The 135,260-nt window shown below is 41.4% G+C and overlaps 3 protein-coding genes across 11 annotated transcripts; 1 reads left to right on the top strand and 2 right to left on the bottom strand.

The window, feature by feature from the left end:
• Window positions 1-7,919: 7,919 nt before the first annotated feature.
• Window positions 7,920-10,085, top strand: ptges (prostaglandin E synthase). Its single transcript, XM_080874245.1, has 3 exons — window positions 7,920-8,137; window positions 8,268-8,350; window positions 9,493-10,085. Exons 1-3 carry the CDS (start codon window positions 8,030-8,032, stop codon window positions 9,740-9,742), a joined length of 441 nt encoding a protein of 146 aa, XP_080730371.1. The 5' UTR covers window positions 7,920-8,029; the 3' UTR covers window positions 9,743-10,085.
• Window positions 10,086-14,369: 4,284 nt separating this feature from the next.
• Window positions 14,370-116,005, bottom strand: garnl3 (GTPase activating Rap/RanGAP domain like 3). Of its 9 annotated transcripts, none has more exons than XR_013970854.1 (32): window positions 115,498-116,005; window positions 80,486-80,555; window positions 61,804-61,878; window positions 59,944-60,043; window positions 57,805-57,923; window positions 47,118-47,182; window positions 46,216-46,279; window positions 46,025-46,051; window positions 45,600-45,675; window positions 43,987-44,085; window positions 43,775-43,878; window positions 40,962-41,070; window positions 40,749-40,794; window positions 40,556-40,662; window positions 40,347-40,462; window positions 39,792-39,914; window positions 31,681-31,755; window positions 31,353-31,467; window positions 31,197-31,223; window positions 30,971-31,075; window positions 30,084-30,200; window positions 28,223-28,380; window positions 27,858-28,016; window positions 27,395-27,461; window positions 27,013-27,120; window positions 26,433-26,551; window positions 25,924-26,059; window positions 23,461-23,520; window positions 20,362-20,580; window positions 17,653-17,773; window positions 17,334-17,566; window positions 14,370-16,709 (listed from the first exon to the last, which is right to left on the bottom strand). XR_013970854.1 is itself a non-coding variant. In XM_080875832.1 (32 exons), the coding sequence occupies exons 1-31, from the start codon at window positions 115,593-115,595 to the stop codon at window positions 17,401-17,403; spliced, it is 3,150 nt and encodes a 1,049-aa protein (XP_080731958.1). In that variant the 5' UTR covers window positions 115,596-116,005; the 3' UTR covers window positions 14,370-16,709; window positions 17,362-17,400. The 9 variants fall into 9 exon arrangements, 8 of the variants coding, with proteins under 8 accessions (XP_080731958.1, XP_080731957.1, XP_080731956.1 ...); XM_080875832.1 differs by having other exon boundaries at window positions 17,362-17,566; XM_080875831.1 differs by having other exon boundaries at window positions 14,370-17,566; window positions 115,498-115,635; window positions 115,766-116,005.
• Window positions 116,006-118,139: 2,134 nt separating this feature from the next.
• On the bottom strand, window positions 118,140-119,271 carry LOC308392535 (uncharacterized protein). The gene is made up of 2 exons (XM_080875607.1): window positions 118,947-119,271; window positions 118,140-118,813 (listed from the first exon to the last, which is right to left on the bottom strand). Exons 1-2 carry the CDS (start codon window positions 119,217-119,219, stop codon window positions 118,145-118,147), a joined length of 942 nt encoding a protein of 313 aa, XP_080731733.1. The 5' UTR covers window positions 119,220-119,271; the 3' UTR covers window positions 118,140-118,144.
• Window positions 119,272-135,260: the final 15,989 nt, after the last annotated feature.

Genomic DNA, 135,260 nt, shown 5'->3' with positions numbered 1-135,260 from the left:
CCCGTACATATACTGAGCTCTGCCGACTCCAAGCCCAGACAGAGACGGAGCAAGAGGGAAACACGCCGGGCTGCTCCAAGGATATCACGCACATACTGATTCATGCAGATGGGAGAACCGACACACCGTATTCAGGTAAGAGCCAAAATGTGTTTTAGGGGGTTGCCTTGAGCACATATAGCTATACAAACACACAGAGCAGCATGTGCAGCATCCATCCTCATCACAGGAACACAACACTGGCATGATTCCTGCACTACGCGTGTGTCTGAACATGAATACACACAGAGCTTTGACATCATTACGGATGTGAAGGTTAAATTGAAGCTGGGATGCATTTCTTGAGACACCACATGTATTGATGAATAATTAAGTGTCCCGTAGGAGCAGTTGAATATAAACCAGTATCAGTACATTGACAAATGAGGACAGCAGAGGAGTCTTAAAGCCTGGCTTTAAAGAGGGTGGCCCCTGCTGTGTCCATTCACTGGGATGGGATGGGTGTGGCATGTAGCAGCAGACCACTTGTCCTCATCATAACAGGCATTTTTTTTTCACCCTTGGAACTAATGGCTCTCTGTGCACCACCCAGATTCTGCTGATGGAGCTTTGACAGTAGATTCGGGTGGTCTGGTACAGAAGAAAATTTCACTCGAGCATGGAAATATGAATGTCGACATTCATATCACGAACAGCCTGGGTCAGCTGCACAGATTTAGTTTATTTTTGGTTGTAAATTGTGTTGTTATTTTTTAGAGTGCACAGAAACAACATGTTTTTCATTATATGAAAGCAGCAATGTAATGTAATTAGCCAGAATCACTCTTGTAGGAGTGCCCTGTGTTTTTTTCCCATAGCTATAAGGAAAAAACCTGGATCCTGCCTGGTTCATGCATGTATTTTTAATTCAGATTACGAACACTTGAGCGGTTACCCCATTTCTGCTGTCCTCACAGCACCCCTGTAGGTGTATATTTGTTTTTGCAGAACCTTCATGTTTTTCAGACATACAGTTATGTAAAAACAAAAATACAGCCTCTTACATTTCTAAGATTTTTACATATCAGGACATAAAAAAAATAATTTGGGCTTCATCAGGTTCTACAATTCCTCAAATATAACTTTAAACACTCTACAGTGTTGCTGCAGTTCATTGGGGTTTGTGGGTATTTGTTCATGCACAGTTCTCTTAAGGTGCCACCACAGCGTTTCAGTCAAGTTGAGGTCTGGACTTTGACTGAACCACTGCATGACTTAGAGTCTTTCTTTTTCAGCCATGTTGTAGATTTGCTGCTGTGTTTGCAGTCATTATGCTGTTGTTCTGTTGATCGAAGCTTTAGCTGTCAGACAGATGGCTTCACATTTGACTCTAGAATAATTTGGTACATAGAGGAGTTGATGAGCGACTCAGTGGCTGCAAAACAAGGCGAAATCATCACGCCTCCACCACCGTGCTTGACACTTGGGGTGTCCTGATATGCTGTGTTTGATTTTCATTAAGCGTGGAGCTGTGCATTACAGCCAAACACCTCCAGTGGACATTGTTCCAGAAGTCTTGTGGTTTATTCAGATGAAGCTTTACAAACTTGACCCATATTGACCCATCAGTCTTTTTCTATTAATATAGCCATAAACTTTAACATTTAAAATGCTAACCAAGCCCTGTAAAGTCAGAGATGTAGCTGTTGGTTTGTTGTTTTTTTTTTACTTAATTTGAAGTTTCTCTGAGCATTGCATGTTCTGAACACTCCAGGGAAGATTGGCAGCTGTCTTAAATGTTTTCCACGTGTGAATAATCTTTCTAACTGTAGATGATAGACCTTAAAGTGTTTAGAAATAGTCTTTTAAGCCTTCCCAGATTAATGGGGAGACACAGATGCTTCTCCAAGATCATGGCTAATATCTTTCCTCCCTTGTGCTGTGTTAACACACATCTGAATGATTGGGACCAGCAAACTGCCAGATCTTCAGTTTATCAAACTTCATTTGATTATCAGCTTCTGGCTGTTACCTGTCCACTTGATCCCCATGGAAGCAGTCAGGGTGTAGGCCATTTTTATACACTGCTTCTGCCACTTGGTTTAGTTTTTGTTACGTAAATAATAAGGTGGTGTAATATGTCATCTGTTCTTGTTCATCAGAGGTTGCTTTTAAAGAGCCTGCTAAGGACCAGATTACTGGATTTTTATTTATATGGGATATAAAACATTACAACTGAAAGAGGCTGTACTTGTAACATAAATATAAACCAGAAACTGAGTCACATCTCCTTTTTTTATCTGTTAGTTTTTGTCTTGATTTTCCTTTTTCCATTTCATATTTGTCTACTTTTGTATTTATCTTAGTCTCACAGAAATTATTTCATTGCTGATTGAGTGGTGTACAAAAAAAAAGAATATTTTGCCCCTAAACTTAAAATTATATTTTTATCTGCCGCTCGCTAACCTCTCATCCATTTCTCTCTTCACACATTTTTCAGATCTGCAGTGACAGCTCTGCTTAATCAAGTTAAAAGGCATCACACAGGAAGGCTTTCATTTATCAAATCATCAGTGTGAAGACGCCCTGTGGCCAAATCAAAGTGCCACCAGTTCGAAGAGCACGTCACCAGATGAACTGTTTCTTCTGAAATGAGTGCGATTTGCTGGAGAGAAAGAAGCTCACTGACTCATCTCTGTGTCTGACTTCTCTCTGTGAACTCTTCTTTTTTTCCCCCCTTTCCAAAAGCAACCGCAGTAAATATTTACATGCCGTGTCTGGCAGCTGTATGAGATGGAGAACACCAATTATGATTCTGGCTTTTTGCTTCGTGGTTAAGCCTTTCGAGCCTTGCAGGCAGGGTTGCATGTGAATCTGTTGTGTATCTGTGCGGTGCATGCAGCTTGACAAGTAGCTTCACTTTTGGTTTTACGTAATTTTTTGGCGAACCACCCTTTTTGCCACTTATCTATTTTTTTTCACTGCCTTTTATAGAAGAAAATACTGATTCACATTCTTGGGAAACAAGCATAGGGGTTTACAGTGACGCTGATGGTGTTTTACACTCATTAGCAGAAATTCGATACTCGAGAGCTCCTCTTCAGAAACATGACATAGAATAACTATTCAAATGTATTTAACACTGCAAATTCATTTTGCATTTTACCTGCATAATTTATGATGATGATAGTATTTATATTTTTATGCCAAAACCTGAACAAAAAAAATACACCGTGCACTTTGAAGGCAGAAAAAACACGGGAACCAAGACAAGGCATGGAAATGATTGATGTTGATACGTCTTAGGTCCTGTCTGCACCTGCCAAGTGTGTTGGTGAGTAAGTCACTATTTACCCTGAGACCTGCGTTCTTGTATAGAATCACTGTGCATATCTGTGTAATCTGTCCCCTCCACTGTTTGGAAACACCATGGGCTGTGCCATGTGTATGCATCTGGTTGACATGTGGACTGTGAGGGTGAGCAGGACTGGCCGCAGGGCTATGGAGCTCACTGCCTATCCGCAGATGCTCCAGGGAGACTACCATAGAGTGACGGGCCTCCACTACATGTCGTCCTTCTCTGATGCCGAGGACTGCTGCGACGACACCAGCTCAGGCAGCTCAATCACGCTGGACTGGCAGACACAAGGAACAGGCGGCTGACCCTCATCCAAGAAGTGTTATAATCCAAACATGTAAATAAACGTGGAGTCGTGCACAGAAAATGTGTATTTACAGTAAATGTGGTGATGCTTCCTGTTTTCTTTCAAATCTATACTCTCAGACAAAAGGAAAAATATGATGTCCAAACATTTGTCTAAAATCTTAAAAGCAAATGAAGATTTTACATGTTTTTAGTAATTAATACAGGTTTTAGACTAAGACTCCTTTAACAATAAGTTAGTGTTTACTTATTAGAGCACCAGAGATAATATAATAGCAACTCAATGTATTCAAATATGACAACGTGGTCAAGATGTCAGAATGGGTGAGAAGGGGAATGATCAAAGTGACATTGAATGGCTGGTGAACCCAGAAGGGCTGGCTCTGAGTATTTCAGAAACAGGTGATTTACTGGGATTTTCCTGTCCCACCATCTCTTGGGTTTACAGAGAATCATCTGAAAAAGAGAGAATTCTGTAGCAGCAGACGAGCACACCGCTCCTGTCAGCTAACAGCAGCAAACTGAGCCTAGAGCTCACACAGCCTCACAAACGTAGGAAAATAAAAGACTGGGAAAAACATTGCTTGGCGTGATGGGTCTCCATTTCTTCTGCAACGTTCAGAATTTGGTGTGGCATGAAGACATGGATCCATATAGTCTTGTAGCAGCGGTTCAAGTGACTGAGCGTACCGATCTCCTGATGACTGCTTACAGAGAGATAACGCACCATGTCACGCAGATTCAGACAATCTGCTTCCTTGATGTATAGATATAGTAAATGGTACTTATATAGAGCTCTTGTCTAACATCCATAGAGACACAGTATGAAAAGATACAGTTATTTAAAAAAGTAACTCCCTAAGCATGCAATATTTAATTATAAAGTATTAGAGAACAAAGTAAAACAGTAAAAGTAGCTCCAAACACACTTAAGTGCAGTATTAATTCATTAAAAAAAAAACAAAAAAAAAACTTGTCTATGTAAAATGATGACTAATCATGGTGTTGAGCAACTAGGCTACGAACAGAGGGCACAGCTGGATTGCATCAGAAATGTTCTGTTGTAACCTCTGATGGCGTATTTTGCTAGCAGTCCTACAGGAAGTAATTATCTTTAAAAAGTTCATAGCATGTTTTTTTTTTTTTTTGAAGGAGTCACATAACATGACTCAGTTTCAGATCATTCTGTGGAGTACACTCTTTCAAAAGAGTTGAACCAGAGCCATCCATAATTGAGTGAAAAAAGTAATTGGTGGGGGTGAGGACAGGCAGGGACAGTTTTAAATATAAAGCTGTTGGTGTTGGATATATCGGAAAAAATTAATTGCATTTATTGTGTGATAGATGAATGCTAACAAGTTTAAATATCTCAATAAATCTTTATAAACAGTGGCCCTATTATGCCCCCAAATCTCCACCCCCCTGTGTCAGCTGCAAAACAGACAAAAAACAAACTAAAAACCAGCAAAAAACGATTTAAACATAAAAAACAAAATCACAAAGAAAGAACAATACAGTATCCACATCTCCACCACAGAGTAAAACAGTGCAATGTGGATTATTAAACATTAGGTCTCTCATTCAAGTCTCTGTTAGTAGCCTACAGCGGCCCCCAACACCCGGGCCGTTTGGTACGGGGCCGTGAGAGTTGAGGTTCGGGTGTGAAATTTATGGTTTTCAGGGTTTTTATCGTTAACTCATTTTCCCTGGGTCTTTTCCCGTGTTGTAGTTGTGTGTCTTATTTTGAAAGAAATATTTACGCGTTACCATAGCGACCGGAGAGCATTAAGGGGCAGAGAGGAGGACGTTACTCTCAATGTTGTTGGCGCATTTAAGGAGGACGCTGCTAATTAAGTTACACTGTAAATATAACAATAAACGCAAATTCACTAAGTACCAATACAGTTTTTGTCTTGGTCGTATCATTTTATGTTGTTGTATTTATCCGCGACACCTTAAAGACATGAAAATATTGTCTGACATTAAACCGTCCGTGATGCAAAAAAGGTTGGGGACCGCTGTGTTAGTACATGAGTTAATAACTTGATCAACAAATCGATTTACTCTGCCTTATAGAAACCTGCTCACAGCAGGATGATTATGTTAGCTTAAATGAATCAACACCCCCAAATCATAATAACTATCAGAATCCTCAAAGCATAGGCTGAAGACGTGGTGTGGCAGCAATTTTCCACACCAGGCTATTAATCAACCAAAGACCAAGACAGACATAACTCATTTGAAAGCCTGATGCTTAGTCTTGTCCACCCTAGCTAGAAAACACAAAAACCAGGGAGGGCAGGCTGTGTAAATACAACAGTGATCAGTAGTGGGCATGGTTTTTTTTGTGGGTGCTAGGATCTAGCAGAAAATGAAAAACAGCAACAACAAAAGAGTGATTAGGAGGTAAGACTGTCTACATTAGCCTACTTATTTAGCTTAAAGCATGGTTGTTATGGGAACACTGCAACTAAAAAAAAATATTATTTCATCACTTGTGTTTACACATTAGTTTAGGGTTTATTCTTCTTCAGATACCGGCTTCTATTCAAGAAAACTAATAATACAATATAAGAGGATCAAGTAATCTAAAACTCAACATTTTGCTGACTAATAACAACTTTTGATTAATTCAGTACATGTTGTTTTGGCAGTGAACATAAAAGGAGGAAACGTGACACGCTTCAGCAGAGATCCACCCAGTCGTTATCCACACCTGAGGGAAATCAAGCCGGTGCACCAATCAAATCCTCCCATTCTCCCTGCAAAGCTCTCAGACCACAAGGACAAACTGTCTCAACGTAAGTAACAAGTAATTTTTCAAAGTTTAAGGGTGGGTAGAAAAGAGTGAGGCAACACATGAATCATGCAAATTAGAATCAAGTGCAGCAGATATCTGAAACAATCTTTCAAAAGTTAATACAAGTGGCAAAAACGGTATGTCCAGCCAATGTTTAAAAAGAAAATAGCCACAGGAAATTTCAAAATCTGACCATTGTTTTCATCTAAGAAACAGCTGCAGAATTTCATCCACTGGATAAATTACAGAGCATTAACTCTGACTAAAAGTGGGTCAAATTTCTTAATCGAAAAACTTCGTCAGTGTTCCGTCTAATGATGTTACGGTAATTCTAGTTGCACAGTTTTGTGGAATTCCATTTTAAGCCTTTGACAGCACTGTGACGTATACAGCTAGGTTCAGACATTCACCAATGGCAATAGAGTTACTGTTTCAAAAACATTCATGTATTTGACACGTAAAATTTCCTTTACCCTTGATTCAGCTGCCTCATGCCCGCACCGAGTTCATGGCAGCCTATCCCACACACTGGGTGAGATATCAGATATACCGTGGACGGCCGGCATATTTACCTCCACAGCTGCTATAGAAACACAATTTAACCTGAAAAGCAGGTCTTTGAACAAGTTCAGGATTAAAACCTTCTTGCTGCAAAGCAACGTTTGCACCACAGTCTCTACTCCTATCAACTCCAACCAGTTGCAACAGATGGCCGCCCCTCCCTGAGCCTCGTTCTGCTGGAGGTTTCTTCCTGTTAAAAAGGTTTTTTCCTTCCCACTGTCACCAAGTGCTTGCTCATATTGTGGGTCATGTGATTGTTGGGGTTTTCTCTCATTATTATAGGGTCTTTATCCTACAAGGCAACTTTTGCTGTGGTTTGGTGTTATATGAATAAAATGAAGATGAACTGAACCACAGTGCTGCGAGGCTTCTCGTTATATTGGCTAACTCGTACTCATACCCCAAGTTGGGCCACACGTCTAATCTTCTGTGAGAATGAATAAGTTGGATTTTTTTTTTTTCCATCATCACACTGCAACCTGCTATCACAAACACAGTTTTTAGACTCTGACACATTCATGCACATACATCAGGAGGGACTTAGGGTTGGGTGTCTTGCCCAAGGACACTTCAACATACAGACTGCAAGGAGCTGGGGATCAAACCTGACCCTCTAAATAGTTGCAAACCTGCTCTAAATTCTGGGGGGAAAAGGTAAAAATCATACGTGAACATGTCAAATTTTGGTATTTATCCTCCAAGATAACGGAAGGAGAAAACTATCAAGCTCAATTTGAATGATTAAATGTGCTACCTGTTTCCAAGCAGAAGAACAAAACGTACCTCCACCATCTGAACATGTTAAGTGTAGCCTCCAGGAAGCAATTCTGGAATTCACAGAAGTTGTGCATGAATGAGAGTGCTTTCATCATTACCGTGAGTGGGTGGAGGCAGTGCTACAAAACGGCCTGCCCTCATTCTCACTCTCCCTTTTATTTCAGCAGCACGCTGCAATCTCAGAGTCCTCCTTTAAGTGCTTTTTCCTCCCCTGCTCTCGCTGCAACTCTGCGTGGATTACAGCAGTCATGTTAAGAAACTCTGTTTTCTCCTGCTTTGTTTTCTACGGCGTGCTGCTGGTGTTAAAGATGTACGTAATAGCGGTCATAACGGGACAAATAAGACTGCGTAAAAAGGTGAGTGAGCTCCTGTATATGCAGCTTGAAGTTAAATGCTGTGTAAGTTTCTCTTCTTCCTGTTTGTTCTCTGGTGGAAAGCTTTTTTTTTTTTTTTTTATTGTTTGTTTTTTCGCTTCTTCCCTGAAAGGCTTTTGCCAACCCCGAGGACGCGCTGAGACACGGAGGTTTACAGTATCACAGAGAAGATCCATATGTGGAAAGATGCCGGAGGTGAGCGTGCAGACGGGGTATTTTTTGTAAGACTAGACTGCTTGTGTTTAGGGGGATGGAGGGTCGCAGGAGGATGATTTAAAAAAAAAAAAAAAAAAAAAAAAAAGGAAAGGGGGAAAAAAAGAGAAAGTTTTGGATTGGATTTAAAATCCAAAAACTTTTTGGATTTTAAATCACAACAACAACAACAAATAAACTCCCTTGTATTTGCTGCTTATGGCAAGTATTAGTTATACTATGCATTCCCATTGCATAGCTTTTACTTTTTGATTTAAAAAGGAATTCAGTACACTGCATGAAAACTGGTTCACTCAGGTAGATTTCAAATGCGCACAGCATTGAAGTACTCGAGTAAAATACCCTTGCATCATAAAATGAAAATTTTTCTACAGAACATGAATGACGTGCCGCAAGTTTTCTCCCGCGCAGATATCTGTCGCAAACCCGATAAAGTGTAGATTTATTTCCAGCGGATTTGTTCTCTTTTCTTGTGGGCTACTCCTCCACTGATGTTTCAGTAGCTTGTAGCACTGTGTGCGACAGATTTGTTTAAACTTGTCAGAATATGATCTGAGACAGGGGAGAGCAGATGTTTTTCTTACTAGTAAACTTTCCCCTCTGTCTGTCCTGAAATGTTTTTTTTCTTTCTTTTTTTTTTTCTCCTGAGAGCTTGTGGTGGGAATCAACTCTGCACCAGGGGGAAACACATTTAAAATTTCCATTAATAACTAATAAAAATGGCTGCAGCACGACGTATTCCATGTCCAACCTTAATCATGTCTTTTATGTGCCCTTTTTTGTTTGTTTTCTGGGCAAAAGGGGATTATGATGGCGAGTGTCCTAGAACAATATTGTTTAAAAAGCTGCTTCAAGTGGGTGGAGGGGAAACAGGAAAGAGGTGATTAGAGAAGGTTGCAGAGCCCTTGCTTTGGCTTGAGATAGTGCTAGTGTGGGTTAAATGCATATTATTTTAGTCACCCTGAATATAAATCTTCCAGGAATGTCACAGGAAATCATTACCCTGTATCATAGTCACTCATGCGATGTAGTCACTTTACTGCATCATAGGTAGCTGAGTCACACAACTGTGGAAAACAGTTGTGTGTCAGCCTCCGTGTGCTGACTTCTGTCTTTCTTTTCAGAGCTCATATTAATGACATGGAGAACATCCTCCCTTTTCTCTTCTTGGGCGCCATCTACTCCATGACCGGACCTTCACTGTGGGTGGCACGGCTTCACTTCCTCGTCTTCTTCATCTGCCGTGTGCTGCACAGCGTTGCCTACCTGCTGGCCCTGCAAGCACCGACCCGGTCCGTGGCCTACACCTTAGCTCAGATTCCCTGTGTGTCCATGGCTGTACAGATCCTGATGGCAGTCAAATCATATGCCTAAAAACACTAATAAATCAAAAACAAAATAAATCCAGGAACAAGGGACTGAACTAACAGCTGTGATCTGAGACTCAAGACGGCTCATTATGTGTGACCTGTGTCAGAAAGTAGTGGGAGAAGGATTCCTGTTGCACTTCCTGTAAAGACAAGTGGAAGTGCAATACAAGGTCTCTGATAACACCAGTGCTGGGTTTTGAGATTGATTATCAGTATTTTTTTTTTCTTCTTTTTGGCAAAGTTTGAAATATAACAGTGTCTTATAAAGATATCTGAAGCTGACATCACATGCAGTAGATGCAATCGAGGTTGTTGCTCCCTTTTTCTTTTCTTTTCTTTTTTTTTTTTTAAAGCCAGGAAATGCTGAAATTTAGAACAGGCTACAGAGATTGAACTCAAACAACCTGGGATAATTTTCCACCTCTGCGCTCCACTTTGGCCACTGATCTTTTGTGTTTACACAAACCATAGACCACTATTCATGTATTGTCATGCCACCCCATGCTTTTGTTTCTTTGTGGATGGATGCATGTTCCTGTGTCTGTTCAACAACAGCATGATGGATCCTGGTATGATGATTGATATGCTGAAAGTTTAAATACACTTGATGCTCTTTGTGTGTGTGTGTGTGTGTGTGTGTGTGTGTGTGTGTGTGTGTGTGTGTGTGAGAAACGGGTTCAGAGTACACGCCTTGCAACAACCTTCTGAGGAATTTTCTAGCGTATAATTGTGTGTAAATGTATCTGTGAAGGCACTTGGTGAGTTTTGTAATTTATTCAATTTAATGTTTTTGAAAGGAAAACTTGTAGACAATAAAAACTATGCACATCTAAGCACACCCAGCCTCTACCTTCACTTTGTGCTAAATGAGTTGTTCTTTTAGATAGCCTTGTGCTGCAGAATTGGTATGTTCTGGGGATAGGGGGCCCCACTTTATGTGCGAGAGTGAGATGATCCAAAAGGCACCGGCAGAGTTCCAGCATTCCTTTGATTGTTATGTAAGACCTTCTGCTATGCTGTGCTCATTTTCCCTTTTTATTTTCACCCTGAGGCCAGGAGGGAGGTGCTGGAAGGCCATATAGAAATATTTACAGAAGGTGCCCAGTCATGCTTCCACACTGAGGAAAATGAAAGTTTGTGCGCCAACATAAAATGTTTTTCCATCAGTGATTATGCTTGATTTGGCTTTTCTCACTCTGGCGTGAAACTTTTTGCCCAATTCTCGGATGATGTAATTTCGTTTCCAGTGATTTTTTTTTTTTTTTTTTTTTTTTTTTTTTTTTTTTTTTTTTTTTCTCCAACCCAGTGATCATGACTAAGCTCGAACTTACAGGAGCTCAGGTGTTTTTGTGATTTAAACAAAATGACAAGGTGGGAGGACGGGGAAAATCCTTGGCTTTTAATAACAGAGCATTAACAATATGTGTAATCTGGTTGAAACATAAAGCTGGCATGCCAGTGACAGCGGTGTGTCTGTATCCTTGCATGCGTCAGTGTTGTCATAGTCTCAACGTGCCCCCCCCAGCCCTCGAGGGTAAAAGGAAATGTGGTTCCTGACCTCCTACCTACACTTCTCACTGTAATACATAATTTCCCCTAGTGATCAATAAGGTATTCTGATTCTGAATAAGATCAGTGTGAAGTAAAATATTTTTCATTTCCCATGCATGCTGTTTTTTTTTTTTTTTTAAACTTCTGGATTGGAGGAAAACTCTGACAAAAGCTCTGTTTTTGCTGCTGTTCGCTGTTAAGGGAGATCAGTTTACTTTGGACCAAACTTTCTTTTGTTTTAGAAGTGCAGGCTCTCCTGTGTGAGATTAAAAAACAAACTGGTCATTTTAGTAAAGCTACATAAATATTTACCCCCACCTTGTGGACACACAGAGCACTTCTCAGCCAGATCTTTTCAGCTTTCACTCTTCAACCAAATGGCGATCGTGGCTCAAAGAGTTGGCAGTTTGTCTTGTAACCGGAAGGTTGCTGGTTCCAAGGTTGCCGGACCCAACGACAGTCTCAATCGTTGTGTCCTTGGGCAAGACACTTCACCTGCCGCCTACTGGTGATGGCCAGAGGGGCTGATGGCGTGATATGGCAGCCTCGCTTCTGTCAGTCTGCCCCAGGGCCTCCACCAGTGTGTGAATGTGAGAGTGAATGAATAGTGGAATTGTAAAGCGCTTTGAGGGTCCCGAAAAGCGCTATATAAATGCAATCATTATTATTATTATTATAAATTTTTGACTTTGACAAGTAACAGTACATAGACACCTATTAGAGTTATTAAAATAATAGTTCACACCAGCTAAATAATTATCTAACACTTTTCTAACACCACAGAATCTAAACTTGTATAACTATGATGTTCCACTGTTCTGTGTCTTATTTCAGTTAAACTGATTTATTTAACTTTACATATTAATGTCAATATAGGCAACATGTGGGCCTGAAAGGGCCCAATGCATAGTACGGAGCCCCCCAGGGGACATGGGAGAAAAAAAAATTACGGAGGAAAAAAAAAAAATTAGGGAGAAAAAAAAAATTAAGACTGACTTTTGCGAGATCTCGCAAAAGTATTGCGAGCGCTCGCAAAAGTATTGCGAGATCTCGCAATAAGTATTGCGAGCGCTCGCAAAAGTATTGCGAGATCTCGCAAAACTCCAACAATGGCGGCAGCTACTTAGTTGTAATATTACTCTTTCTGGGTCACAAAATACACTTTTAAGATATTTTGAGGCGTGAATGTAGTTGTGTAAACGTCAGATACCTGCTCGGTTTACAAGACATCACATATTTGCAAAAGAGCTCCGACGTTTTTAGAGATCTGACACCCACTAGCTCGAAGCTAACGGGCGGTCGAGACCTACTACAGCCGGGAGGAACACCGCTTTCCCGGCACATCGTGCCTCGACCTCCCGGTCGGCTTCGAGCTGGCGGCCACTAGCTCGAAGCTAACGGGAAGTCGAGACCTACTACAGCCGGGAGGAACACCGCTTTCCCGGCACATCGTGCCTCGACCTCCCGGTCGGCTTCGAGCTGGCGGCCTCCGAAGAATGCGGCTAAAACTTTTGCGAGATCTCGCAATACTTATTGCGAGCGCTCGCAAAAAGTCCGTCTTAATTTTTTTTTTCCTCCCTAATTTTTTTTTTTTCCCTCCCTAATTTTTTTTTTCCTCCCATGTCCCCTGGGGGGCTCCGTAGTATATGACGGTATCACACAGCTGCTGCAGATTTGTCAGATGTGACTCCATGATATGAATCTCCCCTTTATGACATGGCATGCTCTCCTGTTGGAATCAGCCATCAGAAGATGGGTACCCTGTGGTTATAAAGGGTCGGTGTTTGACCTCCTAGGACCTGGTGTCTAGACGAAAATACTTAATTTTTCTCTACAAGGGCCTGATATTCACTTGTGAGGACATTATACTGCCACCGTTCTATCAGAATTTAAAACCAATGTCCTCATACGTGGATCTCATTTGTATCAGAAACAAAAATTAGGTAAATAAATAAATAAAAATCTGGTAATTATTTGTTTTTACATTCCTCAGGTCCCAATCAACCCAAATAGCAAAGAAAAATTTAAAATGCATGCCATGAAAGAGTTTGGGTCTTAGGCGGTTAAACAAGGCTCAGTTGTTAGTGTGCCAAGAAAATATTCACCAAACCATTACAGTATCTGCAGCAGCTTGAACTGTTGATAGAAATCAGAATCCAGCTTACATGCTGTTTAGATCAAATTCTGACCTTATCATATGAATGATGCAGCAGAAATGTGAGACTTATTAGACCAGGGAATGTTTTTCTATTCTCCCATTATCCAGTTTTGCTAAGCCTGTGTGAACTGTGACCTTGGTTTCTTGTTCTTTGCTGACAGATGTGGCACTCAGTCTGGTCTTCTGATGCTGTAGCCCATCTTCAAGGGCTAACATTGTGTGCATTTAGAAATTCTCTTCTGCATACCTTGGTATGACTTACTGTTGCCTTCCTATCATCTCCATGCTGTCTGGCCATTCTCCTCTGACCTCTAACATCAGCCGTAATCGCACAGAAAACTGCTGCTTACTGGATATTTTCTCTTTTCCCAACAATTCTCTGTAAACCCTAGAACTGGTTGTGCAGAAAAATCCCACCAGATCAGCAGTTTCTGAAATACTGAGAACAGTCCAGCACCAGGAGTCATGTCATTCCCATTCTAATGCTCAATTTCAACTTCAGCAGCCACGTTGTGATGGGCGTTGAAAAGGGCAAGTGAGTAAAAGGTGGTGTGATGCTAGTATCGGTGTTCTGCTGGGCTTTGGTAGTTGTGTGTACTTCGCAATGTACTACAAAGGTAAACATTTACATTGAACCTCATAATCAGATTATTGCTGGGTTAAAAATCCAAACAGAAAGAAATGCTCCATTTAAACAACTCATGAATAAACAACCCCAGACCTATGACTCAGTCAGCTACAGAAAAGAGAGTTAAAGCAGAAATGTATGTTGGCATTTAACCTTAACATTACTTACATTGCTTTCAGCCTGCATATATCTATATCTATGTGTGTGTGTGTGTGTGTGTGTGTAAGCCAAAGAAACCACCCAACAGAAATTTCATAAATATTTATTACATATCAATGAACAAAATCAACTACTTTCACAGCAGTGGTCTACAGCACTTGTTTAAAATAACTGCTCAAATAATATTAATATTAATAATAATATAGTTCAGTTTCCTTTGAGGCCACATTTGATACACAAACATTTACAAGTATTACTTGGCATTAAAAACGATGGCGATACAATATTTTAAGACACTTGGTGTTTTTTTTGTCAATTTTCTGTCATTTTGATATCACAGAGAGGTTCAGCAACAGTCTAAACAGTAAATATAGATTCAAATACAAAACCCCCCAAAACAAACTAAAATACCAACCAAAACAAACAAAACAGTAAAAATGCCAAGGGGAGGTAGAAACTAAAGACAAAAATACAGAAGGAATCGTAACAACGCAAAGCGGGAGAAGCAGCATTCCCCGAGTCATCCACCCTCATTTAGACACTAAAGAAGAGTAAAAATCCATCCCGGTTCCTCCTCCTCTTCCTCCTCTTTCTTCTTCTTCTTCCTCTACCCCTTTTTCTGAGTTACGTTTTGCTGTTAGAGGGATTCACGCAGAGGCAGGCAGGAGAACAGAGCAAAGGTGTGAAGAAATGAGAAAAGAAGAGGCTCATGCTCAATCTGAAGGCTGCTATGATGTGAAACAAGCATACAGAGATGCACTAACACCTACATCAGGCTAGTCACCTTTGCCAAACATTTCCCTTTGTATTACTGTCACTTTGATTAGCTTTTACATTGACACAAAGCACCATTTAACCTTTTCAGTGCTGTAATTAGGTGTTATAAAGTGGATTCTTACTAAAATTAAATGAGAAGTGTAGTTGACCCTTTGTGTTAGAACGGATTGTGAGATTCTGTATGAAACTTTTTCTAGATAAAGTAATCCTGATAAAGGTTATTAGTGTTGGAGGTGCATTTACATCACAAGTGGGGTGGATGGTACAGATGTGGAGGTTTCCCATGTTGAACCTGTGGTGGTTAAGTTTTGTCTCCCTCCTCTGGCTGTGACAGTAATTACACAAAGTTTGTTTGACCATGTTTGACCTTTTTTAAAACCATGCACTCTCACTTGCCAAGTTTCTGCTCTCAGAATTATTTTTATGATTGCTCTAACGCCCAAAGGTGCTCAAGCTGGGTTTAATCATGTGGAATGTCACCCTTTAGCTGATGTGGTGCATCCTTAGCTGTTTGGCATCCCAGACTGATGTAATAATAAGAGCCATTGTAGATACTGATGTTTCCCTGTTGTCAACTCTACAGTAACTGAGCATTAGTGGTTTTATTTTTAATGGATTGCTTTACTCTGTAATCTGAATGTGTGGAGTATAAAATGAGGAGACATTTAAAAGGCCGAGAGGGTTTAATGAAATGAAGGATTGTTTTTAGAGCATATGTAATATTAGAGACTTATCAGTCTCTTTTGAGCCCTCCAAATTTATGGACTAGATTTTTATCTGTATGACAATAACAAAAGATTTTCCAGATGGGCAGCCAATTAACAATCTGATCATAAACCTCTACACTCAGTAAGGAAAGGATATCTAAACTGTGAATTTAACCGTGTGCTGCAGTGAGTTATCCCCTAACCGATAACCCCAGCTGTAAATCAGTGTATTTCTGGACCTCGAGGTGAAAATCAGCAGGGCTTCTGGGCCTTGAAGTTCCAAATTAGACTCAGTGATTTAAACAGCGCTAACATGGTTATGCTTTCCAAATATACTAATTGTATAAATACATTTAGTATTTTTTAATGAGATGTTTTGTTTTGCACTGTTAAAATTCTTAGTTTCATTTAGGCTTTAATTTTAGTTCAGTAAAAGTCTAATTTTTCCTAAAGATAAAACTATCTTTTAACTAAGTGCACATTTTACTCTACAAAATAAAAGACTTTTTCATTCCACACACAGAAAAAGACAAAGTAAAAGTAATTCACACTTTTGGTTTTGTTTTTATCATCCCTCCTCTATCCATCTAGCCACCGTCTTGTTATAGATACTCCTGTACTTTTTTTTTCTTGTCTCAGTTTGTTGTTTCTTTACTTTGTTCGGAATTTGGTATCATGTTACAGATCGCACTGTTTCCAAAGAAGTGATTTCTTTGCTGCAAAAAACACAACACTTGCAAGTCATGCAAATTTAAGGTCAGGTCTTTGTTATGGGATAAAATGATTTGTGCATGTGCCTTTGAGATTTTGCCACCAGCAAGTGAAATCACCCGAGCTGATTGCAGTCGTTGGTTACCACTGTAATCGAACATGGACTACAATCATGGCTGCTACTGACAGACACCAAAATCTGGTGGCTGTTGGACGTCTACTTGAATGGAGGACAGTGGCAGACGGCACTTGTGGGAGACTTCTTCCAGGTCTGTCGAACCTGTTTACGACAGATAAGGGGAACAATATGGGCGAAAATGTGCAGAGCATAAAATCAAAAATCATACTTTTACTAAATATGGGAATAAAATTGATTTTTATAATATATCTATAAATATGCATCACAAGCCAGACAGGCATATACGCCTGCATGTGTGCACTTTTGTGTATAAACAGATGTACACATATGCATATCATACAATACTTGAAAGTGGATCGGAAATAATCACATAATATACAACACATAAGCTCTTGCAACGTCAGAGGGAGTTGAGAATGCAGAGAGTTTTCTCATGCCTTGGTGCACAGATTTACATTCAGTTTGTGGTTTAGGATCAAACCGGCATCTCAAAGCTCTTGCAGAAGTCTGAATGCACCACGGCATCTTACGCAACCTCTTTGGGTTATCTGCTGCGGGGCGACACAAACAGCTGACACACGGCGGCTGAGGGGGGGGGCACTGCTCATGAAAAAAGTCACACACGCACACAAACATGACTTCAAACCTCCACTGCACCCATCTCGTCCGCTGAACGGGGGCTCAGAATCCCAGGGTATGTAGGAAAAAGCGCCAAGGTATCAGAGCTCAACAACAGAAAAAAACAAAAAAGAAAAGAAGACCAACCAAAACAACAGAGTAAAGGTGACAGTACAGAAGTGGGCGGGCAGAGAAGTGCACGATGGGATTGTCTTCACTTTAGGTCCAAGACATCTTCTTCGAAGGATGTGGAGAGGGAGAACGCACTGGTAAGGGGCGGGCTCTCTGGCTGCAGCACCGCCTTCTCTGGCTCCGCCTCCGAACTGGATGAACAGTGCAGCTGGACATCCTGATCCACTTCGCTGGACTGTGAGGCTAGCCTGTTGTGCACAGAAAGACTCATGTCTCAAGCTCAAGCTAGCATTAAGCAAACATCAAACGTGCAGCTGCTGTTCAGATTTATCACCTGTCGCTGTTTGTGGACGTCAGCGCTCGTACTTTGGGCTCGTCCTCTGTGTTCTTTTTGCTCATCTTTCTCTGTTTCACTGATCCGCTGTCTGATTTCCCACTTGGTTCCTCTGTCAAGCCTTTGTTGGTAGGAGACAATGGAAAATGCATTGGAAAACTCAGAAATATGCTTTTTTTTGCCTTCCTTCTGAGAGCAGGATGGTCGATATCCCATTTATAATTATGAGCTAGATGATTTCAAACCAAAAGTAGTAATTTTCTTGGATTTCATTTAATTTTTTAAACTTTTCAGTTTAATAAATCCAAAGTATATGAATATGAAATTTGAAAGTATTTGAAGGTGGGGACGGATAGAAATGGCTTCTTTAGACAAAAGAGTAAATGTTTCTCCATATGTTAAGCTAATGTTGCTGTAAGTTTACATTTAGTGTAAAAGTACCACATGACAGTGGGATGAATCTCCTCACACAACAGGAAGGCCAATAAGCACATTTTTCCAAATATCAAACTTTTGCTTTTTGCCTATGTTAAAAAAAACACCCAAAACAGGTCTACTTCAGAATTGGAAGGTACACATTGTTTGGGATCTTCTCCTACAAAGCCAAATGTGTAAAGCCATGTGGTGACTTCATATCTCAGATATAGTCTCTAATGCTACAGTCTCGCTGGCGAAAACAGTAGTTAGAGATGCTGCACAACCAAAATGAATGTAACTGTGTGATCTCTGTGGTTTTGAGTGCTGCTTTTAACCACAGTTCACGTCTTGAAAGCAACTTTGGTGCATCAAGATAGTTAGAAAACAGCAATAAGTCGAAGTCAGTCTGCTATCAGTTTGTGACTGAATAAGGTCAGCTTGGAAACTGTATGATACGATTAACTGTAAATCGTTGAAAATCACAAATGTGTCGCCAACTACATACACAGAAATGTAACATTTAACAGAAATTCACATTAACTATTTACATTCAGAATCCAGCAATTTAACTGCAAAATGACACAGGTGCTTTTATATAGGAATATAACCAGAATACAACCAGCTGGAAACCAGTTGAGGCAGGTCTGCTATTAAAAACACACACGTAGATGATGTGTCCAGACTGACTCACACTGATTACAACCTGTTGCCAATCTGTCTCCAGGGAACCTGTGCAATCACTGTGTGGTCAACTACAGGTTGTGGGTTTTGCATTCTTAACCTCTGGGTTACCAGTTGGTCAGTGCAACTACTTGTAATCGGCTGCTAAATTTCAAAATATTCAATGGACTCACTGGGCAACCACCAATTTTTAGTAGTTGCAAGGAGGTTTATATCATATCTTTGCTCTATTGTGACTGAGCCACTAAACTGCAATTGTCATGGTCCTGGGTCTCTTGACCCAGCGTTTTAAGTTTGAGTTTATTTTGTTCATTAGGTTATCTAAGTTCATTTGGTTATTAGACTCCTTGTGTTTTCTTCCCCTGTATTTAAGCTTCCCCTCACCCTTCGTGTTTCATGCTGCGTGTCTTATGTTATCAAGTTTGTATTATTATGCCTAAGTGTTTCTAGTTATTATTTTCCCCTCGTGTTTCCAACCATGTTAAATCTCCCCTGCTCTTCATGCGTTTCATGTCTGTGTCTTACGTTGTCAAGTTCGGGTTGTCATGTCTATGTCTCATTATGTTTCCTGTTTTATTGTGAAGAGGTCTGGTGTTCTGTGTTCATCATGTTCAGTTTTACTCTCCCACTGTGACGTCATTATGTTCATGTGTGCCAGCTGTTTCCTCATGTGTCTCCACTTCCCCTAATCACCTCCTGTGTATTTAAGTCCTCTGTTTTCAGTGTGTGATTGTCAGGTCGTCTGTTGTCCACGCCATGTTTCCCATGCCATGCTTCCAAGTTTCTTGCCTAGGTTTTTCTTATTGCTTGTTTAGATTCCCCAGTTTAGGTTTGTGTTAATTTTGCTTCAGTTTGCCTTGCCCTTTGTTTGTACCTCTTCTACTAGCCTTATTAAACGGCTCGCCTTTTGTTAACATTTCAAGTTCTGTTCCCTGTTCCTTGGCGTCTGCGTTTTGGGTCCTTTTTCAATTCATACAGTCTGCCCTCGCCAGACTGTGACAGCAATAGCATCTGAGACCAATACTGGAGAGTACTTCAAAGATTTTAGAATTAGCACAGTGATGTCTCCCAGAAAGTTGATTCTGTTTATCTGGACGTAGCCTTTCCACTGGGAGGCTGTGAGGTCACTTTCTTGATCACTGATCAACAGCTACTGATCAATGAACATGAACCACTCACAAGGAGTTGGGCAATGGCTGCCTGTCCTGCCTTAGACATCGAAGATACCACATATAATGTAATAACTGAAACAACACAACCAGAAATGAATAAATAAACAGATAAAAGATTCTTAATAGGAGCCTGTTGAGATTCTATATAGCTGTTCTTGCAAACCAAAATGTGTTTGTGGAATTAGCTTTTTTGAGGAAGATTTTAGAATGAAACACAGAGACGACAACTAGATCTAACTAAAAATAAAGGAATCTCTGTGTGTGTTTTTGACTGACTGTGATCACGTCATGTAGCTTTGCTGTTGCAAGTATGCTCAAATGTAGCCGTACCATGAAGGAGCAGGTATGTGAGGGATAATCCAAAACTGCACCAGTGGGCACTAGTTCCATAAAAACAACTTAAATTTCCTATATGGTGCAAAATAATTTTTCCGTTTACCCAGCAGCTCCTTCCGTGTGCGACTGGCTATTTCTTTGATCTCCATGCGGGATAAGGAAAGCGAGTGTGTTGCAGAGATGAGGGGAGCTGGGGCCACCATGGTGGGGGCTGGTGTCGTCAGCACTTTGTTGACCAGAGGGGACTTCAGGGGTCTTTCGATGCTGCGGCCCACCAAGTTACACAGAGGGATCTTAAAAATGTGTTTGCATGTCGCTTCACCTAGGAGGAAGCCAGAGGAAGAGGTAGCAGTGAGGAAGAACAATTGTGGTAGATGACATGAGAGCACACAAAATGAAAACAAAAAAAGAAAGAAGGCTTGGCTTTAGTTCTTTAGAAATTCAAAAACATACCATATATTTTCAGATTTTACAACTAGCAATTGAACCTTTTATTTTTATCAATATTTCAACACTTTTGTATGGCAGTGCAATGAAAATTAAATACTTTATTTTTGACTATTTGGCTGCATAAGTTACCACTGGGAAGCTACTGCTTAGCTTAACGTAAAGATGATAAACAGAGGGAAAGAGCTGCCTGTGCTCTTGATTTTTTTTTGAAAATCTGTACAAAAACCCAGGTGGTAAAACATTAACATGTGACTACATTAGTGGTTTCCAAATTTCTACCTCTCATACAGTACTGTGCAAAGATTTTGAAGCATCCCACATTTCTTTGTGGTTTGCTTTTCAGGGCCAGATTGTCTTTCTTTAGTTCCACTTGACTCAAACCTTGGCATATTTCATCATGGTATGCATAGATTTCTTCAAACACTTCCCATTTCCTAGTAAAATATAAAGAAATGAGGGGCTGGCTCAAGCCTTTTGCACAGGCTATATATATTAGGATCACTAATATATGCACTATATATTAACTTGAACTAAATTTACAATACATCACACTCACATACATATCATCTGCAAGCATTTTCAGTGCAGCTTTAGGATACTCCAAAACTCTCACCTGACTCAAAGATTAGGCTTTTTTGAAATTCTGCTGTTGGGTATTATGAAACATACTCTTACCTCTGAGACTCTAATGCAGCGAACGGCATTACACGAGATGCACATTTGTAATCTTTACACTAAACACACTTGAAATAACCAGGGACTGGCGTCAGACATGTAAATATTGGCATCTATCTTGTATATAATCTCTAGAGGCATATTTCCGCCTTTCCGGTGCATTCAGGGACTCTCAAAGATTCAACTTATTAACATTGCTCTTGCATTCTGTGTGCCAGCCACTCCAACTCCAACATGTTGTCGATTTTGTAAAGGTATAATAAGAAATAATTTTATTTCACTGGAAATAAAAGTCTTTGAATGCACCAGTAAGGACCAGTAAAAAACAGATAATGACAGCAAAAGCAAAAGCTTACAAAACCTGAAAAAGCAAAGGTGACACAGCTTGATCAAGTCTTTAACTTTTGTATTTTCGTAGCGCAGTAAAACATCTATGACATCACATGTGGCATGCGTTGCAAAACAGTCAGCTGTAATATTAATTCTGTACATAATTAGGACTCTATGAATGCTGATACAACAGAATCAAACATCCACATTTAAATGAAGCCACTTTAAAGTGATTTCAGAATCAGAATCAGAATACTTTATTGATCCCTGGGGGAAATTATTTTTTGTTACAGTGCTCCATTTTAAACCAACATTTATATTTATAGCGCTATTTATTGAAACAGCACGCAGTCTTAAAATTAATCTTCCTTACAACAGCGAGCTAATGTAACTGTTCAGTAGACATTTATAGCAGGCCATCTATTATTCAACAGAGACAACAAAGTCTGCTCGAGATGCATTGAATGGATGTTTGGAAGTTTTCAAGTGACACAATCTGCCCGCAAAGCTGCAGTGTGCCCACTGGCAGTGCCCAGCCATTCCACTTGGGAGCAGTGTTGGAGTTCAGAAACTGCACACTGCTCCGATGAGGCAGGCTGGTGATAGTGAATGAGAGTGAATCGAGGCAGAGACTATGCTGCAAAAAAAAAGGAAGGGTCTGTCTCATCTGAAATGTCAGCGGGTGAGAGGAGAGTTAAAGAGCCACTGTGAAAAACAAAGGGTCACTGCTGATGCTTGACAGGTACACTGTGTTAGTGCTGTTACAGATCAGCTCTCACTTGCCGCTGTGTCGTCCGACGGCAAAAGGAAATAGCCAAAGATGCGGCAAGGCATGCAAGTATTTGGAATATATAATTGCAGAGATCAATATATTCCACATGCGTTTCTGGACCAGGGGAAGTGTCACACTCCTGCACACTGGCAAAAAAAAATCAAAAATCAAATAAACAGTTGTCAGGGATGTTTTTAGTACTAAACAGAGTCAAATTCATCAGAACAACGTGGCGTCTTTAAGCCAGTGGAGGTGGATGGTGGCTAGCAGCCACATCAGTGACATCTTGCTCGCATCACTGATGTGATTACGTCAGATGAAAACCTTCCCAAGGAGCAGATACGGCAGGCGCACAGGCAGTTAAGAGGATGGGATTTTTGTCAGCACCCTTCCACCTTTCTCCACCCCTCCACTCTCCAAACACCCCGCCCGACCACCCACCCACCATCAGACTGTAGCACCGCTGTTTGGACTACTTTGGATCGAAAAAGAGGGCTGACAAAAGTCTCCATGGTGACAGTGCAATCTGTAAATCATGCTGCAGCAGACGTGTCTTCTCCTTCCCTCTTTCCCTTTTCTTGCTCCTTTTTTGCACCCCCCAAAGCCTCCATAACCCCTCCCTTTCCGCTCACACTGCCTGCATACCTATTCTTCCTCCCCCCCTTCCTGGTAATTTCATAACTCTCTATCTTCATCACCTCTGCCTCACTTTTGTACTTTGAGCTCTAGCACCTTCCTTTCTCCCTTCTCATTCTCCCCTCGCGCTAATGCTTTAATTAGTCGGCAGACAGAAAGGGGGGTGAGTGGGGGTGGGGAAGACATAATGTTCACTTAACATTCAACCAACGTTCAAGTCAACATGCTGCTTCGGAGCAGACAGGGGTGATACACTCTGGGTGCACGTGCATGTTAGTAGGGCAGCGTTATGAGTGTTTTTATGGACAGAGGACAAGTTGTGGGAGAATCCTAAAGTACCTTCAGCATCCTTAGACATGTACAGGGAAAGCTTGGTACCATAGGGGATCCGTATAGAATCTGAACCAGGGATGAAGAAGAGGGTTACACAAACTGAACACACACACAGTAACATACATTTAGGAGCACACGCACACACCCACACACATACATAGTAGGTTCTCTATTATGCCTACATCTTCCAGTAATGCAGAATTATTTGCAAAAAAAAAGAGAATTCCTTTAATAAAAATGACATACATAAGCAGAAATCCTGCACTTGACTAATTGCAGCAGCAACAGCCAGACCTTCCTCCCCGTTAGCTTTAATGGAACCTGTAAATACCCACTTCCATCAGGAAAAGACTGCCTGGATGGTGCAGCAGCAGCAGGAACACAAGCTTTTTATTTTTCCTAAGTCTCACTCTTTTCTGCAGTTCAGACTTACATGGAAACCTTTGTGTGTCTTTAACAGCTAGACTGCACTGTCCATCAGTCAGCTGACAGACAGTGAATGACAATCTTGTACAAGCTGTATTAATCTGGAGGAGATCAGGAACAGCAGGATGGGGAGGCGGTGGTGCTGGTGGGGGTGTGTGTATTAAATGGTCAAACATACAATGAAAGATGTCTGGGAGAGTGTGCGTGCTATATTGTAATTATATTGTAACTATAATTCGCAATCGAAAAGATCACAATGATGCTTTTAAATGTTCTTGTCCTTCAACTACAAATCACATTTAGCTAAGGTACAAGCTTTTTTCCATACACCTCATACTACATATGGGTATAAAATCATATGATGCTTGAAAGTAAGGAACGTCGTATCTCAGTAAAAAGTTTGTCCCCTTGATCTCTTGGCAGTATGTCAATGAACGGGAGGCCATGTGGATGCCTGTTTTGAAAAAGGGTGTGTTCAAGGATCCTCCAAAATTCAAGAGTTCACTGCCTGGTGACAACCTTAAAACAAAAAAGGGATTCTCAAACTGTCAGGTCTGAGACAGAAACACTGGAGAGTGTGGTGGACAACCAGTGGGAAAATAAGGAGTGAAACTTTAGTAGAATAAATATGATTTACAGCCAGATCTGTCAGTATTTAGACAGTTTTGTAATTTTCCCTCCATACATCACCATGATGGACAATCAAGATGTGACTGAAGTGCAGATCTTCAGTTTCAGTTCAAGAGATCTAACAAAATATTGCATTACCTCTTCAGTAATTACAGCATTTTTATACGCAGTCAACCTTAAAAAAGAAATCTTGGAAAAATAAACAATAAAAATGACAAAGAGGAGTCACAGAGGGTTACAAGGCAGAATAACACTTTGTAAGTGTTGGTCTTTTTTTTTTAAAGACAGTGTTTAAATGAAATAAAAGAAGGCATATTCTGCAATACTCGCTGTGCTTATCTGTCTGTTTCCTACAACAGAGGTATCAAACATAAGGCCTGAGGGCCGGAATTAGACACAGACTCCAATCTGACCCACTGGGCAATTTTAACAATGTGAAGGAATAAAAAGGCATACATTTTGGAGTTTTAACTATATTTCCACAGGTTTTGGAGCGTGATAAAGACCTCCCCCATGGGCATAATACACCAAAGAAAATATATGAATATATAAATAATTAACCGACAGGAAATTCTCTTTTTGTTTTTTCCCCAGTGGGTTTACAAATAAAGGGCAATGACAGAACCAGAATGTTTTAGGCCATTTTACACATTTCTTACACTTTAAGCCAAAGGTTTTCCAGATTTCTTTTATTTACAACAGCAACATTTCTATATCATATAGAAAAACTGAGATGTGTTGTTGAAACTGCACTCCTTTTTCTTATATTAAACTATTCCAGGGATTAAATGTGTAGTTAAAGTTCTTTACACTAACAGAAAGGGTTTCTGTCCGGCCCACTTAAGATCAAAGTGGGATGTATTTGGTTCACAATGTAAAATACGTTTTTGACATCCCATCCCTGCCCTTCAACATAGATTAGCAAATTTAATCTAAAGCAAAGTTTCAGATTATGAGTAGGTCCTTGAACACACCAACAGGCAACATTTTTGTACCGGTTTTGGCTTGGTAACAAAGATAATTAAACAAAGGCACCTAAGTCTTTCTACCTCATGTTTAAGTGCCGCAAAAGTCATTTTTTAAGCATAAAATTTGTTGAATGAATGACTTTTTCTCTGAAATAATTGTAAGAAAGAAGGTCGGTAATAAATAAAAGTAACCACATTTGTAAGTAAAATTAGGGGTTAAAGGGCCGTTGACAGGATACCTATTTGTCTACTGCTACTCTAAATACCCAGCAATGAGGACATTATAATGTTTCTCATAAAAAAAAAAGATGATGGCAGAAGTGATTAAAGAAAAACTTACTGTCACAGAAAACTGCAGGTTATCAACCTGAACTAACGTACACAAATGTTGCAGCGCTTGAAGCTAAGAGAGACTCCAAAGTCAAACATCCTGTGTGGGTCTTACCATCGCCGAGCGGCGAGGGGAACATGGGCATCTCATAGCCGGTGGGCGTCTGTGGGGAACTCTGGGAACTGGTGTCTCTCGAACTGCAGTTGGAGGCTGAGCTCACTGGAGCCGATGAAACGAAATAAATGTCTGACTGTGGGTGGAAAAAGCAGATGCAAGCAGAGAGGGAAATGAGAGGGAAATGATGGACGTGCAGAGAAGGCAGGAAAACAGAAAGGTTTGAAGCAGCAGGTGAAAAAGAAAGAACAAAGAATCAGAATGAATCATTGGATCTCAGGCGCACTGTTCTGTTTGCAATTATCGGAGTGTATAAATCATAGTTGTATTATTGCTTTTGCAGCCATGCAGATTACCAGCCTTATTTCCCACAGGGATAATAAAGATGGATTGAAATGAGAGCTCCCAGACATCTTCTTCTACAACTGAGTGAAGCCTGACAGTGAAACTAAATTCACAAACTTGAGGATTCTTGTTCAGTGGGTGTATATGTTGTCATTTATACAGACCCGCGAAGCAGCCAGCTGCAGCTCCGGGACCACTGCTGTGTACACAAGATTGCCATTGACCACTAGTCGAATCTCAATGGAGTCCGTGGTGAAGGCCAGGATGTAAGGAAATGCACAAACTGCAAAGACACCAGGAGGATAAGATCCAGCATACTATATCAAAAGGGTGTGATTACTTTTTTTAAATTATGAAAATTACTGTTTTATATGCCAGTGGTGTGAGCTGATTTTAAATTGAAGATGTTCCACATGTTTTAATACATTTGTGCGATTACTCTGCACTGTTGGCTTTAGTGTCTATGTGCATATTAAAGCAGGACACATTACGGATGCACAGGAGGCCAGAGGGGCAGCATTTTGTTATGAGCAGTGCCAGGGTTACTGGTTTAGCACCAGCTTTTTTTTTTTAAATTTTCATCACCTTCTGTGTTAATAATAAAACGTACACAGAAACACACGCACAAGTAATCACTTGGGCCAGTCGGATGCTTGTGATTACACATGACGTTTCCATGGTGACACGAAGCTCAGCGGCAATGGGCAGGGTGGGGCCCCGAGAACTGTTGCCGTGGCAACCTACCAATAGCATTAGGCATCTGGTTCCAGCTGAAGTGGAAATCCGAGGTGTTGGACTGGATCATCGGTGTGGAGCCGTTAAACGGACAAACTTTCTTATAGTAACAAATATCTGCAAAAGACACACAGGATTCAGGTTAAAGGTATTTATGTTACACCACGATCGACAGCAGCCTTTTATTGTGAGTCGAAGAGGGCAGACAGCTTTTTGTCCTTTTATATAGCTGAAGCAGAGGGATAAAAAGCTCCCTCACTCTTAATATTCTGGAGCTGTCTCTGTGCAATTATTTTTATTCCAGTCGCAGAGGAAAAAGGCAGATAGCCGACATTACACAACATCTGAAATGTCTGGAGTCAAGAGAGGGATGGTGGTGGGGGGCACTCACAGTTGTAACACAACAGCAGACCTGCCTCCCCGTCTTCATACACATCAATGGCCGCTACAAAATTTACCTGCAGGCACAAAGAAGTCAGTTTAGTGAAATCAAAGACGGTTCAGAGGCGAAAGGTCAAATAGGAGACACTGTTTTTAACAAATAATGTCAGGTCAGCACCCTCAGGGCAATACAGAAGATACACTGCATGTCAGCTACAGATTTACTCTTCTCTAAATAGAAAGCAGAATGAGATGCTTTATTAAGGCAGCTGTTCATCCTACAGCCTGCTCATCCATTTCTCCCTGCTGAGAATGACAATGTTTGATTCACCCAAGCAGGCTGGTAATCAGCAGGTAAATAAAGCCGCTAACTAAAGGTTTCAGTCCCGTTTGGCTTCAATAAACATCACATAGAAATGCAAGAAAGCAAAGAGAAAGCCGCTAATATGTGTGTGTGTGCCTGTGTGCCTCACCCTGTTGGCCTCTGCGTGATGAAGCCGGTAGGCATCTCCAGTGCTCTCATTGATCAGGTCAAATTGATGTTTGTAGGCCACACAAATCATATTATCATTTTCCCCGGTTGGACCGTCCACCAGCGACATCACCACCGGCGGGTCGCACAGACAGATCTCCTAATGGGAGCGTGGTACACGTGGTTAACATTAGCACTCTTTACTTTTACACTCCTGTCTTCGTTCTTCTTTCACCCTCTTCTGTTTGATAGATAATTAGACTCTTTTTTTAGCCCCCATTACATTTGGGTATTGAATACAATGTGCATGCTTGATTCATATGCTGTTTTTCCACCTTCTCTTTGCTCATGTGGACTTTGATTTACCCGTATGTACTGAAACTCCTCCACTGGAGAATCCGCTCCTGTGGCGACGGCGCTGAAACGCGGATGTTTCCTGGTGATGAGGAGGAGTTTGTTCCTGATGGCTGCTACTATCCTCAGCTCTGAGCCGTGGTGGGTGTTAATAGAGTACAAATGGCAACCTAGGACAAAGCGGATGAGAGGGGAGGCTGACAAAGAGATGGAAACTATAATGGATGTTTACTGCTGCAGGTGTCGTTCCCTGGCATCGTCCCGCAGATCAATGCATGCCGCTCAGACAGCTGGCATGACACCAGTGGATATAACACTGTGTGTGTATTTGTGTGTACACTGTAAAAAGGAGATTCATTAAGGTTGCACTTCAGAATTGATTAGATACTTGTTAACCTTGTAAACAACCTCATAAACATATTCAGATAATCCTTCAACAGGTCAGAAATGTAGATGTTTACTTCTTTAGGAACATTTGTACAGATGAACAATATTTACAGCTCAAAGACATTTTTTTATGTCTGTAAGCCAAAAGCTCAGGTTTCAATCTGCTCGAAAAGCTTGTTTTCCAAATTTTTCTACTTGTATTGAGCTGTTGTCAGCTTGGCATGGATTTCTTCATATGTCCATCTCAGGCCAGCACTGTGGCTTTGGCTGCGCCTAATATGATGAAGCACAGGCCTGTTCCAGAAAACAGAGTTTGCTAACCCTGAGATGAGGATTCCCTAATCCCTGGGCTATTCACAGACTCTATTCGCTGGCAGATTTTCTTTAACAAACCCAGAGTTTCTCTCTGACTCCTCCCCTAGGTTTGTGCCTAATGCAGCTGACTGAATCTCTCTTTCATTTCCACATTCATGCAATTGATAGCAAAACAATCAAATGTGTTAATTTGCAGAAGTTTATGTCGTTACAGATGCTAATTAGATTACTTGTTTACTTCAAGCTGTGCTGGTTACTTAAGCCACCACATTCTTCCACATTTATGGGGTGGCTGTAGCTCTGGAGCTACATTGGAGTGTGATAGTAAGCAACACCTGCCAGAGGCCAGTGGAGAAGTAGGTTCCCAAGGAGCATGGCGAGATGCTATCAGTCGATCCAATCTGTCTTAAAATAGGTTTTAACGTTGATCTGAATGTAAGAGGTTTCATCACCAAATTAGCTCTTTTCCACAGTATGCCTTTTTTCCTGTCTCCCTCCCCTCACTCCCAACTGAACCTGGTTCTGCCGGAGGTTACTTCCTCTTAAAAGGGAGTTTTTCCTTCCCACTGTCGCCGAATGCTTGCTTACAATGGGTTGCCTGATTATTGGGATTTTCTCTTGTGTTATTTTAGCATCTTGACCTTACAATTTAAAGCACCTTAAGGGGTAACAGACACACTAATCCACCACATGCTTAAGTTGCATTACCAGCAGGGGGAAATAATAGATTTAAAGCCAAGGAGTCGTGAATGACCAATGTATGAAGTACATTTCAGGCTCCTTTTATGCCAGAAACGATTAAGCTAGGTAGCTGATATGTATCAACATTTAAATGTCTTGGAAATGTCTCTTTAAATGTTTTTACATTTATTTTTATGATGGCTTGAATTTAAGCATGCATGTCTATTTCACACTAGAGCTGCTGTTGAAGGATGCTGACAAAAAGAGCAATTTTGTAGTCTCATATTATCCTCAAATAAACCTAAAGGTATTAACAGGGGGAAAAAATTTATCACAGGTGTTCGGATGGGGAACTATCTGATGCTTTCAACTTCTGTCAAATTCAAGCAGATTTTTCTATCTTGCATAAGTGTATTTACCTTTTTCACTGTGAGGATTGTTTTGCATTCTGTGCAACTGTGTGCATATTCTTGCAGATCCTGTGCGTTACCTTTCGTTTTCTCCAGTTTGTTTTCCCGGCTGTCGCACTTGCCCCTGATTAGTTGCCTCTCCTCCAGGCCTTTCTTGATCGTGCTGAGTCTGAACACATAAAGCCGAGCATCCTTTCCTGGAAACAAAACAAAAAGCTCTTCTGTTTTTTTCTGCACGAAGGCTACCCTCAATTTGCTAGCTCTTATTTAGCATCCTCCCACGGCCATGCAATGGCGTGGTATTGCAGGAGGATTACTAGAAGGCTTCTTAAAGCTGGCGCACTCGCAGAAGCTTCATCAAAGCTCACACACAGTCGTGACAAATGCCTGCCATCGCATAATGACTATCAAACCTGGACGATCCCTACTTGCTTATCATCTGCAGATCAACCATTTACATTCTTTCACAGTTAAAGCAAACATCAGACAAGTCCAACTGCTGTTTGTTAGTACACAGCCACATCTCGGTTGAACTACTTGTGTGTCCTTTAAATCTTAGTCACCCCCTGTGTTTAATTTTATCTGTCTGCCTGTCTGGATATCTCTTAGTACTTTATAACCCCCTGCACTCTCACAGTCTATGTGGTTCTTCAGACAAACAGATACTCTTTTGTATACACATGCACACAGAACCCCTTTAGGGACTCGTTCTGTGCAGGTCAGCTTCCTTAAATCTCGGCGATGGATCGATGTTTTCACCGGACCAGTGGAGGTGGGCAAACGTGTACACACTAACGCACACAGGAAAAGACAGATGAAATGTAAGGCGAAGAAAAAGAACAAACATAAAGACAATCTGCTCCAAATAGTACTGTGAGTCAAAAAGAGGATTTCAAAGGATGACAGGAGATCTCTGATGTGCAGGGAGGCAGTGCTTAGCAGTATCCTCCCAGTGGTCTAAGCCTACCTTTGTCAGTGCGGGTGATAAGCAGGTCCTGAGGCTCGAGAACGTGCATCTGCTTCACCACCATGGTTCTGTCGAACACGTGCACTGGGGGAAGGCTCTGTGGCTCTGAAAGACAAGTCAAAAATCACATGATTAAAGAAAATTAAATTGAAAAATCCCCGCCCCAAGTAGGGATTAAAAAAAAGAAAGAGCATTTAAATAAGAAAATATTGATTGTGTCACTCACCAATGCCTAACCCTGCTGGATCAGGGCCTGAAAGAGGGACAACATCATTACCATCATCATGTTAGCTGCTGCTCTCGACATTCTGCTGAGTATTGAACAATTATGCATGGGTGCTTTAATTTAGATGGCACAGGGCGTATTGATTAGTGACCTCACCATCGAGCAGCATGACCCCTGCTGCGTCTGTGGCAACCAGCACTGACTGACCCCAGGAGTCAGCGCACACGATATCATAGGGGAATGTGCTGCAGAACAACTGGGACTCCCATGGCTGCAACACACATATTGATACAGCGCACAATAGGATTAATATTCACTTGGTTTGATAGGACTACAAATAAATCATAAATTTAACCCCCCCGGGTTCATTAAGTGCTTTTTAAACATTTCAAACATGAAGTTGTTTTGTAACGGCAAAAAATTCAAAGGTTCTTTCAAGTATTAAGATCAAGGCGGTGAGACGCTTTAAAGATGTGAGCCTCACCTCTTTTCTGCACAAGCCTGTGGTGACGAGGCTAGTCGGCGCATCGCCTCTCACTATGGTCTTCAGCTTGAGGGCCTGGGGAAGAAACGGCATCAGATATGACACACGGCGTACACCTCTGAATTCTGCACTGATGGAAGTCTGAAGTCTTGCATCACCACAGTGTCTGACATCTGAAATCAAGATTTGCTCCCATGTAGCTAATGTTAGCATAAAATTAACGCTGTTGCCACGATGAGAAGGTGGCATTTTACCGCTGTGGTTGTTAGAGGTAACGATGATTTCTTTTATAAACAGAGTTATAGTTACTCTGTATTTTCCAACCTCAAATGAGGCAGGACAGAATGAAGAATAAAGTTCAGACCTACACAAATATAGACATCTTTTGAGATATTTCTGTTTCTTGAACTCTTTTCCCCATTAAGATGATCTGACGATCTACCCTGCATCATTAATGGCAAGTTTTGACGCCTTAGTAAATATCAATAAAGATGCGGTTCAATGACCATTAGAATAAATGGATTTCCCTAGGGTACCTGCATGAATAGAGACCATCCTCACTCATTTCTGATGCACATCCACTCATGTTGTTCAATAGGCAGGCTGAAATATGACATGAACCAATCAGAGGGTTGCTTCTAACAGGGTATCTAGTAGGGCTGCACGATTAATCGTTAGAAAATCGCGATCTCGATTCATACTTATGTGCGATCTCATTTCCAAATGACAACGATTTTAAAAAAAAAGATGACAATTGTACCGCATTTTGATCCGGGACGTAATCTGCATGAAAACAAGCGCTCACTCTTCCTGCTCAACAAATGACAAGGGCGGAGCCTTATACCACGTGATACAGAAGCTGTGCCGTGTGATGCTAAAATTAGCAGGGAAAAAACAACGGAGAGCACGTCAGGGATGACGAGAAAGTGACAGGAGAAAATCCGTCCCGGTCAACCACCCAAACATCAATAACGGGAACCTTATACAGCGCTTCCCTATACACGTCGAACTCCCGCAGGCACTAAGAAATTACGGAGGCTATCACTTATCACCTGACCAAAGATATGGCTCCCATCAACACTGTGCAAAACGAGGGATTTAGGAAAATGAACAACACCCTAGACAAACGCTACACAGTGCCATTTCATGCAAAATCGCGCAGCCCTAGTATCTAGGGGTAAAGAGTTAAGTAGTTCTTTTTCAGCCACTGGGTTTGAGTTCTTTCAATAAACAGGATCAATCTATGTGCTACTAAAGGGGCATTTTTTAAACATATATTTTGATGTTATATGTGGCTATTATGAGGCCTTGATGAACTGGTATGTATTTTTCTATCTTTTGGGCTCCATCATGTAGCTGTAAACAGGTAGCTTGCCAATGAGCTAGCATCTATCACAGTCATTCTCTGTGGAGGAAATTGCATTTTACGGTATTTATCTGTTATTTAAATAACGCTTTCACACTCGTGGACCTTGCGCAAGATAAATGAGCCCTAACTTGCTGAAATACGCATGCTGTTTTCTATTACTGCTATTTGGACTGACATTGCTTGTTTTTCATGCTTATTTAGGTTCTGAGATCTGTGACGGCTCAAGAAGGTGACTGTACAAAAAGAAAAGTCATAATGCATCAAAGGTTAAAGCCGTTTCAGAATTCAAACACAGTTCGTACAAATGTGCAAGCTGCAACCATCTGACTGAAAGTGCCAATCCAAGCTGCACAAAGCATTACCATGCCTGCATAGATCAATACAAACCACCACTGCGGTGGCTTAGCCATACAGCATACTAAAGCATCCTTCAGAACAGATCCATGAGAAATCATATTCAGATTTATGAGACATTAATGGGGAACATGACATCACTGTGTACGACGTGCACAACACAGTGACTGACCCCACTGTGAGTCAGTTTAGCTGACAAATGGCTTGTCCCTAAAATAACTGAACAATCAATGACCGAAGATGTTAGTCTTCCACTGTTTTAATGCTTTATAGAAGAGCACGTCGATACCTAAGCTTTGTATTTATAAGTCGAGAACAGTAGAAACGAGATAGAACAGTTACGTAAAGAAAAGGAAACAAGGACAACAAAGAGAAAAAGAGAGAATTACTAAGATTAATAAACAGCTGCTCGTTTAGAGTCGACTATAAATGGTTTTGACTTTAAAAACTAATTTCCTCCAACAGGTTTTTTCTACAGGGTACAGCTGTTATAACTAGTGTCTAGTTTTTAAGGCTCATATAGACTATTATAAAACAATGAGTGACGATGAAGGCATTATTAGTACTACTCAGTTCAAACCTTTGGACTTTGGATAGATTTTCAAGTTGATCAAAAAAAAAGAAGAAAGAACAAATTGTAGTAAAATTATTGATGTATTCGGTTTATGAGGGCAATTATTGATTTATTATAATTTAACTCATGCTGACAGTCACATTACTCTGAAACTGTATGAGTGATCACATCAAAAATACCCACTATCTCCCAGCCTCCCACAAAAAATGGTCATCCGGGTTCATTGCCATGTATGGTGCTTTGTAAGGTTTTTTCCCAGTATGATTATATCAGGTATATCAGCCACACAGTGACCTTCTTAGATTATTATTCCTTCTTTATCCTCCTGCAAGCAGGTGTTCAGTTCATTCAGCCTTTGAAACCCAATCAGTACAAAGAGCTTCCTCATTAATGACTGAGAGAGGGTAGTTTCTCCTGCAGTGGTAGGCAGCACTCATTACATCTGCATTTTTAGAGGGAAACAAAGAGAATAGAGCGAAATACACTAACCCATGCTAGGCAGTTTCATTTCTAAAGACCAGACTGAAGTGACTCGGGTACCTTTTCTGTTAAGTTTAGGATTATTGTTTGACTTCCCAGGCAACTCCGATTAGCATTTACTTTTCACTTGCCTTACAAATTATTACTTTTCTTCTTAAAACATCAAACAGAAGAAGCTGGTAACTGTGGAAGCACTTTTTTCTCTTATGAGTAGGACAAATTTTAACACCCTTTTTAATTTCTTTGAGTAGCTAAATCATTTAGAAAGTTTCCTGGAAATTACATCAAAAATACATGACCCATAAAGTAAATACGCCCCCACCAAAAAAGCCCAAATATGGAGAAATGGAGTGTATAGGGCTGTATAAAGCTCAATGATGTTTTTCAGCAATTTGTTCCTCTTTCTGAATTAAGCCTCTGATTACAGCTCAAGTCTGAAGTGTTCACTACAATAGAAGCTGATCAAAAAAAGGATTTTGTGAACAATAATCATGTAAAAAAAAATACTATGACTTGTTCAAGGTCTGCAATGTCATTTCTACAACACTATACCACGATTTCTATACAGTGGGGTAAAAAAGTATTTAGTCAGCCACCGATTGTGCAAGTTCCCCCACGTAAAATGATGACAGAGGTCAGTAATTTGCACCAGAGGTACACTTCAACTGTGAGAGACAGAATGTGAAAAAAAATCCATGAATTCACATGGTAGGATTTGTAAAGAATTTATTCGTAAATTAGGGTGGAAAATAAGTATTTGGTCACCTCAAACATGGAAAATCTCTGGCTCTCACAGACCTGTAACGTCTTCTGTAAGAAGCTTTTCTGTCCCCCACTCGTTACCTGTATGAATGGCACCTGTTTGAACTCATCATCTGTATAAAAGACACCTGTCCACAGCCTCAAACAGTCAGACTCCAAACTCCGCCATGGCCAAGACCAAAGAGCTTTTGAAGGACACCAGGAAAAGTATTGTAAACCTGCACCAGACTGGGAAGAGTGAATCTACAATAGGCAAGCAGCTTGGTGTGAAAAAATCAACTGTGGGAGCAATCATCAGAAAATGGAAGACATACAGTGGGGCAAAAAAGTATTTAGTCAGCCACCGATTGTGCAAGTTCCCCCACCTAAAATGATGACAGAGGTCAGTAATTTGCACCAGAGGTACACTTCAACTGTGAGAGACAGAATGTGAAAAAAAAAATCCATGAATTCACATGGTAGGATTTGTAAAGAATTTATTCGTAAATCAGGGTGGAAAATAAGTATTTGGTCAATAACAAAAATACAACTCAATACTTTGTAACATAACCTTTGTTGGCAATAACAGAGGTCAAACGTTTACTATAGGTCTTTACCAGGTTTGCACACACAGTAGCTGGTATTTTGGCCCATTCCTCCATGCAGATCTTCTCGAGAGCAGTGATGTTTTGGGGCTGTCGCCGAGCAACACGGACTTTCAACTCCCGCCACAGATTTTCTATGGGGTTGAGGTCTGGAGACTGGCTAGGCCACTCCAGGACTTTCAAATGCTTCTTACGGAGCCACTCCTTTGTTGCCCGGGCGGTGTGTTTTGGATCATTGTCATGTTGGAAGACCCAGCCTCGTTTCATCTTCAAAGTTCTCGCTGATGGAAGGAGGTTTTGGCTCAAAATCTCACGATACATGGCCCCATTCATTCTGTCCTTAACACGGATCAGTCGTCCTGTCCCCTTGGCAGAAAAACAGCCCCATAGCATGATGTTTCCACCCCCATGCTTCACAGTAGGTATGGTGTTCTTGGGATGCAACTCAGTATTCTTCTTCCTCCAAACACGACGAGTTGAGTTTAGACCAAAAAGTTCTACTTTGGTTTCATCTGACCACATGACATTCTCCCAATCCTCTGCTGTATCATCCATGTGCTCTCTGGCAAACTTCAGACGGGACTGGACATGCACTGGCTTCAGCAGCGGAACACGTCTGGCACTGCGGGATTTGATTCCCTGCCGTTGTAGTGTGTTACTGATGGTGACCTTTGTTACTTTGGTCCCAGCTCTCTGCAGGTCATTCACCAGGTCCCCCCGTGTGGTTCTGGGATCTTTGCTCACCGTTCTCATGATCATTTTGACCCCACGGGATGAGATCTTGCGTGGAGCCCCAGATCGAGGGAGATTATCAGTGGTCTTGTATGTCTTCCATTTTCTGATGATTGCTCCCACAGTTGATTTTTTCACACCAAGCTGCTTGCCTATTGTAGATTCACTCTTCCCAGTCTGGTGCAGGTCTACAATACTTTTCCTGGTGTCCTTCGAAAGCTCTTTGGTCTTGGCCATGGCGGAGTTTGGAGTCTGACTGTTTGAGGCTGTGGACAGGTGTCTTTTATACAGATGATGAGTTCAAACAGGTGCCATTCATACAGGTAACGAGTGGGGGACAGAAAAGCTTCTTACAGAAGACGTTACAGGTCTGTGAGAGCCAGAGATTTTCCATGTTTGAGGTGACCAAATACTTATTTTCCACCCTAATTTACAAATAAATTCTTTACAAATCCTACCATGTGGATTCATGGATTTTTTTTTCACATTCTGTCTCTCACAGTTGAAGTGTACCTCTGGTGCAAATTACTGACCTCTGTCATCATTTTAAGTGGGGGAACTTGCACAATCGGTGGCGACTAAATACTTTTTTGCCCCACTGTACAAGACCACTGATAATCTCCCTCGATCTGGGGCTCCACGCAAGATCTCATCCCGTGGGGTCAAAATGATCATGAGAACGGTGAGCAAAGATCCCAGAACCACACGGGGGGACCTGGTGAATGACCTGCAGAGAGCTGGGACCAAAGTAACAAAGGTCACCATCAGTAACACACTACAACGGCAGGGAATCAAATCCCGCAGTGCCAGACGTGTTCCGCTGCTGAAGCCAGTGCATGTCCAGGCCCGTCTGAAGTTTGCCAGAGAGCACATGGATGATACAGCAGAGGATTGGGAGAATGTCATGTGGTCAGATGAAACCAAAGTAGAACTTTTTGGTCTAAACTCAACTCGTCGTGTTTGGAGGAAGAAGAATACTGAGTTGCATCCCAAGAACACCATACCTACTGTGAAGCATGGGGGTGGAAACATCATGCTATGGGGCTGTTTTTCTGCCAAGGGGACAGGACGACTGATCCGTGTTAAGGACAGAATGAATGGGGCCATGTATCGTGAGATTTTGAGCCAAAACCTCCTTCCATCAGCGAGAACTTTGAAGATGAAACGAGGCTGGGTCTTCCAACATGACAATGATCCAAAACACACTGCCCGGGCAACAAAGGAGTGGCTCCGTAAGAAGCATTTGAAAGTCCTGGAGTGGCCTAGCCAGTCTCCAGACCTCAACCCCATAGAAAATCTGTGGCGGGAGTTGAAAGTCCGTGTTGCTCGGCGACAGCCCCAAAACATCACTGCTCTCGAGAAGATCTGCATGGAGGAATGGGCCAAAATACCAGCTACTGTGTGTGCAAACCTGGTAAAGACCTATAGTAAACGTTTGACCTCTGTTATTGCCAACAAAGGTTATGTTACAAAGTATTGAGTTGTATTTTTGTTATTGACCAAATACTTATTTTCCACCCTGATTTACGAATAAATTCTTTACAAATCCTACCATGTGAATTCATGGATTTTTTTTTCACATTCTGTCTCTCACAGTTGAAGTGTACCTCTGGTGCAAATTACTGACCTCTGTCATCATTTTAGGTGGGGGAACTTGCACAATCGGTGGCTGACTAAATACTTTTTTGCCCCACTGTATATGGAGCTGAGCAATGGCTCTTTAGTCTTTCTGAACATCTTTCAAAGCTTTTCTTTGGACATTGGCAGCTTTTTCTCTCCTTTTCAGTTTTGTCCTTTTACCTGACTATTTTCAGACTACTTCTTCAGTGAATCTACAAAAATGTTAATGATAACACAGTCTGACAGGCATAAAATAGCATTTTTGCAACAACAAGGTGTCACGGTCCTGGGTCTCCTGACCCAGCGTTTTTAGTTCTTTGTGATTTTTGTATTATTGTACTTGTGTGTGATTTATTCTATGGCTTCTAGTTTTGATCCCTTGCCCTTCATGTCTCTCTGTGTCCCCTCTGTCCTGTGTAATTGTGTCTTTGCATGTTTGAGTTTCTTGTTTTCTGTCACTCTGCATTGTGCATTATGTTCTCATGGTTGGTTTTTGTTACTCTCTCTAGTCTAGTCTCTTGTGTTCCCAGCTGAGTATTTCCCTGTGTATTTTGGTTCTTAGACCTCTGCCTTATGGTTTATGTCTCTGTATTTCTTAGTTGCTGTCTCCACTGTGTCAAGTTCGCGTCTCTGTGTGATACTTCCTGTTTTACTTTGATGGTCCGTGTCTCATGTGAATGCGTCCTGCTTTGCTTGTCTCGTCAGTCCTGATTTCTCCCAGCTGTGCCCTCCTTCTGTGTCTCATTCCCCTCGTTACTTCCCAGTGTATTTAAACCCTGTGTTTCTCTGAGTCAGTGTCGCGTCGTCCCTCATGCTGTGTGGATCTCCCTGTGTGTCTCTCTGTGAGTTTTCCAAGTTCCCAGTTTAGATTAGTTTGTATGTTTTTTCCCTGCCAGCAAATAAAGCTGAGTTTTGAGTTCACCTCCCTGAGTCTGTGAGTCCTGCACTTTGGGTCCAACTCCTGCCTGCCGCACAGCGATTCATGACACAAGGTGATTCCCAAATAACTATTAGCCAAACTCTTGGCATGGTGTGCAGTTTGTTCTTAAAACATCTGAGGAAACTGGATAAGTGGAGGACAAAAGAAGTGCCAGACCTAAAATCTATCTACAGCAGATACATCTCTTCAGGCCCTCCCTCTATTTATGCCAAATAACACAAGAACTGGACCACAAATCAGTGGCAACTGATGTATCCGCATTTGAAACTTTTGGTTCAATTCTGTACATGTGAATATGTACGCAGGAGGTCAGGGGAAATCCACATTAGTGAAACAGTGTGGGATCATCTTAACAGAGGAAAGGCAGCCGATGTCCAAATAAGAGCTCTGAATGGCTTTTAGCAAGCCTGGAGAACTGTTCCTGAGGACCGCCTGAGAGAGTTCAGACTGAAAGTAGTCATACCAAATATTGACTTTCAAGCTCATTAAATTTGTACAAACTATGTTTTTACCTTATATATGCTGTATTTCCATATATGTTTGCACATATTTCAATAAACTGTTGCACCTTTCTCCCATAGCAAAATGAATGAAAATGAGAGGTGGCTTAAGACTTGCACAGAATTGCTCTTTGGAGTTTCTCACAGAACACATGAGGCTATTTTACATGTCTTTGTGTGCTCAGTACTTAGTTACCTGCCCTATTCTGACAAACTCAGCCTGGCGTGCCTCCTCCTTCTTACGTGCCGACTTTGGAGACTCGGGCAACACATCGCTGAAGGACCGTCTGTTTAACATGTTCTGGGGAGAAAAGGGAACCTAAACATGGAACGCACAAAATGTGACACATGCGCGCACACACGCAGCCACACGGAGAGAGAAAAAGAAAAGCAACAAGGGTCTTAGAAGTGAAGTGAGAACAGCAAGAGTGAACAGTGCACTGCTTGAACTAAGCTGTATTAGGAGCAACAGTGAAAGGAGGGGAAAAAACAACAGATATAAGAACTAAAGTGATGTGAGGAGAGAGAGCCCTGCTGAGAAAGTCAGCATTGCAGCAGAATCCAGTGGAGTGTGGTGCAGTATGCGGAGGCTGCAGTGGAATACAGCAGAGGACAAATCAGCAGCGACTCCAGTCGCTGCAAGTGACTGAAGTGACAAGGAGGAGTCAGGAGGAGAAGAGTGGATTGATGGCAAAAAAAAGTACAACAACAGGTCTCTGCAGCAGAGTCGTGGACGGAAACGCTGCTGTACCTTGTGCAGGTCAGGCATGAGGTCTTGATAGAGCGAGCGGATCAGCATGTCGAGGGTCCGCTGACGCTTCTGGGCAAACGTCGGTGTCTCCAGTGTGGCTTTCTCTCCATTGATTACTGAAGGAAATGAGGGAAGATCAGTGTAAGGGAGACAGAGGGGACGCAAAGATGTCAGCATATCTGATGAACTTTTTTTGAACACTTTCATACATTTGACTAATAAAAAGTCCCTGAATTCTTGGTGATCGGTAAATACAGGCGGGGATGGGAGAGGGGGTCCAAACAGTGGAACGCTTTCCTCTGAGAAGATCTTTAACCTGCGGCAGAGAGCACACACATGAGATCGTAAAGAGCCGCAGCTCAAGTAACTTCATCGACTCTTCTGTAAACCAAACACACTCACCTGTAACTGTCATTCTGGCTATTGTACCTAACTAATGCAAAAATATCTAGATGTGAAAGTAAAGGAAACAATTAAACCACATACAGTCAAACACATACAGTTCCACTGCTCTGATGTGGATGTGACTTCATTATCTCAAGCTGGTGTAAACATGGCTCATGTTGTTGGCTACCACTTAATCTCTGTGACAGTCGCTGTCCATGTGAAGGATACGGGTGAAGTGTGATCGGATCATAGACGGCTTGAAGGATGACGAGGCATCATCGCCTTCCTGGAATACTATGGTAACAATGTCATTTCCAATGTGCCTCTTTCTCTCCACCTGACAGAATAGATGAACAAGAGAGACACCGAGATAAGGAAAAACACGGCAAATTAACCTCGGCACCCTGCAATTTATGTGTCACAGGAATTATCTACCAATAATTGTTATTTTAATAAATGGCAATACAGAACTGCATGTACAGATGATGACCAATGAATTCTTTGACTTTGAAACATGGTAGTTATTGGGCAGGTTCTGGAGCTATAGAAACATTATTCCTATGATTTGCTAGGCCAAATCAGCAACCCAAATACTTTACCAGTGTCAGGGTCTTGGGACTGGGCGACCCAGGATCCCTGAGCAGTTATTTATTATTATTATTATTATTATTATTATTATTATTATTATTATATGTATTTTGGTGTTGCTGCTGCTCTTCTCCATGCTTGTAGATGTGTGTGTGTGTGTGTGTGTGTGTACGTCTGCGGGTATGCTTGGAGGATGGAGCTCAGCCACCTGCAGGCCTGAGGGGTGTGGCCCTGTGGAAGGACTGGCCACACCCGAAGCCACACACCTGCCGCTGATCAGGGCTCGTCGGGGGAGCTACTTAGGAGAGTCTTGGAGCTCCCACCGACGCGGGATCATTGCATGAGACTCCACGTTAGTCGTCCTGTTATTGAGTTAGTGTGTGTGCATGCCCGCAGTTGTATGTGTCCTGACGGCTGCGTCTTATGTTTCCCGCAGGAGCAGCGTGGAAGACACGAGAGCAGCGAGCACCGGGGGGTGCTGACACGGGAGCGGAGAGAGCACAGAAACACGGACTATTCACGGGGAGACACGACACTGGAGTCTGGGAGAACATGGGGATTTATTGTTACGTTGTTTCACTTTGTAAATAAACACTGTCTATACATAGAGCACCGCGCCTGGGTCCTCCTTCCCCACTCCTTCCACGGTGTGCCATGCCACACCGTGACAACCAGTGTTTTTGAGACCACACAAATGCATGCACTTTGTGTCATGCAGTGTGTTTGTCCTTAATTCACTGATCATCTATTAAAATTTACTGAGTTTCTTTTCTTCCAGGACTAAAACTAAGCCAAAATGTCAGATTTTAAACCTATACAATCATGTAAAAATGCCCAAAGTCTAGTCTGAAACTCTCGTGGTCCCATTACCAGTAAAAATATATTTCTTTCATATCAAACAATACAGAAGTATTGCTGTATATGATTAACACAACACCTTCACCAGTTAAAACAATCTGACTTTACATTACACCAACACTAAGGTGTGATATAGAGTGTGACTGGAGCTCTTCTCAGTCATGCACCCACATGCACTACAGGCACAGACTATTCCTTATTAATCACTGCCAGAGTGAATATCTCAAGATGTGTCAGATTTGCTAAGCAGCAGCCCTTTGAAGTCATACCTAAAACAACCTGGGATTACAGAAGGAGGCAACGATGCCCATTTCTTTTTATTCTTCTCCTCCTATACTAACAGGATTCTACTGCATTCATGCCACAGCACTCCCTTATGCATACATAACAACTGTATACATAAAGATACAGAAATAGACATTGAAAGGAGTACTGTACAACAGTGTTGTCAGTCTCCTGGTATTTTTGTCACTTTTGTATGATTGCAGTATTTAATGAGACGTGCTACAGACAGTAGCTGTGTATGGCTTCCCAGCCTTCAGAGTGCAATGTCAGGTTTATGTCACAGCTGCCTTAAGTGATTGAACTGGTCATTACCATTTTTCTTTTCTTTTATTTGTTTGTGTAATGGTTAATGCATCAGTTTGAGTAAGCTCTGTAATCAAAATTATATTTTTAATGCTAAACTATAATTATTGTTGTTATTGATGAATTTTGAAATGTACCGTTTTACATAAAAAACAGGTAAAATAGTATAGGAAATGATTGTTTTTTGATTAAGATGCCAAATTACAGTCAGTTACTTGCATTCCTGAATGGAAACATGAGCTATTGTGGTTGAATTTAAAGCTTAACTAACTTCCAACTTCTGAGAGAAAGCCAGTGGGCTGGCTGAAATGGTGCATGGATTCAGTTTGTTAACTGTCTAATAAATAAAGGTGTTTTTGACAGATTTTTAAAATATTTGTGTTTTGTTGGTTTTATGACTGGTGGTCTAACACATATAAAGTCAGAGGTGGGGAAAGAGATCATTAAGACCCCAGCGCAGAATGGGGCAGGGTATCAGGAGCCATCAGCTGATGTTGGCTAAAAATCTAAAAAAGATATTTCACGGAAAACCACAATTTCAAGGTTTTACCAAAACTATTAGAATGATTCTTCTGAACATCATGAATGTTTGTACAAATGCTTATCTCATGTATTCATACTACAATATTTCATCTAGACCAGGGGGTGGGCAACTCCAGGCCTCGAGGGCCGGTGTCCCTGCAGGTTTTAGATGTGTCCTTAAACCAACACAGCTGATTTAAATGGCTAAATTAGCTCCTTAACATGTCCTGAAGTTCTCCAGAGGCCTGGTAATGAAGTAATCATGTGATTCAGGTGTGTTGACCCAGGGTGATATCTAAAACCTGCAGGACACCGGCCCTCGAGGCCTGGAATTGCCCACCCCCTGATCTAGACCAATGATCCGGAGAGACATAGTGGCTGACTGTAAAAAAAACAACGATGTAAAAATATATGAAATCGAGAAAACACTAAAAGTGTTACAAAAAAACAGAGACCAAATGTGTACAACCACACTTGTAACGCACCTGCTGTTTGTTCTCTTTAGAGTAGGGTAACATCGTGGAGACGTGGAACATGAGCTCATGACCTTGATACACTGTGTAGATGGACTTAATTCCTGTAGTGTCATCTGCAGACAAAAACAGTATAACATAACACAGAGAAAAAAAAACCTTAATGGATGGCCTCCTTTTGAATGTGATGTTTTGTTATGTGACCAAACGGTGCACATTCTTACTCTTGGTGTCTAACCCTCCTCGGTAACCTGCCCATCCCTGCAGTGTAATGGTATCACCCAGCAGACTGAGAAACTTGTCGAAGTTCTCACTTCCCGTCTCTGCAACAACACAAGTCACTAAGCAGATATCGTCTATTGTGGTATGTAGTGTTTTTTATTTTAATTTGACATTTTGGAAAAAGTACACTTTTGGTGACCAGATCTACGCCACTCTTAAGTTTATATGCTAAGCTTAGTTTAGCTTAGCTTAACATGAAAACTGTAAACAAGGTGAAAAAGCTAGCTTGGTTAGTAACATTAATGAGGTTATAGAAAGTCTTGTCATCTTGCTAACTGTTTTAAGCCTATCCTTTAACAAGGCCATCAGAGCTTACTTTATGTTTTCTATATTTTTACATGCTGTAGTGCCTTTTTTAAGAGCATTGCTATGCATGCAAGTTGCTATGATCAATACAACCGTTATATCCCAAATTTGAATAATATGTATGTATCAAGTCCATAGTAACTACATAAATTACTAAAAACTCTAATAAACTACAAAAAAATTGAAAATCGGTTTTGTTTTGCTTACGCATTTTTCTAGTTACAGAAATATCAAAGGTGTAGCCCTCGAAATTTTAAATGCAAAGAAAGTTGAATGAAATAGTTTTCAACCACAGGAAATTCATTCGGACTTCATAATTTCAGTTTTACATTTTTTATAAACTGCAACAAAAACAAAAATAGATATTAATGTGCAAAGAAACCCTGCATGTGCATCAAAATAAACTATACGGAAGAAGATTAGGACCACTGGAAAAAAAGTGGGCAAGTCTTTCTTTTTCTTCTTTTCCAGAATTCTGAGAAAAAATAATTCTGATGAAAAAGTCAGAATTCTAACTTTTTCATCAGAATTATTTTTTTCTCAGAAGTCTGACTTTAATGTCAAAAAAATACTTGCCCACTTTTTTTTTCTTTCGGTAGCCCTAATCCTCTTCTGTAAAACTATTTCCAACAGTGAAATCAAAGTTCTAAGTGTAAAAAAGGCACAAAGTCAAACATAACTTTCATTATCACTAGCGGATCTTAAAATGGCCCTGAAAAAAAAAAAAGAAAAATTCCTGCAAAAATGACATAATTTCTGGTTTTCGCAGTAAATCGCAGACGTGTTAGTTCATGCTGATAATGTGATGATGTTTATTCCAGCATAGGAAGTGCAATGGAAAGTTGATCAGATCCGCAAAGCGTGTGTCTGGATTTCTTCTGACGCTATTTTTGCAAACCCATTAGTAGAAGGAGACTGCGGCCAGGGACAAGTTGAATGCATGATATGTAAGTAAACTCCTCTGTTTTCATGTCAAAATGCCTCATCTTATTTGATTGTGGGTCTACCGGGATTTAAAAATAGTTACGCAAATGGAATTAAGGGCACTCCCATCGGCGTTTAAGGGCTAAACAAGCTAGCGCTAGTGACCAAAAATGATGATGCCCAAAGATGGCAGCAACCTAATTGTTCATATTAAGCTTCAACATGATAATACACTCATAAATGGTTGATGTCACAGTGACTGTCCTTTTTAATATACAGTCTTTAATTCGAACACTAAATAATAAATGAGCATAGCAGAATTTACCATTACTAAACATCTCGTCATCTGTGAGCTGTCCATCTTTGGCATACAGCACACCAAACTTAAAATTGACAGAACCCTAAAAGAAAATTGAGTTAGATTAGAGATTAACAATTCAAAATAAATTCTACGTTTTTTTTTTTTTTAAAGAAATGTAAAATAACATGTAATAGATTAAACAAAAGATCCACAAAAGGTAACAAGAAAGGCTAAATACTGATGACCAAGAAAGAAAAATATTAATCTGCATAACACTTGAAAGAACAATTGTAGTTGTACACATGCAACCATTTCAGCATATAAAAGCATATAGACTCAAACATGCAGAACACTAGAAAAAAGAAAATCAAACTGCATTAATGACAGAAAATTCCAGGATTACTGCAGACATGCTAACTTATCCCATGAAAAACATATCATATTCATACCTCCTGTTCCTCCAACACCAACAGGTCCTGGGGAAAGAGGACACAACAACTGTCACTGACCAGCACTACAGCTAGAGATGACACAGCCTAAGGACATTATGAAGTTTAGATGTTGCTGATCCGGGTTGGCATGAAATGGGTCGGTGCTATATTTCATTAAGAGCCTGCCGTTGTGCTGGTGTCATTCTCACCTTCTGAATCTCTGGGTTGAGGATTTCCCTGGGGCCTTTCTCAAACCTGTCCATGTTCATTGCACTGTACAGGCAGAAGCAGGAGCGGCAGAAAAAGGAGGAGTGGAAGAAACAGAGATAAAAACCCCAAGTGTTTAGTGTTGACGAAAGACAAACAGCCCAAAGGTTAACACTCATTAAAACCTGATACAGGGGATTTCCCATCTAGCTTGAACCATTTGTATTCATTTAGAGTTTGTGCAGCAACTTAGCCTTGAGTAATTTAAAATCTCAAACCTTCTGTTTTCTACATATTTTAATATCTTGTTACCAGTCACTGATGCAGCGTTCAGGTCTCTCTTCTGTGGAACCAGCTCCCACTTTGGCTAGAGGACACGGACAGCCCCTTTACTTTTAAGATTAGGCTTAAAACTTTAACTTAGTTATGCGGCACTAGGCCTAGGCTGCTTGGAGCTTCCCATTATGCACTGATTGTTTTTTCTTCTCTCACATTTTTTTACTCTCTGTCTGTTTATAGACTGCTTTACATTTAATCATTAGTTCACGTCAAACTCCGGCTCTCTTCCACAGTGTGTATTTTCCCTGTCTTCCTCCCCCTCAACCATCTGCTGCAGGTTTCTGTTAAAAGGGAGTTTTTCCTTCCCACTGTCACCGAGTGCTTGCACATAGGGGGTCATCTGTTGGGGTTATTTCTCTACTGCTGTAGATCTTTACCTTGTATTGCTGTGATTTGATTTGATTTGATTTGAATGTTTCTTTTGTTCTAAGTTCAGTTAGATTGTGCAATGCAAATAATTACATCTGAACTGTAGAATGAGAAAACAACAATATAAAATCTCATTCATGCATTGGAAAGAGGGCATAAAGAGTAGTGACTACAAGGTCTGAGCTGCACATCTCACCTTAGTATGGACTTGACTGATAGTGTTTTTGTTGGGCTGTAGGGAAGGGAAATCTTCAGAGTCCCCTGTGTGAACAAGAGTGACACAGATCAGTGATTATCATATTATAACATAGTGGGTTTTATACATCTGTTCATTTTGGAAATAATTAGTACATTTTTTGGTGTGTGTATTTAGAAATTCAGACCACAAAAGAGATTTTTCAACTACTCGCAGAATAATTACAGAGGACTTAAAAGATTAAACAGAAGCAATTCAAGAGAAGACAAAGTTGTTCTGTTCAACAACAACATCCTGTACCAGTTAGAGTCTGACAGAAACAAGATAAATCAATGTGATCAGGCAGCGGAGGTGCATCACCCTAATCAGGTTCCAGACGAGGCTGGAGGGCAAAATTAGATCCAAGCTATCTTGGTCATGAAACTGAATCACAGAACTAGATGCACACCATAATAATCATGCATCTCTCTCTAACACACACACACACACACCTACACAAACGGTGACTCAAAAGTGGAGTAGCATAGTGCCTTAAAGACTATTTTTAAGGGACTTTGCACATTTTGTGCTTTTCCGTGTTTAGATCTGAGGAACAAAAAACACACCTCCCACAACTGTTTAATTAAGCAGAAAATGTCTGTGTTCAGGATTAATCTTTGCACCAGTGTGCTAAAACTTTTAATACCTGCACTTTTAGTTGGAGACTTTATATTTTATGGGAATTTAGACTCCACGACTGCCGCTACATTTATCTAACTTGCTTTAAAGATTAAGATTTTAAAGAGAATAAATGTTTGTGAATTATTCTTTAAGATTACACATGATGATTTTTTTGTTGATCATGTCATTGGGCTGCAGCTATTTGATGAAACTATTGAAAAGTATCTCAGCATTTATCGGTCCAACAGTGAGAAACTGCTTACAATACAATGAAATGCAGTCATGTCATATGATACAGTTTGCTGAAAATGCTTTCAATTAATGATACCTGCAAAAATATAAAACCTTATATATCATTTTACTCAGAAAAAAAAGTATTGCATATATCCTGAACAGTTTTGGGAAGGTTACTTTTAAAATGTATTCCACTACAGATTACAGAATACATGCCCCAAAATGTATTTTGTAACGTATTCCGTTACGTTACTCAATCAGAGTAACGTATTCTGAATACTTTGGATTACTTAATATATTATCAAGCTTTTTACAACTACATGAATGTACTATTGCTGTGTGATTTATTACTATTACTGAAGGTTATTCGCCATACTAATACCAACCAGATTTTTAAATCTTAATATAAAATGAGTAACAGTAGGTGGACATTAGGTAAGGCTGCACTTTTTGGAGCGATCTCGTATAGAAAACTATTCCGCGTGTATATTGTTACGGTCGCTGACCTCTAGTGGCTCTCCCTCTGTCGAAGAGTTGTTTTTCTCCTTTTCTTGTGTTGCAGGTCTGCCTCATGAGCCGCAGCTGAGGTGTGTTTCAGCTCGTCAGCCACGGCATATAGTCTGCCGTCCTAAACTGCCACACCCCCTGCCATTTCCCCATGTTTGCCAGAGCTGTGAGCTGTAGAGTTTTGGGCAGCGGGCCTTTGTGTGTATGTGTGTGAGAACTTACCCTCTGTGAACTTTGGTTTTTCTTTCTTTTATTGTGAGCGAAGGTGTGCCCTTATTGTGATAATTAGTTTGTCATTGTGGAAGCAGGTAGGGGTTCTCTGCCATTTTTGTTTCAACTGTTTTCTCCTGGTTTGGTTAGACAGGGAGCTCAGCCTTTGTATTTTGTTTTTGGTTAGTGAGTACTTGGTTTTGATTTCTAGCTAAAGGGGGGTGTTTTGTTTATTGTTCTGGCCTTGGAGACCCTGAAGAAAAGAGCTTCCCTGTGTTTTCGTACTGTAGTAGTTTTAGGCAATAAATCTTGTATACTGACATCTATTTCTCCAGTAGTTCATGTGTTCCCTTTCACTTTGTGTTACCCCTCACTCCAGTCGACACTTCGTTCTTAAGTGGGGCGTAACATAAGTGGGGGCTCGTCCGGGATTATTTGGGTTATGGCACAGTTTAGCCTGGGTGATTTTATAGCTAGGCCTGCATTGGACCAGCTTGATGCATGTCGGAAGGAGGATTTGTGTGCTGTTACCGCGCATTATGAAATCCTTGTGGCCAAGTCCATGAAGAAGAGCGAGTTAAAGACTCTTGTTGTCAGCGGGTTGGTTGGGAAAGGCGTGTTCCCCTTAGAGGTGGACTCGGGGGATGCCGCGTCACTCCTCGAAACCTCTGGTCAGCCTGAGGTTTGTGCTGAGGAGGGGGCGGGGACACCTACGGTGGTCAAACCAGGTGAGGGAAAGCTACCAACCTCTCTTCCACGGTTTGAGCCCTTCTCTGTCGAATCTAGTAATCCCAGTGTTAGTGCACGCGTAAAGGTACGTTTAGTTCGTCTTGAACTTGAGGCCAAAGAAAGGGAACGTAAGGATGAGCTTGAGTTCAAGTTAAAGTGTCGGGAGCTAGAAGCTGAGACATCTATTAGGTTGCGTCAACTGGAGTTGCAAGCTAACAGATTGTCTCCTGAGCCTTCTGCTCCACCTACAGTGAAGGATGAAGACAACAATAGCAATCCTTCAGATAATTCTCCCCCTGCTCCTGCACCTCCGGCATTTGATGTGGGCAAAAACATTGCCCTAGTTCCACCATTCAGGGAGACTGAGGTGGAGGCCTATTTTAATGCGTTTGAGCGCATTGCTATGGCTTTACATTGGCCCAAGGAGGTTTGGTCCCTTTTGCTTCAGTGCAAATTAATTGGTAAGGCACAGGAAGTATGCGCAGCTCTCACTATCGAGGACAGTCTTGTGTATGACAATGTCAAAAGCGCTATACTCAGAGCCTATGAGTTGGTGCCTGAAGCCTACAGGCAGCGTTTCAGGACCCTGAGGAAATCCGCTGCTCAAACATTCCTTGAGTTCGCAAGGGAAAAAGGGACACTATTTGATAGGTGGTGTCAAGCAAGCAAAGTGTCAGAGTTTAACGCATTGCGTGAACTGGTATTGTTGGAGGAATTCAAAAACTGTGTTCCTGATCGTACAGTGCTGTACCTGAATGAACAAAAAGTGGCCACTTTGCAGGAGGCAGCTATCCTGGCAGAAGAATTTGCTTTAACGCACAAAAGCGTGTTTGTGGGTAAATCCGATTCACACTATCATGAACGACTGGAAAAGGACACAAAGCCTCAACAACCTAGGGGTTCCTTGGGTTCCAAGTCTGATAGACAATGTTTCTACTGTCACAAAGTGGGGCATATAGTTGCTGAGTGTTTGGCTCTTAAACGTAAACAAGTGCCCCAGCAATTAAAACAAGCCAAAGGGGTTGGCCTAGTCAAGTCGCTGAGCTCCCCCTCCCATGTGACCATGAGTGAACCTGATAAGTGTTTTAAACCCTTCATTTTCGATGGTTTTGTCTCCTTAACAGGGTTTCCTGGGGATCAAAAGCCCGTGAGAATACTGAGGGACACGGGTGGCTCGCAGTCATTTCTATTGGCCGACGTTTTGCCAGTCAGTGATGAGTCATCTTGTAACGCTAGTACAATAGTGCAAGGTATTGGGATGGCCTACATACCTGCACCATTACATTGTGTTCATGTGCAGTCGAGGTTAGCCTCTGGTTTGTTCAAGGTTGCAGTAAGAAACTCATTTCCTATTCAGGGTGTTGAGTTTATAATGGGAAATGATATTGCTGGGGACAAAGTACTCCCTGTTCCTGAAGTGGTGGATAAACCCAGCTGTATCCCAGAAGAGGACGAGCTGTTGAAATCCCACCCTGATGTGTTTTCTGTCAGTGTTCTTACCAGGTCGCAAGCTCGGAAGCTGGAGGAAGTGAACCTGAGTGAGACTGTTCTTGGATCTGTTCTAACTGGGGACAGAGAGCCAGCTGCTAGCCCTTCTAAACCAGCGCTCGATGAACAGGGTCTGGCTACTCTGTCTGAGGTTCTTCCTTTGCCGGTCTCACGTGAGTGTTTGAGCCAGGCTCAGGAAAAGGATGAGTCACTCGCTAACTGTTTTAAAGAGGTAAGCGAGTTAGCAAACAATAAAAAGGCACACAGGTTTTATCTTGAGGATGGGTTACTGCTAAGAAAATGGGTCTCAAGACCTGCATTACAGCAGGAAGGAGGTGATGAGGGTTGGGGGGTGGTACGCCAAATAGTCATTCCTAGGGATTACCGGGGTGGCATATTGCAGCTTGCGCATGAACACCCATGGTCAGGTCATTTAGGTATTACTAAAACCTATGACCGCGTTCTTCAGCACTTTTTAAGATAAGATAAGATAAGATAACCTTTATTAGTCCCACACGTGGGAAATTTGTTTTGTCACAGCAGGAAGTGGACAGTGCAAAAGTTATGAGGCAAAAATTAGAATACAATAAGAATAAATACAGTACACAACTGTACAGAATAGAATAAAATACTATATACAGTAGAATAAAATAAAATAAAAATACAATAAGATAAAAATAGAATACAAATACTATATACAACTGAGTAAAAATACAACGATGACAGAAAGGATTATTGCACTTAGTATTATTGCATATGTATGGATGTGTGTGCTTGATCAGTTAAAGTCTTTATTATGGAGTCTGACAGCAGTGGGGAGGAAAGACCTGCGAAATCTCTCCGTCCCACACCGTGGGTGCCGCAGTCTCCCACTGAAGGAGCTGCTCAGTGCTGTCACAGTCTGCTGCATGGGGTGGGAGATGTTGTCCATCAGGGATGACAGCTTAGCCGCCGTTCTCCTGTCACTCACCACCTCCACTGGGTCCAGAGGGCATCCTAGAACAGAGCTGGCCCTTCGGATCACCCTGTTCAGTCTCTTCCTGTCCCCAGCAGAGATGCTGCCGCCCCAGCAGACCACGCCATAAAAGATAGCAGAAGCCACAACAGAGTCATAGAATTTCTTCAGGAGTGGGCCCTCCACTCCAAACGACCTGAGTCTCCGCAGCAGGTACAGCCTGCTCTGCCCTTTCCTGTAGAGGGCGTCTGAGTTATGAGTCCAGTCCAGTCTATTGTTCAGATGAACACCAAGGTACCTGTAGCTGTCCACAGCCTCAATGTCCATACCTTGGATGTTCAGTGGTTGCAGTGGAGAATGCTTGTGCCTGCGGAAGTCTACCACCAGTTCCTTGGTTTTACTGGCGTTGATCTGGAGGTAGTTCAGCTGGCACCAGTCCACAAAGTCTTGGGTCAGACCTCTGTACTCCTTGTCGTCCCCATCAGTGATGAGGCCGACTATTGCAGAGTCATCAGAGAACTTCTGCAGGAAGCACTGGGTGGAATTGTGGGAGAAGTCTGCAGTGTAGATGGTGAAGAGGAACGGAGCCAGAACCGTTCCCTGTGGGGCCCCCGTACTGCAGACGACCCTGTCCGACACACAGCCCTGAGTCCTCACATACTGTGGTCGGTCGGTGAGGTAGTCCAGGATCCAGGTAGTGAGGTGATGGTCCACTCCAGAGTTCACCAGCTTGTCCTTTAGAACCGAGGGAAGAATGGTGTTGAAGGCACTGGAGAAATCAAAGAACATGATTCTCACAGTGCTTCCAGCGGACTCCAGGTGAGCGAGGGAATGATGTAGGAGGTGAATGACGGCATCATCCGCTCCAATGCCAGGCTGGTAGGCAAACTGAAGTGGGTCCAGTGATGAGCTTATTAGGCGCCGAAGCTGAGCCAGGACCAACCGCTCCAGGGTCTTCATCAGGTGGGATGTCAGAGCCACCGGCCTGTAGCTGTTGAGGTCCTTGGGGCGTGAAGTCTTTGGCACTGGTACAACACAGGAGGTTTTCCAGAGCTGTGGGACTCTTCCCAACCTCAGGCTCAGGTTGAAGAGGTGCTCCATCACCCCACACAGTTGGTCCGCGCAGGACCTGACGACCCTCGAGCTGATGCCATCTGGACCCGCTGCCTTCTTGCCATTAATCCTCCTCAGTTCCCTCCTAACCTGGGTGGTTGAGAGAGACAGGCTGGAGCCTTGTGTTGAGTGTGTATTGGATGCTGTTGTTGGGGGTGGGGGGGAGTGAGCAGGGTGAATAGAGGAGGTGTGAAGTGTCTGAGGTGGAACAGCAGCAGTGGGGGTGGGTGAGTCTGCAGCCGATGTTGCAGACTGCCTCATGGCTGAGTCAAATCTGTTGAAGAAATGATTCAGTTCATTTGCCCATCTCACATCCCTCCCAGGCAGAGAGTTCTGCTGTTTGTGGCCCGAGATGGTTCTGAGGCCTCTCCAGACTTCACCAACGTTGTTTTGTTGAAGCTGGTTCTCCATCTTCTGCCTGTAGCTCTCCTTCCCATTCCTTATCAGTCCCCTCAGCTCTCTCTGCACCCTTTTCAACTCCTCTTTGTCTCTGGATTTGAAGGCCCTCCTCTTCTGCTTGAGGACGGTTTTAATTTCTGGGGTAATCCAAGGTTTGTTGTTGGAGAAACACCGTACAGTCCTGGTAGGTACAGTGTTATCCACACAGAAGTTTATATAGTCAGTAATGCATGTAGTAAGGCTGTCGATGTCCTCACCGTGGTCATCACAAATCACCTCCCACACAGTCGACTCAAAACAATCCTTAAGAGCCTCCTCGCTCTCCTCTGACCATCTCTGTACTGTGCAGGTGGCTGGTGGCTCCCTGCGCACTAAGGGCTCATACACAGGGACAAGGTGCACCAGGTTGTGATCAGATCTGCCCAGGGGAGGGAGAGGTGATGAACTGTATGCCTCTTCTGCATTGGCATACAGTAAGTCCAGTGTTTTATTGACTCTGGTTGGGCAGGTCACATACTGGCCAGGTCTGAAGAAAGACGTTGCCAAGTTCTGCAAAACATGCCAGGTTTGCCAAATTGTGGGTAAACCTAATCAGACGGTGCCACCTGCTCCTCTTAAACCCATCCCGGTAGTTGGGGAGCCTTTTGAGCGTGTTTTAGTGGACTGTGTGGGTCCTCTACCCAGAACAAAAACGGGTAATCAGTTCCTCTTGACAATCATGTGTGCCACAACCCGTTTTCCTGAAGCCATACCACTTCGAAAAATCACCGCTCCCACTGTGATTAAGGCTCTACTTAAATTCTTTTCAACATTCGGTCTGCCTAGAATTGTTCAGACTGACCAAGGCAGCAATTTCCAGTCAAAACTGTTCAAGCAGACATTACAATCACTTGGTATCAGACACATCCCTTCCAGCCCTTACCATCCCCAGTCACAAGGTGCACTAGAAAGATGGCACCAGACCATAAAGTTGATGATGCGAAAATATTGTCTGGTGACTGACAAGAACTGGGATGAGGGACTGCCATTCCTGCTGTTTGCAGCTCGTGAAGCAAAACAGGAGTCCCTTGGTTTCAGCCCTGCTGAATTAGTTTTTGGGCACAGTGTGAGAGGGCCTCTAAAAGCCCTGAAAGAACAGTTTTTGTCTGATGTGCAGCCGCAATCAAATGTGCTTGAGTTTGTCACGCAGTGTCGGGAACGTTTGTACCATGCTTGTGCAATAGCTAAGAAGTCTCTGTCAGCAGCCCAAGGGAAAATGAAGCGGCAGTATGACCGGAAGGCAGTGCAGCGTTCTTTTAAACCTGGTGATCAGGTACTCGTGTTGGTGCCCACATCTGGTCCGTCTCTGTCAGCCCAATTTGCGGGACCATATGTGGTAGAGAGCAAAGTCAATGACACAGACTACATCGTTCGCACTCCGGATAGGAGGCGTAAAACACGGCTCTGCCATATAAACATGCTGAAACTGTTTCACTCTAGGGAAGACTATCGCGAGGGCTCCATCTCACTCATTTCTGTGCCCATAAACCATGATGATGGTTTGGTGAAGGGTAGTGAAGGTCAGCAGAGCGGCAGGCTTGCAAACTCAGAGGTTCTTGGTGCCTTAGACACGTACCTCTCCTATCCTCCTCATGACGAGAGAGACGATGTGAAGGATCTGATCCAAGCGCACCCTAGTCTGTTTGGGGATGTACCGCCTAAAACCCCAGTGTTAAAGCACGACATTGACGTGGGTGATGCGTGCCCTATTAAGCAACACGCATACCGGTGCCCCCCACTCAAGAGGGAATTAATGAAAAACGAGGTACAGTACCTGCTTGGAAATGGTTTGGCGATACCTAGCCATAGCTCTTGGAGCTCTCCATGTCTGCTGACACCAAAGTCAGATGGTTCTCCTCGTTTTTGTACTGATTTTAGGAGAGTAAATGCAGTCACAGTCCCTGACTCATACCCATTGCCTCGCATGGAAGACTGCATAGACAGTATTGGAGCCGCCACCTACATAACAAAGCTAGATCTGTTAAAAGGGTACTGGCAGGTTCCTCTAACTAGCAGAGCCTCTGATATTTCAGCATTTGTTACTCCAGACTATTTCTTGCAGTACACAGTGATGGCGTTTGGCATGCGGAATGCACCAGCCACTTTCCAACGACTTATGAACCTTGTGTTAGCAGACATTCACAGTTGTAATGTGTATTTGGATGACATTGTGGTATATTCTTCTTGCTGGACTGATCACGTGAGTACTCTGAGGGATGTTTTTGCTCGTTTATCCCAGGCTTCCCTAACTCTGAACCTGGCAAAGTGTGAATTTGCCAAGGCGGTAGTGACATACCTCGGAAAACAAGTGGGACATGGCCAGGTGCGCCCCGTGAATGCAAAGGTGGAGGCCGTACTGAGCTACCCGGTGCCCACCACCAGACGGGAGCTCAGACGCTTCTTAGGTCTGGTGGGCTACTACAGGTGTTTCTGCCGGAACTTTTCAACAGTGGTGGCTCCCCTGACTCGTCTGTGCAGTCCAAAGGAACCCTTCGTATGGACTGCTGAGTGCCAACATGCATTTGACTGTGCCAAGTCTCTCCTTTGCAGTGCCCCTGTACTGGCTGCTCCCGACTTCAGCAAGGCCTTCAAGCTGGAAGTGGATGCAAGCGCTACCGGCGCGGGAGCAGTACTGTTACAGGATGGAGTTGCTGGCATCAGTCACCCGGTTTCCTACTTCTCAGCTAAGTTCAAGCCTCATCAACTCAACTATTCCACCATTGAGAAGGAAACCCTAGCCATGTTGCTTGCTCTGCAGCATTTTGACGTGTACGTGGGGTCAACCACCACCCCTGTCATGGTCTATACTGACCATAAACCTCTGGTATTTCTAAAGCACATGTACAATCATAACCAAAGATTGATGAGATGGGCGTTGCTTGCTCAGGAGTATAACATAGACATCCGACATCAGAGAGGTGTGGACAACGTGGTGGCTGACGCACTGTCCAGGACCCAGTATTAACCCCTTAACCCCAGTAACGGACTTGGTGGCAGTTGTTAAAGGTGTCTGTTTACTGTATGTGATATTTTATGTGGGGGGGTGTTACGGTCGCTGACCTCTAGTGGCTCTCCCTCTGTCGAAGAGTTGTTTTTCTCCTTTTCTTGTGTTGCAGGTCTGCCTCATGAGCCGCAGCTGAGGTGTGTTTCAGCTCGTCAGCCACGGCATATAGTCTGCCGTCCTAAACTGCCACACCCCCTGCCATTTTCCCCATGTTTGCCAGAGCCGTGAGCTGTAGAGTTTTGGGCAGCGGGCCTTTGTGTGTATGTGTGTGAGAACTTACCCTCTGTGAACTTTGGTTTTTCTTTCTTTTATTGTGAGCGAAGGTGTGCCCTTATTGTGATAATTAGTTTGTCATTGTGGAAGCAGGTAGGGGTTCTCTGCCATTTTTGTTTCAACTGTTTTCTCCTGGTTTGGTTAGACAGGGAGCTCAGCCATTGTATTTTGTTTTTGGTTAGTGAGTACTTGGTTTTGATTTCTAGCTAAAGGGGGGTGTTTTGTTTATTGTTCTGGCCTTGGAGACCCTGAAGAAAAGAGCTTCCCTGTGTTTTCGTACTGTAGTAGCTTTAGGCAATAAATCTTGTATACTGACATCTATTTCTCCAGTAGTTCATGTGTTCCCTTTCACTTTGTGTTACCCCTCACTCCAGTCGACACTTCGTTCTTAAGTGGGGCGTAACAATATAAAACAGGCCCACAGCTCCAAAAGGGACCTCTGGCTAATACGTCAGTTCTGTGTCGGGCTCATAGCCGAAAACTAGCTTTACTTTGTTGTCTGCGTCAACTTTGCCAGCGAGAGACAGAGAGAGGCGTTGAAAGGCTGCTGCAACGGAACTTATTGTTTCGGAGGAAAACACGAACACTGTGTAAAGTCGAGTCTTAATAGCTTGCTGGGCTACACTGTCCATGAGGCTACATTCTTTAGGGCTATGCCAATAACACTCTGCCTATTGCATTCATATTAAATAATTTTTTGAACAATAATTTTTGAAAATATTTCGTCACGTCATTATTTGGGCCGCAAGTAGGGGTGACATGGGCCGAGAGATTGAGACACAGGTTTTGTTTGGGTTTCCACCGGCGTGGAATTACCAAAAATAGAGAGGGGACAGCCTAACATATGAAACAGGAAAAGACCGCCGTGTAATCCAGTTACTTCAACAAAGTAACTGTATTCTGAATACCACCTTTTTAAACGGTAACTGTAACGGACTACAGTTACTCATATTTTGTATTTTTAATACGTAACGGTGGTACATGTATTCTGTTACTCCCCAACACTCATCCTGAAGGTCTAAGAGATGTGACGCATTTAAAATTACTGCTGCTAGGTGCATAGACAGTGAACTCACCGTCTTTCTCCAGAGGATGGCTCGGTACTGGGGAACACGTTGGTTGTTCTGGTCCGAGAGGACCACCGATAGGTAGAAGGGATTCTTCTCTGCATCCGTGCCCACATAATTTTGGTGGACTATGGTGGACAGAGATCATTTACAGATATGATTAAGATTAAGAGATCAAGATTATTCAACTGATTAACTTATACAATAGTAAAATGGATATTAAATCAAAGCCCTGCCATAATTTTTACTCTAGATGCAGGAAAAAAATGATAAATTGAGCTGGAAATTTCTGCCTCCTATAACATTTTGGATTTGGTCCTTACATAAACAGCTAATCCTATACAACACAACACTCCAACAGCATCTGTAATCACTAATGGACAAATATCCAACCCATTCAATTTAAACAGAGGTACGAGATAAGGATAATCATCATCTCTTCTGGCACTTTTCATTGAACTTCTTGTCTCAGCCATAAGACAGACTGATGACATCATAGGTATAGCAACAAATTTACATAATCAAAAATTCAGTTTATATGCAGATAACATTCTTCTTTATTAACTAATCTGACAACTCACTTTCTGTCAGTCCACACTCTGATCAACTGCTTTGGAAAGTTCTATGGCTACTCAGTCCTCTGGTTGAAATCCAAGATTCTGCTTTTCAGCCATACACAGTGGGACGCTGGGACTTATACCTTGGAATATACGCTCATACCCCACTGATTCATAAAATCCAAGAAGACTTTGACAGATGGACAGAGTAAGCTATCTACTTGAACTGACCCATGTTATTCCACCTCCAGGCTGGTTCTCCTGGTGTTAAAGTTTTGATTAGTTTAAGTTAAAAATTTAGATTTTTCTGTCATAGTAGGGGCCCAGTCATCTCTCTGCTGTTTTATCTGTGTTTTTAGTCTTTTTGTTGTTGATGTTTTTTCATTTTTTGTCTTCCTTCCTGCCTTTTCTTTCATTAAATTCTCTTCTTTCATTCAAAACCTAGAGTTACACAGATCGCAGCAGAGTCTCTGCCTCTTTGGTTGACAGGGTAACATATCCAAACAATGCCAAACAGCCATCCAAACCCAATTAGATGCAGGTTCTCTGCTGCCTCTTTCTTCGTCCTCACCTCAGCTAATGCTTTCTTTTCCTGTGTGTGTGTGTGTCTCTTTTATTCTATTTGGTTATAAGCTCTGTTTATTCCTAATCGGTGATGTTTTTAAGCTTAAGGTAAGCAGTAACGTGAAGCTGCGTTCCAATTATTGGCTTACTACTGAGCCTCGTTCTTTTTGAGCAGCCTCAAGAATTATTGTCATATTTAATGGAGTATAACAGGGAAACAGACACAGAAAGATTTATTCTTATCAGTAAGATGTGTGCCACTGTGGGTGTTTCATCAAACAGGAAGCTTGTGTTAAAGTAGCTGGCCTCGAGTTCATAATGTGTTGTTTTGTGCGATGCAGTCGACTCTGCCCGGGCTGTGAGACACAGATGGCTCAGCTGCGGTCCAAAACAGGTCGAGCCAAATTTCTTGCGACGTGGCTCATTTTTAAACTGCCCGTGCCATAGTATGATTAGACCCTGGCCAGAAGAGGAAAAAGATGCCTCTTATTCTGTTATTCCATAGCTGATAGTTTTCCTGTCTTAACTTTCCTTCACAAATATCTCTGCTCTTTACCTCACCTCTCAGCTGATCTTCCTCACTAAACTCATTACAGGGAAGCCTCAGCAATGAGCTTTTAAGACTATGGAAGTAATGCAGAGTGGGAATAATGCGGTTGGAGAAATTATGAAAAAGGTGCAGGACAGGTGACCAATACAAATAATTCCTAACAGCTTCTCACAGTTGCTAGGTTGCTGCACAGTCTCATTTCAGAAGCTAAGGGTAAAATTTTAATTGTGCTATCTTGTGCAGCGTTGTCTGTCTAGTGATACTGTATGTCCTTAGTGAGCTTTCTCCTTGGGTGACGTATTGGGCTGGAGTGTAGTTAAGACTCTCAGTGGGGATATGGTTAGATGAATGAAAAGCGGTGCATGAGGACAAGGCTGATAACAAGCTTCCAAATATGGAGGCATTTCTTGATCTATGTCATGCTAGCTCTGTGCGTGAGTGTATTTTTTATACAGAGCACAGCAGAGAAGCACTGACCTTTTCCCAAAAAGTATTTAAAGAACCATCTGGTGTGGTACTCTGGATTCTCCAGATGGACATCGGTTCTCCTCCAGGTTCCTGGAGTGTAGTCCAAAGTCTGTTTCACGCACACACGCACACACACACACAAACATATGCCACAATGTTATAATGATAGTCACAGCTTGAGTCACAGCAGTCTTCATTGTGGAAAACTGTTACACAATAAAACAGTACTGATTATATTACAGGGCAGGAAATCAGATACATTATAGCTTGCTTTTGCTGTAACTGTTTATTACTTGTATCATGGCTCTCAATTTAAAAATGTGGGAGGACTAAGGTTTGAGATTAAGAGAACCTTTGTCTTTGCGGATTGCATCACATCCTAAATAATACCAAAATGTTGGACAAAATCGAGGCAGTGAATCATAATAGGGCGGCCCCATGATAGAGATGCATTGTTGCTGCATTCTTGGAAATTGACTTAAAAAGGAAACAAAGATCAGCAAATGCAGGAGCTACTGTATTCGCAGTACTGGTCAGCGTTTGTTCTGCTCACTCAAGTTATCTCTTGTCATACATACAGCTGACAGAGGACAAATGCCATAGCCACAAATAATTTTATGTACATGTGCATGTATTTCTTCACATAAAAATCTTCCTGATGTTTCCACAACAAATGTTTCACAATTAAAGCCTTAATAAGAAATGGGATGGCTTAGTATAAAAGGAATTTAATTAAACACAGATAAAAAGAAATGTTGAGGCTGTGTAAACAGGATAAAGCACTAACTCAAAAGGGACTAAAATATGACTATAGTTGTCAAAAAAAGGAATGACGTATATGATCAGTTTAAGCAGGTGAGGTAAATAAAGACCTGCCACAAGCGAAAAAAAAAGTTTAAATTTCATCTTTTTTTCCCCACAAAAAACCCCACTAGACAGACGAGATAAAAAAATTTTTTAAATCCCTGTACCCTCTGAAGGTAGCCTGCAGCTAACGGCAGCTTCAAAGTTGGAACGTTTGCTTGCTGTGCTCGAGCTGACATTGCAAATCAATCATCACATCAATATGACAGCTCTGACCAATTTGTCAGTTTGTTTTCATGGGCTCTCTGGCACAAAATAAGGTTTATGATAAATGTGGCAATTCTACTTCCTCAGGGGAGAAAAAAAGTGTTTGCTGTGCTCTGGCACCGCACTAACCCCTGTGCATATCACTATAAAATAATGGTGTGTCCACCAGGAGTGTGTAGATTGCTTGATGTGAACAATTTCAGCAGCTACAGAAAGCAAACTGGCCTGCATTTAACAAGAAAAAAAACCCAACTATGGGAGAAAAGCCAGAATTTATGAAACAGGCCTGTTTAATCATCCGTTATTCATCTTGTGACCCCTTAGATATATCTTTTTGACCTAATGGATGAGTCATAAACCCAAATTTGGGAACCACATGAAGAAGCAATTCGTAGCGGCAGCTACATGAGTCATGTTAAAGGGATACTTATTGTCCTCTCTGCTGAGCATTAGATAAGAAAATCAATACCACCTTTATATAACATCGTAATTAGGAGTTTTAGAGGACCTGGAAGGTATTTTTTGTAACTTTGGACAGAACCAGGAAATCAGTTTTCCCATACTTCCAGTCTTTATATTACTCTACTCTAGCCACCTCTTAAATTAGCTTTAATACTATTTAGTGAAAGAATGGCAAATGAAAAAGAGCTTAAAATATTATTTTATGAAATTTTCTGTCACCTTCAATCAGCTTGAGTTAAAACAGGCCCTCAAAACAATTACGGATCCAAAAATCAGCACAAGAAAACCTTGAGAGCCAGACTGAGACAAGAGGCTTGTGTGTGATATAGTGCGCACCTCGTCTGAGGAGCCATTCTCCACCCTGAAGCGTCCCGCCCTCTGAATGGCCCCATCTGCATCACTGGATATCAGCTGAGAGGAAGACAGAGACAGACATAGTGAGAGGGAGACATGGTCAAAATTAGACACCTGATAAACAGTGACTTGTGGCAGACAGTAATAAACCGACTATAAATACACCAGAGCCCGCTGCACTCACAGAAAAAAGAGGAACCGTGGTGAAACATCACCTCCATGTGACAACAGCAGCATTAGCAACCCCTTTCCATGAATATGTTACCAACTAACCCTCTTCACCCTTATTCACTCAAGTCTCCCTTCACTTTAGAAACAGTTTTTAACTTTTAAACTTTTCTCCTAATTTTCCTCAGGCACCCTCTACTTATCACCACAATTATCTGTCTCATGCTGACTCACCTCTTACTACTGCAGCACTAGAGAGGAGACATCATGAGATGAAATGGGAAAGTTAATAGTGCGGAGACTGAGTGAAACAAGAGAAGACAAAGCCTGAGAGCAGCTCAGCTATCCTGTCTAACTGTGTACAGCTTCCAAAACCGGTCCCATATTTGGGCAAATTTTGATGCTTAGTCACTCTCTTGCAAAGAGTTGCAGCTGATTTTTGTGCAAAGTCAGTGATTCCAAATATGACCTAGAATCATCATCACGTCACCATTTCAATTTAAGCATTTCAGACCTGAGGTGTAGTTATAGTGTGCACTCCTGTAAACAGCCCATGATTCTGTAACTTGTAGAACCACCTTTAGCAGCAATAATTTAACAGTTTCTCACATCGCTTTGGAGGAATTTTGTCCCACTCTTCTACACAACATTGCATCAGTTTATTGACGTTTTTCAGGCAACCATTCACCGCACGCTTAAGATCCCAACATCACATTTCATTTGGGTGGAGGTATAACAACCCAAATAATGACCTCTCCACCGCTGTGCTTGGCAGTTAGTGTGAGGTGTTTGTGGTGATATGCAGAAGTGTTGTGGTTCGTTCAGACGTACCATTGTGAACATGAGCTGTGCTGGATTTAGAGAGAAGAGGCTTCTTTCTAGCAACCTTTCTAAGCAGAACATACTAGTTCAGTCTTTTTCTAACTGAACTGTCATGAACTTTATCATTTAACATGCTAACTGAGTCTGAGATGTAGCTCTCCAGGTTTTTTGTAGTTTCTCTGAGCATTGCACAGGCTGATCTTGGGAGAATTTTCTGGGATGTCTTCTCCTTGGAAGATTATTGCACTGTGACAACACACATCTGAATGCTGCCACCAAATTTTTCGCTTTAATACAAGTGCTTAGGCCCTCCTAACTCCCTTGAACGCAGCACAGATGTGTAGGTTTTTCAGACGACTATAGCAGTAGACAGTAATTTGAGTCTTTTAAAGCATTTATAATGAGTCCATGAGTCTAGCAGGAAAGATGAATGGCCTGCGCAGGTCAAACAACAGTCAAATTGAACATTTCCACTAATCTCGATTAAACTAAGTCATTAAGCAATTGCTACTACACATCAAACTACACAAAATACACACTGAAAAATCCTTCACAATATCTTAAAGTAATATGGTGTTAATATAAGCCCATTACACTTGGCTTGCAGAATTGTTTTTGTTTGCAAATGTGTGTATGTGTCTTTCTATGATTATCTTTTATAAATGTGTATAAACAAATGCTGTGAAGTTATCTTTATAAAAGATCAAGAATATCAATAAGATCAATGATATATAAAGAAAAATAGTCAGTTTTGCTGTGTTTTTGACTACTTTCTTCTTGTCCGTGTGGACACATGTAAAACTCCTTTCAGTCTATTACTCTTCACCTCCTGATTCCTCTTTTAAACCCCCATTTCCATCATGGTAACTGATGCTCTGTTATCAGGCAACACATCAGAGACTCTTTCCTCCCATACTGCACTTCCTTTGACCTTTGCCCTTTGATCCTGTTGACTGCTGTGCTTTATTTTACTGTCCTCGTCAACAGAGGTCTCTGATCTGCCAATACATTAAAAAAAAAAAGACAGATCTGGCGTGGATGTGTATTCCTGCATGTGTTGTGATACATCCAGATGGCTAGAAATGGTTTGGAGAAGCCAAGCAAAAAGACGATGACAAGCTAGGTCCTGAGAGGTAAGGAGCAAATACAGAAAACTAATAAACAGCATCCAGTGTCGCTGACCTACAAAGTTAAAGAGTTCACAACTAATGCATGAAGCAGGAGGAAAGCAAGTGTAACAATCACCTATACACAACAAGATCATGGTCAAAAGCAGAATAAGACTATAAAGCAGGACTGTGCACTCGTTACCTCAGATAAAGCTCAAAGTAGAGTGTGATGCTGTAAGGGGTTATGAACAATGATAAACTAATAACCAACACAATATTCTGAGTGGCTGCCAAAGCCTGTGCAAAACCTGGACAAGGCACAATGCTGATCTGTATGAAGAGTGGGTGGTGTGCCCCACTTCAACAGCTCATTAGATCATGACGGCCAGTGCAATGATGAACAAGAGTGATGAGAGAGCATTTATCATGGAGAGAGAGAGACAGAGGGTTCAAGTCCACTCAAAACATTCCTGTGGGTAAGTGAGGATAAAAGGCAAGAGCTTTGCATCCTAAATAAAATCATTAATAACTGTCACTCTGACTTTATTGTTCACACTAAATTAAATCTGATATGGAGTACTGTAGCTGGGGTTTTGGTGCAAAGCTCTTAAATTAAATTTTGCAACTGGCTCTACATTGGGTTGGGTTGAAAATAGGCATTCGCATTGTAACAAGGCTAGTAAGGAAATTGTGGGTTTTATTTATATGCCATCCTCAGAGTTTTTGCCTATCGAGCATACAAGCCACTCTTCTGTATCTGTTACTTTGTGACATTAACTGTAAATTCACGTGTTTTGTGCATTGTATGCTGCAAAAGTCATTCGTGATAAAGGATGTCTTCATCTTTTTGGGCTTTCTTCAAATAACTGACTAATCTAAGTTTAATCTGAGCTGATTTAATAATAAACTTTATAAATGCTTCTGTAAGTGAGACCCTTGTATCCTTTGGTTTCAGTGATTGCTTATCCAAGTGGTATGCAAAACAATTTTAAAAATGCTGTTCTGACATGGTATGTGTACACAGTGGGGATGCCAACAGAATAAGTGAGGCAAGCAGTGTTTGCTAAAAACAGACATCATGTTTGCATTAGAGCTGGGCGATATGAGATTTTTTCATATCACGATATGTTTTTTTCATTTCAGGCGATAACGATATCTATCACGATATAAGCCAAATAACTATATTTGTAAGATTTAAATGTGCCGTTGCTCACAAGTAAAATGTGAAATAATCAGCAGCTTGTTTTTATTTAAATATTTATTTCCCATAATAAGTTCAACGGGGTAGATGTACTTAAGGAACATGAGACTTTTTCAGATAAATAAAGGCAAATATTGCAAACTACACAAAAGGCAGCCGCTAAAGCGTTTAAGTTTCAAAATAGAACAAACGAAACAGACTAAATTGTCAATTCCACTTAGAAACAAAATATTAATTCTAAAAATAAATCTTAGTTTGTTTTACAGAAGAACAGACAAAACTGACTAACTTTTGTCAATATCAAATAAACTGAGAACTAAAAGGAAATTCTCAATCTCTCCTTGTTGTATAGCTGAGCTTTTCAAACAGTTTTAACAGTTACTTTAGTCTGACAAAAGCCGAATGACGAATTAGCGCTTCCAGTCAGAGACTGAGGCTACGTCCACACGTACACGGGTATTTTTGAAAACGGAGATTTTCCATTTTCGTTTTAAAAAATAATCCCGTCCACACATAAAGGCAGAAATGAAGGAAAACGCTGCTATGAACATGCCAAAGCAGCAGGTGGCGCTAGATTCCTAACCGTGCAGAAATGTTGGCCAATCAGAAGTCTAGAAGCCTCGGTGGGAAAAAGTAAACAAAGCTGGGGCATAGAAGCAGAACCGAGTCGTATGTGTGGAGGGACAGTAACTGTGTGTATATGTAAGCATTTAAACACTGCAGAGAGTAGAATTAACAGTAACAGTATTGTAGAAATTCATTTCACCGAAACAATAACGTGGCGCAGTGTGACGCATGCACCAGTTTATTGTATTTCCAGACTTGCTTTCGGCACAATTTACAGTGCACGCTACTCTATTTTTGTCAGACTTGAAATAGCCGAAATACCTTCACACTACGGACCTTCTTTAGCTCTTCCGTTCGACAATCTCTCCGGCATTGGAACCATCATCTGTTTTCTCTTCGGTCACGCTCGGTTGATTTTTCTAGTCGGCACACTCATTTCCTCCATTACGCGCTGGCTCCATTACCCGCTGGCTGCTTCCCAAACAAACACACGTGCGGCTTGGCACTTGTGCTGTACGTAACAAGTCACGCGACGTGACGCTGCGGCTGTGATTGGTTCGGCTCTGCGCTACTTAATTTGGATTGGCTGACCTTTTTTTTTTTTTTTTTTTAAGAGGACAAGAGCGGCGAGGTCTATCGCGATAGCTTAATTTCTCTATCGAGTAAAAGTTATATCGCGATACATATTGTTATCGTTCTATCGCCCAGCTCTAGTTTGCATCCATCGTGTAACGTCATGCCATCTTTTGGCCATACTTGACTATTGTCTCTGGAACCTAGCTTGACTACAAGCCTTTCACTCTGCTGTGTAGGTCATTTTCCTGGGCGCTGCTAGCAAGAGCAGAAGTCTTGCAAACTGAAACAAGGGAAGCAGTATTTTGGCTCTTTTTGTGAGCACATCAAGGATTTACCTGTGATCCTTAATGGAGGATTGTCAAGAGACTAACCACAGACAATTTTGTGAGTTGTACCTCCCTCAGCTTCCACTGTTCAGAGATCAGTTATGATACTGCATTCAGTACTATCTATAACTGTGTAGATGTATATGGAAACTCTAAACTGAGGTAGCTGTAACAAGAAAGCAATGAGAAAATGACACTATGATTAATATCTGAACGGAAACATCTGCTGTGTGGATTTAGGATGTTTTGCGAAGCAGTTTTTAACAACTCCTTTCGCATGCTTGGAAGCACCAGCATCATGACTCAGGTGATGGAGAGTAGGCTCCATATGTGAAGTCTACAAAAAGCATCTTCAGATTAAGCTCAACCGGAAAACAACAAGCGTCCCTGGCTAATATCTAGCTAGCTATTTACAACGCTTGCTAAAACACAATTTTAAAATCACAGTCACCCTAACCCTTAAGTGAAATAAATCTCAAACCAGTAAAAGCTATACGATCTTCTATTAAGGGCTCTGTCTGAAGGTGCTGGCAGTTGAACCAATTTAGCTCAACTGCAAGGTCATGATGAAAGATGCTAGTAAATTCTGATAACCACCACAGAAAGCAAACAGTTAACCTTGCATGAGTGGAAAATGAGTCCGTCTGTTTGCTGTAACTCAAAGAACTGAGACACCTTAAGTGTCAGACTCATTGCAAAAGAGATGGGAGACCTGTAAGTGTTATGTGCATTTATGCAGACTATACTGTAGGCTTGTTGAATTTGATTAAATTGGTGATTCAAAAAAGAATTCTAACAACATATTTGCAACATTTTTCTTATTAATATGACAGTGATTTCACTCCGCCCTAATGTGCACACAAGTACAGCACTATAGCTGCATTTACTTCCTTAGGTAAGTGTATATAATGGCATATTAAAATCAATACAGACCAAAGCATGTTTACTGCAGGTCTGAAGCTCTTCTTTGCAATAACTCATTTTGTTATAGAATAAACTGATGAAAATAAGATGTTCTCTCTTTTTATATGCATATTAAAAGGCATCAAAATTCTCTGCACATTTTCGCATGCCGGGGTATGGACCTGTACGTGCCCATGTTTATGGGTGAATGAATGAGCATTGCGACTCTGTTAACATCTGTATTTTGTATTCGAGTGCTGAAAATGGAAAGTAAATGTCGAAGCTGTAGGCCACCATCTTCCTCTATTTTTCGTGCCTCCTGCAACATTAACTGTCCAATCGCAAGATAATGGAGGGGAAACCAATGTAGCGTTCATACAGAGCAATGCACTACCTCCCTGGTGGATGTGTTTGTGTGTGTGGCTGGATGTGAAGAAAAAAGGAGAGAGACATTCAGTATTAATTGTGTTTTTAGGTAAGTGTTTGTGCTGCAGTGTGTGAATAGGCTTTCAGTTGTTATGGGGTGAAAGAAAGAAAAATGTCAGAAGAAAAGAGAGATTAAGCTCTCTGGGGAGTCTGTGTGTGTGTTTTTGTGTGTTTCTGTGTGTGTCTATGTATTGTGTAGCCACTGCTTTTAAATCATGGAACAGAAGAGTGGCAAAGAAGAAAAAGCTGCATTCCAACGATACCCGGTGGGCTGGAGGAGGCAAAATGAGGGGCAACAGGGGAAAAGGGGGAGCCTGTTATGCTTCTACGCTTTAACAAACAACTCATAAAACACCTCGACACTGCTGGGAACAATACTGGAGACACAGGACCAAACCTATATACGGTGGGGGAAGTAATTATTTGATTCCCTGCTGAATTCCAAAGAAATGAACAGTCTTTAATTTTGATGGAAATTAAATTTTAATCGATGCCGAATACCAATCCAAAATGCAAAAAACAAAAACCACATTACATAAGAGTTAACAAAATTGATTTGCAAGTCAGTAACTGTATATAAAATTATAACTGTATATGTAAATAAGTATTGGATGACCAAGTAAAACATGACTTAATACTTGGCGGAGAAACCCTTGTTGGCGAGCACAACGATAAGACGTTTTTTGTAGCTGGTCACCAGGTTTGCAGACATCTCAGGAGGACCCACTTGTCTTTACAGAGGCTGCAGCTTGGCAACTTGAAGCTTCTGCTCCCTCCACAGATTTCTTACAGAACTGAGGTCTGGAGACCGACTAGGCAACTCCATGACCTTAATATGCTTCTTTGTTGCCTTGGTGGTATGTTTTTGGACACTGTCACACTGGAAGACCCATCCATGACCCATCTTCAGTGTCTGGCTGAGGGAAGGAGGTTCTGATCCAAGATTTCACAGTACACAGCATTTCTCCTCCTCCAACCACGGTAGGTTGATTTAATGCCTGAGAGCTTCATTTTGGTTTCATGTGACCACAGCGCTTTCTCCCAAGCCTTCTCTGAATCATTTAGATGTTCACTGGCAAACTTAAGGCAAGCCTCTATATGTGCCTTCTTGAGTAGGAGGATGTTGCAGGCACTGCAAGATATCAGTCCATTACAGTGTAGTGTGGTCACAATGGTCTTATTTGTGACTGCGGTCCCAACTGCCTTCAGATCATTAACAAGCTCCTCCGTTGTAGTTATGGACTGATCAATCACTTTCATCATGATCATCCTAATCCCAAAAGGAAGATCTTTCATTGAGCTCCAAATCGAAGGCGATTGATCATTTTATACTTCTTTCATTTCTGAATAATCAGGGCCAACTTAGATCAAATGCTTATTTTACTCAATGACAGGCAAATCAGTTTATAACTTTTACTCAATGTGTTTTTTCTCTCCAACAAAATGAAACTACCATAAAAATTAGAGACTGTTGATTTCTTTTAAAGTGACCAAACTTACTAATTCAACAAGGGATCAAAAGATTATTTTCCCCACTACATAGAAGGGAAAAAACGTTAGAAGCCAAGAGAGGTGCATAATGACAACACAAAGTTGAGCGGTGAAAGAATAATGGATATCTCCACAATTCTTAATCTCATGAACTTAAGAGGCTTTGGAGGCTTTATGGATGAAGCACACTCACACTCCCTCTTACAGACACACTTAAACAGCTCACATTTTAGGGCACGACTTGAGCATTTCACACGTACACAATCGAGCTCGTACCGGAGCCTCTGATTTCCCCCGAGGCCCACGGGACAAAAAAGAGATGCAGTGCAGAGAGACATGTGTGGGGGTTGTTAAATCAATACTTTTGTGACTGCTGATAGATAATTGATCTCATCAGCGGGCCTGTTCATGCACACCCACAACCCTCCAGGAAAGCAGGAAACACAGAGGCGTAGTTCAGTAGAGCAGGAGAGGATGTGAAAGAGGGCGAGGAGGGAATAGCACGGGGAGGGAGAAAAAGGAGAGAGGCAGGTGCACACTCAGTGAGAAGATATAAAAAAAAGACACTGAAAGAATTAAGATGGAGATTAGGAGTGGGAAAAGAGAGAAGCAGAAACTGCTAAAGAAAAGGACTGAGCGAAAAAACGGGAAGATTAAACAGAGTTCCTTGATTAAAAATAAGTCACTGAATGGGAAGAAGTTGTCAAAAGAATCATGGAAATTCAGTCTCTTCTTTTCACCTTCCTCTTGGTCTACGGTAATAAAACTCTTCATTGTGTTTTTTATTCAGATGAATTACAGATGCACAGTGGAAGGAGTTGAAGCACTATTAATTGCTCCCATATAATAAGTTATGTAACTTAAAATTGAAGCACTTCATTAGCTTGGATCAGCATAAAACCCTCCTTCTTCAATCAGACCAAATTCAGTCAGGAAATGCAAACTGAAGCTCACGAAAAAAACAAAAAAACATCAGCTGTACAAGCTGTTAGTCTGCAAAAGAAGCAAAATAATGTGGTACTGATATGACATTGAGCAAACTAAACTCTGCCATGCAATATTCCTGAAAGCTCTTAAGAAGGTGCCGATCTTCTAAAAAACACTGCTGGTAGTCTGATTCCTCTGACAGATATCCATTTTGTTCTTTTTTGTAATTATTGGTACACAGGATTAAGCTATAAGAGGCTACATAGAATTGTTAGCAGGAGAATTTTCTTTTCACTTTCACTTTTTATGAAACATGAACGGGGTGCAGGGCAAAAGACACACTGTGAAGCCAGATTTTAGTAATAACTACATGCAAAGCAGTGTATAAACATATGGAGAGAATAACTTTTCAGTACATTATGGGAACTCTCCAGCAGCTTACACCTATTGGAGCATAGCTAAGGAAAGGTTCAGGGTCACCCGATCCATCTCGGACTATAAGCTTTATCAAAAAGTAAAAGCTTTAAGACTAATCTTTTACTTTTAAATATCCTAGGAACCATGAGTGTTGGTAACTGTTTGTCTCCCCCCTTATTTATGCGCCCCCCTCTTCTCCTGTGGTGCTGACTCAGGTGACTCAGCACAGAATACAAAAGCTGGGAGAACAACAGGCAGCCCCAGTGAGCCATTTTCAATGTTGTGAGTGACAGTGAGTGGCTGTGTGCAAAGGAAAATGTTTTGCTTTCTTTGGAATTTTAATTTGGGGTTTTCAATAGATGTAGTGGCTTCCCCTGGAGCCTATCCCATCTATCATGGGGTGAGAGGCAGCTTATACCCTAGATGGGTCACCAGTCTATTGCAGTGATATAACTTGTTGTGAACTTGCCTTATTTGACTATTTTCAACCGGATACTTTTAAGGTTTCCTCCCCTCATCCCGTGGCCATTCTGCAAAATGTAGCGATCAGTGATAGTTGTGATTTATTCAGTAAATATAAGCTAAACAAAAAAGGAAAAAAAACAGCACCCACCCACCTCTGCTCATTACTGACTTTTTAACTATTTCCATAACATGAATACCAGTAACATAACAGTCAAACGTGTGGATGAGTCACTTTGAGTCTGTACTCACGACCCAAATATCAGTCACACCTATCAAATTCAAATTCAGATCAGATATCGGTCCAATCCTGACTCAACACGACAAAAGGATAATCTATGCAGCAAATCCATTTAATTCAAATCTGTGTTGTTCTAAGTTTACTACACTATGGGTCACCAGCAGTGCATTGATTTGGAAAGAAGGGAAAAAAAGGATCAGCACAACCACCCACGACATCAGGCTTCTTAGCCTGTCTTCAATAATTTGCATAACACAACACAACTGTGCTGGAACATTAAAAAAAAAGGCAATTTGTGGCTGTTTGATCTTTTCTCAACTTTCTGCAAAGAGCCCACAATTCAATTTAGCAATGCAACAAGTCACCCCTTTTAAAATGATTACGACTCGAGACGACCGAAGCCTGAAACACGTACGTGTGATTCTGGCTTAATGGATAAACACTTCAGTGTCTGCGTCACAAAAGCAAAACTACACACAGCATACATCTATTTGCTTTTATCTTAATTGCCACTTGTGGCCAAAGTGTCTTCTGCTCGGCCGAATTTATGCAGTTAATAAGCAGACGAACAGACGCGTCGCAAACAGTGTGATACACGCTGAGAGTGGGAATAAATGCAGTGTGACAGTGCAGTCAAAAGCCTCTGAGGCAATGACAGTAACACTGGTAGGCAGGTGGGAGCGGAGCCGTCTGCTCACCAGTCGCTGTGCAAGACTGACAGCTAACCTCTCAGCACACACACGCACCGATTCTGCCAGTAGTGCCAGTCTCATTTAATGTTGTGCACTGCGGCACATCAAATAGCACGAAGCTAAGGCAAATACAATGTCCGCACGCAGAAAAAATTACCATGAGAATGTGTGTCTGAAGGGTTTTATCCTATTCTTTTTTCCATTTGGCTCACCAGAGACTGCCAGCACCCACCTCACTGTCACCAACTCCATCACTCAGCCTCAAAGACAATTCAGTTCACTGGAAAAACAAAATTCCATGCTTTCCGAGCTGTTGTGTCAGGATGAGTTTTTTAAAGTGGACGGTGGCGTTGTTGCAGAATGAAATGACAAGATAGGGTGGGCGTCGCTTTTGTGACTGTGTTGTGTATCCCCTTCTATGAACAATGGTGACAGGATTTCTTGCTCAGTTGTGTGGATGAGCACTTACAAATATAGATTTGTGCCTGTGTGCTGGTTATGAGTTCAGCAATCCAATATTTCTACTCATTTCTACTCATCCGGACTCTTAAAGCTAGACTGCGCTGATCTATAGATCTGATCTGCTGAATTCAGTTCCATATTTCATCTGTTCACTACAGTGCGAGGAGGAGAGCTAACATTTGGAGCCCATCAGCTTTTCTTTGTGTGGTTTTTGACTTTAATGCAAACTGGCCGTGCCTTGTTTGCTTTAACTCTCGTTCTAAGTTGTTTTGTTGCAGCTAACATACAGCGGGGAAAATAAGTATTTGACACATCAGCATTTTTATCAGTAAGGGGATTTCCAAGTGGACCATTGACACAACATTTCCACCAGATGTTGCCATCAAGCCAAATATTGACGTCATACAAACAAATCAGAACATATAAGTATACAAGTTAAACCACAATAAATAAAGTGAAATGACACAGGGAATAAGTATTGAATACATGGAGATAACAAGGGGCAAAATGACATAGAAAGCCAGGAGATCACCTGAAATCTGTCAGTATTGATAGAGAAATCCTGTCCCCTATCAGTACTAATTGATATCAGCTGCTTTAGTCCTAATTGATGGCCTATAAAGGCTCCTCATTACCCAGAAGGCACACAGGAAAGACTTCATGATGGGTAAAAGCAAAGAACTCTCTCAAGATCTTCGTAATCTTATCGTTGAAAAGCATTTTGATGGGAATGGTTATAGGTGCATTTCCAGAATGCTGAATGTTCCTGTGAGCACTGTGGGGGCCATTATCCGGAAATGGAAAGTGCATCAGTTCACCATAAACCTGCCACGATCAGGTGCTCCACGCAAGATCCCTGTCCGAGGAGTCCAAAGAATAATCAGGAGGGTTCTCCAAGAGCCAAGAACCACTCGGACAGAACTTCAGGAAGACCTTGCATCAGCAGGTACTGTTGTTTCAAAGAAAACTATAAGCAATGCACTGAACCGCCATGGCATCCATGCACGCTCACCACGCAAGACTCCATTGCTGAACAAAAAGCATGTCAAGGCTCGGTTAAAATTTGCGCAACAGCATTTGGAGAAGCCTGTGGATTATTGGACGACTATAGTATGGTCAGATGAAAGCAAAATTGAACTTTTTGGCAGTCATTCTACACACCATGTTTGGAGAAGAAATGGCACTGCTCACCACCCCAAGAACACCATACCAACAGTCAAGTTTGGGGGTGGAAGCATCATGGTTTGGGGCTGCTTTTCAGCAAGGGGTACTGGCAGACTTCATATTATTGAAGGCAGGATGAATGGAGAGATGTACCGGGACATTCTGGATAGAAATCTGCTGCCATCTACCAGGAAGCTAAAAATGAAAAGAGGGTGGACATTTCAGCAAGACAATGATCCCAAACACAAGGCCAAGGAAACAATGAAGTGGTTTCAAAGAAAGAAAATCAAGTTGCTTGAATGGCCCAGTCAATCACCTGACCTAAATCCCATAGAAAATCTATGGAGAGAACTGAAGATTAAAGTTCATAAAAGAGGCCCAAGGAACCTTCAAGATTTAAAGACCGTTTGTGTGGAAGAATGGGCCAGAATCACTCCTGAGCAATGCAGACGACTGGTCTATCCATACAAGAGGCGTCTAGAAGCTGTAATCACCAACAAAGGCTTTTCTACAAAGTATTGAATAAAGTGTGTTCAATACTTATTCCCTGTGTCATTTCACTTTATTTATTATGGTTTAACTTGTATACTTATATGTTCTGATTTGATTGTATGACTTCAATATTTGGCTTGATGGCAACATCTGGTGGAAATGTTGTGTCAATAGTCCACTTGGAAATCCCCTTACTGATAAAAATGCTGATGTGTCAAATACTTATTTTCCCCGCTGTATATTGACTTAATATCACTTACAGTGCTATGAAAATGTATTTGCCACATTCCTAATTTCTATTTTTTTTTTTTTTAAATATTTGTTAAACTTAAATGTTTCAGATCATCAAACAAATTTAAGACAAGACAAGATTATTAAGGGAAAAAAGCAATTAGAGAAAAAGTAATTGCCCCCATGTTAAATCATGGGTTAACCATCATTGGCCGTTATTTTAGCCGTGATTTTTGGAAAGCTGGGTTCACAGAGACATCAATGGGAGAGTTCCAAGGAAAACATTCGGTGGAAAGCTCGAAGGTTTGCTTCCCGTTACATATGGAGTAAAAGTAACACAGGATTTCAGTCAGTCAAACATGGCGGTGGTAGTGTGATGGCCTGGGCTGGTTTGCTGCTTCAGGACCTGGACAACTAACAGAAAATTCTCAAGGAGAATATCTAACCATCAGTTCATGGCCTGAAACTCAAACTCACATGGGTTATGCAGCAGGACAATAGTCTGAAACACACCAACAAGTCCACCTCTGAATGGCTAAAAAACAAAACAGTTTGGGAGTTTTGGAGTCAGTTATTATTAATGCTTGAAAACCCTTAAATTTGTCTGAAATAAAACAACTCTGCAAAGAAGAATGGGTCAAAATTCCTCCACAGCGATGTAAAGACTGATTACCAGTTATCACAATTGCTGAAATTGTCATTTTTGCTCCCAAAACCCAATCAGGGTTTAGAAGGCAATTATTGTTTCACACTAAACCAAGTAGGTTTGGATAGTTTTTTTTCCTTTGATAAATGAAATCATTTAAAAATAGCATTTTTTTAAATTTACTCGGGTTATCAGGTTAAGATTTGTTTCAGATCATCACCTGAAAGTGTGCAAATATGTCAAAACCCCCAATAAAAAATCAGGAAGGGAGCAAAAACCTTTTCACACACTGCAACGTCACAACTCTTGTCAGGTTTATTCCACACTGCATGTGATGCATGTCGGTGTGAGGCGGTGCACACACAGTGAAACTGAACTCATCAACCATGGTAACAGTAAACATGCACAGGAAATAAGAAAAAACAAACAAGGACCCCGTTTAATATGATGCTGATGTCCACCTTTAACAGCAGAGCACTCTAGTGACTCTTCGGTGTTTTCACCATCAAATGATTTTAACAGTACAAAGTGTCTTATAATGCAAGCAGGCTGAAATGAAACTGGATCCTATACATATCTCTATAGTGTCTTAGTTGTGTGTGCTCAAGAGTGAATCATATCATACATTGTAGGGAGCCCTGCTACCACTGCTTCCATGATGCCAAAAATAAAACAGACAGGGTGAGTCATGGCTCTGCTTATGCTGGTCTCTCTTATTAGGGAGTCCCTGCTTTGAATCAATATCTTCTAGTTGTGACATTTGAAAACATGTTCTTTAGTACTAAAAGAACTAAAATAAACCACCATCAAATCCGTGCCCCAAAAAGAAAGAATACGAAGAGTGAAGCCACTGGAGCCTATCCCAGCTGTCATAGGGGGAGAGGCAGGGTACACCTTGGACAGGTCACCAGTCTGTTGCAGGGCTAACACTAAGATACAGACAACTATCCTTACTCATATTCACACCTATGGACAATGTAGAATCATCACTTAACCCAACCCCGCTAACTGCACTGTACCCGGAGAGAACCCACGCAAACTCCACACAGAGTAATGATGCATATAGTGTAGTCACGTTTCCTTATGCAGCAAATGGTGAGATAATCGATAATTATGTCCATGCATGTGGGGTTTAGGGCCCATTCAAGCCAGTGTATTGAGAGTCTTATCAAAACTATGAATGCAGAAAAGTACCATTAGATTTTGATCCACCATTTGGAAAAAATGTAACTGGCAACAGCTTTGTTTTATCAATATGATAATAATCACAAACACACTGCCAATCCAGTAAAAACATATCTGAATAGAAAAACACAAAATGGAACACTATCTGTCATGGATTGGCTTCCCTAGATCCTGGACTTCAACATTGCTGAAGCAGTGTGGGATCATCTTGACAGAGAACACAGCAAAAACACTGCAACTCCCCAAACAAAGCTTTTTTATGCCTTAACTTCATCCTTCTTGTGCGTCATTGCAAGTGAGCCCCAAACTTAGTCTCTGCAGAAAGCTTTGACCTCAACGTTGTCATCTCTGCTGGACACTACTCTGCCCACATTAACATCACACCACCATAGGCGCCACAGGTGAAGCCACAGCATCACCATCACAGAGTGCTTGCAGCTCTGACAGCCCAGCAGACGTGCACTGAAGCATCTCAAAGATAGACATAAAATATGAGTTACATCATTTTAACAATCACACACATGACTGGTAATTATGTGACTTTTAGGACAATTGAATAATTCTTTGAAGGAAATGTCAGGACCTAATAACCTTCCAACACCACACTAGGGACACAAACAGACACAGAGCACATCGATTCAATGCTGTCAACACAAAGAGCTGTTTGTTGGCTAAAAGGCAACATAACCTGAATTACCACAGACTCGTTCCCGACCTTTGCACAAGCCTCCCCCAGAGACATACAGCCTTAAGCAGCATGAGTGCCAGACTTGACAAAAACACTTTCTGCTGTAAGTTCACACACACGCAATTATATTTCTTCTCCCACAGAAAGCCAAGAGCTTAATTTCACTACGGAGTTGAGGCGCAAAAATATACCACAGGTAATGTAGTAATGTGGTTATACTCCCTGAGGTCCTTTGTGAATATAAAGGTGGTTTATCAAGCCCTGTATTTAATTTCCTTCTGCCCACTTCCTCGTTTCTTAACCATGCCATTTTGCCTTTTATCACACCTGAAATTGCCATGTGTTAATAACCGAATCATCCTGGATGAAATGATTATTTTGAAGTTTTATGTGAATTTGTTTGAGCACCAATAATTAGTTGAATTATGTAACCTGAAACCTGTAATAAATCTGTAATACACTATAATAGCATTAGAAAAGCACAAAGGTGGTTGTACTAAAGTTTATTATGATTAACATACACAGCCTATCCAGCTTCCTTCAGAGCATATGGATGAAGCTGTTAACCATTCTGTTAAACTAAACTTCAAAAGTAAATCTCTAGAAGTTAGACTTAGGGCATATTCTCATGGCAGTTAAACAAATGCATATTATGAATGTTTGTTTTTTTTGCTCAGACTCTGATGAGATGATCAACAGTACAATACTATAATTGCAAGCATCCAGTTAGCTTAGCTTAGCATGGAAATTGGCAGAATAGGCAAGCAGCTAGAGGGACTCTGTCCTTCTCATTGTGATGTTTCCAGGAAAGCGTGAACACCTGAGCAATTAGCCATTGCACCTGGCTAAGAAATTGTTCCGACACCTAACTCTACAATGAAAACTGTAGCTTTCACAAGAGATACACTGTGATGTTGCTTAGTAATCTTACGGCAGTGAGTAGATTTTTTTATACTATAGACCAATTATGTAAGACATTATTTAAACATTTGAGATCTCACATGTCAGGATTTGCAACTTTTTGGACTTTCATAACATGGTAATTATTTTAAGCATATGCTATTAAATCAATAAAATATTCAAAATAGCTGCAGCCAAGGGGTTTAAGTGGGTCAGAAAATCATTATTTCTTTTCTTGTTATCATTTTGTATGCATTTAAATGTCAATAAAGCTGCAGTTTCTGTATTTTAGCATTTGGCAAAATAACAAAACTAAAACGAGCAGAACTGCTTTGCATTGCTTTTTTTTTTCTGTAGTGGCAGATGATTGCAAGTTCATTGTTTAAAATAGAGGTCCACAAGTATAAGAAAATTCAATTTTCACTTTATTTCACATGCCTGTAACAGATTGTGGATAGGAAGAAGAAGGGTTATCTTGTTGAGTTATATGGTTATTAATTCATATTGTGACGTAACCATTATCATCATACTATAATAACTGCAGAGTATGCATGTCTGTAGGTTTATCCCCAAACTCCTCCTGATGACTGATTGGTACAATCTAAGATCCCAATATTTCTAACATCTACGTGGTTAAAATATTTACTTCAAATAAAAGTACTCTGTCTTTGTATCAGCATATAAAAACAATGGTTTATGAGTGTACACTCCTGTTTTTATGTACAAATATAGCGTTTGCACATTCATAGGCATGTTACACGTACAATTTAAAGCTTATGATAGGGTTTAATTTTCAAAAACAGGCAGGTTTTTATTTTCTATCTGACACCCCTTTACAATTCCATGGCATGAACTGAAGGGGATAAAGGGTCACGATAGCTGGGAGATTGAGGAGAATCTTTCCAGGCATTTGCTTGCTACACTGAAAGAGCCATGCTCATGTAACCATACCAAGTTGATTCTGTTCATCTGGATGTAGTGAAACTCCCAAATCTTGGGATCCCAAATCCCAAAAGGTTGATTCTGTTCAGATGAACGAATCAACCTTTTGGTATTTGGATGATTGAGCATGCATCAAGACATACCAAGTTTGATGCCGGCATGGGAAAAACTGCCTGTGGGATGGGTTTTTGCTAATATATCAAATGATCAACTGTGTTGCATTGGTCAAAAGGCTAATGTGAGGTTACTGAACTAAGTAGTCTGCAGTATCTGTGGTAAGGCTTACAGTAAAAACTAAACTGGACTAATACAGAAGAAGGCTAGAAGTCATCAATTTGAGTTTAAGCTCTTTAGCATCACTTGTCAAATTCCACCTTTAATCTATCGTTAGATTTTATTATTGATTTTACAGTAGTTATCAATACAAAACCTGCCAGTATATTCTAGGATGTAGTTGGCTAAATTAAAAAAAGAGCTGTAAACTTCAGTCTCAGATGAGTCAAATACATCTCTGCCCACAGAGAAACTCAATCCATATTTTTAAAAAGGCTGTTTATAAATTACATTTAAATACGGAATCTACATATTTTGTTTTTCTACTATTAAATCCCTGATGCTAGGTCAGAGTCACTTTTTACCTTGCTTCGCATAGTGACGGTCCGAGCTAATGCTAGAGAAATAGATTTTAAGGTGTAGCAGAGGTAATGAAATGAGAGGACACCACTGACCCGCTGCAACAAGTCACTGAAGCTAGTGACCTCACCCTGTCTCACACTCACAGTTTCTGGATACTAGCCTCCACTCACACAACTTCACTGTCCATACTGTCTGTATGCTAGTGCTGATAGGCACAGTGCGGTTTCTCCTCATCACTAATCTGCTGAGCACGTGGTGCCCGACACTCATGGACAAACCCGCAATATGTCTCTGGTAGGAAGTACGATTGCTGCGTGAAAACCCTAGGACTTCCTGTCCCTCTGCGCTATCGGGAAGTACAGACTCAGCTCACAGTGGAGGGGCGTACGCTTACACACATGCACAGACACTTACACACATGCTCCCCCAGGGCAACAATGACTCAACAGCTTAGTAATCAACCACAAAGACACACACTGTGCCGCAGCTTTACACCAGCAGCATCAAAACAAAACGAATTAAGTTTGGAGGCTGGTAGGCAAAAAGCATCCTGCATTGCTGTTGCAGAGCTCTTGCTCACAAACCATGGTCAGATCTGTCCCTATACTATCGTAAGATGTTTACCTTACACTTTAAAATCCCATTAGATTAATACACTGTGCTTTATTAATAAAAACAAAATTGAATTAAATGACTTTGAGTGGAGAACTGTTGTGATCCACACTGGTAAAGCACATCCCTGAACCACGCCCTGCATGTCATGACTCATCAGTCCCCCTCTGTTGTCCATCCATGCCAACAGGGAGTGGGAAGGGAATGAGAAAGACAGAGAGAGCAAGACAGACAGAGAGAGAGAGAGAGAGAGAGGGAGGGGAGGTCATCAACAGAAGAATCAATGATGAGGATGAGAGGAAAGAAGAAAAGGAGATTCTCATGCTGAGAAACAAAAGAGAGCAACAAAGACGTGAGCGCACTGTGGGTGGGACTCACCAGCTCGACCGAACCATAGTGTTTCCTGCTGAAGTCTCCACGCCTGCACCCCAAGTCCTCTGAGGCAGAGCTGTAACACAGAGGAACGGTCAGACTCAGATGCATGTCCTATGTGCTCTCATCACATACGTATACAATGCATAAACTGTGACATTGTTCATACACAAGTGGCAGTTGCAGCATCTGTTTTTCTACAGTCTCTTTATCATAATATACATAGTATAGTATTACTAGAGAACACCTGTTTGTGTTTGTGTGTGACTCACCATTCTTCACATTCAAACAGTACATGGTTACAAGGCAATGCATGCAAAGAAGGCGTCTGCACAACTCGGTAACCTCTTTAGCTTCTGTTACTGAGCTGTGTTTTCCACCGATGAGGAAGACCAAAAAGAAAAAGAAGAGCTATCTGACTTGATTGGTAAAGTCCTACGAGGCCCCGTGAATGGAGAAGCTGGAGACCACAGGTAACCCTAACCCTGCTAACTCTTTCCACATGCACGTCCTGCTTATTTTCCTCTGCTAACACCTATGTTTGGGTGCGCTGATACAATGATCCTGCCCATCAATGTGCTTAAATTTCCAGCTATTTCATCACACCGTGAGATATTTTGGCTTATTTATGCATATCTATGGTCTCAGGTATGTACTTTTACTGCTTTAAATATTTATTGAATGACAACTGCATTTGAAACACTCACTTTTCAGCTACATGCTTTGAGGACAGGCAGTAGTGAATCACACTACAAGAATAAGTCATTGGAGCCACCTGAGGCTACTGGTACTCATCACTTAACCGCTTAATGCATCGTGTCCTCCATACTCACAAGCCACCAGTCAGTCTTGTGTCACATATAAACAATTTCAAGTTGGCTTTATCAAAGTATTAAGTATTTATCAATGCATTATAACACACCACGAGCTGGCTCCTCTCACACTACTATCTCACTTTTCATCTAAGCACCACCTGGATAATTGTAGGAAAATCAGGGTGACTAGGTCAGTGGAGCTGCCAGAGGATAGAGCCATTTAATTATTCATAGTTGCCTATTACTTCTTTTATGCACTATGCTCACTAAAGGACTATAATATCATTTATTAAGTATTTACTATACACTCACCAGCTACTTCCACTGCTTATTAATGGATTTAGGCATGAAACATGGTCAGGACAACCTGCTTAAGTTCAAACTGAGTATCAGAATAGGAGGGGAAAAAGGTGATTTAAGTGACTTTGAAAGGCGACATTAACTCAAACTAAGGTATGCAGAATAGCATCTCTGACTGCATAACACGATCAACCATTAAGCAGATGGGGCACAGTAGCAGAAGACCACTGTCAACAACAGAAGTGTAAACAACATGATATCCCGCTCTGTATCAAAGGTTCAGGCTGGTGCTGGTGGTTTAATGGTTTGGAGGATAGTTGCATCCCATCCCTTTGTCCCAGCATGATAACACACCATGTCACAAAGCTCAGATCATCTCAATCTACAGTGGGGCAAAAAAAGTATTTAGTCAGCCACCGATTGTGCAAGTTCCCCCACTTAAAATGATGACAGAGGTCAGTAATTTGCACCAGAGGTACACTTCAACTGTGAGAGACAGAATGTGAAAAAAAAATCCATGAATTCACATGGTAGGATTTGTAAAGAATTTATTTTAGGTGGGGGAACTTGCACAATCGGTGGCTGACTAAATACTTTTTTGCCCCACTGTAGTTACCTGAGCATGACAGTAAGTTAATTATACTCAAAGAACCCCCACAATCACCAGATCTCAGTCTAATAGAGCAACTTTGGGATGTAATGCAATGGGAGGTTGGCATCATGGATGCACAGCTGACAAATGTTCAATAACTGTATGATGCTGCTGAGCCATCATGTACCAAAATCTCTGATGGATGTTTCCAGCACCATGTTGTATCTGTGCCTTGAAGATTTAAGGTAGTTCTCACGGCGAGTGGCCAGTGAGTGTCTAAAGAAAAAAAAAATCAAATCCATATTTTCCACTTGTTGCCACTCCTTCAACATGAGTATTGGTAAGTAATCATCTTCTGCTTGTATTCACATTGGATTACTAGTAAATGTGAACTGTGTACTGTAATATGGGAATTCTATGTGGGGCTGTCTGTGCTTTTATATTATTTGCCCTTTCCAAATTTACCATTTTAACTACTGCTTCTTGCCCTTTGCACAGGATATTGTTTAGAGGTAGGATCAAAAGTTCCGAGGGGAATAACAGAAACTGGGGTGGCGGGTGAAAGCAATGAAGAGGGCAGGGGTACAAAGGTGAGACTCTTAGAGTTCAGGCGGGAGTCAGCGAAAAGGTTGCCATGACCCAAAGGGCACTTCTTTCCATTTTCAGTTATCCTACTTGTCCTTTTGGTCATTGGCATTAAATTCATATTGCGTCTTTCCTTCTTATGGTTTTCTTTTCTTTTCTCTGTCTGTTTCTCAGTATGGTGTGGCTGCCAGCAGCACAGTGACTGACCCGGGAGCTGTGTCCAACTCACTTCTGATTGAGATGGGGGTCCTGATTGAATTAGGCTCGAGTGATAGATGGAGATTGGTGTGGAGAGATGACTGCTGGTGATACACACTCGCACAGAGTTGACACAGGGACAGATTCAAACCAGTGCGCGCACACACACACACACACGCACGCACGCACGCACGCACGCACGCACGCACACGTAAAAGTTAAAAAAAATACTAATACAAAAAATTTAAGTGTTTCTCCAATATGAATAACCTTATCTGGTCCTAAAAGCATTATAATGGAGACATAAAGTAGTATTGCACAGAAGGGACAGAAAATAAGGAGCTGTTTTCTCTCTGGTTTAAGGAAAAATAAAATGATGACAAATTGAAAACACTAAAACATGCACAAGCGTAAGTTCTCCAATTTTCATTCTAGTTGAGATATAGATGAAAAGAGCAATAGCAAAAGAGATCTGAGTCACTAAGCTTATCACAGCATAGCTCGGACTCGCAGCTATAACATATTTAACACGGACACTGCACTTTCATGAATGTCATCATTTAACACTGAGAGGAAGTAAACAAGTGGATTTCTTTCCTCTCAGTGGTAAGTAAATTACAGTGAAAGCTGGTCAGTCATTCAAGTGTTTTTGTGATTATAAATGTCAGGTTTGACACTCGGTGCTCCACACAAAAGACCGAATATTTTTTTCCGTCCCTACAAAAACTTTGCTAAGAGACTCTCAGTATGACAGCACTGAATTGCCCTACAGTACTGCTGATACACCCATGTATCACTGCTTATTTTTAGTCATGACAATCGTGTTATTATCGATCCAACGTTATCCATGTAGAAGATATTCTTAGTAGCAATTTAAAAAGCCTCAAATCTTAAAGATGAATTGAAAAGACAAAGCGAGCCCAGTAGAATTCTAAAACGATCAATTAATTTGTCTATTCACAGCAGGCAGCGTTCTCAAAGTTCCCTTTGTGACGCTTTATTTCTTTGGAATGCTAAATGTCATAAGAATCTAGTTAAATCCCATTAGCAATAAAACCATTTATGAAGCAATGGCACTGCCAAATAGATGTGCAGTGCAATTCGTCATGCCGTGCAGTGTCATTCCCTTCCTCAAATGTTAATCAGAGAAGTTCCAGAAAGAAGAGAAGAGTGGCAGAAACAATGCCTCTCTGTCTATAGAATTTTATAAGATTAGACTGAACATAGAGAGCTGGATAGATGGATGCTGCTACAGTACCAGTTCATGCTCACATATGAGACATGTTTTTCTTTACAAGCATACGCACTGAGTACACACGGATCTGGGCAAATATCTCACAACTTGCAGTAACACTACAGATATAACTCTTGGGGAGGAAGTTTGTGTGGAGTTAAAGTTATTCGGCTGTCACGCAGCAACTGTGTGAAAACTGAAGTTGCATGTTCTCATCGGTACAGTATGCTAGCTGGTGCTTCAGGACAAATTGTTCAAACACAAGCACAAGTGTGTGTGACCTATCACAGAACTGCTTAAATCTTTAAAGGCTTTCATGATTTTATACATTTAACTTATGAGATTAGGATTAGAAGGCAAGGGGTAATCCATCTTCTGATAACCAATCACATTTGAACGGGATCATACTGGGTGCAGTAAACAATCCACAATAAGGAAAAAACATAAAGATTGCAATTGCCAAATTATTATTTCCACTGTGGGGGGAAATAATTATTTGATCCCCTGGCGAATTTATAAGATTTCTCACTTCCAGAGATAAGAAGTCTCTAATATTTATGATAGTTTCATTTTAATGGATAGAAAGTGTTTTATTTTGTTTTTTCTGGATGTTTGGTTGATATTCTGACTGGCTTTGTACACGTGTCACACAGATTACAACCAAACCTGCACAACACTGGAATGGGCTAAAAGACACTCACGAAGAGGCTTGGCGAGAACTTAACAGCTATTGACGCGATTATTCAAAAATGAAAGAAGTATAAAATGATCAATTGCCTTTAAATTGGAGATCAATGCAAGATCTCGCCTTTTGGGACGAGGATGATCATGATAAAGGTGATGGATCAATCCAAAACTACACAGCAGGAGCTTGTTAATGATTTGAAGGGACTAGAGACAGTCACCAGGAACATCACTGGGAACACACTACGCTGAAACCAAAAGAATTGATAGAGTTTCTGTAAAGAGGAGTGGGCTAAAATCCCTCCAGGGATGTCTGCAAACCTGGTGACAGACTACCAGAAGAATCTTACAGCTGTGAACAAGGATTTCTCTACTAAGTTCTGGCATCAAAACCATATATAGTCTCACGATGCTGCTGCCTTTTATTAGTTTTTCAAAAGTCATCTGCATAGAAAACAATGGTACAGGAAGTCCTCACCTAGAGATCCACCGGCGACACCAGAAGCCCCAAAATATTAGCCATTGTTCCTGAAAGCTAACTCAACTCATTAGCTGATGGGTGCTCAGCTTGATTCAGTGAATAACAGTGTGCTATTAGCTGTACACCTTCCACATTTTGAATATCTTGTGTTACTGTGTATCATGTACCACGATTGCCTATTATGACCCCCATGTTTAGCCTCCTCTTCCTTTTTGGCCAACACCCTCTATTTCCCTTTTACCTCCATTTAACTCCTCACTCTGTGGTAAGGTTTATTTGTCTCTGCAGACAAGCTAAAGGCAGATGTAGGGCTGTTAATACATAATGCCCACTCAGGCTTAAAGGTTGCATTTGTGTGTGTGTGTGTGTGTGTGTGTGTGTGTGTGTGTGTGTGTGTGTGTGTGTGTGTGTGTGTGTGTGTGTGTACTACAGGATGTATCCATCATCGTCTCCTTACACTCTCCCATCCCTCATTCTTGCCTCTTCTACAGAGATGCGATTAAGAAAGTGGTCCAGCACAACAATACCTTCAACTATATGTGCCGTGGGTTTTTCTGCCCATAATGGGAGTTGCTGCCCTTCACTGTACCTCTGAGAGAGAGGGTCATGAAAGGGACTCTATCTTGGAGGAAGGTGATTAGGTGAAATTACCTCAACCATCTCCTTAATGAGAACCACTGCATCTCCCACTGAAGCTCATTTTGTTCATTTTATTAGTTTGGTGCTTCCAATGATGATTCTCATATTTTAAGTTAGGGCTGAACTGTGCGAAAGATGCATGTACAAGTGGTTCTGCATGCAGAGTAATCAAATCTTTACAACTGATATTTTTTGACTTATTTTGATTTGTTTATTTTTTTCAAAATCTCATAACCTCCATAATGCTCAAAGGGAAAAACATTGTTGCCAGACCGAGACTACATCTTCGTATGTTCTGGAAAACACTTGTAAAATGAAAGGTATTTTAACACATGTGTGAGGTGTAGCCGGTTGCTTGTTTGTGCTCAATGTGGTTTCAGTCAGACCAAACAGATAAGCAACATTCATGCTGTGCTAACAAACTATTAGAGAGGTGGAACAAGCTGCGGGAGTGAAGTGCCCTGAATGTGATGAGGAACATGTACCTGTCAGAGAACAGAGCTGCAGGAGTGTAACACAGACAGGATTTCAAGTATATTCCAATTTATACACATACTCACTGGCAAAATATAAGGTACACCTGTTTAACTGATTGTTAATATAGCTATTCCCTCAGCCAATCACATGGGAGCAACTCAGTACATATAAACATGTAGACATAGCAAAGGACGACCTGTTGAAATTCAAACAGAAGAAGCAGAAGAATGAAAAAAAAGGAGATTTGAATGTGGCTTCAAGGTTGCCAGTTCTACATCCTGTACAATCCTGTGAGCAGCAGTTCTCTGGGTAAAAATGCCTTATTGACCATAGGAGTCAAAGGAGAATGACCAAACTGCCTTAAGTCGATAACGAACCAATACTAACTCAACCACTGGCTACATCCAAGGTATGCAGAAAAGCATCCCAACATGTCGAATCTTGAAGTAGATGGGCTGCAGAAGGAGAAGATCATACCAGGTGCCACTCCTATCAGCTAAGAACAGGAAACTGAGGTTATGGTTCATGTGGGGTCACCAAAATTGGACAACAGAAGAAAAAAGGAAAAGGAAAAAGGCTGCAGGGCCTGATTAGTATTGAGTTGTGCTGCAACATTCACATGGTAGGATCAGAATCAGTTGTAACCAACAGGAATGCATGGCTCCATTCTGCCTTCTATAGCAAAGGTTGAGGTTGGTGCTGGTGGTGTTATAGTGTGGGGAATAGTTTCTTGGCACACTTTAAACCCCACTCTTATACACCACATCCTATCCGAGTATTGCTGCTAACCATGTCTGTCCCTTTATGACTACAGTGTACAGATCTTCTCGTGGGTGCTTCCTGCAGGATAATGTGCGACGTCACAAAGCTCAAATCATCTCACACTGCCTTCCTGTACATGACAGTCTGTTCACTTTACTCAAACTGCCTCCATAGTCACCAGATCACATTCTAATAGAACGTGTTGGAACAGGAGATCAAATCATGGATGTACAGCCAAGAAATCTGGAGCAACTGTGTGATGCCATCATGTCAGTCATGATCATGTATAAGGAATGTTTCGAGCACATAGAATTAAGGAAGTTTGGTAACTAAAAGGTGTCCAACTAAGGTGTACTGGTAAAGTGTATCCGGTAAGGTAACCAGTGAGTGTATTTATATATTTCATAACAACATTAACTCTGAAATCAATATAGATAGTTAATCTATATACCATCCCCCCACCCCTACTGTCTGTGCCTGTAATGCAGTGTACTAAAAGTGTGTACATGATGAACTTTACATAGGCTTCACATCACCTTGTTTGCATCAGAGCAGCTAGTCCACTTTCAGGCTTGTATGACTGGCTGTAAGCCCATCAAGCTACCTCACTCTCCTGACATGGTGTGTCATTACATGGTTTTGAGATATAGCACAGCTGAAATTATAGTCCCGCATTTGAAGCCACCCATATGTTTAGACATCATAGCTTGAACTCTGCACCACAGCAGTCCAGACAATCACTTTCCAGCAGCATAATGGCTGTTAGCCAAAGCAAAATGACTTTGAAAGCTCAGAGCAAAGAGAAATCGCTTCGAAACGAACAAGGTAAGATGGATATTCATTACTCAAGTGCTGCCCTCAGTAATGCAGTACAGGAGAGGTTGGAAATTGTGGTTTCTGTCACAAGACAATGGACAGCAGCCTTTGAAATGGAGTGAAATGTAGAGTACACCCATCACACGAAACCTCCAACTGCTCCACGAGACTAAACCAGTCATTTTTTCCTATTACATTAAGCACTGTGTGACTCTTTAATCACAACAAAATGGGATTTGTTTATGAGAGAAAAAGATGCCAACAGGAGCAGGAACAATGCCAAACAAAAGACTTTTGGGGCCGACATAAAATATCCATTAGCTGGTACACAATTCAGAAATAATGTTACTTTTTGAAGGCTTTCCGACACAGGCTGTCTAACAACACATGAAGAAAAACTATAAATATTAGGAATTACTGCAAAAATATGATGTTATACTACCAACTGGAAGACTATTTTTGGGTAGTATGAGAAATTCCTTAAACTAATTTGTCAATTAAGCATTCAGTATCCCAATTATAATTTCATATTGTGCACTCCAGGATGTGATATAGAAAATTTGCATGTAAATATCAAAGTGAAGTTACTGACAGAGCTGCATAGCACACTACAGTATATGTATGCAAAGTAACTGCTACTCATTAACTTTTCTATAAGGACTTATGAATTATTCCCAATAAAACTAAGTCACAATTTGCAAGAGTGATCACTGAAAGCTAAGATGATGCAGAAATCACACAAAATGGGGCAAAAAAAAAAAAAAAAAAAAAAAAATCCAGATCAGCGATGTTAGAAATCATTTTAAGAATGGACATTTCACAGTCATCTTCACACAAACGCTGCAGTATGCTGCTGGCACCTCAGAGTATTTCCTATATACCCAGTCTCTGTGTTCAGCTGTCACTGCAGCCCAAAGCTTTCCCTTTTAAGCTGCTAAAAGAGCCGCAGCGGTGGCATTTCCCATCTGTAAAAAAAAAAAAGAAGAAGAAGCTGGAAATGAGCTTCCACACAGTAAGCAGCCTTGGACTACATCTAAACTCAGCTGCTCAGCTTAAGCCAGATGCCTGCCTTCTGTGTGTCTCACATATGTTATACTGACACAAAGCCAGAATGCCGAATGCACCTCCACACCTTGAACTGAAAAGCAGGTTATGAATAATTCACATTTTTCCATGCACATAGCGCCTGTGATGTCTGTTCTCTCGGGCAAAAATGAAAGAAAATAAATGAACCAATTTGGTTTGCTTCTGTTTGTTTTTAATTTTTTAAAACTAACGACAGTAATTCGTTAATTAAAAGCTGTACGTTGAGAAGCTTTTTACTTCCAGACTGGAGACTTGTGGATTCAGCGGCGCTTTTAGTTAACAGAAGTAAACGAGCAAAGACCGATAAATCATGCACCTCACACGTAAAGTAGCCAGAACTCGACCAAAACCTGTCAGTTAGTGCACAAACAAGTCGCGGATCTAGCAGGTGCCAATGCGCACCGACAAATGGTGACAACGCTGGAAAACACCAGAGCAGGTGTTTCCAGCCTAATTTGCGTTCAGCTGCGTAAAATATGCGAGTGCTGGAGGAGATACGATAGCATGCAATCAACAGATGAGTGAGCGGCATTCACACAGGTATGAGTGGGATTTAGGTTGTTTTTTTGTTTTGTTGTTTGTTTGTTTGTTTTTTACCGCTGATTGAAAGTCAACAGTTTGTTAGAGGATGGATCCACACTGCTCATGTCCCCATGCGATGTTAGTCCAGCGGACAAGGCGACAGCAAACGGCAAACGGACGTCTTCCTCCACTCCTAACCCGCTAAGAGCGCTTGGTCATCACTGCGGCGCAAACTCCGACAACTGCTGACCAAAAAACAAAAAAGCCCCACGACTGGTATTCCAACTGCTTTTTTTTTTTTTTTTTTTTTTTTTTTTGCAGCTCTTCAGTGCCTTTCAGAGCCAAAAAACTGTTCACTGCGTGATAGTGAAGCGGAACGGATCTGCCATAGGAGCTGTGCGTTTACTGTGTGGTCGCCCTCGCTCTCTCCCTCTCTTTCTCTTCCCCCTTCTCTCTCTCTCTTACACATAGACTCTTCATCAATGGTGCATTTCAAGTGGACACAATTTGTTGCTTGAGGCTCTGCAGCAAAAAGCACCATTCAGAGCGGCTTATTCTTCTCCAGGTTGATGCCGCTGTTACCTCACTGTCAATTATGCCGTGCGCCAAGCTTCTCGGTATCCCGCAAAGTGATGTTCAAGATGCATGACTTCAGGCTGAGGCTCACTTAAGAAAAAAAAATGTGGAGGGAAATTAAATTTTCGATCTCTTAAGTATCACTCCTGGTACGTAGCAGGAAATGGTCTCCAGTGTAGCTTTAGTCAGCTTAAACATGTAAATTGGAAATGTTTGGCTGCCATTACTTCCTCAAAAGTCACAGGCTCGGAAGTTTTAACTTAAAGATTCATTATTGAAAGAGTTGATGTTACTGCATGTCACTGGTTGTCTATAAATGACGAACAGTTTTGGATTGCCAGGTTGTGAAAAATACCGCTGTTGTTGCCAGTTGTAGTAAAAGATCCTGCCAAGTATTTTTCGACAACCTGGCTACTAAAATGATATTATTAATAATGGATAGAGGCTGATTTATAAAGTATTGGTAAATGAGTGAAAACATTAAAAGAGATTTTTCTCTTTCGCTCTATAAGTCAATCACTAGTGCACAACATGCTCTGGGGGACTCACAGAAATCTGGCCATAGACCAGGTATGGTATACCCCAGTGTAAGTAATGAGGGTCTAACTCCACATTCTTTATTTTGCATGAACAAGCACTGGATTAAATCTTTTTTTTTTTTTTAATGAATGTGATGCTGTGAAGATTAACTGGTTACAGAACAAAGAAACTGTGTTGTGGCTAGGTGCAAGACCCAGCTGATTTGAGTAAACCAGACCAGTGACATCTCAGTTAGCTACAGCTGGATCCATCAGTTTTTACACTTAACAAAAGTATTGAATTAAGTGTTTGGGAATTATCAACATTTTCTTCTATACAACTCAAATTTCAGACAAAGGAGAATGGACTAGACTTAACAAAAAAACAAGACATTTATTGTGGCTGATAACATACATGAACAAAACAGGGAAACCAAATTAATCGAAGAACAAATCATGAAAAACTTAAACTGGGAAAACTAAATACTGTTAAATACTTGGAAATACCATGGAGACATGAGGGAGTGTAAACGGATGCACCGACAAGGAACTGAGGGAGACAGAGACAATATATACACTCAGAGAAAACAAGGAAAGTGGAAATGCATGGGAACACAGCTGGAATGAATAGGCATAAGGGATGGGGAAAGCAAAACTAAACACACTAAACACTGGACGATAGACTGTCAAAATAAAACACAGACTCAGACACCAGGGCCAGAAGGAAGGAACGTACATAGGAACAAGACAGTCTGGGGAGACATAGGGAGGAGACACAAAGAGACATGGAAACATGGAAACAGTTAAGGGAGACGAGACACGGAGGGAGGGAGAGAGGAGAGACATGACGGGTTGGGGAGATCACACATTGATGCACATGACAGACAGGAGAGACATGGAATGAAAAACAAGGAGGGGGACACAAACAGGAACGGGAGATAAAATTCAAAGACACACACACAGGGCGACGTAAACACAGATGACGTGACGGACTCACAAGCGGCACAGGGGTGAGACAAACACACACGAGGAACCTCAGACGAACCATAAACTGGGAATACCAGAAAACTCAAACATAGAAAGAACTAGACTCGAGGCTAAACTATAAAACCTGAACTTAAACCATGATTGTAATACAGAGGGTCACAAAAACACAAAGTCAAACTCAAAAGACCCAGCACCCTGACAGCGATGGTACCAGTGGAACCAACTGCTGTTTATTGATGATTTTGACTGCTGGTCTAAGCAGTAGCAGGATGAATTGTGAAGCAGACGGGGCTGTACTCTCTAATCTGCAAACAATGCATCTACAAATTGTGGAATCCTTTCAGAATAGTCTGTGAAGGTTTTCAGTCATCCAGGTCATTGTAATCTAAGGAGCTTGGAAAGAAAAGTGACTGGACTTGTTTAAGTTTCTTCATTGTGACGGCCAGTGGGCTGGCCTTGTGTTTTTCTTTTTCCTTTTCCTGTTTCTTGCAGGTAGGTGGAGCTGACCCAATTATTGATGCAGCACACCTGAGAGGCCAGTCCCAGTGTATATAAAGACACCTTGACTGAACCAGGGTGGCTGGCTTTTGGCTCCCTCTGGCACGTGTTATGTTTATTTGGAAGTTTCAGTTATGGCTGTTATGTCCTTTAACTTGTGTTTAAGTTGCTTTACCTTATTTTCATTAAATGTGTCTTACAGTCTTTAAAAGCCTGTGTGTGGTCTCCCATTTGTTTGTCACTTCCTATGAGCCGGGTTGTGACAAATGGGGGCTCGTCCGGGATCGTCCTAGTTTGGTAAGCTTTCTAACATTTGATTGAGAGCTGGTCTGTTTGCAGCTGCTTGTTTTGGCTAGGTCTTGCCTTGTAGGCAATTGTTGAGTTGATTGCTGATCAGTTTGGCTATTTGTGGTGCTTTGATATTTTGGGTCTGCTGTGTATTGTGTTTGGGAGGCCATTTGGGTTAGGCAGATTGAGTGGAGGCAGTCATGTTAATACTGTTTACTGTAGACTTGAGCTAGTGTTGATGTGCTGTCTTGTGTCAACTTTGGAGCGTATGAGCTGTGTTGATTATTGAATATGCAAAGTTAAAATCAGTGCTTTCCCTGTTAGGTTGAAGGAGTGTTTCTCCCTCGAGAAACATTCATTGAAATTTCTGTTGCGGTGAACACGGTTAGAGCAGTTGTCTCGGGAGCACGTCCCCAGGATTGAGGGGGTTGCTGTTTGTGCAGTTGCCTTTCTCTTCCTGGCGGTTTTTAGTGCATAAGTACCCACCGTAAGTAACTGCATGAAGACTAGGCTTTAGTTAAGTAGATTTTGGTTAGGCAGTTAGTGGGAAAGTGCTGTTTTGAATTGCATGTCGAGAATCAATACTTTGCTGTTATGGCTACTGTTGATGCTTTTGTTCAGTCTCCATCGGAGGAACTCTTGAATAGTTGTACTAAAGAACAACTCCTGAAACTTGCTGAACATTATGATGTCGACATTGGAGATAAACGGTTGAAAGATGAGATTAAAGGAGTGTTGAAGGCTGCATTAGTAAAGAAAGGCGTGTTGTCACGTAAAATGCAGACCTTAGTGGCTGAGGTTGATCAGTCTGTGGTCTCAACTGCCGTTGCTTTGTCTTTTGAGCAGCAAAAGGAGTTGTTACTCTTACAAATGGAGAAAGACCGTGTAAGGTATTCTTTAGAAAAGGAAAAGTTGGAGTTAGAGCAGTATCGGTTAGACCTAATCAAAGCGGGCAAGTTATCAGGTGGTGTTGAGGCTAAAGAGTCTTCTCCACAAGGAGTTGAAACTTTTGATGTCGTGCGTAATTTGCGCTTGGTGCCGAAATTTGATGAAAGAGAGCCAGATGCCTTTTTCTCCCTTTTTGAACGCATTGCTGATTTGAGAGGATGGCCAGCAGCTGACTGTGTGATTATGTTACAGTCTGTGTTGACTGGAAAGGCTCAGGAAGCTTATTCAGCACTCAGTGCAGTTGATTGTCAGAGTTTTGCTACTGTTAAAGATGCAGTTCTGAAGGCATATGAGTTGGTACCAGAAGCTTACCGTCAACGTTTCAGATCATGGAGGAAGTCTGATAAGCAGTCGCATATAGAGTTTGCGAGGGATTTAACTAAACACTTCAACAGATGGTGTTCGGCACTGGGAGTGACAACTTTCCAGGATTTATGTGAGTTGATGGTATTGGAGCAGTTAGAATAGAATAGAATTCAACTTTGTCATTGCACATGCACAGGTACAGGGCAACGAAATGCAGTTTGCTATAGGAGATTGAGTCTTAGTGGTCTCCATTTGGAGCTCCAGTGCACGGTCCTAGTGGCTGACTGGACCCTTATTCTCCTTGTGATCTTATAGCATGATATATGTGCTTCACCTCAGTTTCATTTGTGTGAGTCTTGGTGGCATCCCTCATGATGGCATATGGCGAGGATGCCAATATATAGTCCCTGTTTGGTTGCATTTTATCAAGGGAATGGCTAAGAGTGCTCAGGTCTTAAAAAAGTTTTTAAAAAAAAAAAAATATATATATAAAAAACTCAACTAAAAACCAACATGCGAACAGACCCTCCCACACCTCCATAGGGGAAATCTCACCCATTTTTATAAGAAAGTTAATTTTAGTTTTTGGAGTTAGTAAATATAAGAAGTCATGCAGCTGGTATGAAACACAGCAAACACAATTATTTTTCAACACTTTTATTTACACATCCATGTTAGTACATTGTTGGAGGTTCAGGAAGATCTGCTGACATATCGGTAATCTTGTTAGTCCCCTTACTTGGGTTGGACTTACTTATAAAAACTTTAAAAAACATAAATGATCATTAAAACATAAATAATTATATCTAAAAAACAAACCTTAAAACACAAGCCTATTCTACCTCTCACGATGTTAAAAAATGCATTAATAAGCTAAAACACATTTTCACAGGGAATTATAATAAAACCAAGACCATTCCACTGACCGCCAGGCTGTCCAAAGTGGATTTAAAAGACCAGCTCAATGAAGCTACCCAATACTAAAACCCACAGGATGATATTTATGTTAAAATTCTCTTCATCCTGGGTGGTCCTAAGGTCAGTTTATCTAATTTTTCATCTTTAAAAGAATCCAGCCCGCTCCCCAGTGCATCCATTTTATCTAATCTATACCTCCACATGATTATGTGATATGATTTTTTTGTTAAAGAGTGTGTTCCTCCTGTGGTTGCCACTTACATTGCCGAACGGGAAGTGACAACCGTTTCTGACGCTGCTAAATTGGCAGATGAATATATCTTGGCACATAAGGGGCAGGTTGGTAGAAACTGTTTTCCAGTTGGTGCTCCCGCTAGAGCTTTTTGTCAAACTAAGTTTATGGCATCGGACCCTGCGAAGGCCATTGGTGGTGTGAAGCCCAGTAAGTTTGGTCAAGCATGCAACTACTGCCATGGCGATGGACACTGGAAAGTAGAATGTCCCTTGTTGAAAAGCAAGTTGGCACGTACAGGTAAACAGGTTAAGCCTGCGGCTCTTACCATTCCTGCTTGGGAAATTTCAGTAGTCTCTCGGGAGACGCCAGTTTCGACTAAGTCTGACTCAGAGAGCTATTCGGGGTTTGAGGATTTTGTGTCAGATGGGTTTGTATCACTCCCGGGTGATGATCATAAAGTTCCTGTAAAGATTTTGCGTGACACAGGCGCGAAGGATTCTTTTATCTTAGCCTCCGTGTTGCCATTTTCACAGGTTACTGATACTGGTGAGTGTGTGCTTGTTCAAGGCATGGGTTTAACCACTATCTGTGCCCCATTGCATAAAGTCAGGCTGTCATGCAGTTTTGTGGATGATGATATCTGCCTTGGTGTTCGTCCTGCTTTGCCACTTGAGGGCGTACATGTGATTTTGGGGAATGATTTGGCTGGAAATCGAGTCTGGGCTGACAATTCTTTACCTGTTAAATCTAGAGTTCTGAATGAGTCCCATGAGTGTGAACAGGGTTTTTCTGACTTTGCAGCTTGTGCTGTTACGAGGGCTGCAGCTAAAAGGGATGCAGAGCCTGTAACTCAAGCAGAAGAGTGTCAGGTTGAACCAGATTTGATTGTTCCTGAACATTTGTCAGTTTCCCAGCAAGAGTTAATTCAGGCACAGCGTGCTGATGCTTCACTGACTGAGCTGTTTCACAAAGTGCAACCTAGTGATGACGCTAGAAGTGCGGCCTCTGGTTATTTTCTGCAGAAGGAGGTACTAGTCCGTAGGTGGATTCCGCAAGGGTTGGACTGTGTTGGGAGTCCAGTTGTCCAGATTGTGGTTCCAACTAAATACCGTGACGAGGTGTTGAAGTGTTCTCATGACAAATCTGGGCATTTGGGTGTGACGAAGACTTATAATTACATCTTGCGCTACTTCTTTTGGCCACGTCTTAAGCGTGATGTTTCAGCTTACATTAAGACCTGCCATACTTGCCAAATTGTAGGTAAGCCAAATCAGTCTATTAAACCTGTTCCACTTTGTCCCATCCCTGCTGTGAGTAACCCATTTGAACATTTGATCATTGACTGTGTGGGCCCTCTTCCTCGATCAAAATCTGGTTCGGAGTATCTGTTAACTGTAATGTGCCAAGTTACGCGTTATCCTGCTGCATATCCGTTGCGTACCATCACAGCTAAGTCTGTGGTGAAGGCTTTGACACAGTTTATTTCTGTATTTGGCATACCGAAGATTATTCAGAGTGACCAGGGATCAAACTTTTCGTCACATCTTTTTGCACAAGTTCTTAAGCTGTTGAATATTGTGCATAATAAAGCCTCTCCTTATCATCCACAGAGCCAAGGTGCTTTAGAGCGCTTCCACCAAACACTGAAGTCCTTGTTACGTGCCTATTGCACCGAAATGAGGAGTGACTGGGAGGAAGGTTTACCGTGGCTTCTGTTGGCAGCGCGTGAAGTGTGCCAGGAGAGTACTGGGTTTAGCCCAAATGACTTGGTCTTTGGCCACAAAGTTCGGGGACCGTTGACAGCGCTGTGCGATAAGTGGTTGTCAGGTGAACCACCAGTGAACTTGATAGATTATGTTAATGGTTTTCGGCACAGACTGTATGTGGCAGGTCAGTTGGCCAAACAGAACCTTGAAAAGGCTCAGGTCAAGATGAAATATTTTTATGACCGGCGTTCTGAAGAGCAGCAGTTTAGTACAGGTGACCAGGTTTTGGCTTTACTGCCGATTGCAGGGTCACCGTTCCAGGCACGGTTTGCTGGGCCTTACACTGTGGTACAAAAACTGTCTGAACAGAATTATCTGATTGATACCCCGGATCGCCAGAAAAGAAATCAACTTTGCCATATTAATTTGTTGAAACCCTATCATGTTCGTCCCTTATCCGTCGGTCTGTCGGGCTCTTTCGTTTCTCCTTCTACATTGAGTCCAGGGTTGTCGGCTTGTACAGTGGCGAAGTCAGTTTGTGGGGGGGAGGATGTGGCAGCACCTGATGATCCCTTATTGCTTGGCCGTCTGAAGAATTCAGAATCTCTTCAGAACTTGGATGTGCTATTGGGCCATTTGCCTGCTGACAAATGTGCAGAATTGTCTGCATTAATTACAAGGTATCCAACCTTGTTTGGAGACACACCTTCGAAAACAACTTTGATAGAGCATGATATTGATGTGGGTGATACAAAACCAATTCGGCAGAGGTTCTACAGGGTCTCTGAGGAAAAGAGGAAAATAGTCGATAAGGAAGTTCATTACATGTTGGAAAACAACATTGCAGTGCCGTCGTCATCAAGCTGGGCTTCCCCATGCTTGTTGGTTGAAAAAGCTGATAAATCACCACGTTGTTGCACCGACTTTTGTAAGGTAAATGCAGTGACCAAACCCGATTCCTACCCCTTGCCTCATATTGATGACTGTATTGACCAAGTTGGTGCAGCAGAATATGTGAGCAAGTTTGATCTGTTGAAGGGATATTGGCAGGTGCCGCTGACTCCCAGAGCTCAGGAAATATCTGCTTTCATCACGCCATCTGGTCTTTATTCATATACAGTCATGGGTTTTGGTTTACGCAATGCTCCAGCTACATTTCAGCGACTCATGAATATGGTTGTTAATGGGCTGGAAGGCTGTGCTGTTTACCTAGATGACGTGGTGGTATATAGTAACACCTGGGAGGATCATCTGGATCGCATTCGCACTCTGTTTGAACGATTAGTTCTGGGAAATCTGACTATCAACCTGGCAAAATGTGAATTTGCAAAAGCAACTGTGACCTATCTTGGTAAGGTTGTGGGCCAAGGTTATGTGAGGCCAGTTGATGCAAAGGTGTTGGCCATCAAAGAGTTCCCTGTTCCGGTAACAAAAAAAGAACTCATGAGATTTTTGGGTCTGGTCGGGTATTATCGCTGTTTTTGTCGAAACTTCTCAACAGTGGTTGCTCCTCTGACTGATTTGTTGAGGGCCAAGGTAAAGTTTATTTGGTCTGCAGCATGCCAGCAAGCTTTTTGGGATGTAAAAGCTTTACTGTGCTCTGAACCTGTGCTTTTAGCCCCTCGTCTGGATCAGCCCTTCAAGCTGTATGTGGATGCAAGCCACATTGGTGCAGGTGCTGTTCTAGTCCAAGCTGACAAGCAAGGTACGGAACATCCAGTTAGTTTCTATTCCAAGAAGTTCAACTCCCATCAGCTGAATTATTCGGTCATTGAGAAGGAAGCTTTGGCATTAGTCTTGGCCTTGCAGCATTTTAGGGTATATTTAGATTCTGCTCGGCCAATTGAGGTATTTTCTGACCATAACCCTCTCACTTTCTTGAACACCTTGCAGAACCCAAATCAAAGGCTCATGCGGTGGGCTCTCTTTCTGCAGCCTTACAATTTGGATATCCAGCACATTAAGGGCAAAGATAATGTCTTGGCAGATGCTTTGTCCCGTGCCCCTTTGTAACCAGCAGCTTCACTCCTCATATGCTTGAAGTATGTCCTCTCCAGTATCGTTTTCCTTCCTCTTAAATTGCTCCTAGGTACCAAGGTTGCTGAGGTTGGAGTTGAGCTGAAGATGATTTTTGAGCATACAAAAGGTGTTGAAAGTGAGGGTGCATGTGTGTGTGTGTGTGTATATGTTATGAATTTAAAATATGTTAGTTCTTCTAGCTGCAAATTCATAATGTAAGTGTGTTTGCCAATTCAGGGTGAGACCCTGTTCTTTGGGGGGAAGTGTGACGGCCAGTGGGCTGGCCTTGTGTTTTTCTTTTTCCTTTTCCTGTTTCTTGCAGGTAGGTGGAGCTGACCCAATTATTGATGCAGCACACCTGAGAGGCCAGTCCCAGTGTATATAAAGACACCTTGACTGAACCAGGGTGGCTGGCTTTTGGCTCCCTCTGGCACGTGTTATGTTTATTTGGAAGTTTCAGTTATGGCTGTTATGTCCTTTAACTTGTGTTTAAGTTGCTTTACCTTATTTTCATTAAATGTGTCTTACAGTCTTTAAAAGCCTGTGTGTGGTCTCCCATTTGTTTGTCACTTCCTATGAGTGGGAGTTTTTCCTTCCCACTCTTGATTCTTGGGGTTTTCTCTGTATTATTGTACGCTTTTAGCTTAGTTTATGCTGTTGCATTTGTGGCACTATTTAAATAAAAATATATTCAATGGGTGAACAGAGGAAAATTACAAAAATTGCATCATTATCCTTTTTTAAAGATAACAATAACTTTGGATCTGGTCCTCTATTTTAACAGATGAATGTTGTAATCGGAAACAGGAAGGAAGGAAAATACTTCTCAGGTCAGTACATGGATGGCGCACAAAAAGTAAGCAATAATGACACCAGAAACATGTGAAGATGGATTTTAAATCTTATTTCTGAGCTCTCTCGCGTTTTTCCCTTTAAACACACAGACACAGCGGGTGAAATGTGATCTTTAGTATATATGATACCTTCACAATAGCGCAGCTACAGCCTGTGTCTCAAGCTCAGCCTACACACACACACACACACACACACACACACACACACACACACACACACAACATGAAAGACTGCAGGAATGCTCGGCTCAGGCTACATGGCACTCAGCTGCTCATCAATTTTTAATCAGCAGAAACCCCCCTCTGTGACATGCCATGCTACAGGAAAACACCTAAAGCTACCAACACACATGGCATTTTGTCTTGTTCGTTCTCTGGATGTGATAACCTTTATAAATAGCTCATGTTGAAATGCAGCTGTAATCTGCCACAGCCTGAAGCTTCAAAAACAAAATAAAAGAAGGAAAAAAAAACCCTTTTAAACAAGACTGGAGTTCGTGTATGTAGTTTTCTGAGGTCAGGATTGAGTTACAATGAGCCAACCTGAGATAGCTCAACACCCCTAAGCTCTAATTAGAGCCCAGGGGCCAATAACTCGCACAAAGAGGCAGTCATACAAGTTACATAAACACAGCTCTGTCACACCCTCCCACTGTCACACCATATCGTGCACTGGCATCCGTGGCCTTTGCATAAAGGGTTTATTCTTTTAACGGATGCTTATGAAGTTATTCTTTAACAAGGGAAGTGAGAACAGGGATAGACTTCCTCTTCGCAGATCAGTCTGCTAATACGGCAGAGGGGGGTGGGGTTGGAGGGCGGGCATTCTGAATGCATAACAAAACGGGCTGAGAAGAAACACTACAGTAAGTGTAATGTAACAACAGCCTGCTTGAGGTGATGAATATAATGCACAGCTTACGTACAAAGTTAAATAATACAGGACATGAATCCACCAAAATATTGCCTTTATTTTAGTTTGTGCAGTTCTAATAAGTTTGACACAGCCTGCACTCTTTTAGGCCGCTTGCTTCTAGTCTTCAGGAAGAGTTCTACTTGAAGGATATTCAAAGCTCTTCTTTGGATCTCAGCTGCCTTTTATTCCATTCTTTGTAAAGGTGACACCACACTGCTTCAATAATGTTGCGATGCAGGCTCTGGGATGGGGCCGATCCATAACTGATAGTGTCCCACTCTATGATGTTCTATTCAGGTATGCTTTTACTTCTTTTGGGATCATTGTTATGCTGAAAAATCAAGGTGTTGCCAATAAGATGCTTTCTAGACAGTATTGCACGTTGGATCAGACAGGAACATACCATCCTGTAGTGTTCATATTTCCATCAGCTTTGCAAGAGCTCCAACACCACTGGCTGAAATGCAGCCCCACACCATGACCGTGGTCTACAGATGGCTGCAGACAATCACTGTTGTACCTTTCTCCTGACTGTCAACTCAATGTTGATGATCAAAAATGTATTTGATTGCCTATTGTCACTGATTTTCAGTCCAGTTCTTGTGTAACTTGGCAAGCCTCAGCCTTTTCTATCTTTTCTACCCTTCTATTGAGACAATTTCTGATGAGGTTTCTATGAATAGTAGATGAATCAACAGGTCATTTACTAAAGTCCCTAAAGACAAAATTTTAAATGGTCAGTGTTAAATGGCTTTGCAGTCAGTTTGAAAGGTTGCCTCCTACCCGCAAGGCAAACTGTCCAATTCATTTGCAACTGGAAATTGATTAGCATAAGCAAAGAAAATTAAACATAATTACTGGACTATTTTTTTTCTAGCTTCAAAGAGTTGCTGCAATATTTAAATTATAGCTGCTTTATGTTGCAGAGCTTCAATTAAAAAAAAAAAATCTACTAAGCTTTGTCTTCAGGACTTCAGCAGAAAGTTAAAAATCAATGTTTAGAATTTGTTTTTTAACTCTTGTATGTGTGCAGGACGCGGCAGTAGTGGACTTTCTCAGGCTCTTTGTTCCCCAGACGACTGGAACTTTAAAGATCAGATTGTATATGTAGGCGTAAGCATTACAGTGTGTGGATTTACAGTCCATGTGTCAATGCCAGTAAGGCTGAGGTGCAGAGGTACACTAATTGTTTATTCACTTGCAGGGTGAGCCACGGCAGTTGAAGCACATGAAGCTAGCTACAAGGTGGGGATCAAGAGCTCTTGACTCAATAGTGCGATAATCCCTTTGAGCTCCACCACTCTCTCTCTGGACAGCTGCCACTCAGGCCCTGCAGTCTCACGATCTAAGCCACGGCACTTTTCCCACACATAGGATAAACGAGGCTTGTCTGAAAGTGTATAATATACAGTGATGGCTACATCACATGAAATCCAGTGGGAGTATCTTCTATAAATAAATTGCTATGGATGAAAATGAGCGAAAAATGTAAACACTGCAGACAATAATATGTAAAAGTGGACGACATGCACAGTGGGGTTATTATCTGTCATGTACGCGACATGCAAATGAAAACACCTGCCGTGATGTCACTTCTTTGATGAGCCGCTGCTTGTGGATAATGTGTAACCTGCAAGAGGAACCAGTCATTAAAGATGGCTCCATTTGATAGTGCTGTGTGATGCTGCAGAATTTGGAATACATCCGATACCAAGTAAATACAGTACTGCCAATACCAATACACAAGTTGCCTTTGTCAGTTTAAAGTAAGGGAGAGCAGTGTGTCATGATTTATGAGTTGATCATAAATTTGCAAGTCATCAGCACATTTTAATGTCCATCACATCACAGTGATTTATACTTTCCACAATAATTAGAACACGCAACAAAACACACCTTCCAGTTTTTCACCTATTCTAAAAGTGCGTTATTTTTTTTGAAAACCTGGAATGTAAATGTGCCCGTTTTTCAAACACTTTGGATAAGCTTCTATTGTTAGAATATGACTGGCTGTGAAAAAAACAAAAACTAGGCGATACAGGTAAGTAAGTAAGTAAATAAAACTTTATTTATATAGCAACTTTCTAGATAAAAGATCACAAAGTGCTTCACACAAGGATAACAAACAAAACAGACCACAGTTAACAAAATGCAATTCTAAAAAGATGAGTTTTTAGTTGGTTTTTGAAAGAAGCTACTGAGTCCAGAGACCTTATGCTCAGTGGGAGAGAGTTCCACAGGTGACACGTAGACGTTTTTCATAGTGAAAAATGTTTTTTTTTTTCACAAAGTATCAATCCTATCATGCTAGTATCAATCCAGTACCAATGTTAGCATCAATACTATCGATATTTGGATCGTTCTGCCCACCTCTATTCCCTTTCATTATTGCAAGTTTGAGCGATTATAATGATTTCCACACTGGAAGAGGAGCTTGAACTAGCTTGGACTGTGCAGGTTTTTATCAATGGTGTAAATGAACTACTGTAAATGCTTTTCCAAAAGTTGATTCTGTTCATCTGGACGTAGCGTTTTGTGGGAGAAACGTTTCATCACTCATCCAAGATGGCAAAAGATGTACCCTTAGGCCCCCTCCTCGATTCAGAGATGGTCTTTCCCTTTTCACGTAATTGGCCTCCTTGACTCCGCGCTCAAACCAGCTTTCCTCCCTGTGAGTGCCTTCCTCTCCTTCATGGTGATATTGGATGCTGGGGGCTTTGCATTGCTGAGACAGGCCGAAACTTTCGTCCGCAGTTGCCCTGCTTCCACTTCTGCAATATTGTTGTTACGAATTGCTGTTTCTGTGGCTGTGATCAGCTCCACTAGGGGGATTTGTCTCGGTGTGACAGCAAAATTCAACCCTTTAGCAATTGATCAGTGGGCTTTGATCAGTGGGTTTTGGTCAGTGGTTGTTGATCAATGGTCATGAGAATTTGCATAATTAAGATTAAGGAACTGACCTCCCAGTGGGCTGGTTTCAGTAATTATGCAAATGTACTGTTTATAAGATTTGGGGAAACCTGCAGTCAGCTGAGACTGAAGAAGTCACTTGGATGAGTGACGAAACGTTTCTCCCACAAAACGCTACATCAAGATGAACAGAATCAACTTTCTGGAGATTTACTTACCTGGATGATTGAGAATGCATCAAGATACTGTAAATGCTTGCTACTTATAGTCCAGCTTCACCATCAGGTTTGTGTATTGTGCATATTGCTGCACAACATTTACATTACAGTTACAGTTGCTTAGGTACCTATCAGAGAAGGAAGCATGTCAAAATGCAGTGAATTTAGGACAATGAAAGAGTCGTTCCCTAACTGAGATTATGAGTTCCAGTAGCCCACTATATTTATATTTCCCCTTTCATAAATTTTTCCAATGCTTCACACACACACACACACACACACACACACACACACACACACACACACACACACACACACACACACACACACACACACACACACGATTTGGATTCAGGCCTTGGCTTCTCTGTTCTTAGTGCATCTCAAATGCCAGCCGGTCACCATGTGGCCTCAGTGAAATGCCACTATGTCAGGCTGTGTCGATTGATGATGGCAGTCATGTTAAATGTAATCAGGTGAATTAACCTTTTGCCTGTGACGCTCAGACCGGTCCTGGACACCTCTGTGCCCTTGGCACTTTAGCTACATGTGCATGTGAATGTCTGCTTTTGTATTTTTTTGTTTAATGCCAAAACTGTGTTTCAGACCAGTTCACTACCAAATAACACTGGCACTAACAACAAGAGCCAAAAGCTTTATTACCCTCAGATTTATGGGAAAATGTATAGAAACACCACTCGAAAAAGAGAGAACATAACTGCTTGACAAAATGCAGAGGGCTGGCCCACAAGAAACATATCGTTATTAAAAAGTGCCATATCCACAGTTAAAAACTTACAATAGAGAAATAATATTAACTATATAAATAAAGTACTACAGAGAAATGAGAATTCCTATGTCTTCAAACATGTAATGTACCCACGCTTACAGTATGACCGTTTCAAGCAACAGGAGTCAATGCAAGAGAGCAAAATATAATAGACTATGCCCAGTATCCAAAGTGACAGATTTAGTGACAGCTGATATTGGAACCCCTTTGATTTCCTAGTTTATAATCACTGAATCTAATATGTTTCCCTTTGTAACAAAAATATGTCTCTATTACCATAAACACTGTTAGGAATTTGAACCTTGAAATCAAAGAAAAACATCTTATTCTATAATTTCCTTATTGGATATTTGTTGTTGCTTTTAGGCTCATGAGAGGTATGGAGCTCCTGACACATCGTGTAGATGAGTGCACTGCTTGAATGCAGAACAGACATGAGATAAATTCAGCTTTTTTCACGAAAATAAACCCGGTGAAGTTGATGCCTGATATGAAACCCTGGGCGGACTCCTCCTGGTGTCCTCACAGATATCACTGCTTTTTAATGTACACCCTCCTCCTAGTGGAGAGACGTGATATCAAACATGCTGCTCAACGTGAATTTGAACTCATCTTCACATAATGTGAGCAGTTATAAAATCTCACATTGTGAGAGGTGTGTGCCTGTGTGTGACTCTGAATTCTTCAATCCTTCTCTTTTCAGCCTATATCATGCAGCCATATGGTCCCACTGTTTTTACAGGGAGAGTCTGCCCTCTTGTGGTTTTAGCTTTTATCACAGTTGAATGAGAAGGAAAACTGCACAATCACCAAGTATTAGTTCTTGGTGGCACGAATTCTGTGAGATGTAGGAAATATTATTAGCAAGTCCGCAGATATTGCAGCTGCACATTACTGCTGTGTTACTACATCCCAAAGGAGTTGTGATAGACTCGAATCGGAGACAGAAGCCACTGAAGTCCACTTAACTCTTTGTCATGTTCATAAGAGCCATTTCAGACAACTTACATCATCATACTGCAGGCAACCTTTGGAAGATGCGCACGGTCAGCTGCAATATTCAAATAAGCTTTGGCCTTTAAAGTAAACTGAGTGGGAACAGCAACTGTTTACACAAGCCAGGTTGGGTCCATGAATTCATGCTGTTGAAGCCAAATTTTCTTCAGCCTCAGCAGAAACTGAGTTTGATCTGACTGTCTGTTTGCTGTGTCTTAGAGAGCCTGTGTCCACTGTAGTTTCACATTTCTGTTTTTGGTTGACAACAATGGAGCCCAACATCATTTTCTTCTGTTCATGTGAGGTGTTTTGCATTCTGACATAATCTGTGGTTTCACAGCTGTTGTGTCCGATTCACACATTATTCTCTGAACCATGCACAACTACTGCTCGTTTGCAACATGAGGATTAAACTCCAGAAACGGTCTTGCTTGGAGATCAGCAGTTTCAAGAACACTAAAGCCACGATCAAAGTCACTGAGTTTACATTTTGTCCCCACCCTGATGTTTGTCTTTCTGAGAATACATGACTTCTGACTTTAATCTTGAACTTTTTAATCAGAATATAGCATCAAGTCAATTAAACTCGTAGGATTTGTGGATTAGTTTCAGCTGCTTTGGTGTTAATGAAATTAACAACAGGTGCAATAGAGCAGCAACAATGAGACAACAAATTGTGCTGAAAGCACAGGTAGAGGTGGAGGCCACTGACATTTTTTTCCTCCTCATCTTTTCTGACTGTTTTGTCACTAGTTTTTCATTTGACTAGGGTCAGTATCATTACTGGTAGCGATACCTGGATCCTACAGAGGTTGCAGGAAGTAGTCCAACACCTCCAGGATGGCACATCAATATGCACCATTGCCAGAAGGTTTGCTGTGTCCCCCGACACAGTCTAGAAAACATGGAGGAGATTCTAGGAAGCAGACAGACAGGGCTGTAGAAGTTCCAAACCCATCAGCAGACTGGTATCTACTCCTTTGTGCAAGGATGAACAGCGTGAGCTCAGCCAGACCTACAAAGTGACCTCCAGCATTACACTGGTGTGAATGTCTCTGACCAAACAATCAGAAACTTCATGAGTGTGGCCTGAGGGCATTCGCCATAGAATACCAGAATTGGCAGGTGGCAGCCTGAGCTTTTCACAGATGAGAGCAGGTTTGCCCCGATGCTACCTGTAACACCATTCAGCACGGCTGGTTTGGTGGCTGGTCAGTGATGGTGTAGGGAGGCATATCCATGGAGGGACACACAGCATGTCCTGATGTTGTCAGGAAACTACTGAGCACCATTTTTCATACCATTAATTTTCATTTTTATTAAATGGCATCATTTCATTTGTAACGCATTACCCAGTCCCCAATAGTGTAGATATCCAGCATGTTTTTTAGATTGAGATCTGATATGTTTTCAAAGTGTTCCTTTCATTTTTTTTTTAGCATTGCACATTTGCATGTACTTGATTTCATAGTTTAGTGAGGCTGCAACGACTCATCACAGTAATCGATGACGCCTGCGTATAAACATTTGTACTCAGTTTCTTGTTATCAGAATTAACTATATTAACTTGAGTCTCTTAACTTTCCAACTAATGCAAACATCACACCAAAGGTCATTTTAAAAAATGTGGTTACCAGACAAAAAAAGTATGAAAGCCTAATTTTCTTATTTTTCAACAGGTTATCTCAATTTAAAAGCATTAAACAGTCCCACTTACTTTAACCTCCTCTTGCCTTGGGCCATATCATTGCTGTCTCAACTTCCTCAAAGGGTGTTCCCACACTAAAATGCAACAGTATATCACTTCCGTTCCTCATTTGAAAAAGAAAACCGGTTATGACACATGAGGTGCTAAAGCCTAAAATTTCTCAGAGGGGGTCTTAAAGACTCTGTGTCGGACATCTCGGCAACAATAGTGATGCACTGTTGGGAAAATGCATCTGTGAGTATGCACCTGTGTTTGTGTAAACCAACATGCATGCTTTCTTTATCCAAAACAACACAGGAGAAATAGCATCATGCAATGCAATCTGTACGCAACTGCAGTATGAGACCTATAGTGGGGTGGAGTGGGGGGTTTGCGACAACTCCTTTGAGCAGTTTTCTGAAATACAAGCTCAAATTTAAGCGAGTTTATTTCAGCTTTGCCTTCACAACCTCTGCATGCCCTTATTTTTCTACAAGTGCATTTAAACTGCACTTCCAACTCCTTCTTTCTTACATGTCTTGTTCTGTTGCTCACCCGCTAACCAAGAAGTGGTTTTGGCTGGCCTCCTAAAAAACCGCAGGGTAAAAATGTCCAACAGTAACCCTTCACACGCTCCATTTCTCACACCATCTCTCCTGGATAACTTTTTAAGGATGACCACGATACAGCTGGTGGGTGAGAAACAGCATATGTTGTATACTCACAGCTTTTCTATATGTGCAGACTTCCTTTCAACTTTCAAACATTTACTTTCACTTTGAAAGTGACCTTGCTATAAAGGCAGTTTGTAATACTTTGCGAAAAAAATAAAACGCTCCCCAGATTATGAGTCTTGTGTGCATGTGGCTTGCGGCTGAGCTTGAGGTGGCCACATCTCAACCAATACCCGGCTTTAAGTACAACTCGCTCTATGCTTGGTCTTATTCCGGCCAACTATAATGGGAAATGTTTTCCACTCCAAGCTTTCCTGGAGCAGTGCACAGTGCATTTTAATGTGTAGGTATGTGTCTAAAAAAACCCTAAATGGAAGCAGATGTTTTAGTCAAAAGAATAAAAGTTTACATGGGGTTGTAATCAAGTGAGGGACTTTTCTTTCGTTTTCAGCTTCTTTTTTTTTCTTCTTCGTAGTAATTTGAGTCTATTTTACTGTCAAAATGAGCCTGGTGCGCTGCATCGTGCGCATGGCTGAACTGAGCTGGCTTGTGCTGAGCTATGCAGCCACATATGGGAGCGATTACAGTCCAGTGTTTATCAGACCTTGCTGAGAGACCGACTGTGTGGCTGAGCAGAGCAGAACCAGCCGTGTGCACATGATTTCAGTTCCCAGCCTACAACCTTGTAGGGGAAATCAGACAAGTAATACAATACAGCAAAACAGCGTGCGATTGGCACTCCTGGGAGCAGAAACTGAAATAACTGGTTAGTTTACCAGTTGGATAATTCATTTATAGGAAATGTATGCACGGTCATTTCCATACTATAGTTAAAAAACAGGGAAGGTGCCAAAATTCAATCCTCAAAGTGTGTTGACAGATCTGCTGCATATGTGAAAACAGTTGTAAAAAGCTGCTCGTGTCTCCAGAGGGAGCTGTGTGAACTTGGAAATGTAATATAAAAAAACAACAAAAACAAATCAAGGGATGTGGATTCACCCATGAGTGAAAGCAACTGTAAAATTGTTTTAGAAAAAAAAGTACGTATATATAATTTTACATGTCAAAACACGTCTTATTGTCATGCAAGTATTTCCAAATGTTTGGAGCCATGCCTGATTTCTTTATATTTTGCAGGAAAATGGGAAAAAGGTGCACTGACTTATTGAAACATATGCAAGAATTTATGGGAATGCAGTATATAAAGGCCAAAACAGAGTCTGTACATCATGCTGATAACGATTTCAACCAAAAGTCATTTTTACTCAATTTTGTGTGTAATTTGACACATCTCAGGCTTTTCTTTCTGTTTCCTTTACTTAAAAATGGCTTCTAGACGGCTAAGCATATGTCAAAGTATTTTGTGATGAAGCTACAGTGAACAATAGATTGATCAACTGAAAGCCCAGACACATCTCTCAGACACCTGTCAAACACTGTTATCAGTGGTGCTTCTTGTAGATTCAACTGCAGAAATGGGAAAAATTGTGTGTTTTTGTGACAGACGTCTGCTAACAAAGTGCTTAAAGATATGACTTAAAACTGGTTCTTTGCCTAGTTGTCAAAAAGCACAACATAGTCCATCCCCTGGATTTTTATACTCATTCATCAGTCAGTGTTACGTGATTTAAAAAGAAAACAAACATTTCCCTGAAGATAAACAGTTACAAGAAGTCGACTGACAATGCATGAAAAAACAACCAATGTCTAAAGAAAAACTTTGAGAGACTGAGATAAAGACTGGAAAACTATTGCTTAAGACCTCTTTAAAAATGACAAGAAAATCTCCTTGGAAGCAAAGTATGAAGAAATTAAGGGTGGCTCAACACTTTTGCACAATACTGTAGAGTGTAAATATGAAACCTTTGCATATGGGTAAGAAGGAAGTATGTTTAGCTGAACTCTAAGATACACTCCCTATCTGTTAGTAAATGTATCTGCAGCAGTTAATTTGCATTGGGAGTAATGTTTTGATGAACCTGAAGAACGTATGAAATAAGAACCTTTATTGCACTCTTGCAAACTGGCTGTAAATGTAAAATTTCAACCATATTAAGATAACAACTTGAAATGATCACACTGGATTCCTTTCGCATTTTAAATACGTCTCTTATTAAATTTGTCAACATTAGTTTCCTCCATTAACCACAAACACCTTAGGTTAAACAGGATTTTGGATATTTTCTTTAGCTGCTAGCTTTCTGGACATGTGATGAAAATAGAGGAAAGGAGCCAATGACAGAGGAGGTGTCTGATCAAAAGGTCAACAAAATGACTTTGACCCACAGATTAAGAAACCACAGGCTACTTACTGTTTAAAACCACAATCAACATTGCTTTGTTTTAAAAATCTGTGACAATAAAGGCCCATTAAACCGCGAAAGGTTAAGAGACTGAACCTAAACAAACCATAAACATGGCTCTGTCACATGACTCTGACAGATAGATCGGGTGAATGATAATATCGGTGTATTAAAGGTTTATGTCAGAATTAAATGCTCTTCTTTATTTATTTTAGAAAACTGAACATAGTGGTTTCCCAGGGATCTGGGAGCAAGCTGGGGAGTGGGACATCTGGGCATCTCTGCATAGAGACGCGCCCTGGACCTCAAACTGAGAACAAGGAGACCATATTTAAAATGTTGTTGTGAGTCATTAAAAACAAAATCATCGGCTTTAGTTGTTTGATTTGCAGGACATAAACAATCCTAGTTACAGTTAACCTTTAATGCATTAAATTCCAACTGTCTACACCGCTCCTGCGCTCATCTTTCAATGCAAACACATACTGTGCCGAACAAGGTTTACATCTGTGCGAGAGAACGTCCACAGTATGCAAAGCAGAGGAGTACCTTAAGTCAGCAAAAATGTCAAATGGTCCACCCAACCAGCCTCCCCCTCCTCCTGCTGGGTGCGTTATGACAGACTGTAAAGCAGGGGGAGACCCCAGTAAGCCAGCCTATCACAACCACTTTCAGTCTGCATGAGAGTGCATCAGCATTGCCTCTGCACATAAACAGAAGGTTGGTGTATTGAAAGGTCTAAAAACAACCTACAGGAAAGCATCTAACATTTGAAGTGTATGTTCTTCATTCGCATTGAGCTTTGAAGCCTACTATAAAAAGTTCACCAGGAAACCACAAAAGGACAAACCCAAATATATGTTTCCTTCTTTTTTTTCTTCTTAAAGATACATATGCTCACCACTCCCACTCCAGTTCAGTTACGAAGCGCACGGAGAGCAGCGGATTTCGGCTTCTCCTAGATTCGGTCTTTAGGCAATGTGATGCGCAGCAAGCTACGGCAACCCCCCACCCCCACTCCACACACACACACACACACACACACACACACACACACACACACACACACACACACACACACACACACACACACACACACACACACACACACACCTCTAGACACAAAACACTGTGGGTTTGGCAACAGGCAAGGTTAATGACGACACTGACAGCACTTCAAAGCGCGTGTGCTCGAATAACCACTCAAGTGAGAAGTTCAAGGCAAGTGAGGATGAAAGGGCGTGCGACTAACATTGTGTAAGAGTTTCACAGCTCACAGGCCACCACAGAGATCTACTGTATTTGCACAGGTGAAGTTGGTACTGCACTGTTAGTCTAATGAGTGAATAGAGGCATACACAGGCAGATAAGCCAACAGAAAAGTGATTGATGAACAGCACAAAACAACTAACCCATGCTGTGAAAACCTAATCTTCCCCTGCCTATAATGCAAACAGACTTCTTATCTTGAACTGGTCTGTGTTACAAAATTAAACCATAGTAATCTATTTTTTTTACTCACATGTTGTTCTCTGTTGGTCTCTGTTAGTCTCCCTTGCAGTAACATGCAGCTACCACTTAAATAAACTATAGCTTCTTGATGAGGGATTGATAAGTGAAACCCCCCCCAAAAAATTTCCCCTGAGTTTTTGATTCAGGCTTCATCAGGGGACGTCTTCTTCCCTGTGGCCTCTTTGTTTTTCATCTTTGTGCTTACTAGTAGCAATGAGTGCTCACATAGTTCTCTTTGTCTCTCTTGCACTATTTCCTGAAGTTGCGATTGTTCTGCCAGTTCGTGGTCAGAGTCGAGCCAGCTCTTTCTTGGCTCCTTGAAGTGACACCTAGCCTAATCTCGCTGAGGCACAATTAGCCAATGCTGGTGGGGAGTGCTCTGAGACAAACCAGAGCCAAGAGTTTAGTGACAGGCGGACTTGACAAACAGACGTGTTGCGATTGTTTTGGAAAACAATGGAAAACGACTGTAATTAGGTAAGGATTTGTTATTCCTGGAGGATATCCAGACTCTCCCTCTGTCAGGCTCAAAGCTCCAGGGCAAAGACAATGCTTTCTATGTACTTGCTTTGAGTGTATGCACAAGCATAATTAACCTCATATTTCTTAAAACATACTCCAGAGATTAGCAGAGCATTTCTAGAACACTGCCAGTCTCAGGCTGGATCCAAACAGATTCAGCAGAACTGGAGATAGTCTTTGTTTCCCTTCTTTTTTTCAGAGAAGCACCCTTTCTGTGAAAACCTGGTACCCGTGTTGTCCGGGAGTCTATGCCAGCTAACACTGGATGAACAGGGCACACCTTAAACAGCCCACCAGTCTATCACTGGGCTTCACGTCCACAGTTTGCACATATGTCCAAGTTAGTTTAACCAGTTCGACTAACTAGCAACGCCCCAACCAGTCACAGGAGATTGCCCAGACCTTCATGATGACACATGACAGTGCTAAGAACTGCAAAGGTACAAGACCCAATGATGCTTTTAAAATCTTCCTTCGTAAATATTGACTGGCAGGAAGTCCTCGAGGCTACAGCTTCAAAATTCCTCCAAAGGCTATAAGTCAGCAGACTTGGGTTCCCAAATTAGTTACTGTACATTTCATTGCTGAACTGGAGAATTGAGAGCATTATGCTTATAGCCAATGTAGGCTTGAGCCACAAGGCACAGAGGTCCATGATAGGCTATGGAGCCTAGATAGACCAGAGTGTAAAATTGGCTGACTTCCCCTTCAGAGTCCAGACACCTTCAGACATGTGCACAACTGTACTTGATGCACAGAAATACACACACCAGCTGAACCACCTGCATCCCTCACCGAATAAATCGAGAGCAGCAGAGGAAAATGGCCCTGTAATTGGTTTCAGTGGTCCATCTAAGTATTGCAGCTACATGCTGTCAGTGAGAATATCCGCCAACTGGTGTTCCGCTGACTTTGTTAGATAAGGCTTAGTCATGATGAAGCAGTGTCCAGATCACAGTTGGAAATATTAATGGGATGTGGCATGTTTATACCAGAGTGTATTAACTCCAGCAGCTTAGCACCGATCACGACAGCTTTACACCGTTAACTGAGCTTTTGGACTTGTTGTGAAATGACGACACAATTGACTGACCATTTGTAGCAGAACATCGTGGGGACTTTCATGCTTTCAGACATTTGATAAATGTCACATTGAAATTTGGGAAATTACGATCTTCATCTTTCATCGCTTTTTTTTCTCCCGCTTTTCAGATTTATGGGCCAAGCAACGAATGAATCAACTGAGAAAATAATAACAAGATCAAATGATCACAACAGAATCATTAGCTGGTGCCCTAAGGAACTCCTTTCAAATGCTGCAAGATGTTTCCCACTGTCTGCAGCACGAAGGAGAAAATGTCTAGATAATGCTGCTTCATAATAGAGTTTGCTAACATACATATAGAACAACTCAGCCAGTTTGTGTGAGAGAGCGCAAGCCCGATCCTGCCTGTGACAGCATGTTTCTAACGTACAGCATGTGTGCTTAAGAAGTGGTCACAATGTGTCACATCTGTACGGTCAGATGTGACACTCTGCACTGCCTCTCTGCAGTGCAATGAATTATACACAGACTTCTCAGCAGAAGCCTCTCACTTGAGTGTCTTCCATATCCACCCCTCCACCTCTCAGTACAGCAGAGAATCTATTTCCCCACGCAGTCCCACTTTAGGCCTGCCTCTGATTGATTGTCTGTTAAACTGCTAGTGTCTGAGAGACAGAGTGCCAGGAAGCTTTACAGTGTGACTCTGGGTCCAGCGCAGAACAGCATAGAAATGGAAGAAACTCATTCACTGCACGAGATAGGTCTGGCTCATTAGAAGGGATGTGTAATTTGAATGTAAGTGGACACAAAACTAGCCAAATTTCAACCCACATATGCACGCTGTGTGCAAAACATGGCTCTGTTGCCATAAGTCAGACGTGCAGTCAGATATTTAGCCATCTCCCTGACAGAAGTCTCACCATCAATAGACACACTGGGACAAAGTTATAAGCCATAAGAGCAATGAAGCGAGATCTGTGAGTAATCTTGCACTTGTGTACACCTCCACAGCTCGTCTGAAATGGCAGGAAATCGGAGTGAAGGTAGGAGTAGTCAAGATGATATGACCACAGTGATAAAACATGATTCCTAACAATTCATCATTAATATGGAAATCAATCATAGGAATCCCTTTTTAAATATGTATATTTATTTGCATTTCCAAGCCTCACATTGTGGTAGATAATGGAAAATCAAACACAGATCAAACGGGGGATTCATTAAATGTTAATATCAGTCTGTGCTCTGTCTCTAGGAAAACGAACAGATGAGTTTTTAATGAACAAAAATGTGACTTGGCTCAATATTGCACAGACACAGCACTGTGACTGAGTACCTGCAGGATATACTGCCACACTATTGGACCTAAAAGCTCAGAATTGTGAGCCTTCCATTTATATATAAATATGCGTTTTGCTTTATACACCAAACAATTAACAGAGAAAGTTACCTTAGTTAAAACGACCACCTAACAGATCTGCTGTCACAAGTTCTCAACAAACACTCCCTGGCATGGAAGTATAGTCAACAAAAAAGCGATTATGTAAAGAGGAAGGAACTGGTGTGACATCAGTAAAGTGAGTCTTTTAAGTAAAACTGCAGCTTAGTTGCCCTGACCAAGGTACCCAAACCATTTGATGAATGATGTTGCAGCAGATAAACCACAGTAGGAGGTTGCCACAGGAAGCCACATGTTCAAGCACCAGCGGGAGGTTAAACCCAGCTGTACCACACAGCCAAGTCATATTAGCTCCGCAGCCTGTGGTCTATTTGTCACCAAGGCCCTCCCCGCCTTCACCTGTTTGGATGTCTGAACTCACAGGTGCCTCCTGGCATAACACTACCGCATGTGATCAAATACCTGCTACGTGGATTTGTTTGTATTCTACAATGCATGTTGGTGGGCTGCACGATCAGCACCTGAATCGGGCTCTAAAATCACCAAAGACCGCGTCCTGCAGCTGGGCAGCTCTGTCAATAATGCAGAGTCAGGCGCAGACAAAAAGAGCCCGTGCGTAACGCATCCTTCCACGGTCCGATAAGAAACGTGAACGCACGGTGCTGAGATGGAAACGATATGATGGCCCCCAAAATGCATCTTTTCATTTGAAACAGAGGTTAAAACCTGTCATGTTTATGAATGTACGGTCTTTTTGGATCAACAATGCTTGTTTTTCCTTTCTCGGGGAATCCCTCTGCTCATCAATTCGCGCGCACACGCCAGATCCCGGTTAAATCCCCGATCCACAAGGTGAAACATAGATCAGAAACTAAGTGCCAGCTCTTGTCACGAGAGTGCAGCTCCAGTGGGATACTCTGGCCATTTCTTTTTGATCGCCCTCATGTCCCAGACAGAAATGAAATCGCCCACCGTTAAGAAAAAATAGAAAAGAGGACCTACCTGGAAATCTCGAAGCTGCAACCCTTCCGAAGGAGCAAGGCTCTTTTCCGCATGATGCCTTTGTCTTTCCCAAGATACACATTTTTTTCTGAATTCATGGGTGCTGGGCAAACAGGTAGACTCGGGGAAACCGCGGCGCTTAAGAGAAAAAAAAAGAAAATGTCCAATATCGAGCAATGGACTGCGAGAGGCGGAAGAGAGAGAGAGAGAGCGAGGGGGGAAAGGGAAAAACGGGGTAGAAAAAAGGCTCTGTTGACGCTCAGTTCACCTCAGTGGAGCAAGGAAAGTGGGCTTGCAGACTTTCCTCTCCTCAGGCTAGACAAAAGACTGCCTGCTGAACGCTTTCAGAGATGCATGTTGCCGGGGCTGGTTTCACTTCATGCGCGCTTATTGGGGCAGGCTGTAGCGGGGCTGCTGCAGTCGTCACCCTGAGCGGACTGCGCTGAGGAGTCTCCGTCGCTCCAGAGATCCCGATCCTGTTATCCACTAATGTGGAGCTCACAGCGCTCCTTCAGCTTCAGCCCAGCACTGAGTGGCTGCTCGTCAGTGACCTCATAAAACCCGACGGAGAGAGCGAGAAAGAGGGAGAGAGAGTAAAGAGTGAGCGAGAATTGAGTCAAATGAAGTTATTTGCGCGTGAGAAAGGAAGATAAATTGATGAAGTGAGAGTTGAACCGCGAACGTGATTTATACTCGTGTTGTATCTTAGTAAAGGAAAACTGAGAGCACTCTCCACCAAACATGTAGGAGACTGATGTGCTGAGTTTTGGACTGGCTCAGTAACACATGTTCGTGAATTTACTGCACAAGGGCATAAACATTTGATGGTTGCCAGCAGCACAGATTTGTTTTTGTTTTGTTTTTTCAAACATGTGCAGACAAAGGTTTTATCTGCTGGTTTGATTTTCTTCTTTTTAATAGTTTTTTTGTTTTTCACTAATAAGTTTTATAAATAAAAATGTCTTCAATGGCTTAAACTCATTGATGGGTTTAAGGGTGGGCAACTTGAGTTTTGCTGTTAAGATGCATCTGTGGGAGATGTACATGATGTGCCTGATTTTGTACATGATTCCTAACAAACATAAGCATAAGAAACAAATGTGTTAAACTTGGAGTAAGAGCGCTAATATGTTCTGGTCTGTAGCAGCTATAGGTTGACTGAAGAACAGCAGTCACTTCAAGAATGAACATTTGTTCTTAGTGAGAGTGAGGGCACTTTCACATAGAACCTGCATGTTCTATGTGAAATTGTGGACATTTCACTCAACCTAACTATTGAGGGCACACAGGAGTTATTTGGAAGTTTATTGTCTTGTGCATATGTGGTAGATGCTAGCAGCTCTGACAACAAGACACTATTTAATACCCTGAGAATGACAGCAGACTGGTCCCGCTGTGCTTTTGTTTCTGCTGTTGTCTAAATTAGACTTGCGATAAAGCAGTCATAAAAAAAAATCAGTCAAAACAATACTAATGCATCTGTTTTGTTGAAAAGAGCAGTGCCGTTTGTGAAAGAAAAGATCACAGAATCTGAAACTAAAAGTTAGAATATGAATGTATGATTTAATACCTAGGTATTAAAACATACCCCTGATCATTTTAATACATGCTGTCACATGCATCTGTCCAATCATCCATCCCGACACTAATTGGGTTCCAGGTCGCCCTGACAACAGTCAATGCTGGGACATCCTTCTCCCTGGCCACCTCCAGCAGCTCTTCTAAAGCAACACCAAGGCAGAACCAAGCCAAGCAAAGCAGAGTAATCTATCCAGCATGTCCCAAAGGCTCCTCCTGGTAGAACATGCCTGGGACACCTCTCCTAGGTGGCACCCATCCAATAAAATGCCCAAACCACCTCCTCTGGCTTCTTTCAGTGTGGAGGAGTAGAGGCTGTCCTCAGAGCTCCTCCCTAATGACCGAGCTCCTTACCCCATCTGTAAGGCTGCGGCAACTGGACTTACAATTGTATTACTTTTATCTCATATTTGCCAGTGTTAGTAATATACTTTGATTTTCACTTTTATTACTCATCCTTACTGATGTTGCTATTACTGTATTTTGCATTATCCTGTAATTGCGACCACAGCTGCTGATGAGCAAACAAGATTAAGTAAACATTACATTCACACACACACACTTACAGTTTTTCTCAAATGCTAAAACACATGTCACAAACGTTACCACCAGGTCCCCCAATGTCCAAACACAACACCCTTCTCTAAAGCTACATAAACACAACCACACCTTCCCACTGCAAAACTCAAACTCCCACACCAAGAGAGCAGCTCGAAGTTGTCAAAACTGTAAACACCATACACAGCATTACACACTACAGCAAAACAATTGATAACACAATGCTCAATTTGTGAGAAGGTTCTTTGGTTCATAACTGCCAATGCATATTTTTATAAACTATACAGTAACGGATCGTCATAGAACCCTGCAGAGGATTAGGCATTTAGATTTGTGAGTTTCACATGAAGACTATAAATCTATAAAAACATCCTCCATGTACATACACTACTGTAACACAACTCAATGCAAAAACAGAATCTATCGCACACAACAGTACTCTCGGAAACATGATCAGGGTGTGAAGTCTTTTTTTATTGTCTACACGGTCTTTTTACAGTATTACACACAGTCACTGTGCGGCATCATGTCGCCGAGCTGCATTGGGCCACATCACCTCATCCACATCACAGGCTATATTGTCCCTTGCTAGGCACCGCGGGAAAAACGCCCTGGAATGGCGAATCCATCCCTGGAAGGCCTCCACTGGGATGTCAGCACAGGCCAGCTCCATTGCCCGTACGAGGTTCTCTCTTGTGTATGGCTGTCTGTCATACACCTTCCATCTCCATGATGAGAAGAACTCCTCTATAGGGTTCAGGAAAGGGGAGTAGGGTGGCAGACAGACGTTTAAAAAGTGGTCACTGTTGGTGGTGAACCACTCTCTGATTTGGTGTGTTTTGTGGAAGCGGACGTTGTCCCAAATGATCACATACATGTGATGTGCTAGCCTAGGATGGTGTTGTTGACGGTCCAGGAGGATGTCTTTTAGCTCCTCTAGGAAGGTGAGGAGACGTTGGGTGTTGTAAGACCCAAGGACAGCATGCCGGTGGACAAGCCCCTCCGTACCCATAGCTGCACAAAGAGTAATATTACCCCCCCGTTGGCCAGGAACCTCAGTGATGGCTCTTTGGCTAATGATGTTACGGCCTCTTCGCCTTCGTTTCTGGAGGTTGAAGCCAGCCTCATCCAGGAAGAGGTACTCATGGGGTCTGGCCATCGCGTCCAACTGCATTATCCTCTGTGAACATGGAAAAGCGTACAGGTGTTCAGAACGGTCAATCAGGTAGCACAGTATTGTCCAGAAGTAATGTAGGCCACTAAGCAACACAGTATCTCCACTAACTGTACTGTGGACATGGATGTATACGTACTTGCACATACTCGTAACGTTGTTCTATGTGTCGCGCAGAGTTGCGCTCAAAGGGAACCCTGTAGACCTGTTTCATCCTCATCTGTTGGCGCCGGAGAACTCGGTCTATTGTGGACACGCTGACAGCATCAATGTTCTCAAAGTTTACATTATCTGCAATGACTTTGTCTCTGATCTCTCGGAGTCTAATGCAGTTGTTCTCACGGACCATATCTGCAATGAGGGTTTCTTGTGCCGCTGTGAATATGGCAACCCTCCCACCTCTATGTGGCATTCTTTCAGCTCTAAAGAAAGAAACATGTGTTGTCAATTGACTGATTTATATGTAAAACTACATGTAAAGTAACAGACCACTTTCACAGGCCTGTAAAACTGTAGTGTGACAAAGAAAGCTATAGCGTACTATACCTGTTGTGTTGTCCAAATGCCTTGATAATGGTGGCCACGGTGAACCTACTCAGGTTTGGATGTACTCTTCGTCCCGCTTCAGCCATTGTCATGCCATGGACAATGACATGATCAATTACTGTTGCTCGCATATCATCTGTTATGATGGTGCGAGGTTGTCTTCTTCTCCCACCTGGACCTTCTCCCCTCTCTTGTTGGCCTCCTTCTCTTCCTCCTCTACTCCAAACTCCTCTTCTTCTTAGGCCTCCACCTCTTCCTCCTCTGATCTCAACCCCTCTTCCTCTTTGGCCTGCAGCTCTTCTCCTTCCGCACGCTCGAATGCCTTCATCCATTGTGATTGTTTGGCATCTTCACCAAACTATGCTTTTATAGGTGGGGTCACATCATTAGCAACAGGTGTCTTCAATTTTGAGTCGTTGTGTGTAGTGACTGACGCCAGGTGTGTTCCCTGTGTTCAAAGATTGGTGACTGTGGCAAGCATTTTGCATCACATGGGCTTTCATTTGAGAATATGAGCAGAGTTGTTTTGCAACATGTGTTTTAGCAAGGAAAAATGTGTTTAGACTACTGGTCATTTGGGTTACAGGATTGGCTTTTGTGTTTTAACATTTGAGAAAAACTGTAATCTTGTGCTTTAGATTATTGTTCCTGTCTAACGATCACATTTTATCAACTTCTTTGGCACATTTTTAGAAGCATTTTAAAATTCACAGAACTGAAGCTGTATTTAAGAAAAGAAAAAAACTTTGTGTATCGAAGCCCAGCCCTGTAGATAACATGGAAAAGGCTACAAAGGTAATTCATCCAAAAGCTTTCTGGTTGTATTCTTTTCTTTGGTCCAGTTCTTTCATGAAGGTTCAAGTTGTCAAAACAATAAGTGGAAATTGTCACAAATTGAGCTTTTTAAAAAAAAAAAAATGTCCACACATTAACAAAAATATATTTTCATTATATTTAATTATAAGAGCTAACACATGGAGTCTGTTCATACAATCCCCTGAGGCTTGTGCCTGTATCTCGGTTAAATGATTTACAAATCCTTCGCTTCTGGTTATGTTTACATTTCATTTGCCTCATTTACACAATGTATGACAGAAATACAAAAGGGGGACTTTTGTAAGACATGTAAATCTTGTAGATTTAAAAACGAAGTATAAATATTAACTGTTACGTTTTTGATTTTTTAAAATACGAGTGTACAAAAATTTCAAGGTTTGAAGAAAGAAAGTGAGCTTATTTAACTAAAGCTTGTTCTTTATCCAGTGGTAGAATTTGTTTTTTTGTTTGTTTGTTTTTTTCATTTTTCATAACATAATGCAATTGCAATACTAGAGAAAAAAAAGATGCTGTTGTAAAACAGTTATTAAGAATTAGAACCCAAATGGATCTATTACAGACATCTTAAAAAGGATGTCTGCATAAAAGTGGAAAATGAAATCAGGAAAGCTAAAATGAAGCATAGGAAAAATGCATTAGAGCAGTGGACCTCTTGGAGCCACCTAGGAAAGTTTAAAATAATGGCCTTGTTGAATCAATCTGCAAAGGAAACAAAACTAATCTATTTTGTGCTTAAAAAGGTCTGAGTTCACTGATAATATCTCCACGCATAAATGTATATCTCCGAATGTGTCACAGCCCTATTGGGAGGGCGAGAACAAGGAAGGGAGCTGGCCCTGATGCTGTCTGTAGGTGTACGCTGTGCTGTTGTGGGTCAGATTAATACAATTTGTCTGAACATTTGCAGATTTGTTCCAAGCTTGGCCAGAAACAGACCTAGAAAATTCTGGACTTCTTGAGAAAGCTGCTGTCTACTGAAAATCTTCTGCGCTGTTGTCTTGTCCTCAGAATGTGAAGTCAGAGCGTGGTTATGCTCTGTCTTTTTAAAATGAGGTCACGGTGACATCCAAACAAACAAGCAAACAAAAACAAAACATCAATTTTAAGAAAAGTAACGATAAACCAAATCATAGATTGATAAATAATGAGGATATTTGAACTGTTGACATATAATAATAATAATACGGACTGTGTTTGAGTTCACACAAAGTCTGTAGCGTTTCCTAACAGCTGTATATGCAGTCTACTTCAAATTTAGAAGGTATGCTGTGAACCCACGTAAGGCCAATGTCAGTTATTTGTCAAGTCATCTGAATGAAGCATGGACTTATAACATTAGTATTAGCACTCACCTCGCTACTACTAATAAGCAGCTCAAGCTAAAAGCAAATTAATTTACCCGTGCTTCACCTGTCCATCAGATTTCATGAAATTCAGCCCTGTGGCATTTGTGTAACGTTTCTTGACTGACAGAGAAATGACACTGAACACAAACCTCCATGGTGAATGAAATACACACAACTGCAAGTAATGGCACATTACACCTACTTCCTCTGATAATGTTACGTCTTAGCTGATATTGAAAAACTCATCTCTTTTTCAATACCAACCGACATTATGTCATGTGACCTGACTGAAGGGTTGTAAAACTGACCAGGTAAAAACAGAGAAATCCACTTGTGATGAGATATTTTGAGCAGTAGAGGAATTTTTTTTACTAATCAGCTGCTGTATGCAATTCCCCAAAGGATTAGTTCATTTATCCAGCCATCTGTCTTTTATTTTATTAAGTTGTCAATGTTTATTCATGAAAAATAATCTGTGAGCAAGTATTTTTGTCGTTTTAAATGTAAAAAGTAAGAACTACGGGTCATAAATAGCAGCCGATAACTACAATCATTCAGTTTAACTTTTCATCTGGAAGACATTACATTATAACTGGAAATGGAGAAGTACAGTCACCTGTTGGCTGCATGGTTCACTTTCTTATTCCAGTAAAAGGAAAAGTAAGCTGAATCCCCACGAAAATATGTACACACACACACACACACACACACACACACACACACACACACACACACACACACACACACACACACACACACACACACACACACAGCATGTCCAATTTGTCAACCCACTGTTTAGATGGGGAATTCTCACAACGTGACTCACAGCTGCGTTCAAAGAAAGACTCGTCCATGTTTGTGTGATCGGAAGGGGCTTCAGTTTTGTTACTCAAACCTTCTGAGTTACTGTGAATCAGTAGTTTTCCTATTTAAAGGTGGTAAGAGACACCTTTAAATAGCTCATTTGTTGGTGTTTGTGGTATTCTGCAGACTGTGACCTTACAAAGACGTTTTGTTATCGTAGGAAGATATAAAATTCCATGTCCAATTGGACCCCTAATGTTACGCTGTCGAATAGACTGTTGAGTCGATAAAATGCAAACATTCAAGGTGAATGTTTGCATTCAGATGTGAGGGAGAGAGAGATTACGCCGTCTGTAAGTGGTTCATTTTTGTGTTTACTGAACAGGTGCAGATAACGCTGCGAGGAACAGAAAGTCATCAGCTCTGCAGCAGGATGTAACGAAAATCTAAACATGTTTTGGCCTTTTCCAAATCCTGTGCTGCTGTGGACCACAGCGAGGAATAAAAATAAGGAAAGTAGTTTTTAAAAAAGAAGCTTAAGTCGTATTTTTTAAAGTAGGTTTGCTTACCTGTGCTTTATGACAAACTGCTTGTTGGCTGTTTCAGACACACTGAGATTAGCATTTGTTTGAATAAATATCAATGGCCTCTTGAAGTCCAGTAGTAGTTCTACTTTTTGCCTCTTACTCCTGTGGGAAAGATCTGACTGCGTAGTAATAAATCCCTCTGTAAAGTGCATTCACATTTTAGCTCTTAGCAGTTATTTGAAGTCCGACAGGTATAGCACACTGACCTTTGCAGAGCTTTTGTTGTTGTTATTAAAGACAGAAAATCAAAAAAGACTCAAGGCACTGAAGGGATTTCCTAACAAAGCTAACCCCTGGCTTCTATTGTTTCCCGCATGCCAAGGTTTCTGACCCAAATTCAGGACTACAAGGCAGATGAAATGGTCTGAATGCCAGTTTAAACAGAAACAATGTGAAAAGAATATCACCTTAATCAACACAGACAATACACGAGTCACTGGGAGCATGGCTTATGAGCTGTAGTCAGCCTTCGGCTCGGATTATGGCTCCTTCTCTACAACCAGACAAACCACTGACCTCTACAGTCATTCCAATCATACAATGGCAACGTAATTCTGAAAGTAGCCTTGATTAGTCAGCAAGAGACAGAGTGCTTCAACAACAGGAATAGAATATGTAACTGTAATAGCAAGGCTGAAGGGCCCAAAAGCAGGCATAAGCATATGCACACCTTCAATAGACAGATGCAGACAGGAAACAAAAGGAAGACAGCATTGTATCTACACACAGAGAGCTAATCAAGGGAAACATACAGGTGCAGACGATCAAGCTAATGAGACAATGTACCAGAGTCTCAACAGTACTGTATTTGTCAGGATCTTTGTTATCCATAGTAATATCTACATTTAGTTTTGTCTGAACGGTTAGGTAAAAGGAAAAGGTTTCTGTCGATTCCATTAATTACATTTGTGTAGTTGAAATAAATAATTTCTGATATCCCCTCCTATTGCTTCTAATGTTGTAATGCAGTGATTGAGAGAGAAAAGTGCAATCTGGCAACATGAATATTGGACCCGCGTCCATATTTCTTTACCTTGTGCCTCAGCTGCCTGTATATTGACTAATTCATCGTGTCTTGCTGACTTGAGCAATAAAGAAACCAGGGGTGGGGGTTGCTGCAACGTGTTGCCAAAGCACAACAGAGGTGAGTCTATCAATGACACAGAGTCCAGTGCCAGCAGAAACAGCATCCCGAACCTAAACTGCCATGTGGTGAAATCAAGCAGAACGATGCCAAAACTGGCATCATTGCCAGGGTTTAAGAGGCTAGGTGGCTGCATGGTGGTTGGCAGCAGGGACACGTCGGCAGCCTGTCGTCCCCCAGAGGAGACTCATTGAGCAATGTGGAGAGATGAGATGAGGAGGAACAAACAAATGTCTGAGCACCACGCTTTATATGCGAAAGAGAGGCTGTTATTTAACACCGAATCTGACTTTAATGACTCCATCACGCTTTGAATCTTGAACAGAAGGATGTATTGTGGGATTGTTTTCAACAGTTTCGACATGTGACCCCCCTCGAAATTAAATAATGGAGCTACTGTGACCCCAATGACCTCTGTGCAATCCATAAAAGATGTGAAATGTAACGCTGACGATCACCATTATGCCACTATGCGAGGCGTTGCATGTCACCTTTTCTCTATAGTTGCACTTTCCTGTAAAAAAAGGGGGGTCAAAAGCGAGTTTTTCCTTCCCATTGTAGTCAAGGGGTTTGCTCATTGGGGGTTTCTCTGTGTTATTGTAGGGTCTTTACCTTACATTATAAAGCACAATATAAAGCACCTTGTGGTACGCTAAATAACTAATCTGTTTAAGTTAATTACAGTTGTATGCACATTTACTATGATATCTGTTTTGAATCCAGTTTTGCAGAGACAGCACACAAACTACAGGGCAGAAGTTATCATCTTACCCCAAAGTTATATGCATCCAAAAACGTAAAAGCATTCACACATCAGCCATGGCTTATGAAAGCAAGTCAGTCGGAGACTAGTTTCCACTAGAAACTAACACGGACACAGCAGATCTGATAAACAGTACGCATGCATCTTCATTCTGCATGTTTACGGCATAATTAAATGTGTCAAATAATAATATTTTCCAATCTGGAGAAGAGAATTGTCCTCCAGAGCATAACAGTAATTGTGCCTCTCTCATTCCAATTGGGTGCTATGTGAAAATTGCCTTTCCACCGGAGCTGAGATGATGGTACTTTCATAATGAAACAACAAATGATAATGCGACATAACAAAATGTCACATTTTGAATGGACAAATGTCTTAAAATGTATTTATTTTCTTTTTCCTAACAATTAAACATATTCCGTGTTATTACATAACAATAGCATCTCACTGGTGTTACCTTTAACCTTTGCCAGTATTATCCTTCAGTCTCATGTGGTTACAGTGTAACGATAAAGCAACAAATTTGGAGATGATCTTTTATTTCAGTGGGCATGGCAGCTCAAAGCAGGGCCTTTTGTGAGTGAGTCAGAGTCAAAATCCAACATGATAATGGAGTTTATAACGAAGGGACAAATTTTCCTCCCCCAGCAGAGCAATATCCCAGCCACACGGCATCAACTGTTGTAAAACATCCCAACACTCTAATGCCAGACACCACGAACAACTCTAAAGGTTCGTTAGGTTCTTTGGGTCGACCGTGGCTCAGGGGGTTGGGAATCGCATCTGTAACCGGAAGGTCGCCGGTTCGATCCCTGGGCTCTCTGTCCTGGTTGTTGTGTCCTTGGGCAAGACACTTTACCCTACTTGCCTACTGGTGTTGGCCAGAGGGGCCGATGGCGCGATATGGCAGCCTCGCTTCTGTCAGTATGCCCCCGGGGCAGCTGTGGCTACAACTGTAGCTTTCCTCCACCAGTGTGTGAGAGTGAATGAATAGTGGCATTGTAAAGCGCTTTGGGTGCCTAGAAAAAAAGCGCTATATAAATCCAATCCATTATTATTATTCTGTTCATGCCCTAATGTGTTAAAAATATTCAAATGTCCTAGTACAGTCTTGTTATTTCTCATTTACTGGTTAAACTGGTCACAGAAACAGGAAATAAAACCCAGCACTGGATAGACTATCCTTCTGGGATTAGCATTTGCTAGTGTTTTGCTTGTGGACATGCCTGTGGATCAAGGGGAAAGCATGGATGTGTAGTCAGTGATATACAGTGGGGCAAAAAAGTATTTAGTCAGAATCAGAATCAGAAAGGGTTTTATTGCCAAATGTTGAGCAGGTTTACAACATTAGGAAATTGCTGCGGTGCTTCAGTGCAAACATACTGTCATAAAAATATAAAAGTCAGCCACCGATTGTGCAAGTTCCCCCACCTAAAATGATGACAGAGGTCAGTAATTTGCACCAGAGGTACACTTCAACTGTGAGAGACAGAATGTGAAAAAAAAATCCATGAATCCACATGGTAGGATTTGTAAAGAATTTATTCGTAAATCAGGGTGGAAAATAAGTATTTGGTCAATAACAAAAATACAACTCAATACTTTGTAACATAACCTTTGTTGGCAATAACAGAGGTCAAACGTTTACTATAGGTCTTTACCAGGTTTGCACACACAGTAGCTGGTATTTTGGCCCATTCCTCCATGCAGATCTTCTCGAGAGCAGTGATGTTTTGGGGCTGTCGCCGAGCAACACGGACTTTCAACTCCCGCCACAGATTTTCTATGGGGTTGAGGTCTGGAGACTGGCTAGGCCACTCCAGGACTTTCAAATGCTTCTTACGGAGCCACTCCTTTGTTGCCCGGGCGGTGTGTTTTGGATCATTGTCATGTTGGAAGACCCAGCCTCGTTTCATCTTCAAAGTTCTCACTGATGGAAGGAGGTTTTGGCTCAAAATCTCACGATACATGGCCCCATTCATTCTGTCCTTAACACGGATCAGTCGTCCTGTCCCCTTGGCAGAAAAACAGCCCCATAGCATGATGTTTCCACCCCCATGCTTCACAGTAGGTATGGTGTTCTTGGGATGCAACTCAGTATTCTTCTTCCTCCAAACACGACGAGTTGAGTTTATACCAAAAAGTTCTACTTTGGTGTCATCTGACCACATGACATTCTCCCAATCCTCTGCTGTATCATCCATGTGCTCTCTGGCAAACTTCAGACGGGCCTGGACATGCACTGGCTTCAGCAGCGGAACACGTCTGGCACTGCGGGATTTGATTCCCTGCCGTTGTAGTGTGTTACTGATGGTGACCTTTGTTACTTTGGTCCCAGCTCTCTGCAGGTCATTCACCAGGTCCCCCCGTGTGGTTCTGGGATCTTTGCTCACCGTTCTCATGATCATTTTGACCCCACGGGATGAGATCTTGCGTGGAGCCCCAGATCGAGGGAGATTATCAGTGGTCTTGTATGTCTTCCATTTTCTGATGATTGCTCCCACAGTTGATTTTTTCACACCAAGCTGCTTGCCTATTGTAGATTCACTCTTCCCAGTCTGGTGCAGGTCTACAATACTTTTCCTGGTGTCCTTCGAAAGCTCTTTGGTCTTGGCCATGGCGGAGTTTGGAGTCTGACTGTTTGAGGCTGTGGACAGGTGTCTTTTATACAGATGATGAGTTCAAACAGGTGCCATTCATACAGGTAACGAGTGGGGGACAGAAAAGCTTCTTACAGAAGACGTTACAGGTCTGTGAGAGCCAGAGATTTTCCTTGTTTGAGGTGACCAAATACTTATTTTCCACCCTGATTTACGAATAAATTCTTTACAAATCCTACCATGTGAATTCATGGATTTTTTTTTTCACATTCTGTCTCTCACAGTTGAAGTGTACCTCTGGTGCAAATTACTGACCTCTGTCATCATTTTAAGTGGGGGAACTTGCACAATCGGTGGCTGACTAAATACTTTTTTGCCCCACTGTATTACTTTAGGTTTGTTAGAAAAACACCTGAAGGACTCCAGTTTAACTGGTGTAACTCCAGTGTATGTGTGGAGGGTACCCACATGTTTTCACTGAGCCCCGTGTTCATCCTGCGATGATATATTTGACACTTTGAAGGCCAAAGTGGATCTTTCGATGCTTACGGATCCATACAGGGAGTGCAGAATTATTAGGCAAATGAGTATTTTGTCCACATCATCCTCTTCATGCATGTTGTCTTACTCCAAGCTGTATAGGCTCGAAAGCCTACTACCAATTAAGCATATTAGATGACGTGCATCTCTGTAATGAGAAGGGGCGTGGTCTAATGACATCAACACCCTTAAATCAGGTGTGCATAATTATTAGGCAATGTCCTTTCCTTTGGCAAAATGGGTCAAAAGAAGGACTTGACAGGCTCAGAAAAGTCAAAAATAGTGAGATATCTTGCAGAGGGATGCAGCAGTCTCAAAATTGCAAAGCTTCTGAAGCGTGATCATCGAACAATCAAGCGTTTCATTCAAAATAGTCAACAGGGTCGCAAGAAGCGTGTGGAAAAACCAAGGCGCAAAATAACTGCCCATGAACTGAGAAAAGTCAAGCGTGCAGCTGCCAAGATGCCACTTGCCACCAGTTTGGCCATATTTCAGAGCTGCAACATCACTGGAGTGCCCAAAAGCACAAGGTGTGCAATACTCAGAGACATGGCCAAGGTAAGAAAGGCTGAAAGACGACCACCACTGAACAAGACACACAAGCTGAAACGTCAAGACTGGGCCAAGAAATATCTCAAGACTGATTTTTCTAAGGTTTTATGGACTGATGAAATGAGAGTGAGTCTTGATGGGCCAGATGGATGGGCCCGTGGCTGGATTGGTAAAGGGCAGAGAGCTCCAGTCCGACTCAGACGCCAGCAAGGTGGAGGTGGAGTACTGGTTTGGGCTGGTATCATCAAAGATGAGCTTGTGGGGCCTTTTCGGGTTGAGGATGGAGTCAAGCTCAACTCCCAGTCCTACTGCCAGTTTCTGGAAGACACCTTCTTCAAGCAGTGGTACAGGAAGAAGTCTGCATCCTTCAAGAAAAACATGATTTCCATGCAGGACAATGCTCCATCACACGCGTCCAAGTACTCCACAGCGTGGCTGGCAAGAAAGGGTATAAAAGAAGAAAAACTAATGACATGGCCTCCTCGTTCACCTGATCTGAACCCCATTGAGAACCTGTGGTCCATCATCAAATGTGAGATTTACAAGGAGGGAAAACAGTACACCTCTCTGAACAGTGTCTGGGAGGCTGTGGTTGCTGCTGCACGCAATGTTGATGGTGAACAGATCAAAACACTGACAGAATCCATGGATGGCAGGCTTTTGAGTGTCCTTGCAAAGAAAGGTGGCTATATTGGTCGCTGATTTGTTTTTGTTTTGTTTTTGAATGTCAGAAATGTATATTTGTGAATGTGGAGATGTTATATTGGTTTCACTGGTAAAAATAAATAATTGAAATGGGTATATATTTGTTTTTTGTTAAGTTGCCTAATAATTATGCACAGTAATAGTCACCTGCACACACAGATATCCCCCTAAAATAGCTAAAACTAAAAACAAACTAAAAACTACTTCCAAAAACATTCAGCTTTGATATTAATGAGTTTTTTTGGGTTCATTGAGAACATGGTTGTTGTTCAATAATAAAATTATTCCTCAAAAATACAACTTGCCTAATAATTCTGCACTCCCTGTATAACTTCAGGGTTCTGCCTCAGAAATACGAAAGTGAGGCTGTAGATTCTTAATTTATCAGTTTTCATTTAAGAGGCAAAGTCTATCTACTGTTTCGTTAAAAGCATTTTTATGTACGGTAGTTGACTTGAATAAAAAGCAATATTCATGTTTTCTTAAGGGAATAGACAGATATGCCCAGGAAGTAATCAAGCCAAACACAGAAGTAATGCACACCAACAAAGAACAGGGACTCTTAAATATAAAGCTCAAATCAAGTAAGATAAGATAAGATAACTCTTTATTGTCATTGCACAGTCATACATAGTACAGTAGTACAATGAAATTGGAAAAACTGTCCTACGTCGGCACTACATATAACACAACACGACACGATATGACACATCACAACGTAACAAACAACACAACACAGTATATTAACTTAGTATAAAAAAGAAGAATAAGTGTATGTGTATTGCACACTGTTATTATTGCACATTAATTATTATTGCACCTTGTTATAAATATAAATATTATTGTTATCGTTTTAAACATTGTTACCTCCCCCTAAAAAGTCCAGGGAGGTATCCTTCAAGTATCCTTGAACAAGCTACTCACTTCACAAATTGGGGCTCATGCTTGAGAGAGCACAACTGCAGTGACAGTGATGTGCAAACAAGAACTGCTAAAGCATCAAGCACTTTTCCTGAGGTCACCTACCAAAGTGTTGGATTGTGGACATGTTGTCTGGTTTATCCTCAACTCTTCTAACTTCCTAAAGACTTGCCAAAAAACGTCTAACTCGGATACCCTACGTCTAAATGACAACGAATGTCTATGACAAAAGCAACCTCTCATTCCACACATCATAATTAAGCATCTTTTATTCATTTTAGTGAGTCATGCCTGTTCAGTTCAAAAATATGGCGGGGGGGGGGGTGTGTGGGGAGAATATATTTTTTAACATTTAAAGGGTATTCACATTTAAAGTGTGAAAAAAGTGTGAAAAGGCGCGACCTCTTTTTGCAGACTAAGCTAAAGTGCCGCTCTTTATCAGTCCTTAAAATGTAAAAAAGGAACAGAAACCTTGCAAAAAGCCCTAATCATTATTCAAATCAATTCAGAGGAGACTCTCAGCTAAAGATCAATTGACAGCGTGTGCGTCTGCATGTAGCCGAGGATGAACAGATGCAGGGGTTTCGTTGGGGTTGACTGCCCTCACTCAGGCCACAGGGAGAAAGACGTCAAGGGCACTGTTACTGCAGGAAGGGACAACCTTTTATTTACTTCTTTGCTTCTCCCTCCCTTGCCTGATTAAAAGATCGCACAGCCAATCAGAGAAATGACTTTGCAGATGGAAATCATGATAACAAAGGAAACTGAGGAACTCTGAAGAGCAAATGTTATTAGGTGCTGCACTTGTTCATCAGCTACAAAATCAAATAAAAGAAACATCTCCTACACCTTTACGCTTCCTGCGGCAACTGATTACACTGATAAATGCATAACGTAGGAGCAAAATCTGAGCAATCACAGAGACAGGCGCATTAAAGTGTCTGAATACTGATGTCCTGCAGTAATTTGCTATGAAATCACAGCTCAAGCCATCATTTCATAATTGCTGAGCCACTGACAGAGCTGTTTCTGCTTTCAAAAGCCATTAACAGTTGAAGGATGAAAAGTCTAAACATCAAAATGTCAAAATCCTCCTTCAGCTAAGGAGAGGGGGGAAAATTACTCTCTGCCAGGTATTTCTGACCCCATGTGAAACAAACAAACCTAGTCTGAATGTCTTTTCTCTTCCAGCTGTGTCGAGGGTATGTGAATGGCTATAGCACAAAGATGTTTGTAGAATAGCCATTAGCATCCTTTTGTCTGAACACGGTGATCCCACATCCCCAAACCAGAATTAAAATGAATGGATTGATTAATATTCCATGGATTAAAGATGAAGGCTGCTTCGACTTCTGAATTGTAATGTTTTCATACATGCGTTTAATCTCAGTCGTCACAGGGAGATAGAAAAAACCCCTCTCTGCTCACGAATACATTCATGTATTAATTGGCAGGCTGTCAGTCACCTTCTCATCGCTCTCCTACAAATTCTCTCACAGCTGCACGTACTTTGCCGGCTAGTCATCTTGAATGTGCTTCAGTTTTTTTGTTTTTTTTCCCAGAGTGCTACTTCGTTTTGACGCTAATCCGTAAACCTCTCTGCTACTCCACTCCTTCTTTCTTTCTCTGGATTTCTGTGCTCTCTTATCGCTACCCTCGTACTTTGTAGCATAAATTATCTGAGAGTGAAAGTACAGCACTGCATTTAGGTAGTTTACTTACATGAATTTAGTTTGCTACGGACTTTAATATTATATGTAAAACCATATACATTACTAAAACATAACAAGTAAACTGATAAAGACTAAAATGAGTATTTCCTAACCTTTTCTATTCATGGTTTCCATAATAAAGCCTCTTCTTTCTGTCTAGTCAGAAAGTCAGATCATAAAAAGATTTGTCAAACTAGCCAGTACATTTTTGCAAAAAAGAAAGAAAGAAAGTCAAAGAAAAAGGACAAAACGAAATTATATGATCATTTGCAATTGTAAACAATGGCGGATGTAATGGCAGGTGCTAATGCTGGCTGAGATATTTCAGTGAAGTTGATCGCTAAGGTCTTAGACACACGGGCCTGGAAGATGGTTATCTGACCCGTCACAAGCACCGTTAAATGGACCAATGAATAAGTGGTCCCTGAAGTTTGCTGGCTGTGGTTGCCACACTAAAAACTTCCCTACCAATCACTACCAAGCTATTCAATTAGCTTGCAAGTGTTAGCCAAAAACTAATCTTTCCCCGAGCATTAGCAAGCAACCTCCAGCAACCAGTTGGCAAACTTTTTCCCTAGCGACTGGCGGCTGCCAGACAGTTGCCAACGATTCCCTAGGTCTCTTTTATGGGGCCTAAACTCATTTAATTTTATTATATTTTTTCTTATTGCCATGATATAATAAACAATATTATGATCTGTGAGTGCGGAATATGTTATTAACAGTTTATCTTCCAAGAAACATGAATATTTGCAGTTTATTGATAATATATGTGATAAACCTATAATCAGCGAAGTTGTAAGCTTTTCTGCTTCAATTTTAACTTCCATCTCCAAGTATTACACAGAATTAAATCAACACCTATAAGACAGAGTCAAGAAAAATTCAATATTAAGCCTTCAAAGTGTGGATTTATCATAATACTGTTCTATTCGATTAGGTGCAGGTGTCCAAGCCTCTTTTATCTACTCAAGTGTCAATAAAAGCCCAAGCCCCCATCTGCAACAGGGCAGACAAAGGGACAGAGTAATTACAGCCCGGTGGTCTGTGATCACTGATGTCGACCTAATGGCCATGTGAGCGTGTGAGTGCGAATGTTAACATTTGCCCACTTAAATATGTGTTTTCCTTGTGCTAAGCTGAGAAAATACAATGCAAGGTCTCAGTATGCTTTCTTCAGTGTGGCTGGTTTTGACATTAAGGTTTGTAAAAAAAGAAATGTCAGCAGAAACATTAACACACAGCACTGCACTATATGTATTCAATGAACTGATGTAAAGAAATGGGTCTTTGTAATTTACTTGAGTTTATCCTGAAGAACGAGTGCTTAGTTGACTCACTGCAGATCCTGAGTAAACTCTGACTGCTTTCTGTGTGCCTATTACAGTGTTAGCTTATTACTGAAGGAGGCACACTCAAACGCACAAACAAATACAGAAACTCACAAACACCAAGTCCTTGGTAGGAAGCCAGAAAGTCTTCTTTCTTTCTTTCTTTCTTTCTTTCTTTCTTTCTTTTAAAAACAACTCTTAGCTCACAGGTTGGGGTCACCAAGAGTAGCAGTGTTTAATGGGGCAGATGGTGCTACTCAACGTTCCTTAAAATATTCTAATTCAAGGCTTATCTGAAATTGAGATGAGGGTGAGTGTCATTACTTTAATGGTCAAAGGACAATGGACAAATCTAATTTTTCATGGTTTCTTATTTCTCCTAAATACAAACTTACACTGAATAACTGAATTATTATTATTGGTATTGTTTTTGTCTTATTTTAGTCATTTGTTTATTCAAGTTTTACAATTTCTGAAGCTAAACTTATCCTCCACTTCTCAAACGACTTTTAAGAGGTTTGGCCACTTGCTGTGTGATAGGCAATTATGTCAGCTAATGTGAATCACTAAGCGGAGCCTCATGAACATGACTTAAGCATTGCCCTGTTTTGGAGCATTTTAAATTCAATTCTCTTACTTCCCAGATGTCTGTCAGTCGCTTTTGCCACTAATTAAGTAGGCCTGTCTGTGTCTGGCCAACACACCCATGCATTATTTGTCTACCAAGTTTGCTAGCATTAGCTTATAACTTAGCGCTCCACCCTCATGTCATTTGTCATTCCTAGCTCAAAAAAAGATAAAGATAAAGAGAGATAGACACTGTGGATGTCGTCATCTGTTTTATGCAGTCTATGACTGTCCCTTATTGTTGAGACAGTTTTCTATCAAATGACATTCACAGTGATTCGAGTTGTACTTCATGCTTTGCTCCAAGTTGCAATCGTAATGTCAGGATAATTATTCCATCACATTTTTATCACGAGTAAGTGGACATGCTAATCTTAGCATTAGCTGCTTAAAGATATAGCCGACTGGAGCAAGGTTTTAGTCCTGGGTAAAAACATAATGTCCTAAATCAGCCAGCCATTATGCTTTTTAGCAAATGTTACTTGAATAGCTGAAAATGTTGCCTTTGCTGAAGGCTGTTGGATCAATACACATTCAGTGTATTTAGAGCAGAAAGGTGTGCGGATTAAAACACTGCCAGTTATCATGTTAATAAATGAAGCATAATATTAGCAGTACTTTCTGGACAGCAGTGAAGGTTAAGAGTAACGAGCTGCAGATATTTTGGGTTACAAGCATTAGTCACTGGACGTGCCCTTTACATGAAAAAGCCTCATCAGCAGATGTTAAGTGAGCTGCTGTGTATATGCAGAGGAAGTCCCTCTGATGGAAACATAGATTACTAATTGAATGAATACATGCAGCTCTGTATCGTGTGTCTGCCAGCTTTACTTACGATGTTTTGATGGTGTAGTGTGAGTCTGCCTGTGCACGCAGGGCACAGTTACATAGCGTGATCAAAGTATTATTCTCACCTGTACACAACAAGCCATACAAGACGAAATTCATGCAAATCACTTGCTTCTCTTCAGCGTCCCTGGCCTTTGGTGGCTTTCTGTGACCTTAGGAGGATTGGAGGAACAGATGTCAATTATTCATAATGTGTCTGTGTCACAGCATCCTGTCAGATATTGGATTAGGATTGTCTAATGCATCCGTGCAATAACCACATCTTTCCTGTTAAATGTCGCTCATTGTCTGGATTATTGGATATAAGAAACATCAATTTCTCTCGGCATTCAGTTGCATGTGGCGACGCAGCTGGAGGCACACTGTTATATTTGTTTGTGTGATGCGCACCTGAAAATGCATACACATGAGGGGAACTGCAAACCGGCTGTTTCCCTGAGGACGGTAGGTGGGCAGGTGCCGTCTGTGATTGCAGGGATTCCCAGTCACCACATCTGTCAGTCACTCAAGCGAGGATGTACCTGAAGGGCTTTCCTTGCCTCCACACGGAGATACAGATGTATTATTGAAAGGAAAAGAAACTTGA

This window comes from Rhamphochromis sp. 'chilingali', assembly GCF_963969265.1.
Source record: "Rhamphochromis sp. 'chilingali' genome assembly, chromosome: 2".
Classification (NCBI taxonomy): domain Eukaryota; kingdom Metazoa; phylum Chordata; class Actinopteri; order Cichliformes; family Cichlidae; genus Rhamphochromis; species Rhamphochromis sp. 'chilingali'.
Note: the sequence above shows the minus strand (reverse complement) of the source record. Positions and strands in the feature narration are given on the sequence as shown.

What these genes read in the sequence shown, in the direction of transcription:
- ptges (XM_080874245.1), top strand. Translation starts at nt 8,030, where the DNA reads ATGTTAAGAAACTCTGTTTTCTCCTGCTTTGTTTTCTACGGCGTGCTG. An exon ending in AAATAAGACTGCGTAAAAAG is followed by an intron (nt 8,138 to 8,267) that starts GTGAGTGAGCTC and finishes CTTCCCTGAAAG; the next exon opens with GCTTTTGCCAACCCCGAGGA. An exon ending in TATGTGGAAAGATGCCGGAG is followed by an intron (nt 8,351 to 9,492) that starts GTGAGCGTGCAG and finishes CTTTCTTTTCAG; the next exon opens with AGCTCATATTAATGACATGG.
- garnl3 (XM_080875830.1), bottom strand. Translation starts at nt 115,595, where the DNA reads ATGAATTCAGAAAAAAATGTGTATCTTGGGAAAGACAAAGGCATCATG. An exon ending in CCATCCTCTGGAGAAAGACG is followed by an intron (nt 47,183 to 57,804) that starts GTGAGTTCACTG and finishes TTGTTCACACAG; the next exon opens with GGGACTCTGAAGATTTCCCT. An exon ending in TGCAGCTGGCTGCTTCGCGG is followed by an intron (nt 26,060 to 26,432) that starts GTCTGTATAAAT and finishes TTCCACCCACAG; the next exon opens with TCAGACATTTATTTCGTTTC.
- LOC308392535 (XM_080875607.1), bottom strand. Translation starts at nt 119,219, where the DNA reads ATGCCACATAGAGGTGGGAGGGTTGCCATATTCACAGCGGCACAAGAA. An exon ending in AACGTTACGAGTATGTGCAA is followed by an intron (nt 118,814 to 118,946) that starts GTACGTATACAT and finishes CCATGTTCACAG; the next exon opens with AGGATAATGCAGTTGGACGC.